This window comes from Arvicanthis niloticus, chromosome 6 (assembly GCF_011762505.2).
Source record: "Arvicanthis niloticus isolate mArvNil1 chromosome 6, mArvNil1.pat.X, whole genome shotgun sequence".
In the NCBI taxonomy this organism is placed as follows: Eukaryota; Metazoa; Chordata; class Mammalia; order Rodentia; family Muridae; genus Arvicanthis; species Arvicanthis niloticus.
This window is the reverse complement of record NC_047663.1, coordinates 106,231,170-106,367,727: the sequence shown is the minus strand read 5'-3', so window position 1 is coordinate 106,367,727 and position 136,558 is coordinate 106,231,170. Positions and strand designations below refer to the sequence as shown.

The following is a 136,558-nucleotide window of genomic DNA, read 5'->3' as shown; positions in this document are numbered from 1 at the left end:
GGGCAGGGCAGGGCAGGGCAGGGTGGGGCAGAACCTTTCCACATGGTTGTCCAGGACTGGCTGGCCCGTGTGTGAGGCACATTCACAAACATTCCCCCAAAATGCAGGCTTGTTCTCTCCACCTGGGCCAGAAAAGCATTCTGCTGCCCCTTTCCCTACCCCCATGAAAAAATTCTGGGCAGCATTTGGCAGCAGGATTTATTTGGAGCAGGTGCAGAGGTTCTTCAGGCAGGAGCAGGAGAGGCCAGGTAGGTGGAGCTGCAACCACAGACCTGGGTAGGAGCTACTCAGACCAGTCCCTGCAGGCAGAACAGCAGAGCTTAGGGTCATGCATGGCCTTCAGGGACACTGAGGCACCGGTCAAGTGTCACAAGCCAGGTACCTGGTACCCCAGCTACTTGGCTTGGCAAAGCACTGGTTCTCTAGGCCTTGGAGTCTCTATCTGCAAAATGGGTTACAGTGTCAACCTCTGGGGCACGGGCTGTGACTGTGAGGTTGTCTAGGTCATGGGTTAGCATGACACTTGACACAGGAAACCCCGAGATATCTAACAAAGCTGAATACCCCATCCCACTGTCAGGACACGAAGGGACAGAGTTAGTTGGCCCAGAACCCTGCACAGCCTTGCTATGCAGAACAATACAAACAAAGGACCTCTCTTCCCCAACCTAGTTCTGGCCACACCAAAGAGTCTAGCATGACAGCTTGGGTCACATAGCAGACTGCTCTTTCCAAAGACTAAAAAACAGATGCATCTGAAGCTGCTAGTTGGGGCTGTTGGTTGTCTTGATCAGAGGAGGGATGGACGACCTCTCCTCTCCAGGATCAGGATCTAGTAGTACCAGCAGGGGCTTCATGGGAGCCGGTAGTGGACTCACCTCTTTCAAGAGCTCAGCACACCTCCCTGCCAGATGGGACAGCATTAGTACAGTCAGTAGGGCACCAGATCCCATCACAGGAGCCTGATACAGCATCCTCCCCAAGATGCTGTACTCACCATGTCGGGCCAGCATGTAAAGGCCTTGGTCTGCTGTCATTTCCCGGAACCTCCAGAAGCCGGGCTCATCCTCATTCTCAAGGCTCCGAGCTGTGGGACACAGCAGAATTGGGCTGGCAGCCTGAAGGAAGGCAGTTGCAGGGCAGAGCCCCAGCCCAGGCTGAACTTACTGAAGTACTTGAGCACATGGAAGTTTCTACCCTGCCAGAGCAGGGTCAGCTTCAGGATGGTGTAGTGTTCGTAGTCCGTGTCCAGCACGTGGATCTCCCTGTTGCCTTCAGGAGTGGCAGTGGCAGGGCTAAGGAGGCTTGCTCAGACCTGAACACCCCAGGGAGCTGACTTTGAAGCCTGGGTCTGTAGAATCTAACTCCTTTCTGTTTCTACCTAGTGCTGGGACCTGCCTGTGACATCTGAGAAGACAACTTCTGAAGGTCAACCCTGTACACTAGTAGAGATGAGGGGCTTGGGATCTAGGGCCTGAGAATCCTAGGAAGGACACAGAGAGCAAGGCCAAGGGGGAGATGCCCAGGCTCAGACAGCTGCAACTTTGGCAACAAAGCAACAGTACTTACCAGGAAAAGTAAATTCCCCTACAGTGTCTCTTTCTGAACCAGCTGATCTTTCTGTAACACAACTTCCAGAGCTGAAAAGCAGCATAGTGTCCGTTAAGAACAGGCCAGCCCACATTCCACCTGCTGGGCACATTCTTAAGTGAGGCATTGCTTCAGAAAGGATGCTGTCAAGCTCATGACCATGCTGTAGTGTAGGGTCCATGTGGAAGGGGCTATGCACGGGGCAGTGCTGCCCGCCCCAGCCTTTCACCATCAGAGATCCAGGCAGATACTACTACTCACATTCTCTTATAAAACAATAGGGCTTTATCTAAAGTCCTTACTTATATTTTGACAGAAAGGCAGATCTAAGAGTCTGAAATTTAGCTTTCTCTGGGGTTAGAGGACCCAAGCAGACAGACATGGAAAAGACTAGCCCACATACTGATGATCTCACCACTAGAAGAGGTGTAGCTTTGTCTGTATTCAACTACATGTATGATCTTCCTTCCCAGCAGGCCGCATCCCCAAATGGCCCAAGCCTCTTACCTGTTGTATACGGCCTTCACAGTGATGTTCCTCCCACTGAAGGTGAGGAACAAGCCCTCTACCCTCCTTTGAGCCTTCAGCACCAAGTTTTGGTCAGAAGCCACAGCCACTTCCTTCCAGAATCCTGCAATCTAGAGAACAGAACTAGAAATATCCCTGGCTCTGCGCAGCCAAGCCAAACTGGGTCTCCAGCACCTGTGCTGTAGAGGGTGTTTCAGGGACACTCAGGCAACAGTAGGTTTGAGGAGCAATCCATAGTCGTGAGACTGGAAGCCACTTGTCCTCAGTCAAGTTTTCCTTCCCAGGGGACCTTTCAGGACACCAAACAGAAATGTCCCTTCTAGAAGATACTGACAAGGTTTACTCCTGGTGTCTGGGGAGCAAGTATCCAGGCCTACAGCTCTCACACTGATGGAGCATGGTTCTACTAATCTCAGCCTCCTGGGATCATGATCTCCTAGAGTGGCAATGTTCTCAGAGCACAGGACATCACCTGAAACTTTTAGAAACTCATTACTGTTACCAGAGAAAAGAATCTATGTCCCCCAAAGCCTGCTGCCCCCTCTGAGTTTACAGTGTGAGTCTGGAAATTTCTGGAAGGATGGGGAGTTGGGGCATAGAAGGAAGAATTCAAACAACAAGCTGTCTGCTCTAGAGAAGTCCTCTTCTGGCCCCACAGTGCACAAGGATAGGGTTTTAGAAACCCTATGAACTAAGAAGCAGGAAGGGACCCCAAATCTGTAAATCACCAAGGACAGGCCTGAGGACAGCAACTCTGCCTCAAGACAGGTGGCACATGAGAGGACTCAGGGAGGGGAGGAGTCCACAGAGCTCAGAGCTTCACTAGGAATTCACACTGTCTGATGTCTTAGGGCTGAAGGCCCCAAGAGTGGGTCCAGCCCCTTCCAGCTAGGTTGCAACCAACTAGGAGTTAGATGGAAGAGAGAGAGACTTCCAATGGCTGTATATTCTGTTCTCTCCCTGTCCAACTTCCCATTAAGCCCCAGTAGTGCCTCCAAGCCAAGAAGAAAGAGGCACCTTCTCTGGTACTAACTCCACCCTGGTAGACTCTGCCTGTAGCAGGAACACCAGGAAGAGTCCACAGACATTGCTCAGCAGCCTGGCTTCCATCTCAGGGCCCGGCTTGTGGCTTCTGTTTATGGAAGGCGGGAGCTTATATTTGGGGAGTGTGCAAGCATGTGCAACCACTCAGAGAATGTCACTGGACAAAGCAGAGATTCTGCTCAAATGCTATCAACCCACATCCAGAGAGGGGTTGGACCAAGCTAAGATGGCAGTTAAGCTGCCTCCATCCTAGCATGTGGATAGTGATGAACCATGCAGTAAGACTGCACCAGCCAAGTCCAGCCCCACCCTCTGAGCTGTGACCTCCACAAGCTACTATTCATCTCAGTTTCTCCATTTGTTTTTTTTTGGGGAGGGGAGGGGGGTCGAGATAGGGTTTCTCTGTGTAGCCCTGGCTGTCCTGGAACTCACTCTGTAGACCAGGCTGGCCTCAAACTCAGAAATCTGCCTGCCTCTGCCTCCCAAGTGCTGGGATTAAAGGCGTGGGCCACCACCACCCGGCCAGTTTCTCCATTTGTAACAATGAGTTTAAAACATTAACAAAATAGTGAGGTGGACAAGGAGGCCTGGAACCCACCAGGAACCTCACATCTTACAGCATCCTGCACTCCCAGGACCACCCTCCACTCTGTGTGTGTGTGTGTGTGTGTGTGTGTGTGTGTGTGTGTGTGTGTGTGTGTAGGTGTACATATATTTACATGGATGTTGGAAGCCAGAGTTCAGCCTCAGGTGTTCCTCCAGTACAAGTCACTTTGTGTTTTCGTTTGTTTGCTTCATTAGTTAGTTAGTCAGTTAGTTAGCTAGCTAGTTCATTGATTGGTTGGATGGTTGGCTGGTTACTTATTTTTTTAAGACAGAGTCTCTTCCTAACCTGGAGTGTGCTGAGTAGGCTGCCTAGCCAGTGAGCCCCAGAGACACCCCCCCATCTCTGTCTGCCCAGCACTGCACCGTGTGATTTCCAATACACACACCATGCCTGGCTTTTTACATGGGCTCTGAAGGAACCACTTTAACAACTAAGCCATCTTCCCAGCCCCAGTGACACGGTTTTTCAGTATATGAAACAAATACCTCTCAGACCACAGAAAAATTTTTTTAAGGCAGACAACTTTGATCTTTAAAATCAACTTTATTTGTGGTTGACACTAAAACAAAGTCTCTCACTCTCTAGGAAAAAAACTAAAAATGCTAATTTTTCTCACGATTTTCTATTTCCTTCCAATAAAAAGGAAAGAAACAGGATAAACTAGAACCACGAAGCACCCTGGATGCAAAGCCCTCCCTAACTGACATTCCCAAAAGGACTTAGTCACTTGCGGCTCAAATCTCTTAACCCCCAGCTTATGCAGCAGAGACGCAGGTTCTGTGTGCCTGGGAGAGGACCCCAGGGTACCCCAAAACAGCTCTACCCAGGTCAGCAGCCCTCATCCTGCAGGACCGGTCTTCAATCTTTTGGACCCTCCTGGAGTTGCTCAAGCCTTGGATAGCTCACAGGAAAGTTGTGACCACTGAAGCCCACCCTCCAGAGGGAACCAGGCTACAGAAGAATTGGGGTGGGCTGTGAGGAAGGTGTGAAGAATGAGTCAGAAGAGGAAGCACACTGGGTGCCAGAAGGAACCATCCAAAGACCTTGGGGCATCAGGAGGGAAGCCAAAGACCCACTGGTCCCAACAACAGGCTGACAAGCCAGGGCCCTTGGGGATACAGAGATGGTTTTGGCTGGAGTGTAAGGGAAGTGGTGTGGGAGGTACTTGGTTCTCTGGGTGACCGGGTCAGGATGAGGGCAGCAGCTGTGAAGGCTAATTGCTTCGGGTTCTTGTTGTGTAAAGACCACAGACAGAGAAGCAATGGAGCAGAACCAGCCCCTTCCTGATCCCCACGCCTGGCCTTTGAAGTAGACCCATTAAAAGAGTTCTGTGACATGAGGACAAGAGCAGTGATAATCCCCGGGGAGGGACCCCTGTACTTCACATCTTGTTCAAGAGCAGCACAGAGACTCCTGAATTTGCCCATCATGTGACCTCGAGTAACCTGCCCAGCCTCTGAGCCTCAGTGTCTCAATCTGAGAAAAAAAAGAATGGATGGAGTGAGCTATGTATCCAGGAGATCTGTCATGGAAATCACATGGCAGCCAGCCTAGAAAGGTCTCTGAGCACAGTGGCCACTGCCCTGATCAATTTCTCAGGCTCCCGGAGGTCCAAAGCATTTGCCTGATATCATGGAGGGATGGGAATGGAAACCCAGACAAGGTCAGCATTATGGCCTCCCTGCTGTTCCAGCTCCTACATCCAACCAGTGAGACCCAAGGGAGCCTAGAGCCTGTCCTCACAAGGCACCTCGGTTTCACCAAAGACACTGTGACCCATGCATGCCACATATGTTGTACTCAATTTTCCTCGTGGGTGCAGCAACTTCCCTCATCAAATTTGAATGAAACATTCTGCCCACTCTCCCTAAGTGGCCAGAGGGCTGGGATGAAGAAAGGGTCCACTATGCCCTGCCCAAGCGCATCTCCAAAGAGTCAAGGAGTCATGTGGATGCTGAATCTGTTTATTGGGTAGAAAGAGAAGGACAAGAGTAGGGACACCAGAAGGAAGAATGTGGGACCCAAGAGGGTCTCTCGGTCGCTAAAGTGAGATTGACACTCTTGAGGTTGGCAGCTCCAAGTTCATCCTACCCTAAAAGGGCATCACACCATCACCACTTCATTGTCAAATGTCCTCCATACTCCCCACAAGCTAGGCACTGCCCCTAAGGCTACCAACCCACAAAGACAAGGAAAGATAATTCTGTCACCAAAGCTTCTGGAAACCAGTAAAAACCTCCCACACTGGCCCTGACCCCAGACTAGAGATGCCTCTGCAAGGCACTTTGCCAGACACCGTAGAGAACTGCTGCACTTCTGAATCCATAATTCTTACAGAACTAGTAACCCCTAGGCCCTACCAGGCTCTGGGCAGAGAGACTGAGACTGTAGTAACAGGAAAAATGACAGGGTGACTTGGCATTGAGTCTATCCTCTTATGTTTTCAAAACTACCCGATGATAGAGAATACGTAAGCTTAGCACAGGTGTTTAGATCCATGGACAGTCAAAACAGCAGGCATTCTGGGTAAGCAGGCAGGAGGAGAGGATAATACGAGGCCTATCATGACCAGCAAAATACCAACATACAGAGGATTCTGGGAAAAGAACAAGAGGGCTACAGATTTGAAGAAACACCACAAACTCCCCATCCCAGGATAAGCCATAGGGTGTCACCCCCCACCCCCTCTATCCAAGTGGCTTTCATACATTGACATGTCATCTACTACTGTGGCCTTGTGAGTACCAAAGTTGTTACCAATGAGCTTGGGTAGGAACTGGGCAGCTTTCTGCCATGGTTTGGTTTGGTGGGTCTCCCCACAAACTTACCTGTATCAAGATTCCAAAGACTTCTACCCCAACCCTGTAGTTAAGAAGCAGTTCTCCTCCCTTGGGGTTCTTGGGAACAGGATGATACAATTAAAGGTATGGTACAAGCCCTGGGAAGCGGGACCCAAAGGCTAGGAAAACATGGGGTACACTGGATTGAACAGTATCTCCCACCCAGAACCTTCAAACAGTATCTTACTGGAAGACAAAGTTTCTTAACCTTGGCTAAGGATCTCAGATGATGGTTAGGTTCAGGAGGTCCTAACCCAAAGACTGCATCCTTATGGATGGAAGAATTCAGACAAAGACGAGCAGAAGAAAGAGGCAGATATTAGTGATGCAGTCAAGACTAAGGCTGCCCAGAACAGAAGACACAGCAGAAGCTGGAGGATGGGAGTAGGGTTGGCAAGAGCCCTCGTCCAGCCTCCTAGACTAGAAGAGAATTCTTTCTGTCTCTTTGCCCTGGCTTATTATGATGGTCCCAAGAAACCAGTGTGGCTTCTTCTACCAGAAATGTCTAAACTTAAGCCATAAGCATGAGACTCGACAGGTAGGAAGGACAGCAGATTTCAGGAGCAGGATAAAGGCACCAAGGATCTCGCCATCCCAAACTCAGAAGAAAACTTATCCCACACCTAACCTGAAGATGTTGGCGCTGGTCTCTCGTGATGCCTGAGTACTTCCTAGCCCAGGGGAGCACACATGAGAAGATCGTTGATTTTCCTTCTTTCCGCCAGCCACATCCCTGGGTGCTTGAGTCCTGCTCACTCTCCAGTCCTCACAGAGCTGATCTAAGAACCATCACTATCAGGAGCTCCTTAGCTGTGCTGGAGACAGAAGGGGGCCTAGGCAATGTAGACCTGCACTCTGCAGACCTGAAGGGATGACCCAGGCACGTGGTCTGGTGGGCTAGCTCAACTAGTACCTGATCTGGGTGGCACTGCCATCATGTTACCCAGGAGCCCCATTGTTGGGTAGAAGTCTCAAAAGGCCTTCAGGTCCTGGGGACTGGGGTCTTAGGACCTGCCTGCTGCAGAGAAGGGATTATATGTGCACCCTTCGCAGTGGCTGTGGCAGAGGCAAGAGAGGCAAGAGAGGGGTGAGTAAAGAGTGCCCTAGCCATGGGCACAGAGCTAAACAGAGGAATCTGGGATGGCTGAGAAGCCCTTAAAGAATGTTCAACATCCATAGTCATCAGGGAAATGCAAATCAAAAGGACAAAAACTCAAGTGATGGGCTGGAGAGATGACTCAGAGGCTAAGAGCACTGACTGCTCTTCCAGAGGTCCTGAGTTCAATTCCCAGCAACCACATGGTGGCTCACAACCATCTGCAATGAGGCCCTATGCCCTCTTCTGGTGTGTCTGAGGACAGTGACCATGTATTTACATAAATAAAATCATATATATATATATATATATATATATTCCAAATAAACAAAACCACCTCAAATGACAGGACGTGGAGCAAGGGAGCTCTCCTCCACTGCTGGTGGGAGTAAAAACTGGTGCAGCCACTTTGGAAATCAATGTGGCAGTTTCTCAAAAAAACTGGAAATAGTTCTACCCCAAGACCCAACTACACCACTCCTGGGCATATACCCAAAAGGTGCTCCACCATACCACAAGGACGCTGGCTCAACTATGTTTGTCCATAGTATATTATTTGTAATGTAATATAAACTATGTTTATTCGTAATAGCCAGAAACTGGAAACACGCTAAATGTCCCTCAGCTGAAGAATGGATTTTTAAAAAATGTGGTCCATCTACACAATGGAATACTACACAACCATTAAAAACAAGGAAATCATGAATTTTGGAGGCAAATGGATGGGACTTGATAATATCATCCTGAGTGAGGTGACCTAGAGCCAGAAGACATGTATGATATGTACTCACTTATAAGTGGACATTAAAATGAAGGATAACCATGCTACAGTCCACAGACCCAAAGAAACTGGGTAACAAGGAGGGCCCAAGGGAAGATGTGTGAATCTCACTCAGACAGAAAAACAAAATATTCACTAAAGGTGGATGGAGAGAGGGAACTGGGTGGGAGAAGAGGAGAGGAGGGGAATGGGGATGGTTAGCAGGTGTGGGGAGAGGCAGGTTGGGAGGGGGCTGGGACTAAGAATGGAAATCAATGGGGGGGGGGATTTCTAGGATAAGGCAAAAACCTGGAGCTGGTGTCAGGGGGGAGGCTTCAGAGAGTCTATGGGGGTGACCCTAGCTGAGACTCCTACCAGCAGGGCATATAGAGACTGAAGTGGCCACCTCCTGTAGCAAGGTGGGACTTCCAGTGGAGGAAGGAGGACATTAACCCACCCACAAAACCTTCAACCCAAAATTTGTCCTGCCTACCAGATGTGCAGGGATAAAGATGGAGCAGAGGCTGAGGGAATGGCTAGCCAGTGACTGCCCCAACTTTAGACCCAACCCATGGGAGAGAGACAACCCCGACACAATTCATGATACTCTGCTATGCTTGCAGACAGGAACCTAGCATAAGAGTCTCCTGAGAGAGGCTTCATCCAGCAGTGGACAGAAACAGATGCAGAGACCCACAGCCAAACATCAGTCAGAACTAGGGGAGTCTGTGGAAGACTTGGGGGTAGAATTGAGTGAGCCAGAGGGGTCAAGAACACCACAAGCATACCTACAGTCAACTGACCTGAGCCCATGAGGGTTCACAGAAAGTGAACTACCAACCAAGGAGCATGCAGGGGCTGGACCTAGGCCCCCTACACATTTGTAGCAGATGTGCAGCTTGGTCTTCATGTGGGTTCTCTAACAATTGGAGCAGAGGCTGTCTCTGACTCTGTTGCCTGACATTGGATCCCCTTCCTCTAGCTGGACTGTCTGGTTGGGCCTCAGTGGGAGAAGATGCATTTAGTCCTGTTGTAACTGGATGTCCCAGGGTGGGGAGTGGGGGTGTGGGTAGAACCTAAGGGGACATACCCTTCTCTGAGGAGAAGGAGAGAAGATAATGTGGGAAGGACCTGTAAGGGTGGGGCTGGGCTGAAAGGAGGGATGAGGGGGGATGATCAGGATGTAAAGTGAATAAAGAAATGGGGGGGGGGGGGAGTCTCCTAGGCTCATACCACTTCCTGGGGCCCTGATAGCAAGGCTGTTGGCTGTGTGCTGTCCCTCTACAAAACCTTTCCAGGGCTAGGCTTTATGTCAACAAGCACACACACACACACACACACACACACACACACACACACACACACACACACGTTGCACAGTCTCTTATTTTGCAGAAGGTCCTCATGGAGGCCAGGGTGCTCACTTCACACTAAGCCCTGTCTCCTCAAATATCTTTCCCTGCAGCTTCCCTACACCCCCCCAGCCCCTGGCTCTCATCTCTCCATTTTGGGAGGTAGGGAAAATTAAAGTAGAATCAGCCTCAGACTTGGGGAAGAAAGTAAAGATTCCCACCCTAAAGAGCTATCCGTGTGGCTGCTCCTCAGGGACCCCTGCCAGCAAGCCCTTCCTGGTCCCCTACCACTTTCTTCCACCCACCTCCACCTACCATCTACCATGCCTGTCCTAGCCAGCCTGTCCCAGCTGAATGAGATGGGGGCAAATCCTAAAGGGTAAGATGTGGGACAATCCCAAGCATGACCTAAACCGTGGGCAAGGAAGGAGGGAGAAGCTGGATAGGGCCAGAGGGGAAGGGGAATCTGGGGACACCGAGAGGTGAAGTGAGACCAGACATCCAGGAATTGCAGGCCTCTCACTGTGGAGCTGTATCGTGGTGCTAAGCCTCCCAGCTCCTTGTTGATATAGACCACTGCGACGGAGCTCTAGTCAGTATCAGAGACACAGACATCCAGGTAGTCCAGGGCTGCATAGGAAGTAGCAGCGGCGGCTAAAACGTGGACAGGCGTTGGGTCCACCCCTGCTGTACCACACAAGTGAGACCCTGGAGAGGGGATGTATGTATGGAAGTAGGGTGCTCCTCAGGGTTCCCTGATATAAGACCATCAGATGCTCCCATGTAGTATTAATAATTTAAATAAAGCCCAGTACCGGGTTACTACCGACCTCAGTGATTTATGTTCCCAAATGAAAGACACACACAGAAAACCTTTATATTTTAATATGCCTTAAGTAGCACAATAGCTAGACCACTGCCTAACCTCCATGTTGTTAGAGTCTACCTCCCACTGATAAGTCCAAGTTGCTACTTACTAATTTTATGTTCCATCCGGGCTGCTCTTGACCCAGTTGAGCAGCCCTCTGGGCTACGACGTTCTCTTGGCCCCTTTGCATGGTGGCTCTGCTTCTCCCTCCTACACCTTATTACCCTTCCATGGCAACCTCTGAGTCTCCCTCCTTCCTCCTGGTCCCAAGCCTGGGAACCCTAAACCCCATCTATGTCCCTCCTCTCCAGCTATTGGCTGCTGGCATCTTTATTTACCAATCAGAATGAACTGGGGGCAGGTTCCCTGAAGCTATGTGCTGACTCCAAATCTTGGTGGCCAGGACTTAGCATCAGAATATAAGCAGTGTTAGGCCAACCTACTACCAGAAGGCTTCCTGGTCCCTAACTGGACCTATCTAGAACTCAGAAGTACCCCTGGGTCCCTATCCTCAGGTATTAACCATCATCCTAGTTATAGTCATTACCCTGGAGGGACATAGCCATCCCTTCCTGCTTAAGTACTTGGCCCCTTCCCAGCCAGCCAGCCCACAGGCTAGAAACCCCATGAGGATATTGGGGTCATCCTCCGTGGAGGCACTGACAGCTCTGGTGAACATCAGCACATAGTCCTTGGTGTTCAGTAAGACGTTGCAATAGGGTACCATGGCAATGACATGCCAGAGACCTGAGGACTTCAGGATAGTTCTGTGACCACAGGCACGTGGACCTCCTTGCCCTGAAACCCGAGGGACAAACCAAAGACCAGCGAAGCAGAGGCCTGTGTGAGGTTGCACAGTGAGAGTCTCTGCCAGGATGGTACCACTGATCACCTTGAGCCTCTATTTCTCACTGTCAAATGGCCCACAGAGGGCCTGTGTCCAGGTCTAAAGCTTTCTTTGACTAGTTTCAGCTGAAGCTGGGTCCCTCCCAACCTAGGCACAGCTGGAGGCCTAGTACCTTTTAGGTTGCAGTAAGACCCCAGCTTGAGCCTCAAAAAAGCAAAGGTATCCAGTTCAGCAGGACTAACCCCATCCCTACACCTGCTCTCCACCCCTAGCACCCAAGTCACCCAGCCCCAGTGGCACTAGCTTTATAGACCAGCAAAACCCTGGGTTTGGGGAATGAGCAGACGGCACCTTGGAAACCCAGGTCACAGAGATGGCAAAGGCTCTCTCACATTGTCAGGACTTATATCCCACACACCTGTGTGCATCCTCTAGCCCGTTTAGATACAGGGTACTGCTGGGAAACAGGCAGACTTGGATTTACCCTGGCAGTACTCCATGCTTACTACCAGGATGTTAAGTACCCTCTGATCCTCCCTGCCTCTCTCTCATATCCAACTCTGGGCTGGGGTCACTTCTGAGTTTGTTTCTGAGCTTCATCCTGGGGCACAGCTTGTACCAGCACAGGCATGAGATACCTCCCTCCCTCCAGATACCTCCAGCTGGCCCTTCTACAAGCAGGAGGGGCTGGGCAGCACTTACAGTGGACCGTGGTATCGATGGCTACCATATCACTAGTTTCAGAAGTGTGTATGGAAATGCATATCAGGGAGGCACCAGGGCTGGTGAAGGCCAGAACCAGGAAAGGTCTCTCTAAGTGACCTTTGTCACCACAGAGTACCTATGGAATCTGGCCTCCAAGCAAACTACCCAGAACCCTCTAATTAGGATTCAGGGTCCATCAGAGAGACCAGAGCCATAAGTCATCCAGGGCACTGCAGACAAAGCATTGAGTCAGAGAAAGACCCTCAGTGACCCTAAGAGATGGAGGGACAGGGCCAAGGGCTTGACACTTCTGAGACATTTCATGAAGTCATCTGTTAAAGTTAAAATTTAGAATGGTGTTTTCTTGGGCTGATTATCTAAGCAGCGGTGGCTCTGCTTAGCTCTGTCACCATGTTCCGCGGCCAGAGTCCATGCACACGCCACAGCTAGAAAAGGCCAGCCAGAAACACTGGCCCTTGCACCCACGAGCCACCAGCGTGGGAGATGGCTCTGTCAATCTACCATGCTGTCTCCACAACATCTGGCTGAGCCCAGACCATCCCGCCATCCACGCGGTACCCGGTAGAAATGAGACTCTAATGTTTAAAGATTAACCAAAGTCTTTATATATTTGGTAATGCTCAATTAACAAGATGCCCACCCAATTAGAGGTGTTACCCAGTACCTAACCTAGATATTACAGCTACCTTAGACTGCTAGAGACACGCACACAGATGCTGCCATCTCCCCCTCTCTCCTCCGTTCCTCTCCCTCCTAGCTCCTCCTCTTCCTTCTCCTTCCTTTCTTCTCTCCTCCCACATCAGCTCCTCCCATACAACGCAGCAGCAGCAGGAAACCATTCTGCTACAGTCATCAATGTCACAGGATAGAGCAGATAAAGCCTTCCAGGAAAGGATAACCAAGGGACTGAATTCAGACACTATGACCAGCTCTCAAGATGCAATAATAAAAGGCCAGCCAAAAGCACATCACCAAAAAAGGTAAAAGATTTGCGGGCTGGGGAGATGGCTCAGTCAGTAAAGTGCTTGCCACACAAGCACGAGGACCTGATTTGGATCCCCAGGGTCTGCATGGAAAACTGAAAACAGCAATGAGGGTCTACAGTCCTAGCACCAGAGAGGCAGGAGCAGGTCTGGGACTCCCGCTTAGCTAACCAAGGCATGTTAGAAGTCCCAGAGTCAACCAGAGACCCTACCTCAAAAAACAAGGTGGGGAGACGCTTAGTCTCTGCATGCACACACATACAAATGCATATGTACATAAATATGTACACACATATAATGTATACACAATATATTCACATGCATATGTGCCAAAGAAAAGACCTTCCACTGAGGAAGACATCCAGACAGGAAATGATCAAATGACAAGATGCCCATTGTCAATCATCAGAGACATGGAAGTGGACACGGTTTGGAAAGCCAGATGCACACATCAGTCAGAATGGTTAAAGTTTTCTGAGACATGCCCAGTGCTGGTGACAATGAGGAACAAGGGGACCTTTCCCATGCTGCCGAGGAAAACAAGATGGTCACATGCAGAAAACATGCCATGAGAACCCCCTAGGCCCAGACACAGCAATCCCAGCAGTTTACCAAAAAGAAACAAGAATTTGTGTTTACAACAAACAAACACACACTGCCTATTAACAATCACTAAACCTAGAACAGCAGGATGCCCTCCACAATGACCACACTGTTCATCCCTGTGGCAGAAGCTGCTCAAGAATAAATGTTGGGAGGCCCTGCAACGTGGCAATGTGGCAAACGTGGCACTGTGGCAGCATGGCCATCTGTCTTGGTCAGGGTTTCTATTCCTGCACAAACATCATGACCAAGAAGCGAGTTGGGGAGGAAAGGCTTTATTCAGCTTACACTTCCACACTGCTGTTCATCACCAAAGGGAGTCAGGACTGGAACTCAAGCAAGCGCTGATGCAGAGACCATGGAGAGATGTTTCTTACTGGCTTGTTTCCCCTGCCTTGCTCAGTTTGCTTTCTTATAGAACCCAAGACTACCAGCCCAGGGATGGCACCACCCACTATGGGCCCTCCCACCCTTGATCACTAATTTAGAAAATGCCTTACAGCTGGATCTCTTGGAGGCCTTTCCTCAAGGGAGGCTCCTTTCTCTGTGATACCTCCAGCTTGTATCAAGTTAACATACAAACCCAGCCAGTACACCATCTCAAATGATTCTGCGGAGGGAAAGAAGCCACTTTGAGAAGTCTGCAATTGCCTTTCTCCTTTTATATGGCATTCTAGAAGAGGCCAAGACCTTTAGAAGGGACAGGACATAGCCCCTGGGTTGGCAGCAAAGGGCCAACCTTTGTGTACGTAGGTGTGTACATAGGTGTAGACAACAGATTGATGGTGATTTTAGGGGTGCACAAGGTCCTGCCCCCAGATGGGAAGCTGGGGAGGGGTCCACAGGGGAGTGGGCAGTAACCTGAGCTGTAAGAACTTCCTTCTCAGCAAGGACGATGTTGAACCAAAACAATGTATTCGGAGGACATCTGCCAACTACCCAACCTCCCTTTTCCGGGAGGACGCAGAAAGACCTCCCCAGATTTTGTTGGCATGGGCATGCCTGTGGAGTCCCACTGACAGGGAAGCTGAGTACAGGGAACAGACTGGATGGAGTACCACACACTACGGGCCTCTGTGAGCCATGCAGTATGGCAGGCACCTCATGAGGTACAACAAGCGCCAGAATACTACTTGCCGCCAGCCAGGGCCAGACCAAAGACTCTTGCACAGGAGCCGGGAAAACTACTCAGCCTAAAGGACCCTTTGCTCCTCCAGTCACCAGTGCCCTCTTCTGGCACAGAGGGAAAAGGCAGCGCCTGCTACAGGCCTCTAGCTATCTGGCCCTCCTCTCTTTCTGGGATCAACATTCCTCCCACCTCCAAACTCTCCCTGCCTCCCATCACCTACTGCTCCTGGGGAAGAAGAATTCAATATGAACTGTGTGCCTTGGGCCTTTGGGACATGCCATAACTATGGGTGTTTGAGCCACAGTGGGAATTCTGTGAGGAAGGCCTGCCCTACGGGTAGGTCTATATATGTCTCTTGGAGTGCCTTGTGATCACCCCTCAACAGGGGGAAGACTCCTCAAGATCAGGCCAAAAAGTGTCTGACCACTACTTTATTAAGCCAGGAATCACGAAAACAAAGTACTTCAGTCCTTCTCCCTGTCCAGGCCTTGGCCAGCTTGACTCACAGGCAGCTCTTGCCACTCATGGCACTGCTAGACATTACCATCTACCACCAAGGCCTCTTGGCCCAGGGCCAGAGCCGGGCTGGCTGAAAGATAGTGTTACAAACTGTGCTCTCCAGGGTCTTTGGACAAGGCCTTAGCACCCTGCATGTGGGGACGGTCTGCAGAGCGCTGAGCATCACGAGACGAGCTGGAGAGCGGACCAGCAGACCTGGAGTCCACAACAGACAGGCACAGGGTAAGCTCCACCAAGGAAGGCCACGTGAGGACACACTGGAAGATGGTCAGCTCTAGAAGTCAACCCAGCCAACCACTGAGCTTTTCCCTGCCTCCTCTAGAGACACAAGCAACCGCTGCCGAAGGTACCTAACAGCCAGATTCCATTGTGGTCTCCCAGGGAAGATTGCAAGGAGTATCCAAAGCCAGCCTGGGATGCATACGGTGTTCAAGGACAGCCTGAGCAACTTGGTGAGACCATGTCTCACAATAAAAGATAAAAAGAAGTTGAGGATGTAGCTCCGTGGTACAAAGTTTGTGTGGCTTTCACAGGCCCCGGGTTCAACCCCACATTACTACAAAAACAGATTTTAAAAAGAAAATGAAAGTCAGGAGGTGTGTATCTTTAATCCCAGCACTAGGGAGGCAGAGGCAGGCAGATCTTTGAGTTCAAGTCCAGCCTGGTTTACTGAGCAAGTTCTAAGACAGCCAGAGCTACTCAGAGAAACCCTGTCTCAGAAAAAAAAATAAGCAAATGAATAGATTTTTTTTTTAAATTAACAAATGAAAGAAGATCTAACTTGCTAAGACTACCAGCTACAGGGCTGGGATACAGCTCAGTCAGTAAAGGGCTTACAAGTGTGAGAACCAATCCCCAGAGCCCACATAACAAAAGCCAAGCATGGAATCAGGGAGGTGGCTCCACGGGCTTGCTGGCAAGTCTGTGGACCTGAGTTCACATCCCCAGTACCCATCTAAAAGGCCAGGGGAAGGGTCCTGGGCGCTTGCCCCACAGCCATTTTTACTTTTTTTCTCTTTGTTGTACTAATCTTATGTGCTTTTTGTGTTTCACTTTGTTTGTGGAATGCTTTCAGAGAAGAATGCTGCTGGCAGAGCTTCGGGGTTTATGGGTTTGGGGTGTTTTGCTTTGTTTTGTGTTGTTGATTACTTGGGAATCTCACATCATGCACCAATCCCACTCACCTCTCAGTTCTCCCAAGTCTGCCCTTCCTTCTCTGATAAGACAAAAAAGGAGGAAAAGAAAAAAAGTCCATTTTTTGTTATCCATGGGCTCACTGGAGTCAAGCCCAAGGACATCACGAAGGTATCAGTCAGTGGCAGAAGCTAAATATGTCCCCGTGGAGGTCAGGCTTCATCACTGCTGGGGCAGCAGCATGGACCGCAGATGCCAACATGGCCTCCTGGACCACCGTAGTGGACCATTTCCAGGGGGATCTCATGGATACGAGGCCTGTTAGGGTGGTGGTGAAAGCATTCATAAGCTATTGCACTACATCCCACTGTCCCTACTGGGCAATGAGTGCCCACCCCCCCTGTATGTGTGTGTGTCACCATCTCTCTCTGTATCACCATGTCTCTCTGTTACAATCCCTCTCTCTGTGTCACCATCTCTGTGTCACCATCTCTCTGTGTGTTACTATCTCTCTCTCAGTCACCATCTGTCTATGTCACCATCTCTGTCACCGTCTGTTACCATCTGTCACCATCTTTGTGTCACCATCTCTGTGTGTGTGTCATCATCTCTCTCTGTCATCATCACTGTCACCATCTCTCCCTCTCTGTCACCATCCCCCTGACTCATCCCATCACCGCCATCATGTCTCCAGTCCCTCCTTTCTCTGTAGTGCAGGCTCTGCTCTGTTTTTCTCTTCTCACTGTTGGGGTCCAGGTGTCTCCCCACAAACCCCAGGAACACCGCTCTCAGTTAAACAGGGTTGCTTTATTGAATGCACACTCTAAGACTGATGATCAGGACAACAGCTCAGGCTGGAGAGCTGAAAGCTGTGCACTGGACATTTCTCAGGGCCAGCTTATAAAGGCTAAAACTGCAGAACCACAATGAGCTCGTACACAGGTACTGGAAGTGCTGCCCAGTGGTCGGCCCTGGCTCAGGTCATTTTAGTCATAAAACTCACATTGACTTTTAATTTGATGGGTCCTAAGTGAAGCTGTGGTTCTGGAATTTCTTAATATTAACAAACCTCAGAACATACAGAACATATCAGGGTATGTGGTCAGCATGACCTGCTCTGACTCAAGTTACTTTCCTGTGTCAGTGATGGGCAGACAGATTGAAGCAACATGAAATAGTTGGGGGCATGGAACAAAATGGCTACAGCTATGCTGGGGAGGGGTGCCTCAACACCCACCTCTCCATCACACACTTGTTCTTTGTAGTGGCACCCACCGCCCTGGGCCTTGAAGTGGCAGGCGGGCCTGGGTCTGTAGCCAAATCTTCAGATTTGCTGAGAGAACCTGTCTCAAAATACAAGATAAGTATTCTTGCAAACCAATAGGTTTATATCCTAAGATATTAATATACATGTTGAGGAAAACATATAAGAACAGCCCCCCAAATAAGATAGTGGACAACTGAAGACATGGGTGCCAGGCTCAGGGCCACACACTCACAAACAGAAAAGTAATGCATGCTTGTAACCACGGCACTGGAGGAGCAGAGACAGGAAGATCCCTGGACTCAATGGCCAGCCAGTCTAGCCTATGTGGCAGGCTCTAGAGCCTTCTACCCCACCACTCACCTCTCTCCAAAACAAAAAAATAAATAAATAAATAAATAAATAAAAACAAAACAAAAACAGAAAAACAAAACCCAGTCACTTCAGCAGACATGATCCTTCCCACTTGAGTTCTGTCTGTTCCATTTAATGTTTGATGGTTATAAGATCACTGTGGCCATTGATAATGTGGGAAGAACACTGCCCAGGGTTGACCTCTGTCCTTGACACACATGTGCACACACAGAATTATCAACTACAGAAAAATATGCCACAGTGATCTTATAACTATCCAACATTAAATGGAATAGACAGAACTCGTGAGAAGGAATTTCTTCTCACAAGTTTCCAGTGAAGTTTTTTATTTTTATTTTATTTTATTTTATTTTATTTTACTTTATTTATTTATTTTTAGTTTTTTGAGACAGGGTTTCTCTGTGTAGCCCTGGCTGTCCTGGAACTCACTCTGTAGACCAGGCTGGCCTCGAACTCAGAAATCCACCTGCCTCTGCCTCCCAAGTGCTGGGATTAAAGGCGTGTGCCACCACCGCCCGGCTCCAGTGAAGTTTTTGTTATTGTCTTATTTTAGAAATAGTGGGGAACAAAGCCAGTACCTCATGAACCTGAGTGAACATCCTACCACTGAGCTACGTCCTAAGCCCAATTTAAAAAAAAAAAAAATTAAGATGGAGTCTTACATGAAGTCTTACTGTTTAGCCCTGACTGACTTGAAGCTCACTGTCTGCCAGGCTAGCCTTACAATTACATAGATCCTCCTACCACTGCTTCCCCAGTTTCAGGATTAGAGGCATATGCCACCATTCCTGTCCAATTTTAAAAATTAAGGAGGAAAAACACTAAAATTCAACTGCATAGTGTAGAAAATGATTAGCAGCTGAGTGGTGGCCGTGCACACTTCTAATCTCAGCACTCAGGAGTCAGAGGCAGGTGGATCTCTCTGAGTTCCAGGATAGCCAAGGCTACACAGAAAAACCCTGTCTCAAAAAAGAAAGAGAGAGAGAGAGAGAGAGAGAGAGAGAGAGAGAGAGAGAGAGAAGAAGGAGGAGGAGGAGGAGGAGGAGGAGGAGGAGGGAGGGAGGGAGGAAGGGGCAAGAGAGAGAGCAAGAGAAAGGGAGGGAGGGAGGGAGGGAGGGAGGGAGAGAGAGAGAGAGAGAGAGAAAGAAAGAAAGAAAGAAAGGGAGAGAGAAAGAGAGAGAAAGAAAGAAAGAAAGAAAGAAAGAAAGAAAGAAAGGGAGATAAAAAGAGAGAAAGAAAGAGAAAGAGAGAGAGCGAAAGAGAGAAAGAAAGAAAGAGAGAAAGTGATTGGCAGGGTTGAAAAGACAGCTCCTGAATACTGCTTTGCAAAGGTCCCAGCACTCAAGTCAGGTGGCTCAGGACTGCCTGAAATCCCAGCTCCAGGGAGCCACTCTATTCTGGCCTCCTCGGGCACCTGCAAACGCGTGTACACGCACGCACACGCACATGCGCGCGCACACACACAATTCAAAACAAAAATAAAATTGAGAGGCAGGAGCAATGGCTTAGCAGTTGAGCACTGGCTGCTCCTCCAGAGGACCAGGGTTCATTTGCCAGCCCCACATGGAGGCTCATAACCATCTGTAAACTCCAGTTCTAGGGGATGCGACACCCTCTTCTGGCCTCCATGGACACTAGGCATGCTTGTGGTACACAGATATACATGCAGGCAAAACACCCATATGCATAAAATAATAGTCTTTAAACAGAAATAAAAATAAAATCTAAAAAAAAAAAAAAAAAATGATCCAGGCACAAAACTGGCTGAAAGGAGGTTATGACATCCACATTAGACTTTTTTAGGTTTAACTTTTTTTTTTTTAATTAATTTTATTTACATTCCCAGACTTTTTATTTTTTAAAGACCCATGGGCTGGGCTGGGCTCAGCCTGAGCCTCAGCTTGCTGCAGTTGGAGATGGGGGAAGCTCCTGCTCTGTTGGACTGGCTTTTCTGATGACCCTCAGGGGTCAGGCCTGGGGCAGGAAAGAACACAGTCTGCATGAATTGGTGCCAGTGAGGACAGAGAAGACCTGGTGGCCTGGAGGCAAGCTGTGGGAGGAATGGCTCAGAGCACAGCTGGCATAGTCTGCTCTGCAGGCAGGAAGACCCAGGGAAGCTGCAAGATGCTCACTTTCAAGGAAAGGAGAAGAAAGGGGCCCCTAGACAAAAAAGAGACTCAGAGCATCTCTGTAGTCAAGAGCAGCCTTTGCGTGTTGATGCATCTTCTACGTCATCCACACTGGTATGCCTTGCTCCTGGAGAAAATACGTTCTTGTATAAAGGGGCAGTGTTGGCTATGGAACTCTGCCCAGGACTCTGGGTTGTTCCACAGATGATGGGCACAGATGTAATAGACAGACAAGTGCTGAGCACAGGGCAATAATTGCTTATAATTTCAGTGGTGAGCCTAGCCTTTGACGGCTGAGCCATGAGGTCAGGGTTTGTAATTCCTATTGCTTTCTTTAGTAGATGGAGAACCAAGACACAGAAAGCCAAAGGCTCTTCCTGGACATCACATAGCAAGTAAGGGACCACCAGAGGAGAAAACCTGGCCTGGCTGGATCCAATGACTGAGGGGATTGGTGGTATAATCTTCTGGCTCCTTCCTGGGTTGATAACTGCAAACTCCTCTGGTGACTGGGACACAAAGCCAGAGACAGGAAGAGACATTCTGAGAATCACCTGATGTAAATGCAGGGCCTCCTAGGGAGCTTCAGATGCAACAGTTGCCAAAGGGTCAATGGGCTGGGGTGCCTGGGCCCTGTGAAGCCAGGCCCTGGAGCCAGGCAGCTGATCCTGGCAGAGAGGGCTTTGCCAGTCGGAGCACAGTACCGCATCCAAAACAGCCTCGGCCTGTACTCTACACGCCAGCCGTATCCATCACCTGTCTACGTCCTTCTCCTGTCACCAGTTCCTTGACCATGCCACTCGGGTCTCCACAGATACACTGCTCACTACTGAACCCTAGCCAGGTCAATGCCAGACTTTGCAGCAGGTGGGTATTAAGATATATAGGGCAGGGCTGGAGAGATGGCTCAGAGGTTAGGAGCACTGGCTGCTCGTCCAGAGGTCCTGAGTTCAATTCCCAGCAACCACGTGCTGGCTCACGAACATCTGTAATGGGATTTGATGCCCTCCTCTGGTGTCCAGGTCAAGAGCAGTCATATACATAAAATAAATAAATCTAAAAAAAAAAAAAAAAAAAAAGTAAGGTAGGCAAGGCAGTCAGAATGAGGGTTCTGCTGGCCTGGAGGGCCAGGCCCAGCTCTTTCATGGGCCAGTGGCCAGTGAATGTCTCATACTCTGTCAGCAAGGCTACTCCTGTCTGTTGTGCACACAGATGGGAGGCTGAGGAGTTCAGCACTGGGCTCTGGGGCCTCAGTAGATGAGCCTACAAGGAGCTTCTGTCCAGCCCTGCCCTGCTGAGCTGCTTCTCTGGGAGTCTTCTTTGGTGAGAAGCAGAAGAGGAAGGTGGAGAGGGAAGAGAAGGAAGTGGTGTCCTCATGCCCCCAAATCCCTAGTGCTGACTTGTGAGTATTGTACTCATGTGCTATAGGGAACTACAAGGTGTGGTGCTGGCCATCTGGTGACACACAGGAAGCGTCCCTGGTTTTAATCTGGGCTCCTTCTCAGGAGAAAAGCTGAGCTGTGAAGAATCCAGACAGTGGGAGTCTTCACTTCATACATTGTCCACCAGTGCCTCAGCCTCAGCCTCAGCCAGGGAGTCAAGGAACGGCTGCTGTACCAGAGCAATGCAGTGGCCTACGCTGTGGGCCTTTCCAGTCCTGCTCAGTCTCTATCCCTCCCAGGCCCTGGGTCAGGAGAGAGGTGCCTGTCCAGGTGAGAGGGATCTGCCCAGGAATGTGGGCACACACATACCTGCATATGCCTGCACATGTGGCAGCAGGAAATGGGACATTTTAGAAAGGCAGTGTGAGAACACATCTAATAACAGCTGCTTGAGTATTGGTGGGCACAGAAAGCTGTGGTTTTTAATGCTACTCCAAAGCCACCACTCTTTTTTTTTTTTTCTATGCAGATGTTAAGATCATAGGTCTGGGGGCCCAGGACAAGGTGGCCGTCATCCAAAGTTGTCCTGGCTTTCCTGGCCCACCTGGGCCCAAAGGGGAGCCTGGAAGCCCTGCTATGAGAGGTAGCAATCTGGATGGGACAGGGATTCCCCCTCTCCCCTTGGCCAGTCCTCCTCCAGTCCTACCTAGGAGATGGGACCCAGTTTAGTCCTTGTATTTACAGGAGAACGGGGCTTTCCAGGCAGCACAGGGAAGATGGGGCCTGCCGGCAGCAAAGGTAAGAGGGAACTCTCCCATGGGTTTATCTGTCTAAGATCCAGACAGGTCTTGGGACCGGTGACAGTAGCACTCGAGCCCACACCATCCTCCCCTATGTCCAGATGCATGCCTGCCCACTTCCTACAGGCTGGGTATTCAGGTCTCCCTCCTACAAGTTCTGCTCACATGGACACATAGGCGTTTACACACACACACACACACACACACACACACACACACACACACACACACACACAAAGAACCTCCTCCCTGGTGGAGACCAGCACTGTGAGAATGCCCCTTCTATCTACAGGAGAGCCAGGAACCATGGGGCCCCCAGGAGTCAAAGGTGAGCTCGGTAACCGAGGCTTCTCAGGAAGGGACCAGGAAGGACAGCTCCACGTGGAGCAATATGGGATTAGGGTCTTGTTGGCTTTAAAGGGAGCCTTGAATACAAAGAAAGGTGGATGTTCCCAGAAGCACTACTTCAGGAATCCCCAAAGTCTCCCTGGCTCATTACACATATCAGAATGTTGGGGGCTCACAGACCGGGGGAGAGGCTGGAAGCTGGGAGAGGTACAGGACAGGATGTGGGAGGATTCCAGCTCTGGGACAAGGCTGGTACGCTGTATTCCTCCAGGGGAGAAAGGCGATACAGGAGCTGCACCATTGCTGGGTAAGTACATCCCAAAGTCTCTTCTAAGATTTCCAGCATCGTTACCCTCTGTTTGTGAGTAGAGAGGAGTGAGCTTCCAAGTCTGAAGTAGCATGAGACATCTGTGGGCCCAGCCAGCTTCCCAGCCAGCACTCCAACCTATCCCAACTCTGGATACAGTCACAGACAGGAAACGCATACATGACAGCTAAACACACAAAGGAGCCTGGGCCAGCCGGGATGGGTGTGCTGGGCTCATTAGCAGGAGGGTATAGCACCATCTATGCCAGGTGGAATATGGAGTAAGGGTGTGTGTGCTGGGAAGGGACCAGGACAATAATGCTCAAGTCTCTGCCCAGGTGAGAAGGAGCTGGGAGATACCTTATGCTAGAGAGGTAAGTGACCTCCCTGCTGGCCCCTCCTACTTCCTGCTATCGATACAGCAGGACCCCACCCACATTACTGGACACTCTTGCTTGGATGTTTGACCTCTGAGCATACCCCAGGTACAGGCCAATCCTGCCCACTTCTCCATGGTACAGGGCCCTGGAGCTGCAAAGACTTGCTGACACGGGGCATCTTCCTGACTGGCTGATACACCATCCATCTTCCTGACTGCCGGCCACTAACTGTGCTCTGTGACATGTATGTGGATGGTGGGGGCTGGACCGTGAGTAAGGAGGCTCAGTGTGGGGCATAAGAAGTTTGCACACAGCAGCCATACTCTGGAGAGCCGAAGGCAGGGAGATGGCAGAGTAACCAGAAAAAATAAAAAATTAAAATGTGGTGCCTCACCCTCCAAGGAGACCCTAAGCACTGATGGACCAGATCTAGAACTCTGTGAAGTGAGTTAAGTGGGCGACAGGACCCCAGTCATAGCAGATGCATCAAAACATCTGTCAGCCCTGGGCCACTACTAGCATCTACCAGTCACCTTTTCAATCCCCTGTACACCCTGCCCCTGAAACCCTGTACTCATTCAGTTCTTTATAGGACTGGGAAAAACAAAACAACAAAAACCAAACAACAAATCTTGATGTTTCCCTCAGGTTCCTGTTCTTAGGAGCCTGACACCCACAGGCTGCCCTACCCACCCCACAGGTTTTTCAACGACGAGTGGATGGGTCCATCGATTTCTTCCGAGACTGGGAATCCTATAAAAGAGGCTTTGGCAACCTGGGCACAGAGTTCTGGTTGGGTAATGACTACCTGCATCTGCTCACAGCCAATGGTGAGGAAGCAGCCTCTTCTCTTTGCCACCCCCTGCCTTTCACTACTCGGCCTGACCTTTTTCCTTACTTCCACCCATTCTGCCAGGGAACCAAGAGCTACGGGTCGACTTAAGAGATTTCCAGGGTAAAACCTCCTATGCCAAGTACAGCTCATTCCGGGTGTCTGGAGAACAGGAGAAATACAAGCTGACCCTGGGGCAGTTTCTGGAGGGCACTGCAGGTAAATCACAGAAAGCTTAAGGCTGTCGGTGAGGATGTGGAAAGGGGCCCACCAGCGTGCCCTGCCCATCTGGGATGGGCTCTGCCTTGGCCCTGAGGGCTGACAGGTATGAGTCTTTGCAGGAGACTCCCTGACAAAGCACAACAACATGTCATTTACAACCCATGACCAAGATAATGATGTGAATAGAATGAAGAATTGTGCAGCACTGTTCCATGGAGCCTGGTGGTACCACGACTGTCACCAGTCCAACCTTAATGGGCGCTACTTGTCTGGTTCCCATGAGAGTTATGCAGATGGTGTCAACTGGCTAACTGGCCAGGGCCACCGCTACTCCTACAAGGTTGCTGAGATGAAAATCCGAGCATCATAAGTTACCCCAACCTCCACCCACCGGCCATGTGGAGACACTGAAGGGATCAGGAAAAGATGAAGTCTGTGTGCTGTCTGTTGTGTGCGCTCTACACTCCCCTCTGGCCACTGTCCAGCACTGACCAGTATGTACTAATAAAGGTCAGAGAAGCAGAGGTAGAAGCCTGGTTGCTGAGAGGGTTGGCAGCATCGAAGGGCAGCAGGCAAGGGAGGCTCCCACACATCCATGGCGGCCTTGAGGCTGAGATGCAGAGCCGAGCCACCAATATAGCATCACCAGGGAGGAGTCAGCACAGCCTTCCAAGACCCACTTCCAGGAACAAACCCATTAGTGAGTGGAAAGGACAACTGGACACCAACTCGGTCCCTGCTGTAGCCCTGAACTGAGAAATGCAGCAAGGGTTTGACAGGGCCTGGAGTTCCTTCCCAGTCTCTTCTACCACAGCAACTCCATGGCCACTACTCTGCGCACAGGGGACATAGACTGAAGTGGCCAGTGCTGACTATAGTCTAGCCCCAGAAAACAAAAGGCAGATAGATGGAGGATGGTGACCTCAGGAACTCTGGGAGGACAGTGGGCTGAACAGGGGTCCTACTGACAGACACAGGGAAGCCTTAAGAAGCCTGAAGCTCAGCCAGGAGCCCAGAGGCCCCTGGGCAGGTGCTCACACTGGGCAGATGGTCACACCATACCTAAGAGCAAACTGAAGCCCAAAGGGCTGAGTGTTGTTGAGAGCCATCCTTGCTTGGCTCATTCTCAAGAAACAAGTTTCTCTCTCCTGGAAGGTTCAGAGGAGGAGGCCTACAGTGCAGACCCATAATAATGGAGCAGTGCTGTGTCCAGGCCCAGGCCTAGGAGTACAGAGCCAGGACCCACATGGGAAGGATGCTGCATGTGAGCAGGCAGGCCAGGAGCTCCCTGACCACTGATGACCACATAGCCAGCCTTGCCAACCGTTCGGGATCTTGAAGGCCATCTGGCAGAGAAAAGTGGGCAGCAAGTACAGGAGGTAGAGGTAGCAATTTGGATGAGACCTGTTGGCCAGGGCCATGAGAGAGAGAAACACCAAATATCCAAGCTGACAGAGAAGGGTGGGATCGGTGCCAGTATTAGCAGGACGCAAACGGTACTTCCATCCGTGTGGACACACAGGCCATAGCAAACTGAAGTGACTCTCTGGGGCAAATCTGGGGACACCAGGGACAGCCACTGTTCCTATGTTAGGGAATCTGGCATCTTAGAGCCTGGACCAGGAACACAAACCCAACTTGCTGTCCTCCATAGAAAGGCAGGAAGAACAAAGGAAGGGCTTGGAAGCTGGGTGGGAGAAGGGAGACAGCAGCGGCTGGAATAAGGATCTGAAGCAGAGAGGTCCCCACTCAGGGGTCTTCTTCCTAGATACCCCAGGGCTCCCAAGAGTGATTCCAAGGTGCTGGGAATCACTGTAGTTCCTTCTTCATGTCTCTTCCACTGTTCGGTACCAGCTAATGCCAGGTGATGAGACTTGGGGTCAATTATTACTTTTAGAAGCATCTGTGTTGCTCTAGATTTTGATTTTATATAAAATATTATTTAATTAATAAGCAATAACCAACCTTTAAAAAATTTTTCCATTTCATATATGTGTGTATGTTGGCTGCATATATGTCTGTATAGCAAGCACATGTACCTACTACCTGTGGAAGCCAAACAAGGAGAGTGGATCCCTGGGACTGGAGCTGCATGAGAGCGAGCGCTGGCAACAGAGCCCAGGTCCTCTTTGAGAGCAGCCAGTGCTCCTAACTGCTAAGCCATCTCTCTAAGCACCCAATTATCAATCTTGAAAGAAACAAACAAAGAAACAAGAAAGAAACAAAGAAAGAAACAAAGAGGAAAGAAAAGGTGTAGCCTATGCAGTGCATGCCTTTAGGCCCAGCACTTGGGAGACAAAGGAAGGCAGATCTCTGAGTTTGAAGCCAGCCTGACCTACAGAGCAAGTTCTGGACAGCCAGGCTAGGCAGAGAACCCTTGTCTTGAAGAAAGAGAGGGGAGGGGGGAAGAAGAGAGAGAAAGAGAGAAAGAGTGAGTGAGTGAGTGAGTGAGTGTGAGTGAGGCATTCTGGAGAGATGGCTCAGCAGACAAGAGCACTTACTAGTCTTATAGAAGGCTGGAATTCAGCCCCCAGCACCCGTATCAGGCCTCTGTCATAGATTTCTGTAACTCAAATCCAGTGGAGCCAACACCCTCTTCTGGCCTCTCCAGGCACCTACACACATGTGCTCCTACCCACATACAGACACGTGTGACTAAAAAAGAAAACACAGGGGAGATGGCTCTGCCTTTAAAGTTCTTCCCACGCAACCATGAAGACCGGAGTTCAATCCCCACTCCTCCCACCCCCATTGGAAACAGATCCTCAACTTTAGCCCTGACTGAGTCAACATCACCCTGCCATCACCTCCCCGGTACTAGGATGACTAAGGTGCCACTCCAGCCAGATCCCCAACACACTTTTCATCCAAGCATAGTCACCTGGCAACCCCTCCCTGTATCCAACCCTGCTATCCACAGTGTGAGGCCAAGCTATACAGCTGAATCCTGACACAGACAATCAGGCTATGCTACCAACAGGATTGCAGAGACACTCTGTGGTGAGTCACACAACCCACTGCATTCCCTGGGACGTATTTGCTGCCCTCTCTGTCTCCAACTCCTCTCCTGGCTTGGTTGGTAAAGTCAGTATCAGGTACTCCACTCACCTGAATCCTTCTGTTCTGCTTCTGAAAGATAGAAAAATCATATTCACTTCTCATGGCAAAGTCCTTGCCCCTCCCAGTTCTGAAACAAGCCACAGGGTTCTCTTTCACACACCTTACAATCCTCTTCCGCTCTGGCTCATAACTTTACAGAATGCTCAGCCCACCTGCTCCCCTTTGGGAGCCTTCTGGATGTCCCATGTCCTGGCTTCTCCCTGTCCAGCCAGTACCTTCAGACCTCCTGTGAGCAACCAGCCTAACTCTATGAACTCTTCCATAGGACCTCGTGCCCTGACACCAAAAATGGGCTCAACTGAACTTCTGGAATTCCAGTCTCTACTCTGTTGTGGCTCACAGAGAGAGAACCCTTAACCGTAGTCACTGTAGTCTTAAAACAAGAAAGTCCCATCTAATGTAGACGGAATACTAACAGTAAGAACAGTCACTGCGCTCTCTGAATAAGAAAATGAGGGGTAGCGAAAGCCAGGCCTGGTTCAATGTCACAAAAACCAAGATACAACCCCACTTCACCCCGCCTACCAGAAGCTCTCGGTTATAGGTCCCGCCCCCATAGGCCGGGCAACCAGAGCCTGACCTTCTCCGCTACGTTCTGCGCAGGCCTGAGTCTTAGGCCCCGCCCCGCCCCGCCCCGCCCCGCCCCCAAGTCCTCCTTGGCGGAACCTGACCAACCATGGTGAATCTTGGCCTGTCCCATGTGGATGACGCCGTGGCCGCTAAGCACCCGGTGAGACGTCTGGTCTGGGGTGCTGGCCCTAGAAGCTGCTCTGAGGCAGAGTAGAGGCAGGGGAAGCCCCGTTAGGGAATGGCTGAGTGGGGGAGCCCTCCTGCCTTAGGAATAGGGCACGCTAAATGGGTTTAGGGGAGGGTGGAATATATCCAGTCCCCAGTCTCCCTTGCCAAGGCCAGGTCATTCTAGAAGGAGAAGCAGGAGGGAAGGAGGAAAGAGAACTGAGCCATTAACACCTTCCCCGCCCCCAAATTCCAGGGACTCGAGGAATATGCTGCCTGCCAGTCGAATGCCTTCATGAAGGGCGTTTTCACTTTTGTCACAGGTAAGCTAGTTCCAGGGGTTTTGGGGAACAAAAGAACATCTTAAAGGGTAAAGATGTAACCTCTTGTCCCACCCTGTCTATCCAGCAGGCGGCGCCAAATCCTCTTGCCTGCAGGTGCAGCAGGTACCCTGACTAGCACTTTGTTTGACTCTTGGCAGGCACTGGTGCGACTTTTGGCCTGCAGATGTTCATTAGGAGGAAGTTTCCATACCCTATGCAGTGGAGCTTCCTGGTGTCTGCCGGTGAGTGCCCCACGGTGGGTGCCTAGGCCCTGAAGTGCATCCGTTGCCAGTGACTCTACAGTGTTGGTGTGTTTCCAATAAATACCAGACTGTGATCCAGCCAGTTTTGGCTGGAGCCTACCCACCCTATCTGCCCAGAAGTAGCTTGTGCCAGGTCCCCCTCTGAAAACTGCAGAGGCTGAGGTCCCCTCCCCACCCCACCCCCTCCTGCTTCCTGTACTCCAGTTGTAGGTTCCGTGGCCAGCTACAGAGTAACAAGAATAGAGTGTGAGAAATGCAGCAATCTCTGGCTCTTCCTGGAGACTGGGCAGCTCCCCAAAGACATGAGCACAGGTGAGAGGGGCCCAGAGGGACAGCAAGCAATTTCAGGAAAGCAAGCCCACAAAATTCAAATGATGGACTTTCGCCTTCAGCCAGTCCTACTGCCCCCTGGAGAGGCTGGGGTCCGAAGCAAGCATAACAAAGACTGAACAGTGCATTCCCAGGAGGAAGATCCAGGAAATTAGGATAACCCTGAGACAGAGGGAAGGACTTGTAAGGTGTGGGGCAGGACACAGCAGCCACATAGACAACCCAGAAAAAAAAGCATCCAGAACTGTGACCCTGAATCTAATACCAAGATCGTGGACCCCAGGCCTGCCTGTCCTTGTTATCAGGCTCAGATATTCTGTTTTGTTCTGGGAAACGGTCTATAGCCCAGGCCGGCTATGAGCTGCTTCTACTGCTTCTTCCTCCTAGGCTTGGGATCCTGTAACCACATCTGACAGGATCTTTTGTCATGATACAACAGGATCAGGGACTCAGAAAGCACAGACATGAGTCCACCCTCTGCTTCTTACAGATCCTCACAACTAGAAGAGCTCTGGCCTCTGCAGTGTGCAGGTGCGAAGCAGGGAAGATCCCGGAGCACAGACTATGACATCCTCTAACTCCAGGCTGGTGCTCCCTACCTCCCCAAACACATGCACATGCATCCTCGAGGGTCATCTCTCTCCTGCACAGGCATGGGGGTGGGGGGGGATGCCTGAAAACCTGTGAAGACCACTGACGCTTCAAATCCAGGACTTGCCCAGGCGGCCAGCTCAGAGAAGGACTTAGGAGAGCGGATCTCCTCCAGAGCAGCAGGAAGCCAGAGTATCAGTATGAATCGGAGAGGCTTATACCCTGCTGGACACAACTGATGGGGCAGCAGCCTGCATGTGGTGAAAGAGACTTGTGCTCTTTCTCTAGTGTCTTGGGGCCCCTTCTCTGATCTCTGTGCCCTAAATCCAAGGAGAATATTGGAGAGTTGTAACTAATAAATAGTTTGTCCTTTTTCTTATGTGAGCTCTAAAGCAATTAAACACCAGCTGGTGAGGTTGTTCTGTGGGTAAAGCACTTGGTGCTAAGCCTGGTAACTGAGTTTGATCCCCAGGAACCATGTGGTGGTTGGAGGAACAGCTCCCCCAAGTTGTCCTCCAATTGCCACATGCATACTGTGGCATATGAGTTCCCATTACACATGTACAGACACACAGGAAATTTTAGAAAAAATACAGGTCTAATAGTAAAAACGAAAGGCCAGGCATAGTAGTGCACACCTTTAATCCCAGCACTTGGGAGGCAGAGGCAGAAGGATCTGAGTTCAAGGCCAGGCTGGTCTACACAGTGAGTTCTAGGATAGTCAGGACTACAGACAGGAGCCTTATTTTGAAAAACCAAATAAATAAATAAGAAAGTAGAGGGTAAGGAGATGTAATCATGCACCTTTGTGGCCATACAGCTAACATTTATTTTAGCCCATGATTCCGGAAGATCAGGGTCCAACAGTCAGTTGGCGGTGGCTGTCGTTCTGGCAGACTCCAGAAACAGCATGGCCAGAAACAAAGCACACGTGTTTCTCCCTATAAAGCCATCAAGGGTTGATCATGGTGGCCCTACCCTGGTAACTTAAATTCCAACTGTCTCTCAAAGGCCCTATCTAGAACACAATGGGGGTTAAACCCTGGCCAGCATGAACTTTGGAGAACCAGCCATCTTCAAACCCTGGCAGTGTTTTAAGAGCAGCACTGGGGTCAGGGACCCAGGCCTCCTTTAATATGCTCCCTGTTGTCATGGCTCCCACATCCCAATCTAACTCATCCTGCCAGGTGGCACCACCAGCTCTATTCCATTTAACAGGAAGGAGAAGGAGAGGAGGACAGTCAATCTGCCATGTCTACATACACACTACTGGCCGGCACTAAGCCACATGGTACCTCTATTGGAAGGAAACTCAGGAAGGTGGCCCTGCTCTGCACAGCCATGTGACCCACTGTATCTGAGGGAAAAGGAAGAGCCAGTGTCAGGGGATACACCTGACTCTGTCTCAGCTGGATACCAAGGTAGGTCACCAACACTAGGGAGGTCAGGTGAGCAGCTGTACCCATAGCCAGTCCTTCCATTCCTCCTGAAGATGGGACATAGACCAGAAGGGAAGCAAGGGGTGAACATGGAGGTTAGACTGGACAGAAAAGTGGCTAAAAGGTAGAGGATCCATGTGAGAGGTCGTAAGAAGACAGGCACTAATGTGTCCAGTGTTATACACATGCTCTGATTACATAACCTCCAAAATTCACACACTGAAATCCTAACCTCCGGGGACCTCAGAAGGCAATAATTATTGGAGATGGGCCCTTTGATGGAGTGATAGAGGCTACTGCTGCAGTGGGGATTCGTCCCGTCTTTCTGATATCCTTGTAAGACAGGCAGAGAGGTACAACCACATAAGTCAAGGGAGCTGAAAGCATCTACATCCAAGGAGGCACAGTGGCAGAGCCAGCCATGCAATGCCCTGACCCAGCCCTCTACTCCCAGACTGAAGAACAAGCGCCTAAAGAGGACTGGAGACAGGGACTGGAGACTAGGTGTCTACACTAAGTGTCTCGCACATCCCATGATGTTCACTACTGATTGCTCCTGGCACACTGCTCTAAGGGACGGGGTACAGTGTAGGTGTGTGGACTAGCCCCTGCCAGTAATTTGTGACCCAAGATCCAGGGTGCTAACGGATGCAGGAGTCAGGCAGGATGGCACCACACAGGCCAGCACAGATCTGGGAGAGTTGGGAGAGATGGAACGGTGGTGGGCAGAAGCCGGGATGAAGTGCCAAGTCACCCAGTGCCTGGGCTTTGAACTGCAAGGATGGATTGGAGAGAGGGGTCTTACCAGGCACTAATTTGAGGTTACATGTGGGAGGCTCATTCAACCTGCTTTGTGGCCCTAGGGGCCAGGAGCAAGAATGTGGGGAGGTACCGGGCAAGGGTGGCAGTAAGCCATCACAAATTCACCACCGCCACTGAGCGGGCTCTAGTGTCCAACAGAGGTCTTTAAGCGGCTACCTCGACTCATTTCCCTTAGAGCAAGAACCCAGAGATGATCCTAAGAATAGAATTCCGGAAGGATGGAATTTCAAGGTTCCCTGGGCATTGAGAACCTTAGTCCCCATCATAATGAGCTGAAATTCCAAAGACAATCTCAACCTGAGCAGGCAACTGCACAGGAAGGGTGAGCGGCACACAGAACCCCTGGAGGGAGGGCCTTTAGGCCACCATGAAGGTACACAATGAAGCAGCTGTGGAGGCACAGATACAGGAGCTAAGGACCATCACTCGGCTCCAGGGTGAGCCTCACACTGGGATTGCCACTCTGCTCTGCTACTAGGCAACTTGCCATCCTACTACCCACCCAGGCTCCCACAGTGGGTAAAAGTCACAGAAAGGCCTGCCATCTGAGGGGTCCATGAGAGGAGCTTCAAGAAGACCTGTGCATTTCCCACAATATTGGCCCAAAGTTGGAGGGATCAAGGAGAGATCTGCTGTTTCTCTACGAGAGCTCTGGAAGAGATAACGGTGCCCCATTGCTGGTCTTGGCCTCACCCTCTTTACTGGCCAGCAGCCATGCCTAGCGAGGCCTGCAGATTACCGCTTCACAACAGAAGCTTGTGAAGTCCAGAGCAGGGCGAGAGGAGAAAAAATGATCACAAAGGCGATGCAATATTCCGCTGACCTCTCTAGACGCTTTGCGGAGATTCTCAGCCCGTCCTTTTACCCTACTGTCTGGTAATCTTGTTCCCTCCATTACCTACAGAACAATGTCGGGCGCTCCAGATCCAGGGTGTGAAGGAGAAGACAGCACAGAACAAAGCTACACTGGGCCTCCTGCGCAGCAACCTCCGTCGAGGGGCCCACGAATGGGCTTTGGCTAAGAAGGTGCAAAAGCCCCACCCCCTTCGCAGCCTGGGGTTAGGTTGTGGCCGCTCATGTACACACCCTACCCATCTCTCTGGACCAGAAGGCCTGCAGGGGTGGGTTCCTCTGTAACTGGTGCCCAGGGCAGGTTCCCTAACACCCACACAGAGACTCTTTGGGATCTCTGACCTCCTTTCCGGACCCCACCATACCAGAGCAGGGATGACCCTGGAGGGGTCCTGCGCGCTCTGCTCAGGGGTCCCAGGACCAACGGTCTCCTTGCTGGGCTAGCGGCGAGTAAGAGGCGCTGGGGGATATGCCTGAGCAATCAGTGCCAAGGGCCAGGCTTCAAGCTCAGCCGCCGCCGCTCCACAGCATGATCAATGGACCATCTCCAAGGCCTGCGGGAAGGATACGTCCATGAGGCTGGCACACTGCCGCAGTACTATGGAGGTAACGAGGCAGGCGAGGACCGAGAAGATCCCTCGCCCCTCTCGGCCCCAGTCCCCGAGGCCCGCCCCCAGTAAAGGCTACGGAGCCGGCAGAAGGCAAAGCTCGTCCCCATCTCTTGCTTCCCCGTGGGGCAGCCGCGGGTCCCCAGCCTGCTTCTTTCCTGGGGTCCCCGCAGCGCTCCCTCTCGCACCCACGCGCGGGCGCCCTCCCGGACCCAGGTGGCTCGGGAGAAACTGCGCAAGTACGTCTTCGACCGCGTGAATACACACAACATACTGATCCACCTGGTTCGGCGACGCGGGCAGAAACTGGAGAGCTTGCAGCTGGAGCTGGCCAGCTTGCGGAACCAGCCGGATGCAACAAGGAACGAACTGCGGCAGCTTCAGGTGCTCGGGGGCGGGGCGGGGCGGGGCGGGGCGGGGCGGGGCGGGGGGCGGGGCTCCGATCGAGCGCCCGAGCTTTGGAGAGGAGACTCAGCCAGCTAGGCTTCCAAGGGGTGGTGGGTCTACGTCGTCGGAGGATGTGGAGATTGTTAGGGGGACCAAAACTACTTCAGACAGGGACTCTGTTATAAGGGCGGGGCCGCTGATTAGTGTAGAAGAAGATTAGTGTAGTGAGAAGATCGTCGTCTCCTTTGCTGAGTGAGGGTCTGCATAAGAGGAAAAGCTCGGTAGCCTGTTAGATTGGCCTCCAATGGAGGGGTGGGGCAACACAAGGGTGAGACCTGCGGGTGCGCCGGACCCTTTGGTTAGTCTGTGCCCTTATTAGGCCGTGTTCAAACAGAAAAACTTACTAACAAGGAGCGGGAAATCGATGACTTGAGGTAATGTTTTATCACGCAGCTGTAAACATGAAGTTGGGAATCAGAGCCATTTTCTACATAGTGGCTGGGAAGTGGATAAGATGTACAATAATTACTTCATCTGCAGGGCCTGAAGGCAGGGGCAGGATTAGGGGAGCCCAGCATGCTTGTGTGGAAGCCTAGCCCCGCCCCCACCCACCACCCCTCTTACCCTCCTGGTCAGGGTTCAGTCTTTTCACACATGAGAACTTGTGAGGAGGTGGGTCTTGTCACCAAGCTTTTTCAATGATTCCATAACCCTACCACCACCAGATTATCCGCCAACTGGAGAACAACATTGAAAAGACCATGATCAAGATCACCACCAGCCAGAACATCCACACGCTGTACAAAGAGCTGCTGGATTACTTGAAGAAGGTAACGCTCCTTAGCCAGAGAGCTGCTCCAAGCAGCCAGTGAAGCTGCCCTATGTATGTGGAAACGGTCCTTTGAGAACTTCATTTTTGTTGTTCCACACAAGCATATTATGGGCAATATATATATATATATGATCTTAGCACTCAAGAGGCTAAGATGGGAAGATTCCAGGCCAGCCTGGGCTACACAGTGAGACTCTATTTCAAAAACAGATGTGAATGATCACACACCACAAAAACACAGAATTCTTTCTTTCACATATTATATGGCTTAATTTGGGTTTCTGAGGATCTGAGATAGGCCACACCCACCTCCCAGGAAATCCTCTAACATGTTTCAGGACAGACTCCTCCTTCCTCCCAAAATATGCTGAGTACACAATATCCTGCCCATCTGGCTCTCTCCTACTTTCTGTGACTCCAGGAGGAAGCAGACTCTGACCCATGAAAGTCCCAGGGAGCCATGATCATTACTCGCTGAGCGCACTTCCAATACAGCACTCATAGAGCAGAGCATCTGTAGTGGAGAAAGTGCTTCAGGGCAGCAGGGTACCTACAGCAGGTGGACAGGTCTGAAAAGGTGGCCAGGCAAAAATTCCTAACACCCTCACCCTAAGAAAGGGAGGTATGTGAGTGGCTTGGCTTGAGAGGAATGGTCGGTATGTGAGCAGTTACAGCAGCTTTTTCCTGCTGAGGTCATACCCCAAGCCAGCATCTCAGTATCATGCTCTGGTCTGTCCCTCTGTCCTGACCCTAGCGCTGGAGGCTCAACTGGAGGCCCACCCACCTTTCTTTCCTATGTCCACCCCTCCCCACACTCCTTCACTGGGGTATCCTTTGTAGAACTTTCTTTCCAGAACAAACACATTTGAAACAAATCCCCATGTCCAACCACGCTTTTCTTTTAAATTGGCAAAGATTCAGCATGTATAGGTTTTAGAAGTAAAGTATTATCAATACTTGGGCTGCCCTGACCACTGGTGCACTCAGCGTGTGCTAAGTGTGCTACCTTGCTGCTCCATCCATCCTAACAGCAACCTTCGACAAAGTCAGCATCACCATGAAAAGGCTAGGCATGGTCCCCAGACCACAGGGCTGGATGGTTAGAGCTTCACTTGGAGCCCTGTATCATTCCATGCCCATCTTTCAAGCGCCTCTTTTCTACTTCAGACCAAGAATGTCCCCCAAGCAAACCCTCCTGGAGTTCAGAGTTGACCTTTGATTGGATGGGACACTGAGTCATCACACACTCTTGTCCTGGGCAGTGAGAGTCCGTAGGTCACCAATGCCTGTCAGTGCTACCACATGTCTTTCTCTTGCTCTATGCCTTGCCCAGATGCTGGGCCACAGATGCAACTCTTATCCTGTCCCAGGACTCACACAGTCTGGGCATGAAGGGTGGAAGAGAACCAAAGGGCTCAGGAAAGCCAGCAGTATAGGATGATGACAGGAAAGGAATCATGGCTTCATGACCATGTTGCCTTGGCCTATTCTCATAGGTGCTGGCAGGGTACCCCACAGAGCTAGACAAGCTCCAGAACCTGGTGGCCAACTACTGCTCGGAGCTGTCAGATATGACAGTCATGTCCCAAGATGCCATGATGATTACTGATGAGGTCAAGGTGAGTCCCAGGATTGGGGGATCTAGCAACAACTGGCTCGCCTGATTCCATCTTGTTCAGGACCTATTTGGACATCCCGTGCCTATACTACCTATCATCCCTGGAGAAATCCATTGTCAGCCTTGGGACATTTGAGCACAGAGGCCCTGATAGATGCAGCTAGGGCAGTGGGCATCTATTGACCTTGTCAGTACCAACATTCCTGTCTCTAGGACTAGAGGGCCAAGGTCTCTAGGGAGACAGGACTAGGGGCCAGCAAGCCCTGTCCTCCTGAAGTAGGTAATTCATCTAGTAATCCACCACATCATATCTAGATCACTGGCAGAGACAAATGGTTTCAGAGGTCTCTAGGGTGGCTTTCCAAAAAAATATGTTTGAATGGGCCCCGAGGGACCAGCAAGGCCAGGGGTGATCACAGCTCAGAAAGAGAATGGACAAAAGAGCCCAAGCTCTGACCATGTGCTAACGCACAGAAATCTACAGCTCTCCTGTCAGTGGAGGCTATCGGGTTCTCAGGCTTACAGCCTCAGAGCGAATAAGGGGACACTTCGATCAAATTGTGTTTTATGCTAGGTGTGATGGTACATGCCTTTAATTCCAGTACTCAAGAGGTAGACCTCTGAGTTCAAGGCCAGCCTGGTCTACAGAGTGAGTTCAAGGACAGCCAGGAGCTACACAGAGAACCCCCATCTTTTAAAAGCCAAAAATAAAACAGTAAACAAAAATAGATTGTGTTTTATAATGGCACACAGTAACTACAGGTGTCAGAGCAGAAATATTGGCTGTGTGGCCACGCTGGTATAAGAGTTGGGGCGGCCAGAAGCAGAAAGGCAGGGAAATCTTTAAGGGGTAACCACAGTGAGCTTTAATGACAGGAATCTGTATGAGAGAGAGCAAACCAAGCAAGGCAGAATGCAGGAAATAACAGGTTTGGGAATAAAGGGAGTGAGTCACTTTTAGATATGTTAAATCTAACTTAATGGGTTCTAAGCAGAACCTGTCAGGAGATAACTGAAGGCAAGGACACAGAGGAAAACAGAGCAGCTGGGTTAGAAAGAAGAGTCATAGCACGTGCCAGCCAGGAGTCTCGGCACCACAGAGGCAAGGGAGCACTCACGAGGATGGTGGGAGCCAGTGACAAGAATGGGCAGCTTTCTCCCACAGTCCAGTAATATGAAGACTGAAAACTGGCCACTAGCTTTAGGACCCTGGGAGGATCCTTGGTGAGACACCATCCCCACGGAATCTCTTGTGTCTCCAGAGGAACATGAGGCAAGGGGAGGCGACCTTCATCGAGGAGCGAAGAGCCCGGGAGAACCGGCTGAACCAGCAGAAGAAGCTCATTGACAAGATCCACACCAAGGAGACAAGCGAGAAGTACCGCCGTGTACATCTTGAGCCATGCCCCATGGCTCCCTCACCCATGGGGAAGAGCTGGGAGGATCCTTTCCTTCTCTTCCTCATCCGGTTCTTTCTCCTCTCAGGGCCGGAGGGACTTGGACTTCCCTTCCAACCTGATGAGTGTGGAAAACATAAAGGGTGAGTCTCAGCTCCTTACCTGTTCAGCCAAGGTCTCCAGCCAATGTCTGAGACCTCCCAGACAGGTCACCATGAGGCCATGTATCCCTATGGTCACTAGGGTGAGGAAGACAGCCCCTGCCTCTCCCTGCCTGTCCCTGAAGAAGCTGACAGTCTTTGGCACAAGGTAGCTACAAAGATGCTATCTCTAACAACTACAGCTCAGTCACCTGATGACATCTCAGAAAAAGTCCCAAAGTACTCTGAAGGGTCAGGCTGAGGAGAGCAGGTACAGGTACAGGTCACATGAAGGCACCCAACACCCTCAGTGACTTCTCTGAAGCCTGAGTGTCTACAGAGCCACCAGGTAGCCATTCCTGCACACTGACTAGACCCTCCTTCTCTGCTCTGCCCAGTGAAGAAAAGAGAAACTTCCGTAGCAGATATACAATACCAGACAAAAGTGACCACTTTGGTAGAGAGGGTCAAATCTGCTGTGCAGTGCTCCCACCTCTGGGTAAGTCTCCCTGGCACTTGGAGGGTAGCTAAGCTAGGCCAGGGCCTGGGATACTCTGCAAAATGTTCACAAAGATTAGACCTCCCCATGGAGGTCCCCAAACATGATGCTCTCAAGCCTGGAAAAAGTCTGGGGTTTCTGAAATATATAGCTCAGAAAGGAAGATACCCCCCAACACATGGCTGGCTTGTCCCCACGATGTTCCATGTACAGGACAGAGCCTACCAGAATTTGACAGTCCAAATGCTAAGAACCCAGCCTCTCGCCTCTGCTCTAGCCCCTCCCCAACTTGACAGCCACAGCGAACAGCTGCTTCTGATGGCCTCCTTTTGTCATAGACCCACCTGAGTTACCATTGTCAGGCCTTGAGCGCCATCCACAGCATCCTGACCGAACGTGATACATGGTCTCTTCATGGTAGGTGGGGTTATTTACCCTCTGCCTATCATGAAAGCTATGTAACCAGGATATGTACAGGCTACCGTTCTGCCCAGCTCCTCACAAACCTTAGCACCCAAAAGTACTCAGTGTCATAACTGAGCCCCAAGTACCAAGAGTCTGCACTGTCTACTGCAAGGGGCCCCAGAGAAACCAGGGCTAGGAAGCCCTACTGCCTTCCAAGCTCACACCTGTTCTCTCTGCCCTGGACTGGTTAGGACATAGCTGGCCGCTTCCTGGCTCAGAAGAATACAGAGGAGAATCTGGAGCTACAGATGGAGGATTGTGAGGAGCGGCGGACACAGTTAGAGGCCCTGATGAAGAAGCTAGAACTTGAGGAGGCTGTGCTCAAGTTCCACCAGACACCCAGCTCTGTCAGGTATGTTCCAGGGCTACTGGATGGCCCCACAGGTACAAGTTAATAGCTGTACATATCACTGTTCGTCTGCAGAAGAGCTGAGGACCCACCCACTTGAAGCTGAACTTCTGAGCCCCTGAAGTTGACACCTGTTTCAGGACCCCTGTGGGCTCACCCTCACTGCTGTGCCTGCCTCCTCCACAGCTTTAGTTCTATCCAGAAGAAGATGAAGAACATGTTAGAGGAGGAAGAAGCAAGGCTCCAGCGGGTCCAAAACAGCATGAACAAGAGCCAGCAGCTGCTGCTGGTCATCCAGACAGGTATTGACAACCTCTACATCCGGCTCATCGGCATCACCCTGCCAACCTTCCAGGTATCAGCCCCAGGGAGGAAATGTTGTGCATGGGGTCTCTGTGTGGGACCACAGTTAAAACAAGCTGCTTCTCTGACCTACAGAAAGAAATAGCAGTCTCCGACACCCTTGATGTGTATGGCAAGCTGGATTATTGTGAGGGAAAGCTCATATACCTGTCTGAGAGAATGCAAACGCTGTCCAGAAATGAGGAGGTAACCCCGGGCCGCAGAGGGGTCCCCACAAAGCCCATGTGCTCTCCAAGCTGATAATGGGTGCTGCCCTGCAGGTTGACACAAAGGTGAGGGACGCCTTGGAGTCATCAACTCTAATGGAGAGACATAATACCAGAATCACCTTTGAGGACCCAGAGGAGGACATGATAGGTGAGGCTCTAGATGCTGGTCACAGGAAGATGGAGATGGGGGCAGGGGCCATAGCTGCAACTAGATAGGGTCTGAACTCAAGACAAGAGGTGGCATACACACTGACTGGAACATACAAACTGGGTGCTGAAGGGAAAGGTTTTAACTGGTAGAGGTTACTTTTTCTGAGACAAAGGGGCATACCATGGCATGGGCCAGAAGGCATGCCAGACCAAACCTTTAGAGGAATTTCTGCCACAGAGGCAAGATAGGGTGAAAGCATAAGGACAGCCAGTGTGGATAATCCTGGCAAATTCTAGCTGTTTGGCACCCGGCCTTGGGTGACTTAGGGCAGGGGTTTTCAGTCGTTGACAGATCTCTGAAATGAGCTCCAGACACAGTAGATGGCCCATGGCAGCAAACGCAAACGGGTAGAGGTCTCTGGAAAAGGGGGGTTAGCCACTCCTTTTCTTGCCTGTTCAGAAACCTTCCAGTTTGCGGATGTGGATCATAGCTACGTCCCTTCGCGGGCGGAGATAAAGAAACAATCCCAGCGGCTGATCGAGGGGAAGCTCAAGGGAGCCAAAAAGAAGAAAAAGTAAACCTGTCCAGGCTGTAGTACAGAAATAAACATTTTTCCAGAACTACACTAGAGGAAGGAGAAACCTCCAGACTCTGAGGCCGGAGAAGCTGACTGTTGGACCGGAGGGGTTTGGGGGCGGCGAGGGGAAGGGGCGGGGAGATGCTAAAAAGGGGTGGAACCTAGTGCGCTCTCTGCGCATGCGGCGTCTACGTGTCCCTTTTGGCGTCCCGTAGCCGCGCCGGCGCTAGGATGGCGGCGCTGACGGCTTCCTCGCTGCTTTGCCGAGGGCCGTGGAAGCCGGAGCGGAGCCACAGAGGCTGAGGCCCCAGAACCTCGCTCGAGGCCGTGCCTGCCGTCGGGCCCCGGCTTCTGGCCGCGCCTGCTCCGGCCTCGGGGGAAGCCTGGGTCGGCCGGATATGGTGCGAGGCGCCGTGCACTGCTGCTGCCGCTGAGCTCGCAGGCCAGCCCGGCTCGCAGGTCCAGCAGGAACATGTTCTCCGCGTTGAAGAAGCTGGTGGGGTCTGAGCAGGCCCCGGGCCGGGACAAGAACATTCCCGCCGGGCTGCAGTCCATGAACCAGGCACTGCAGAGGCGCTTCGCTAAGGGGGTTCAATACAACAGTGAGTGCGGGCCGCGCCGTCGGGCAGGCCGGGGCGGCTTGCGGGGCCCGGGGCGTCCACCCAGCCTACGAGGATCTGGGAGAACCAGAGTGTAGGGGTGGACAGGGTCCCTGGGTTCGGATTAGTGGTCGTTCCTTGAGGACCATCACCTGACAGGAGACCTCCAGAGAAGAGCTGTGCAGCGACACTAGGGGCAGCGTTGGAGGACCCTGATTGGCGCGGGTACCCTGCGGAGAGAGACCATTACATAACCCGAGGGTGCGCGCTCGGGTCTATGACTGGTGGATGGATGCATGCCGCCTGCCTCCTCTCCGCCCGCTGAGCCTGCTCTCACCTGAGGCTCCTGAAAGTCGGTCGGCTGTGAACCTTGAGCCGTGTTTTTTTGTTGGTTTTGGTTTTGTAAGGGATATGTTTTTTTTAAATCCCAAAAGGCTCTAACTCTGCATCCCTGACCCCACAAAAAGAAAGGTCCTCTCTGCCCTTCGTTATAAATTATGTATGTTGTGCAGCGAGAAGCACGCCGTTCTCTTGACCTCTTTAGAGTTTTTCCATTTGCAGGTTCTTTTGTAGGACAATCTAAAGATTCTTGGGCAGTTTCTTGGTCTGATATTGTTTACTTCTCAACTCTTTCTATACTGCTAGATTTTTTGAAGCGGGCACACACATACACACGCTGGTACATACACACAGTTTACTTTAAGCGGTGTCTTAACAGGGTTAGTAATATTTGGGTGATAATGTAACATTAAGAAACTTACTAGGGCCGGGCGGTGGTGGCGCACGCCTTTAATCCCAGCACCTGGGAGGCAGAGGCAGGCGGATTTCTGAGTTCGAGGCCAGCCTGGTCTACAGAGTGAGTTCCAGGACAGCCAGGGCTACACAGAGAAACCCTGTCTCGAAAAACAAAAAACAAAAAACAAAAAAAAAAAAAAAAAAGAAACTTACTAGGAGAATTTTGTGCATATTTAGAAACAGTGTATACGTGTTAACTTGAAAGTTTGTATTTCCCTTGAATCTGTAGAAGAGAATATTGAGTCAAATCGTTAGTGGTTTGTGTTCTTTGGAATCTACATTTGGATTCTTTATTTAGTTTTATATAGTATTATTTGCAACCTAGTTCTAGAAATTAGGCCTGAACTGGAAGCTTCTTTCTAAACTTGCTCATCCTAAAGAGGAGGGAGGGATCTAAAAGAACTGAAGTCATCCATGTTTTCCAAGATGCCTTACTTAGAGGAACAAACCTGCAATAATATAATAAATTCAGATTCAGGATTCTTGTAAGAGCTTCCAAATTTTAAGTTGTCTATTACAGAATGCTGTCTGGGTGGCTCAGGGAGGCAGACACGACACACTCTTTTTTACAATATGTCAGGGTAATAAATAACTGAGGCAGGACAGGTGGTACGTGCCTTTAATCCTATCACTTGGGAAGCAGGGACAGCTGGATCCTTTTTGGTATGCCTAGTGAGTTCCAGGACAGCATGGGCTACATAGTGAGACCCTGTTTCAAAAAAAGCAATGGAAAAAGAACAAACTCAAAGCCAGAATTCTAACAACCATAGATCACTGGGAGTTGTCTGAGTTTCAGAAGCAAAAAGAGCAAACTGTGCAACCAGAGTAGAGAGATGATACTCGGGAGCGGCACTGAGCTGATGACCACAGTCAGTTGTGTGGTGGACAGCTTGCTGAGCAGAGGATCTTGCAGAAGTAAACACTGAAAGGTGTTCTTTACATAAATGGAGCTTAAGCTGAAAAGACAGGAGTGGGATTTAAACAAAGGCAAACAAAGGAATGGGCTCATGTGTAGTAAGTCCTAGATAAGCAGCGTCGTTAGTCACTGTGGTGATGTTTATAGGCTGTTGAGTTGGGGTTTTTTAAAAAAAAAAAAAAAAAAAAACTGAAATAGTTGGAGTCAGCCCCTAGTCCAGAATGGAGCTGATCAGAGTTAAGACATTAAGATTGGGGAGGGGGAGGCATCTGAGACACGCTCTCACTATGTAGCTCTGGCTGTTCTGGAACCCACTTTGTAGACCAGGTTGGCCTTGAGCTCATATGCCTTTGCCTCCCAAGTGCTAAAATTGAAGGGGTGCGACACTGCAGCTGGCATACATTCAGAAATGTGTTGACTTTATATCACAGTAGGTGTGAATGTTGACATGTGAATGTTGACATGTACGGTACTGCTCTTCCAACTGTATACCAGGCAAAATGTGGGAAGGTTTTCCCAACTTACTGGCAACAATGGCTGGGAGGAAACTATAATAGTAACTAATAGTAAATAACATATTTCTTGAGAGGGCGGGCATGCATGCCTTGGTACACATGAGGCAGAGGACAGCTAGTTAGTTTTCTCCTCCTATATGGCTCTTGGGCATTAAACTAGGGTTGTTAGGCATGGTGGCAAGAACCTTTACCTGTTGAGCCATCTCGATGGTCAGTCTCTCATTTGTTGGCTTTTTCTCTCTTATTGGAGATTGAACCTAGGTTCTTGTTAAACAAGTGCACTACTGCTGAGCCACACCCCAGCTCTTAAAAATTATTAAATGAAATGGTAAGAATAATTCCACTTCTATTAGCAGACACAATGCAATCGAGAAATTTGCAAAACAAATCCCTCTAATTGGGCCATATGGCTTTTTGAGGAATGCATCTATAATATAACAGCAAAGGGAGGGAGTAAAAAGATGGAAAAGGATACTGAGTAAGTCTGAGCATAAGACGACTTCTGAACTGTATAGCCTGGTCCGCTGTAGCTGTAGTAATATCATTCAGCACACACATTTCAAGGTGAAGAAATGGGTTTGAGGTAAGGACAATACAGACCCATTCAGAAACAGGTTACCTGTACATGACTTCCTCTGTCCCTCTCAACCAAAGCACAGCTGTAAAAACCAAGAGTCCCAGCAAACCCCTGAGAGTGGACCACATTCTATGTCCAGTGAGTGATAATCATGAGACTCTGTGTTCTGTGACAGTGACAATGGCGAGACTCTGTGTTCTGTGTCACTGATAATGGGGAGACTCTGTATTCTGGTTTGGCTTTATTCTGAAATAGTGCCTACTATTCTGCTCAGCTGTTAAACTTGTATGCCCACCCAGTCTCTCATCAGTGTCCTGAGCTATTCAGCTATCTGTTTGAAGCTTAAAAGCAGTTCTGTATCAGTTCTCCACGGCTATGGGATGATTCATGTATAAAAAGTCAAAGTTTAGCACTCCGGCAGCAGAGGCAGGATAGGCTTTGGTTGGAGGTGAGGGAAATTTAATATCCAGAGGACAACAGTTTCCAAGTAGTTTATGATGCCATGAAAAAAATTACCTGAAAATTAGAAAGCACTCTCTGCAGGTAGTGGTGTCACACACCTTTGATCCCAGCACTCAGGAGGCAGAGGCAGACAGATCTCTGAGGCCAGCATTGTCTACCCAGTGAGTTACAGAACAGCCAGAGCTACACAGAGTAACCTTATCTAGAAAAACAATAAAAAGAGAAAATATTTTGCAACTCATGGGTCACAAGAGACCCAATACTTGTAAGTCCTTGAAGTAAGAATGTAAGTCCAAACTCTAAAATAGTGAATCCTGGGAAAGTAGAAGGGAGGAAATGCAAGAAAAGACAAGAGCAGGTTTTTAAAAAGAACCATTTAGGCATTCAACAAAATATATGAGGTGATCGTATGATGACTGATAGACAAATCTTGGAATATTGATTTAAAAGGCAAAACAACCTGGTATGGTAACACCTAAGAGTCAGAGGTCTACATAGCTAACTCCAGGCCAACCAAGGCTCATAGAGAGGCTGTCTTAAAAGAAAGGGGTGGGGTGTACAGAGATACTTCAGAGGTTAAGAGCACTGAATGTTTTTCCAGAGGACCCAGGCTCAGGCTACATAGCAGCTCACCTGTCTCTATAACTCCAGTTCTCTCAGGGATCTGATGTCCTCAGGATCCTGCATGCACTTGGGGCACATGAACTCACATAACCATAATACATACACACGTACACATAAAAACGAAAGAATTTCTATCTAGAGCTGTAGAGATGATTAGTGGTTAAGAAAGCTCGCTGCTTTTCAATGGGACCTGAAGGAGTTTATTGGAGCTTACAGTGGCAGCAGGCGGCATAGCTCTGAGAGCTTACCTTTTATCCACAAGCAGCAGCAGAGAAGCCAATCCCAGTGACACACCTCCTAATCTTCCTAAGCAGTCAACTGAGCCAGCTGTTTGACCACTTACTCAAGTATGTGCACTTATGGGGCCATTCTCATCCAAACTGCAGCAGCAAGACGGGGCCAGGCACATCCCAGGAGTTCAGCTGAGCTGTGAGGCCAAGGTGGCCATTAGCTTCTGATACAGTAGAAGGGTTTGGAAATGGGGAGAGGTTTAACTCTGCAGGCAGACCAGACAACCTGGGAGAAAGGAGCCCACAAGCTTCCCCTTGCCCCGGCCTCTTAAGTTTCCATAGCTTCTTTAGACCTGTTTCTAACCAGCTCCTGGCAGTCTCAAGGACGTTTTCAATGGCATTATCAGCCTCTGCTTGTCCCATAGTGCTGCACCAGGCGAACATCCATGCCTTCCCTGCCCATCTCAGCATCCTCAGTCATGCATGACTGTCATCCTACCCAACAGAGGGGACAGTCTGTCTCAGCTTAGCTCTTGTTCCTCCTGACTCTGTTGACACTGTGTCAGCTCCAAACTGCTGTTCATTACCTTTCTGAAGCACTAGTGGTGAGCCCCTCTAAAAGGTCCTAGGCCCAATGACAGTACTTCATCCTGTTTACCCCATTCCTGGAGCACTTGCCTGTCTCTGCCCAAAGCCAGGAGAACCTGCCGAGTTCCGACCTGGTGCACCATGGAGTGAGTGAGTGAAATAGGATACAGAACTGGACCACAAACATGAGGACTGTGAGAAATGCCAGCGTGAAGCCACATCCTAGATCCAGTCCTGGGCTCTTACAATGTCGGCTCAAGTCTGCAGCCAGGCCCAGATGAAGTACTCCGGTGCTGTCCCCTCTACCAACCCTGGCTTCTGTTCTTGGCCATTTATGGCCACTACTAGGTCTGCTAAGCCAGAACTGACCTGTTGGGGAGCTGCTAGTATCCTCACCCATTCCTCCCCTGCATGCCAGTCACCTGAGAAAATAGGGATTCACTTTGGGATGGAACAGATGTGACACTTTAAAGTTTTTAAAGGATGACTGATGAATCTCCCTTTCTCTTTGCTCATCCTTGCCCCAGTGAAGATTGTGATCCGGGGTGACAGGAACACGGGCAAGACAGCTCTGTGGCATCGGCTACAGGGCAAGAAGTTTGTGGAAGAATACATCCCCACACAGGAGATCCAGGTCACCAGCATCCATTGGAACTACAAAAGTGAGTTCAAGGCCTATAATAGTTCAACACCATTTTTTCCCCTGTACAGTACAGTAGTATTCTGCCCTTCTGGTTCCTAGAAGATACTCTGAATATGAAAAAATACTGCCTGTGTGGGAGGCCCCACTAATTAAGGTTGCATGGGAATCACCCCATCAAGGTTTTGAATCTGTGACATTTCTCCTCTGTGGTGCCTCGGGCCCAGGATACTCACAGTTACAAGTAAGGGAGCAAAAACATACCTTCAAAGACTAGAATTCCCTGGACACCTCAGGAGCAGATCCACCCATACACACCAACAACATACATGGCTGCTTTGCCTCATAGGAATGCATGCTGTGAACCATGGAAAGTGCTCACCCCTGGAGATCAGAGTGACTGTATCTTAACTCTTGTCTTCTCTTTTGTGTTCTGGGTTCTATATCATTCTTATAGCCCCAGGAGCCCTTAGGACATCCCAGAATGGAGAGTTGCTACTGAGGAGAGGTTGAAGAGCTAACAGGGACTTGGAAAATGGTTTCCGTTCTCATGTAATTTAGGTCTAATATCAGAGAAAGCCTTAGGAGACTGTGAGCCAGGTAGCTGTGATGTCAGGGCTCTAGCTAACCTGGGCCTGCTCAGGTGACCATCACAGCTCTGGCCTTTGAAACTGACCTGCATTCTTACTGAATACCGGCCAGTCAGGTAAAGAAGTAGTCTGGGGGTGGGGTGGGGGATGTAACTTGGACAGCTGTGTTGTTTTTCATCTGTCCAGGAAGTGAGCATCCACTAGGGTACCTGAAGTGGCCCAGGGATCCACAAGCTACTGAGTGTGAGTTGTTATATGATGGCTTTGTCTATGGGCTAATAGATGCATTGCTCATGCTAGGGCCTGGAGGAACAGACCTGTAAACCCTACAACATGTATTGCAGAGGTCCCAGGGAGCTAGTGATACCAGAATGCCCCGGCCCCATTTGGGAGCATAGAAGGGGCTTTGATACCAGGCACTAATTTGAGAGTTTTTCTTCTTTCAGCCACTGATGATGTAGTGAAAGTTGAAGTCTGGGATGTAGTTGACAAAGGTAAGGTACATTATCTCCTTAATGCATGATAGCCTCTAAGGCTCCTCCCTTTCCACACATCCCTTATTTCCATGTCCTTGTGCCCATCAGTTGCCTCAGGTCTGGTTATTCTCCCTTGGGTCCTATGTCCTACTTAGCTCTGTCACACAGAGTCACTTGTGGCTCGGAAACATGTCACAAGCACCAGCTTTATCAACTCAAGAATATAGGAGGTTTGGATTTGCTGCCAACTATTAATGTCTGGGTTACATCAGAGTCCCTATCTGATTCCTTCCCTACCTGGTCTAGGTTCTGGGTCACTTCCAAAATTCCACGTCTGGTAGGCAGAGTCAATGTTCAGCAGTGGACGTGTCACAGATAGTTTGCTCTTTCTGAGCATTTTGGAAGGGATGACCCTTACAGAGCTTTTCCCAAAGCCCTCTTACGTGTTTCCCCTGATGTTAGCCCTGTGCCCATAGTCACACTGGGCCCTAGAGTCTTAGTGGCCTGGCAGCCCTGCTCTGAGAGACACAGATGTCCTTTTACTAGGTGATGGCTTAATGCCATGTTGTTTGACAGTGATCTCTTTACTGAGAACTTGTTTTCAGAGGCAGAGGCCCTCAAGGCTCTTGTCTGACGTGGGTCCAGTTTACAGCTACGTGTCTGGCCCTCTGGCACTGGAAGCAGCCCTGATTATTGAGATAGACAGTGTAAGTGCAGTGCACAGCACAGGAGAAATGTGCAGAGCTGCACCATGAGTGTGGAAGGCTGTGGGAGGCACAGGCGAGTCAAGTGGAGTGAGAGCACCTTGGGGTAGCACCTGGGGGTCCAGGACATCAACACGCACTTCTAATTGGATGTAGAGATGCAAGCTGAAGTTGCATGTTGTTACTTCAACACATCTCTCCCATCCATGGGGTGGAGGTCAGCAACCTATGTATATCATTTCTTATAGAATGGGTCACCAAGTCAAAGTACCTAGGTAGACCCAGCCACACAGAGACCTATCCTTATGTAAGCCTGCAGAGGGCAACAGTAGAACTCCTCAGAGTGCCCTTAATGACAGGATCTGATCTCATTCTTCTTATGTTAGGTCTTAAGTTCCTCTTTGATCCCGGGGGTAAGAGCTCATAGTCCTCCCTGGTGCTGACACTGTATGTGTGCATGCAGGCCTCTGACCAAACAGGCACAGCATCACCTAGTTAGCCACTAGCATAATAAGCATGACCTCTGACTTCTCACAACCCCTGACTTCATAGGCCCCACCTCTGACATGACCACTAGCCTCATCTGCATGGTTGTGTGTGCTGCGTGTCCTCCAGGTTCATGGCTTTGCCGGAAATGTGTCTTTAGGGCTCTAGTCTTTGGCACAGGGTGTGCTTTCTCCTCCCTCCTCAGCCAGGTTCCTTTTGAGTATTGTTTTGGGCCAAGTGTTGAAGAACAGTTTAAGTCACTTTTTTCTCTGATTCCAGGAGTAATACAACCTAGTTGGACCCTATCCATTGAGTCTCTCTGATGATCTTGGTGTGTCTGTATACCTCTGAATGCTTGTGTGTGTCTTTGGAGCGTTGATAGATGACCTACCTGAAGTCCATCACTGTATACACTGAGGGCAATAGTCACATCCTCATGAAGCCATCAAGTGACTTAGGCCAACTGTTCTCCACAAGCCATGACCCCATCAAGTCAGGATGTGGAGCTACTGCTCCCCACAGAGGGACCACCCCTTTGGAACTGCAGTGCCTCCCTAACCTCTTGCCTCAGCTCTGGTCTCCACATCTGCAGTCTGCTACAATGGAATGCACTGTCCTATAGACAGAATTTTGAAGAGTGAGGTCAGAACTTGGGGCTGAATATCAGATGGCACAATAATGCAGAAGCCTCAGTCTCTCACTCAGGGCCCTTCAGAGTAGCATTTTACACCCTCAGCTGGCCCGGGAACCCATGTAGCAGAGGTGACACCTCCACTGCCCAGGAGCCATGGAGGACTTTGTTTCCTGCTATGCTAGGCTCACATGCCCACTGCCACCCCACTCTCAGATCTCTGCTTAGATCCTTGCTCAGATGCAGTCAGGCTGGATCCCAGCACAGAAGTCCTAACCCAGGGAGTGCCTGCATGGTCATAGCTACTGTTGCCTCCTTACCTTAGAGAGTTGGAAAAAAGGACCTTCTGCCTCTCCTTCCTCCCCAACCCCCATGATCCAGTGTCTGAATAGTATCTACATCAAACAAAAGACCTTTACATGTGAGAGAAGTTAAAGCAGCTAAGAGCTTAAGGGCATTGGTAAGTTCTCCAGAGGACTGGCCAGGTAGTTGAGCTCAGTAGACTCAAGCTTTGTGAAGGCAATACTCTCTAGTACTTGTTCAGAAGCTTTAGAAGGGAAAGTTGAAAGAAAGTAGCCTGGCAAGTTTTTTCTTTCCCTGGCCTCCCACCCCTTGTCCAACACTTCTCTTCTGCCCCAAGAGTAGTTCCCACAAACACTTTACAGCAGCTTATGGGAAGATGCTGGTGGACTAGAGGTTCACAACCCTGAATGTCCCACTTGCCATTCAGCCCATGAGGATCAGGCTGAATCATTCACTGCACTGAGTAGAGAAGCTGACTCCCCAGGCTGACCTGAGTGTGGCGGGTGCTCAGAGGACCTCAAGAGGAGAGCTGTGGAGGTTCTGTGTAAGCACATGAACCTGAGTTTGTTCTCAGGAGATACTTGTCTGCTGTGAAATTCCCTAATCACTTGGGAGGCAGAGGCAGGTGGATCTCTGAGTTCGAGGCCAGCCTGGTCTACAGAGTGAGTTCCAGGACAGCCAGGGCTATACAGAGAAACCCTGTCTCGAAACACACACACACACACACACACACACACACACACCCAAAAAAAAAGAAAGAAAGAAAGAAAATTCCCAAGGTTGTACGGAGCTCAGTTGGACATTTAGGTGAAAAGGAGGCGGGGCAGTGATGTCATCTTGTTCAGTGTCAGACTCCAGACAGGACCTGTGGCTGTCTGCCAGATAAAAACTTTAATAGGGTGAAAGAGATGGCTCAGTGGTTAAGAGCACTGACTGCTCTTCCAGAGGTCCCGAGTTCAATTCCCACCAACCACATGGTGGCTCACAACCATCTGTGTGTCTGAAGACAGCTACAATGTACTCATATACATAAAATAAATAAATAAATCTTTTTTAAAAAATACTTTAATAACTATGACACACTGGACTGACACATCTCCCAGTGTGCTAGTATCTTAGTGATACAGAAGAATTGTTTAAAGAACTCAGATTTGGTCTCTCTCAGCTTTGACTTTAGAAACCCTTTATCTCATGCTGTCTCTTATGCTGTCAGGAGGGAGCCCTTTCCTCAAGGCAGTTCTGTATCTCTCAATGAGTGACGTGTCTGGACCTACCTACCAGGAGGTTCTTTTAGATTCAGAGACTGAGTGGTGTGCAGTTCCTCATGGCATTAGGCATTAGGCAGATAGGAGGGTCTAAGGAAGGATTCTCTCCACTTTTATGCAAATCCTGGCCACAACAATTTCACTCCTAATTTTTTGTTTGTCTTTTAATAAGGAAAATGTAAAAAACGAGGTGATGGCTTGAAGACGGAGAATGACCCCCAGGAGGTGAGCCACATGTCAGGTGTGTCTGTGCCAGTGTCTCGAGCAAGGTGCCTGTGGTCACTCACTGGGCTTCCTGCCCATCCTGAGATCCTGGACAATCCCATTATGCCATAGGTGCAGTAGTCACTGACTGTCCTTAACTACTTTTGAGATTCTGTGCTGCCTGGGCTAAGTTTTAGGGCTACTGCCTACTTAGAGTACCTCCCCCAAGTGTGTGGTGCCTGCTGTGCTTCACTCCACAGACACCACAGTGAACTCTTGTGTGAATGGCCTGGTGAGAACCAGTTTACATGTCTGTCCCAGTGGCTTCATTCTGTAAAGTGCTGGCTTATTTTGGAGATGTGGCTGTAGCACCACAGGTGGACCAGGTGATCTCTGCTTGCTCCCTGGAAACTGTGGCACAGTGGACACGTCTGTGTGGTCCTTCCTCCCAGCTGTTTTAGAGAGCCCTTCCCTGTCTTCTCCCTCTTCAAGGCAGGGAAGTTTAAGTGATACATAGCCCCTTTCTGGCACTGTCCCATGTGCTAATTGTTTGGGAATTCATCTTGATGGGTTGGGTTTTGTTTTGTTTTACCATTTGCATAACTTTTATTTGCTTTATTTTTATGTAACTTTATTGACAGTTTCATACACAAATATGATATATTTACTCTTTACCTCTTCTGTCTCCCTCCTACCCTGTCATCTGTTCCCTCTTCCTACAAGTCCTGTCCTGCCTGTGCGTGTGTGCGTGCGTGTGCGTGCGTGTGTGTGTGTGTGTGCGTGTGTGCGCGTGTGCGCGCGTGTGTGCGTGTGTGCGCGTGTGCGCGCGTGTGCGCGCGTGTGCGTGTGTGTGCGTGCGTGCGTGCGTGTGTGCGCGTGTGCGTGTGTGCGCGTGTGCGCGTGTGCGCGTGTGCGCGTGTGTGCGTGTGTGCGTGTGTGCGTGTGTGTGTGTGTGTGTGTGTGTGTGTGTGTGCTCGCGTGTGTGTCTCGGGGGACAGAACCGGTGATTTTAAACTAGGACTTTCTGTCTGACCACATGTCTGGGATTATCCATTGGCATTTGTTATGCTCACTGTTGGGTGCAGGGGTAGGACCCCGGGAGACCTAGCCTTCCTAGCCCGAGACTGACTGCTGACAGATGCCAGCCAAGACACTAACCTTAGACTTCCCGCTCTGTGTTCTGCCATGTTCCCTGAGTCGAGTTTAGAGCTACGCAGTAAACGGTCATTTATTTCCAACACCTTGAGCAACCAAAAAGAAAAGATTTTTTTTTTTTTTTAACTAAGGATGAGAGTAGCATTTATGGACAGACAGAAACATAATATTAAATGCAGTTTGGCTAAAGAACAGCTGTGAGCCCACTCACCCCACCCATAGCCTGGGGTTTGAGCAGGTTTTCAGCACCTTGTGCCGTGTTTGATCTTCCACTAGAAATCTCAAAGGGCAGCTGGCAGCTCCAGCCCTTGCCTCTGGAGTCCTAAGGCAGGCCTCCCCTGTGGAATAGAGCTTGCTGCTCCAGCTCCTACCGTGCTTTCTTGTGGGTTTTTGTTTTGTTTTGTTTTGTTTTTTTGATTTTTTTTTTTTTTTTTGATTTTTTTTTTTTATTTTTTTATTTAGCTTTTTGGCTTTTTGGCTTTTGGGGGGTTTGTTTTTTGGTTTTTTGTTTTTGTTTTTTTTTTTGTTTTGTTTTTTTGTTTTGTTTGTTTGTTTTGTTTTTGTTTTTGTTTGTTTGGTGTTTTTTCCAAAATGAAATGACTTTTAGATTAGAAAAGTCCTACTCTGTGTTTTTCAGGTGTTTGACGATCCACAAGTATGGGATTGGCCAGGGACACAGTCTTAGCCTTTCTTCCTTCTGTTTCTAGGCAGAGTCTGAAATGGCCCTGGATGCTGAATTCCTGGACGTGTACAAGAACTGTAATGGAGTGGTCATGATGTTTGACATCACTAAGCAATGGTAAGAGAGTCTGGTAGCTGGCAGTACCTTCATGCCTTCATGTAGTACTGTGCTATTCCTCTTGGTGTGGAGCTTCCTGCTATGCCAGCTGTGAGCAGAACCCCCTGACCTAGGAGACTGAGGAGAGACTGAGGCACCAATACCACATGATAGGCAGAGTTTAGGCAGGAGCTGGCTCAGGCTTATAGCCAACAGTGGTAGGAATTGGGTGTCATCTTCTACAACCTTGCTGTCCTGAAAGCACTGTATAAAATTTGTCAGAATCAAGTGGCCTGTTGTATTGGAGGGGCTCCCCAAAACAGGCATACACACATACACACACACACTCAGTAACTCACCAAGAAGACACAGCTAAGATTTGTGACAATAAAGGACAAAGAATGCAGTGAGCAGCTGTAAGCCTCCTGAGACCTACCATACCCCACCAAGGGGAGCATCATGAGGAACATGCCCAGGAGGCTGTGTCACCACCGTGAGACTGGGAACCCTTTCTAACCCACAGCAGGAAAACCCACGGGCCCCAGGGGCTTGCTTACTCTGTATACACTGAAAAACAGTCTCTTAAGAACACTGTAGTAGCCAAACATGGTGGTACACACTTATAACCCCAGAACGTGGGAGACAGTGACAGGTGGGTCTCTGAGAGTTCAAAGCCAGTCTGGTCTACATAGAGAGTTCTAGGCCAGCCAGGGATACATAGTGAGACTCTGCCTTAAAGAACACCCACTCCATTACAAGAAGGAAAGAAGCCCTGGCAGCAGCCCATGTAAATGCAGCACTGGATTCCCCTTGCCTTTTCTCTGCTTTTACAGTTCCATCAGTGTTACATGTATAATCTGTGTTCAGGTTGGAAAGACAAGAGAAAAGCATTCTGTTGCATCATGTAAGACTATCACTACAGACAGCTGAGCAGGCCAGCTAAATTTTTGTGCATCATACATGTACAGTGGAACCATATCTTCTTAGGTTTCACATTTATGCTATTTAAGAATAGTCACCCAGTTGGTTACACCAGTCTCCAACATGTATACATGCTAAGCCTTGGAGTAAAGTCTGCACTGTGCATGTTACATTGACTCTGGTTTGAGGGTCCTGAACCCATAGATCCTTGGTAGCCACCATCTACATAACATACTTTCTGTAGCCTCTGCACAGTATTCACAGGCCCAGCTCCAACCTTCCCAATCTTCGGACCTATGTGCTTGCCTGACAGGCTGGCAACTGTCACATGCAAGAAACCTATGGGGACTGCAAGAGGCAGACTAGGTTCAGACTAGCTCCAGTTCAGCAGTACGCGTGTCATAGACACCCATGTACAGAGCAGCGTGCAGAGCTCTTTTGTACATGTACAGTGCCTGTTGGTCTATCATTTGGGACATGGCTTCCCCCATATGACATTATGTTTGGACACTAAAGACCTCTGTACTCCACTGAAGTGTGTTCCGATCTTTGCAGTCTAATTTCACAAGACCCTATAGCTATCAGGGAGTATCATAGAGGGGTAGGTAGTGCCCTTAAGAACAGTGAAGACTCAGAAGAGTCCTGGGCTACAGAGTGGGTAGGAGGCTGAGCCAGCTCAGGAAGGATGCACAGGTACATACTGGGAGCCATGAGGTGTCGCAAGCCCTTGTCACAAAGCACCATTTTTCAGACCACAAGGACCACAGCCATTTCTTAGTGTCTGAGATCCCTAGTCACCAACATGTTTGGTTCAGCCAGTCCTGGGAGTCAGCAGACACTGATCGTGAAGAATGGAAACAGCCAGGTTCACACAGCTGTCACTCGAGGCCAGCAAGCACACTTCAGGTGTCTTGTAGGACACAAGGTGCAGGAGATGCTTCAAGTAGATAGACAGGAGGAGAAGCTGCCGTAGCTAAACCACGTTCCACTCTTAATTACTCAGCCGGGAAGCCGGCTCACACTCATTTCACTGGGTGTGGGAGGTATTAGTGGGTTTTATAGAAACTAGGTCTCTGTGTAGCTTAGGCTAACCTGGAACCGACTCTACAGCCTGAACTGGCCACAAACTCATAATCCTCTTACCTTAGCTTTCTGAGTACTGTGATCATTGGTGTGTCCTGCCAGTTGTGGATTTTGGGAGAGGTGGGGGGGGGGGGGAGCAGGACACAAGTACTGGAAGTTGAACCCAGGACTTTGCATACAATAAGCCAGTGCTCTGCCACTGAACTAGATCCCCGTCCTGGCTGTGGCTTTACAAGCCATTGGAGACATTGCGGTGACTTGTAAAGTGGAACTACAGGAAACCCCCACATTATGTCAGCCTTGGAGAGACTGTAGATTTTGTAGATGACTACTTTGTAGTCTACACTACAGAATAAGGAATGTCCTAAAGACAAACACATGGCTAAGGACACTTCAGTGTTGGTAACCAGGAGATCAGAGAACTCAGGGACAGGTTACCTCAGGACATGCTCAGTTCAGAGTAATGCTACAAACAGGTGCAGCTCCAAGCAGTTTTTTGGGGGGAGTAGAGGGAGGGGGATGCTAGGGAATTGAGTGATGGAGACCAGAGGACAGGCTATGAGAGTCAGCTCTTTCACTCTACCATGTGGCCCCAAAGATCAAACTCAGATCATCAAGCCCAGCAGCAAGCACTTCTACCCACTAAACACTCCACCAACCCTTGAAGCCAATTCATAGGGACATAGACAGGTGTCAGACCAATTAAAAGCAAAAGAACTGGCACCTTGAATTGAGGTGCAGGGGAATTGTGCTCTCTGAGAGAGTCAGTGACCAGAGACGCAGGCTGAAGGTTGTAACATTTGTTCATCACCACCCTGCCTGAGGTGACAAGTGCTCTGGGGAGTTAGACCAAAAACATAGCACACACGGCTCTCTAAGGGTCACACAGCTAAGGCAAAACACTCCCTCCCTTTTCAAAGGACCTTCAATTATGTTCTCCGGGAGCTTCCCAAAGTGCCAACCCATGTGCCGGTGTGTGTGCTGGGTAACTACCGTGACATGGGCGAGCATCGAGTCATTCTGCCAGACGATGTGCGTGACTTCATTGAGCACCTGGACAGGTGGGTGCTACCACTTCTGCTCTCGTGTTGGGGGAAGCTCATAGACACTGTGGCAGCACAGGCAGGGTTATCCTGTGTTGGAGATAAGATGATAGCACCTGGTCAGAGAGGATGAGGAGTTCCAGTTCTCCACAAGATGGTAATGCTATAGAATAGAAGATGTGAAGACCATATATGCCAGGACTGTGGGGCCTGCCTGGCTCTTGCCTGGTTCTTCAGACCCCCAGAGGAGTATGCTGCAGAGCGTCCTTAGGAACTGGCTGCCAGAGGGAAGCTTGGTAGGCAGGATGCCTAAGAGTTGAGCTTCACTGCCCATCAAGTTCCTTTATCTTTTTTTGAAAACAGACCTCCAGGTTCCTCCTATTTCCGCTATGCTGAGTCTTCCATGAAGAACAGCTTTGGCCTGAAGTACCTGCATAAGTTCTTCAACATCCCATTTTTGCAGCTACAGGTAAGGCAAACAAATGGGTAGCCATCGCTTTTATGACTCTGCACAAGAACTGCCCTTCTTCCTAAGCCTGATAGCATCCTTGGGCACCTTCTCAGAAGCTGGCCTCCAAAGTGTATGTAGTGGACTGGAGATGACACACATAGTTCTCAGAGCAGCAGACTAGAGTCGAGTAATACATCCTGCTCTTTAAGGGCATTTAGAAGTCAGTACAGCCTATAGAGAGAACCCTTGACCCTATAGGGTACCCGACTTAAGCTCACACCCCCTTTCCCAGATAAACAAATAGAGGAGATGTCAGTCACGCTGTGTCTTTCCACAAGAGTCAGGTTCAGGATATATAGCTTCTTCGACTACATTCAAATGCTGGGCTGGCTGTGCTCTGTGAACCATGGCCCTCTGGCCATCTCATGAAGAAAAGAAAACCTGTACCCTTGCTGGAAACATCTAGCCTTCCTGATGCAATGGAGGCAAGTAGGGTGGCCTTCCAGGCGAAGAGCTGTACCTGCCCTGCTTTCAATTAGTGCTCCTCTTGGAACCTCCTCCTTCTTCTTTTTTTTTTTTTTTTTATTTTTTTTTTTTTTATTTTTTTCTTTTTTGGTTTTTTGAGACAGGGTTTCTCTGTGTAGCCCTGGCTGTCCTGGAACTCACTCTGTAGACCAGGCTGGCCTCAAACTCCTTGGAACCTTCTAAATGTATAGAAGTGGCAAAGACTGTATGTGGAGCACAAACGTGTAGTCCCAGCACTCAGAAGGCTGAGTCAGGAAGATCACTTCAGGCTTAAAGATACATAATGAGGTTCAGTAAGAGTGAGACCCATCTCAAAAACTTAAAAGTGTTGCTCATAGTGGTACACACCTATAATTCCAGCACTTGGGAAGTAGAAGCAAGAGGACCAGAGGTTTAAGGTCATCCTTTGCTATGTCACAGGTTCAAGATGAGCCTGGGCTCCCGTTCTCAAAAAACAGAAAATGTTGCAGAGGTAGTGAAAAAAATGACCGACCATATCCCCACTCAGTCCCCATTGCCTGCAGTTTGTTTCTACATTTGTCTAAGCCAAGGAACCAGTATCAGTCTATAAACTAAAGGCTCTGTCTAGTCCCATTTCTCCCCAGAGTCCTACCGGGCGTAAGCTCTGGTCGGTGTCTCTGGTCTTGAGGTGTGCTGTAGCTTCTCGTAGCTAGGAGAGCAACAGACCATGTGGAAGATGGAGCAAGATTTTGGAGCCTAAGCATAAGAACAGAGGACCAATCCCTGAGCCACATTCCTTTTGGGACAAACAGCTTGGTATGAGGTCTCTGGTGAACAAGAAAAGGCTAGACAGGCCTGGCTACCTTTCTGGGCCTGGGTCCCTATAGCCTCCCCTGTGTCTAGGAACCCTTGATACTTTATCCAAGACATCACACTCACTTTAAAAGGCAAAGCTCGCCTTTTCCTCATCTCTCCTTTTGAAGAATGTGAGGTTCTTGCAGGTAGGGCTATGATAAGGAGCCCCTACCAGAGGCTTTTCCGCTAAACACTCCTGTTGAGTCTTTTTCTGGGGAGACATAACACGCATGTCTACTCGGTTAGGGATCCCAACAGACCAAAGTATGGATACCACCAGCATCCAACTTGGTGAACCAATGAGTTTTATTGCGGTTTCTTACATGCATATAGATGAGGGGTTCCTTACAGGAACGGAAATGAATCAAAGACATCTGCATTAACAACCCCCCCCCCCAGCATGGCGACAGCTCAGAGAGCTGGGAACCTGGAGCTCACTGCACAGCCTTCCCATGGAACTGGTCTGGTCTGGATCTTTGCAACATTTCTCCTCTGAGAGTCAGCTTTTATTGCTTACTGGGGCAGGAGGGCCTAGTGAATGTGGCCACCTTTCAGGGACTTCCTAAAGCAATTTTCAGTTGTTTCCCTTCTTGTTTAAAGAGCCCTGCAGCATGGATGTTTCAACCTAGGAGGAAACTGTTAACCAGACTTCCCACGTGCTCCATTCTATGAAAGCTTCACCACTGACTTAGACCAAGGGAGACCAGGGAACACAAAGAGATGCCAAAACAGTCATTAGTGCTAAAAGCCTGAGCTGAGACCCAAACCAGTACAGCTTTTCTCCAGGGTTCCTTGCAGGGAATCTGATGGCCACTGTCTGCTGGCAGGGTGCTGGGTACCTAGAAGTACCATGGGTTGAAACATTCCATGTTGGAGGGGTTGGCTGCTCTTGTAGAGAATGGCAGTTCAATACACAGCACCCACATGGCAGCTCACAGCTGTCCGTTGTCAAGGGACCTGAAATGCCCTTCTGGCTCTGTGAGCACCAGACATAGCATGCAGACAAAACATTTATATGCATTAAATAATAATTTAAAAGAAAAAAACGATTACTTTTTGGATTTGGGAATATAGCTGTTAGATTACCTGCCTATATGCATGGCACCCTGGATCCAGTCCTTACGGTATAAACCGTGTGTGGCACATCTGTAATTGCAGCACTGAGGAGGTGGAGGCAAGGAGGAAGAGAAATTCAACATCATCCTTAGCCATACAGCAAGTTCAAGGCCAGACGCAGATACAAGAAACAGCCATGAGGCTGGAGAGATGATTCAGTGGTTAGTGCAGCCTGCTGCCCTTCCAGAGAACCGGAGTTCAGCTCACAGCATCCATGTTAGTTAGCTCACAGCTTGTGTAACTCTGGCTTCAGGAGAGCCAGTACACTCTTCTATACTCTGTCATTTAAACGTGTGGCTTTACTTAGACACATATATGGACATAAAAATACAAGTCTTATTTTAAAAAAAAAAGAAAACAACTGTGAGTTAGGTGCGGTGACACACACTTTTGATCCCAGTGCTCAGGAGGCAGAAGTGGATCTCTGAGTTGGAGGTCAGCTTTGTCTACAAAATGAGTTCCAGGACAGCCAGGACTACACAGAGAAACAAAACACTATAACTCCACAATTATTTAAATCACCAGTTATTGGTCAGTATTCAGGGTAAGGTCTAAATAGACTTTATACAATGCATGTGATATGGCTGTCTAAGCTTTTCCTGGTACAGCACGTGTTCAGTTTTAAAGTTAGGCCCTTTAATGTCAGTCTGTGGTAGCCTGCTTGTTAGTCCTGAGTGTTTACTGCATCATTCTTGTGTATTTCTTTTCATTTTTCAGAGTATAAGCAAACCCCAGGTCTCTTGGTCTGTAGTTAACTCCCACTTTTTCCATTTGGTTTGCTTGCTCTGTGCTGAAAGGACTCCCAGTGTGAGCCTGTGCCAAGGTCATAGGTTTCTTGTGAAGGCGGTGCCTATCTACCAGGTCCTCTTTCAGTTGGGAACACTTAACTGTTCTGTGCTCCTCACACAGCCTGAAAACGCTGTGTTCTAAGATGAAATTTAAATGCAAGAAGCCATGTTGACTGACAGCCATGGCAGCTGGATCAGAGACTTGATTTAATCAGCTTTGTTCATCAGCTACAAGTGTATGGTTACCCAGTCTGTACCTGGCAGAGTCTCTCACCTTATGTTGTCCCTGGAGCTCCCCAGACACCTTAAACACCTGTTTTCATGGTTTTGTGGCCTGATATGCTATTGTAGCCAACAAAAAGTGCTAGTGACCAAAGATGTGAAACAGAAGGTGGAACTCTGTGGTGTGGCTCCCCATGACCTATATCCTCCAAGCTATGCAAGCTGACCTTGCAGGCAGTCAGACCTCATGTCTCTCACAGGAGTAGGCTGTAAAATGGGGAAGAGTCATACTCAGCTGTGTCCACTTCCTCTACAGAGGGAGACACTGCTGAGGCAGCTGGAGACAAACCAACTAGACATCGATGCCACACTAGAGGAGCTATCAGTGCAGCAGGAAACCGAGGACCAGAACTACAGCATGTGCGTAAGCCAGCATCTATAGCTATGCAGGCCCTGACTCCCCTAAGCGGGGAGGATGGGTCCTATACCCTGTTGCCAGTGGGCCCTGGTGTCCACAGATAGGATCTAGGTGCCACACTTGGGGCTGTGCCTGTGAGGCAGTGGAGAAAGCACCATAGACAGTCAGCCTGAGTGTCCTTCAGCCAAGACCTTCCAGTACTCAGTGTAGAGCAGTGTGGGAAGCGTCTGACTACACGGTTCAGCAGCTGCCCTCAGCCTTTAGGACATGTGTCCATGCTATTGCCCAAAGCCCTTCCTGTTCATCTAGTGGGGGGTTCATTATTAATATGAGCTAATTAATAAAATGTTTAGTCAGATCAACATTTATCTAGAACAAGTAGATTAATACTTTGAATTGAGCTATGCTGACCTGGGGAGCAGCCTCAATTTCCCTACATCCCCCTCAGTTCTTGTAGAAAGTGAGGGTGCATGCTCCTGAAGGTGGGCTATGTCGGCTCTGCCACTCTACACACCCAAGTTCTTGGAGCCTGCAGAACGTATAACATGCTTAGACGTGTGTATGGTTCCTATGTGTGGATCAGCACATGCCTGCGATGAGAGCAACTCCTCATGTGGGATTGCTACCTCACTGACCAGAGCCAGCCACACTGCCTCATCACTGTTGTTTAGCTGATAGCTACTAGCCTACCCAGATCCCACAGGAATGGGTGGTCCTGCACCTCTGCTGTGCAACTCAGCTCCCCAGGCTGAGGACCTGCCAGTGTAGATGGAAAGCATGGCCTTGGGAGCTACAGTGCTAAAGAGACAAGATAGGCAAGGCATTAGTTTGGGTACCAATGACTGGGACAGCTGATTGGAAAGCAGGCCCTACTTTCTGCCTATGAGTATAAATGTAAAAGGCATACTGATGCCTGAAAGCCATGGAGAAAGAGGGCCCAGAAGAAACTGGGTCCTCACTCCCTGCCTTTTTGCCCCTCCTAGCTTTCTTGAAATGATGGAGGCTCGAAGTCGAGGCCATGCCTCCCCTTTGGCAGCCAATGGGCAGAGCCCATCCTCAGGCTCCCAGTCGCCAGTTGTGCCTCCAAGTGCTGTATCCACAGGGAGTTCCAGCCCCAGCACACCCCAGCCTGCCCCTCAGCTGTCTCTAGGTGTCTCCTCCACCTGTCCCTCAGCATCATCTCCTGTACCCCCTGTGGAGGCCACGCCCCCCTCTGTACACCCTTCAGCCCCAGCCCCAGCTCCAGCCCAGCGTCGAAGTATCATCTCTCGGCTGTTTGGGACCTCACCAGCTGCAGAAGTGACCCCTTCACCTCCAGGTGAGCCTGGGAGCAGCTCTCTTATGTGAATTTGGGGCCACCTTCTGGCATTTTGAGCTTCATATCCTCACTGGAATGTCCCTGTGCCCCTGAAAAGCCACATGGGCCAACCACTTCTTAGCCTGGTTCTAAGATAGCCTTTTCCTTGAGCCCGGGTGCATGCCTGGTCAAGTCCCAATCCTACAGGCACAGTTTTGGGGCTTGCCTAGCATGGGGGCAAGGACCACATAAGGAGGAAACAGCATTTCTCTGTAGAGCCAGCTCCAGCTCTAGAGGCTCCAGTGAGAGTCCAGAATGTTGAGGATTTTGTCCCTGAAGATGGCCTTGACCGAAGCTTCCTGGAAGACACAACCGTGCCTAAAGACAAGAAAGTTGGAGCCAAAGGCCCACAGCAAGATAGTGACAGGTAAGGGTAAGACTGATAAGAGCTGAACACAGGATCCACCTCAAGGACCAGCTTCCCATCCCCTTCATACCTGGATCTCCAAGACACCACTGAGGGCTGTGGACACAGCCTCTCTGGTGCTTGCTAGGTTAGCCATTACCTCTGAGGACAAAAGTTGAGCTGTGACTAGAAGAACTGAGGGAAGGGCTTGGTTATGTCAAAGCTCACTCAGTCTGATCACTGCCAACCACCCTGCGGAATACAAACAGCTCACCTGGGAGTGGAGCAGAGTTTATGGCCACAGCAAACTAGAGAGCATTAAGCTGAATCTTCCTAGAATAGCAGGAACCTTGGTAAATGGCCTACCGGGTACACGGCCACTCTTGAGGGCCCAATCTATGTGTAAGGTATAGTGAGGGCCACCTGGGTCTCCATATAAACTCAGAGAAGCAGGCCCTGGCCAGGTCTGACTTCCTGAAGCGAACCCTTCTCACAACCCCCCTCTCTGTCTTCTAAGAACACTTGAACATCTAATTACAGTTAACCTGAGATTACTCCTTCTAACAGATCAAATGTTGAATGACTGTTAGCATCTCTGACATCACCATGTTGTATGGGACCAAGGGTTTCCCTTCCAGAAACAAATAAATTAGAGGCTTCTCTCTGGACTTCTCCCACTGGTTCCCTCATTGGCCAGCATCTAGGCAGTGCTTCCCTCACTCTTAAGTCCACCTCTTCCCAGCAGAATACCCCTGTAACAGTCCAGGAGGTCTTGCCACTTGAGTATGGTACTACAGACAGGGCAGCTCTACAAGCAGTAGGGTGGGTAATCAGCAACACACAGCTCCCCTCAGAACTTCTGACTGCCTACCTCCCTCTTTGCAGCGACGATGGGGAGGCCCTAGGAGGGAACCCAATGGTGGCAGGTTTCCAGGATGATGTGGACATAGAAGACCAGCCACATGGCAAATTCCTGCTGCCCTCAGACCCCATTCCCAGTAAGAATATCAGTCTCTCAAGTGAGGAGGAAGATGAAGGACTGGCAGCCCACCCCAAAGTGGCTCCTCAGCAATGCTCAGAGCCCGAGACTAAATGGTATGGGCTGGGATTCCCAGAGTATGGCCAGCTGAGGTGGCAACCCAGAGTGGCCTCAGAGCTCCTGACATTTCTTCTTATGTGAAGGTCCTCCACCAAGGCCTCACATCCACAAAAGAAGGGAGTTCCCACGCGAGGCACACCACCATGGTCAGATGGCCTCACCACTGGCTTGGGGCCCGAACTCAGCAGCACCAAACCACCCACTGATGGCTCTCAAAGACCCCAGGAAGGGAAGGACAAACAGGTGTCATCAGAGAGTGATCCTGAGGGGCCCATTGCTGCCCAGATGTTGTCCTTCGTCATGGATGACCCTGACTTTGAAAGTGATGAGTCGGACACACAGAAGAGAGTGGTAAGGACAGGCTGCTGGCTAGGCAGCTCAGGCTTCATCCTTCCAGAGATAGAGGACAATCAAAGAAGGTCTGTTTCCCAAAGCAGGGTCTGAGGAGAGGCAGGAGAATGTTCCTGACTCCAGTGCCCCAGAGGCACAATCCTTTCTTACTATGTGGCTGAAGCCTGCTGGAAAAAGTGAACCAAGAGCCCATGGGAGGTGGCCCATTGTCCACATGAAGGCCCTGCTGGTCTTTCTGAATATGGGTCATGTTAACCCCTCCCATCTAGCCCCAGCCCCAGCCCCTGGAGTCCTAAGTGGACTTGCCAACCTTGCTTCCCAGATCCTATGTAGTGGTCAGGGGACAATAGGCCTACCAGCTGCTCTCTTTCCAGGGCAGGTTCCCAGTAAGAGAAGACCTCTCTGATGTAACTGATGAGGACACTGGCCCTGCTCAGCCACCCCCACCCTCTAAGCTCCCAGCCTCTGCTTTCAGACTGAAGAATGACTCAGATCTCTTTGGGCTGGGCCTGGAGGAGCTTGGACCCAAGGAAAGCAGCGATGAAGGTAGGAGGGCCTGGGTTGTCCCTCTGTGGAACCTGCTGTAACCTGGAGGTCCTTGTCTGGTACTCGTGTGTTTAGAATGTAGACTGCCTATGAGATTGGTGAAACTGTCATGCCAGCTGGCAAAGTGTGGTCCAGAATAGTTATCCAAGACTGTCACTCCATCCATGGTTCCCTGTAGGTCTTCACCTCTGCAAAATGTTCTACCAACGTTCCATGCTTTCAGGTGTCCCAAGCCTTTGGGACAGAACTCTTTAGGGAGGGAAAAAAAAAATACAGCCTGATAAAAGGTTACTGCAGGGAGAATACCTGGGAATCTCGGGCTCAGGCTTCCTGGAGAAGTGCTGGAGCTGCAGACCAGGGACTTGAGCCATCTCAGCCCCAGCAAACGGCTTAGCTTAGGACTGTACTGTCAGGTTCTCGGCCCTGAAAGGAGGGGAAGAAATTACTCGCCAGCACAAAAATACAAAGATTGCCTGCAGAACCAGACCCTGTTGGGGATGGGGTCTCTACAGCAGTGCCTCTGCTTGACTCTAACAGGTAGCAGGTAGGAACTCAGCTTTCTTTCTTGTGCAGATAAAGACAGCAAACTTCCCTCTAAGGAGAAGAAGAAAAAGAAGAAGAAAGGCAAAGAGGTACAAGCCCTGCCACTGCTGCCCTCCCAGCTAGCCGGAGCCATCCAGGCTCCTGGAAGGTGGGGTTTAGCCTTGTGGGTTGCAAACTGACTCTAGTTCTGCTCCTCATGACCTTCAGGAGGAAGAAAAGGCTACAAAAAAGAAAAGCAAACATAAGAAGATCAAGGACAAGGAGGAGGGCAAGGAGGATCGGAAGAAGAAAAGGAAGCCCACTCGGAGCAAAGAGCAGAAGGCTGCAGATGAGCTGGAAGCCTTCCTGGGGGGTGGGGCCCCTGGCAGCCGCCATCCTGGAAGCGGGGACTATGAGGAGCTCTAGACATGCCAGGGGCAATTGATTGGGAAGAGGTGGGCTGCCAGTGGCTGGGGAGGCTGCTGTCTATGCACTCGCATTCCCAGGACCACCCTGCCACCCATGTCCCCCAGCCATTATGTCTGCCCCCATGTGGTCTGGCCCACTCTACATTGATTTTTGTGCTGGAGACCTTGGTGGTGGTCAGGCCCTTGGGTCAGGCGCTGCAGGTGCTGGGCCTCAACCCAGCGGAAGCCTGCTCTGCAGGGAGGGAGGGGACAGAATAAAGTTGCAGCTGGCTTGGTGGACCACCTGACTCTCCCAGAAAGAGCTGCAACCAGTCCCCAGTGTTTCTCAGGGATGTGCCTGGGGCCGAGAAGGGACCCACCAGGGTCTGTTTACAGAGGCAGGGTGTGGGGCTGCTTGGCTTCTCTAATGTCCATCACCCAGCCCCACTCCTGCTTGCCTTTCCGAGCTCTCCCAGAGCCACAGCATGGGCTCTGGACCTCCTTCCCCATGGATTCAGAGTAGAACAGGGTCCTGCCCTGAGCACAGATGTGTTACTCGAGGGCGTGGCAGCATCTGCCACTGCAAAGTGGCACAGGCCCCACACTGGGTAAGACTGGCGAGAAAACACAGTGTACCACCTCTCCTGTGGGAGAGGCACTTAACAGGCTGCCACTCTGTGCCAGCTGCACCTCTGCCCATTGAGCACCTGCGCAGGTGAGCCTAGAGGGCACCTTCTTAGACACTCCACCCATACCATAAAGCTCTCTGATTTTACTATGTTGTGTGACTGTTTTCTGGTTCCATACACTGCTTGAGATGAGATCAAACAGTGGGCCAAGTGCCATTAAGCCAAAGAACCATTTCTGAGAAGTGCCTGTTCCAAAAGTAGAGGAACATTTTACAGTGCTGGCCCAAAAGATGGTCTTAGCACCTAGCCATACCATGTCATCCAGAGGACCAAAGTGGCCATGGTTCAGGATTTACCCCCACGGGCTGATGCAAGGTTACTGCAGGGAGAATACCTGGGAGTCTCAGGCCCTGGTAAGGCAATTGTGTCCCACTCTGCCCTGCCTCCCTGCCTTCTGGGAGTCTTGGGTGGGGGGTGCCTGCTATTGAGAATTTCACCCCCGCTGGCAGCTCCACCCTCGCCCACTGTGGACACGTTGCCATGAGAACCCTCCAGAGGCAAGCAGGCATTTATCTCGCTGCTAGTGACGTTAGAGGCGGAGCCTACTGTGGGCCAAGGCTGAGAGTACTTTCCTAGGACTTGGAGGGGGTGACGTGAGGGGGGCTTCCCTTACTCTTCTGCTAGGGAGCTGTGCACACAGGACAGTTGATAACTGAGAGGGCGCTATAGAGCAAACGTTACCTGGCCTTTTAGCTCCCAGGTTTTGCACTCCTGATGCAGAGAAAGGGTCTACAGGTAAATTACCCCACGACTGCCCGATAAGCAGTGGGCACAGGGATCTTGCCAGGTCTGGTGCCCAACTAAGCAGGTCTTACTCTTAGGTCTGACATCTATGGCCTACCATCTACCAAACTAGGATGCTGGGAGGCCCAATGCCTCTGGCAAGGGGCACACAAGGCCGGAATGAGGATATAGCTTACGAGTGGACCTCATGAAGATCTTCCCTAAAGGAAGCGGGCAGTGGCCGCCCGGGGCTATCTTGGACACTGGAAGTTGCAGCTACACTCCAGGCTGAGCAAGCCATCTGGCTCCCGGGTACCTGCTGAGATTTTGGCGTCTTCAGCGCCAAAGAGGACAGTTCCTGAGGAGAGGCCAATGGTGCAGGGAACTGCTCATCTCCCACCTGGGTCTAACCACAGACGTGTGTTCTGGAAACTTCCCCAAATCCAGTTTCTCTGCAGCCAAGCCAAGGCTGGCTCCTTACAGGGCCCTGCCTGGAACCCTTCTGGTAGGCTTCTCGGTGCGAGGGACCCCGTTCAGACAGAAAGATTTGTGCTTTGATGATGCTGTTCGTGACCATTCACTCTACACAGCCCAAATGAGAACTAGGGCGTCTGTAGTCCCACTATACACCTCTCTTACGACGCGGCCCCTTTAAGTGCCGTTCTATTGGTCGCCACTGGGGGCAGCACTGAGCCGCCAGGCCGGGATCACAGCCGCTGCCTTCAAGCTTCTGCTGGAACCGGGTGTGTGTGTATATATATATACATATATAGCGGGGCCAGGTACACACTAAAACCGACTTGGGTTATGCAGCTTACTCGGGCTCAGCTCGTGGAGTAATCACCAGGTAAGAGGCCAAGCCACACTGCCCAGCATGTGGAGATGTTGGCACGGGAGGGGGCTGCACGAAAGGATGAGGAGTCCCCGCCCCCAAGCAACGCAGACTAGGTTCTTGCTGATGGCTGCTCCGGGACAGGCCAAAGCAGGGCTGCTATTTGGGAAGGGTCTTCAAAATACCTAGGATACAAAAGCAAGCCCCACCCCCATCCCAAAGGGAGCGTGTGTCACAGTGCCCCGCTCCTGATAGCCGCAGCCAGCAAAGCTGTCACCTTCCTGGGGCGGAGCCTCAGACCCTGTCATCTAGCCCAAACTCTGACCTGGCATTGAGTTTAGAATGAAAGGGGTTTTAATAGGGTCGGCATGGACCTGGGTTTGGAACAAGCCTTGGTACTTAGTAGTCCTGACTCCAAAGAACAGCCCCTTGTACACCTGGACTAGAGATTGACCCTGAAAGGCCCATCCACTTACGAGTCCTGCCAGGCCCCAACACTCAGCTTCCCCTGGAGCAGATGTCCTGGGAGTACGTGCCTTATGGGGAGGGGATAGTGGGGAGGGTGTATGTGTGATCACTTTCTGAAACCCTTTCTTCAGCCAGCTCCAAGCCCTGGGGACCACAGACACGGGTGGCCCACATCTGAACATTAGCCTAGATCCTTTTCAGCCCATAGCTCCAGGGATGAACAACCACACGTTTCCATGGAGCTTTCCAAAGCCAGAGTGGGAAGAAGTCTGTCCTGGGGAGGGGCTTTCCTGCCCTCTCCTCTGCCTCCTCCTAGCTGGCAGCCTCCCAGCTTGGTACACTAGTGGTAGTTTGCAGCTTAGGGGAAGGACACCATGAGCTCGTGGCTCACATGGCCCCACGTGGTTCTGTAGCCTAAACCTGGCTTTAGGAATGCCAAGCACACACTGGGGGTGGGGGTGGGGTCCATGTGCAATTCTGCAAAGCAAGAGAGAGTCTTGCTCTGCAGCCTTCTCTGTTCCAACAAGCTTGATGGGCTTCATTTAAGGAACTGGAGTCCAAGATTTATGCAAAAGGAAGAGGGATTTGAGACCCAAGAAAATTCCTCTGCCTAGGACCTCATAGAATTGAGGGGACTTAGGCTTAGTTTAAAAGGACTGTCCCAAAGAGCAAAAGCACTTGCGTGCTAGGAGAAGAGTTTTCTGCCCAGCCTAGTCAGTAGGCAGAAACCATTCATTGACTCACCTAGGTCTTTGCATTATCAGGTCTTTACATTATCAGCTCTGCAGGGCTGGTGGGAGAGGGCCTCTAGTCTCACCTGTAAGGAAATCTAAAAGCGCATCGTTCCAACTGTAGGCACCAGAGGGCAGTACTTCTGAGATCATGTTCCCCCCTTTGATCTACCCAAGCCTGCCCAACCCACCCTAGTACAGGGAGCGAAAACCTGGCAGGTTTCGCTCAGGAGTTCCCTCTGCGGGGGCAAAGAAGATCCACAGTAAACTAGGTTCTCCAGGCCCATCTACCCCACAGGCTGCATAGACTATGAAGTCTCTCCTGCAGGTACTTCTAACATAGGCATGGAGCCAGCACCAGAAGCCTTGACCAAGACCTGCAGCCAGGGCTGCTCCATCCCTTATGCCCCAGGTAAGCCGGACCAGCACGTGGGGTGGGGTGGGGGTAAAGGGCTTGGGGTGCAGAGGAGGCTGCCCTGACCGGTATCTCCTCCCAGGACAAAATCCCCGAAAGGCCGAGTGACTGGAGCTGCCAGCCTGGGGACGTCTTTTAAGATGACCCGCACGGACCCGCCGGACTTGCTGGTGTCGACCGTGTACCAGGATATCAAGGTGGTGGACCCAGGGCTCACGTCCAAACGCCAGCCATGTGAGCGTTCCGTGGCCCGGCCTGCTGCGCCCACGCCTTTCAACAAGCGCCACTGCCGTAGTTTTGACTTCTTAGAGGCACTGGACGAACCCACCATGGAGACACACCCAGAGCCACCACCTCCGGAACCTGCGCCACCCCGCGCCCGACCCAGAGATAGCGAGCCTCGGCGCCGCACCCGTTCCAAGAGCGCACCCCGTGCGACCCAAAGCCTGGCAACTGCTCCGGCTTCGCCGCCTGTACTGCAGCGCAGAGGCCGGGAAGCCCAGCGTGCAGTGCGGGTGGAGGGCTCACCGCGCCGGGAGCCCTCGTATCCTGCGCTGCGAGCTCTCGCTAATGAGCTGCACCCCATCAAGCTCCAGCCACAGCGGGGAGGCCCCGGACGCATCGCGCCTCTATGCGCCACCCCAGGCCGCTGCGCACCGCCAGAACCACCCTCTGGACCCGCCCCCCATGTCCGCTGCCGTTTGGACATCAAACCGGACGAGGCAGTGCTGCAGCACGCCGCCCGAAGCTCACGATCTTATGCACCTAGAGAGACGACGTCCTGGGCTCGCACAGCCCCACAGTTCCATGGTCTAACAGTTCCCGGTCCTCGCCACGTGGCCCTGTCACGCACTCCCACCCCCAGTGACTTGTACTGTACTGACCCCAGAGCACTGTACTGCGACGGGTCGCTGCCTGGGGCCCGGGACTACTTGGAGCACCGCAGTCAACCCTTCACAACGCCTCCAGGTCCCACCCAATTTTTCTACACCGAGGAGCCAGAGGGCTACGCAGGCAGCTTTACTGCCAGCCCCGGCCTTCCGTTTGATGGCTACTGTTCCAGGCCCTACTTGTCTGAAGAACCCCCTAGACCCAGTCCAAGGCGTGGGGGCAACTACTATGCTGGAGAAGTACGCACCTTTCCGATCCAGGAGCCCCCCTCCCGCTCCTACTACGGGGAGACAACTCGAGCCTACGGTCTGCCTTTCGTTCCCCGGTATGTCCCAGAAGAGCCTCGGGCGCACCCTGGAGCCCGCACCTTCTACACAGAGGATTTTGGGAGGTACCGTGAACGCGATGCACTGGCTCGGACTTACCCGCACCCGCGCAGCAGCCCAGCCTGGGCTGACTGGGGTCCGAGGCCTTACCGCACCCTTCAGGTGATGCCGCCTGCTGCCCCTGGACCACTGTTGGCCTCGTGGCACGGCGGCACTGGCACAAGCCCACCCCGGCTGGCCACCGATAGCCGCCACTACTCTCGATCCTGGGACAACATCCTAGCTCCTGGTCCTCGTCGTGAAGACCCTTTAGGACGCGGCCGCAGCTATGAGAACCTCCTGGGACGCGAGGTTCGGGATACGCGGGGTTCATCATCCCTTGAAGGACGGCGTCCACCAGTCGTAGTGAATCTGTCCACCTCACCCAGACGCTACGCAGCACTGTCGCTGTCCGAGACGTCGCTGACAGAGAAGGGCCGTGCAGGAGAGAGCCTGGGCCGCAACTGGTATGTCACGCCAGAGATTACCATCACAGACAACGACCTGCGCTCAGCCGAGCGCCCGACTGCCAAGGGCTGGGAATTGCCTGGAGGCCGACCGCGGCAGCCCGCACCCACGGTCCCTGAGGGTCCTGCTTCCAGTCGCCAGCGCAGCCTCGAGCAACTGGACGAGCTCATCACCGACCTGGTCATCGACTCACGATCGCCAGCCCAGGCCCCGGAGCCTGCCCCTGAAGGTTTAGGCCGCCAACTACGCCGCCTGCTGGACTCACGGCCTGCGGGCCCTACAGGTGCCACCGCGCTGGCGCCGTCGCGCTCGCCCCCGGCCTCGGCTGGCAGCACCGAAGAGCCCACCGGCTCGGGGGAGGCAGCCGACGCCTCCCCGGAGCCCAGCGCTGATGAGGATGACTTGATGACGTGCTCTAACGCGCGCTGCCGGCGGACAGAGACCATGTTCAACGCCTGCCTCTACTTCAAGTCGTGCCACAGCTGCTATACCTACTACTGCTCCCGTCTGTGCCGCCGAGAGGACTGGGATGCGCACAAGGCACGTTGCGTGTACGGCCGCGTGGGCAGCGTGTGCCGCCACGTGCTGCAGTTCTGCCGCGACAGCAGCCCAGTGCATCGCGCCTTCTCGCGCATAGCGCGCGTCGGATTCCTGTCGCGAGGCCGTGGCGTGCTGTTCTTGGGCTTCCCGAGCCCCGGCTCTGCCGACAACTTCCTACGCTTCGGCCTCGAAGGGCTGCTGCTATCGCCCACCTACCTGTCGCTTCGAGAGCTGGCTACACATGCGGCGCCCCTGGGTAGCTATGCACGAGAGCTGGCGGCCGCCGGGAGGCTCTATGAGCCGGCGGAGTGCTTCCTGCTTAGCGTGTCCGTGGCCGTGGGGCCCGGCGCTGCACCCCCCGGAGGAGCTGCCCGGCCGGCACCGCGCAGTCCTGGGCCCACGGTGCGCAAGTTCGCCAAGGTGGCCCTGGCCGCTGGCAGTCCGACGCGGCCTCCTCCTGCTCGTGGCGGAGAACCAGATATGGAAACGTTGATCCTGACGCCACCCCCGGGCACCGCGGGCCTGGACGAAGAGGGTGAGACCGGCCGGCGCGCGCGTGAGGTAGCCTTCATCCATATCCAACGAGAGCTGCGATTGCGCGGCGTCTTCCTCCGCCACGAGTTCCCACGGGTCTATGAGCAGCTCTGTGAGTTTGTGGAGGCTAACCGGCGCTTCACGCCCACCACCATCTATCCCACGGATCGGCGCACTGGCCGCCCCTTCATGTGCATGATCATGGCTGCTTCCGAGCCGCGTGCACTAGATTGGGTAGCCAGCGCCAACCTGCTGGATGACATCATGTGAACCAGGGGACTATTAGGCCCAGGCCCCGACCCCGAGCCCTGCCTATTCTACTCAGGCCCTCCCTGATTCATCATGACCGCCCCCAGAGTCTGGACCAGCTGGTTCAGCGCCTCTCAAGTCCCCCTGGGCCTCCCTCAGTCTTCTACAAATTCTCTGCCCCGAGCTCTACCCACTCCACACCTCTAACTTTGCCTAGGAGCCCCCACCCTCACCCCCGTCCTGTTTCCAACCAGCTGCTTCTCTTTCTTTCTGTTCCTAATTCCACACCCTGGGCTCTCCCAAGGCAGTCAAGGAGAGGGGAGGGGGTTCCCCAAGGGCCTGGTCCTCGCCTTTGGTGCTCCCCACTGGGAGGTGGGGTGGGACTGAGGACCACTGGGCTCTGCCTTCTAGTGGAAGGTAATTACTACACTCATCCCATGGAGACAAACTCCGTTGGTGTACGTTGTGGGTGCTTGCTATGGCTCTCCAACCCTTCTAGTCCAGAAATCCATGTTAACCAAAGCCCAGTGTCCTTACTTTAAGTATGTCCCCTAATGCTCCTGTCTGGGGTGTGTCAGGCTCAGAGGCCTATTCCCTGTGCACCCCTATGCTGTTGAGGCAGTGGGTGTGGCCAGCACTGAACACTATCAGTGCCACCTGTCCTTAAATGCTCTCGCCTCAGGTCACCTTAATCTGGGCCCTTGTAGGACAAGTTGGAATACTGGGGAATTTTCAGGTCAAGGCCAAGGCACAGTCCACCCAGCCAGATGGGAACCTGAGCAGGGAAGCAGTGTGGGTGGTGAGCTAGCCACAGTGAAGATCTGGCTGGGTAAGGATTGGAGCTCCCCAACAAGATGGCCTTAAAAATCCACCTTCCAGAGAAGATGGAAGCTCAGGCCTTAATCTCCCAGGGAGGTGAGAAGTGTGTGATGAATTAGCAGGGGACCCTACAGAGAGCAGCACCTACCACTGGATGACTTGGGAATGAGTAAGGAACAGGGCTGCCCCAAATTAGGAACTAGTCTAGGTAAGGTGCAGAGTAGTGAGCCACCAAGTGTGAGAACGGTTAGGGAACCTGTGCTGAGGCCTACCCTGAGCCCAATCCTGTGTACAACAGTGCCACATGCTCGCCCTGCCTGCGCTCCAAGCTGAGAGAGAAGCCAAAGCCTGACGTGTTGTGGAGAGGTCTAGGCTTACCTGAGCCCCTTGCCTGACCCCTACAGCCTAAGTGTCCCTGGATCTGAGTCCAGACTTCGTGTGCCCCAGAGAGAGTTTGAGATCAGATTCTCCAAGCCCTCTCCAGAAGCCCCAAGCCCCTTAGGAGCTCTGAAAGTTCACGTGCGAGAACCTGGGACACACACCTATGCAAGAGGGTGTGACACGTGCCAGCTACCCTCTATTGTATGTCCCGGGACACTCCAGCTCTCTCTTCAGCCAGTCTTAGCACATGCCCCAATGCCGCTCTTGCAACACTTGCTGCCCCGCCGCCTGCCGCCCTCCCCAGGGACTCCACATTCCTTCCTGCGGCAGGCTGGCAAGAACGCCCCTGACAAGTAGGGCGAGTGCTTTCAAACCAAGTAAAATAGAACTTGAATGCAGCTGCTGCTAATAACTCGGTGGTGGTGGTAGTCGTGGTCGTGGTGGGCGCGGGGGTGAGGGGGAGCGTTGGGTAGAAGCTTTCGGGAGTAGGAGCTTGACAACCAGAGTATTGTGGAAGGGGAGGCCCGAGGGTGTGAAGGGTCGGCCAAGGGAATACGTGAATTTAGAGAGACCGGAGAGAGATCCTCGGGCTTACGGATGTTGGGGAAGAGAGGACTTTGGACTTATGGTTTACGGACTGAAGCCCTAGGATCCAGGAGTGGAGCCGGGGTGTGTCCCTGCATCCTCTATCGCCGCCCACCTGCAGCCGCTTGATTAATAGCACCACGCATTATACCTCGGCTCCTTTAACTGGGACTCACAGATCCCAAAGCTGCAAAGAACTGGGTTGCAATTGGCCAGTCCGTGCTCCAGGTTGGAGGTCCAACTGGTTGAGGCTCTGGGCCTCGGGAAGCATTCCCTCACGGGATTGGCTGCGGCTGCCAAAGGGCCCGCCTCCCAGTCAGGTTTGGTAAGGGGCTGTGGGGCCCAGAGACCGAGCGCTTTGGGGAACATGGCGGCAGATCTCGGTCAGATTCCTGATGTGGACATTGATTCGGATGGCGTCTTCAAGTACGTGCTGATTCGAGTCCACTTAGCAGAGCCTTCCGGGGATCCGGCGAGGGAGTGCAAGGAAATCGTGCGTGGCTACAAATGGGCTGAGTACCACGGTGAGGGCGGGGCCTCTGCGCCTTTGGGGGTGGGACGAAGGTTGGGGGCGGGGCCTGAGCCTAGCAGTTCCTGGTGGCAGGGTTGTGAATACTAATATATCATGACTTGTACTAACACATAGCCAGGCTGACCTAGAAACGTCGGGGTTTGGGCAGAAAGGAGTGCCGTGACTGGGACCTTTTTAATCCCGTCTCTCACTTCGAAAGTTTCTTCTTTCTTCCGTTCATCTTTGTGCCAGCGGGGGAAGGGTTCATCTCCACTGGGAAAAAGGCCACCAAGAGCTGGAGCTTCTGGCTCCATATCCAGCCCTAGAGTTCAGTATGGGGCCAACAAGGGCGACTAGGGCATATTCTGAGGCCACTCTCCCCACCCCAGCGGACATCTATGACAAAGTGTCAGGCGAGCTGCAAAGGAACGGCTATGACTGTGAGTGCCTAGGCGGCGGGCGGATCTCCCATCAGAGCCAGGACAGGAAGATACACGTGTATGGCTACTCTATGGTGAGCTCCAGTCCCTAGGTCACCTTTGTGAGCCTGACCCTCCCTTACCCACCTGCCATTCAGGCCACCTCTGAGACTCTGAAAGTTGGAGTTACAGAATCCTTTCTTAAGGCTGTGTGACTTTTCCTTTCTCCACGTTTCCCAAATGACACTAGGGTGTTTGGAAGCCAGCTGCTTTGGGCTACACCCCTCCTTGACCCAGATCCTGATGAGTCTGTGTCCTGGCTCTTGAGGGGTCCTTGGAACAGCCAGTGCTGGGGTCACATTCATAGCTCTGACCATTTCTATCCTCTTTCATAAAGCCCACCTTTGGTCCTCAGGCATCACCTGTTGGGCCCCATCATGTTCCCAGTGTGGTTAGAATGGTAGGGTTTGCTTACTTTCCCCATGGCTGCTATTGCTGTGGCTTCTGGGTGGACTCCCAAAGCAAAAACCTAGCAGACTGGTGGTCATCCTCTCCCTAGGGTTACGGTCGTGCCCAGCACTCTGTTTCAACTGAGAAGATCAAAGCCAAGTATCCTGATTATGAGGTCACCTGGGCTGATGATGGCTACTGAAGCTCTGCCCTCCCTCCTCTCCCTCCCCCCAGCAACTAAGTCAGGACTCTGCTCTTGCTGTGTTCTATCTTGAGGGGCTGGCCCTGTGCTTTCCTTTTGTACCTTAGGCAACAATCCACCTGCCTTAGAGGCCAGACCAAGCTAGTTCATCAGAATTAAAAGCACTGATATGCCTACTAATCCCTGACTTGTGTCTTGGCGTCTCTACCTTTGGGTTGCCACCGGATATACCTACTCAGCCTCAGGGGGCCCTGGGGACTGTTGGTGCATACTCAGCCCCTTAGCTTCAGATAAGGGGGCCCCTGCATTGCTGCCATTTATGGCTTGATTGCTCCTCCATGAAGCTGCTATCCCCAAGGACATCTGGGAAGAGAGGCCCCACAAGGCCTTGCACAAGAAGTCAGTTCCTGGCCACCCAAAGCCTGGTGTGCCCACAAGTGCCCCTTTCCTGTAATTCATCCAGGAGTCCCAGCAGGAAAGGGTCCTGGCAACTGCTGTCCCACCGGCTGACAGGCTACATTTTTCATCTGTTCTCAGGCCAAGCCTGATGTCCCTGAGTGACCATAGGAAACAGCCATGCATGTGTCTCGGGACTTTCAGCTCAGATGGTTCTTAGTCCCTGGCCCATTCACATCCTCTCTTAAGTCCCTGAACTAACCCACTTCACTGTACAGGACAGTGGGCAGGCACCAGCTTAACCCCTGCTCTTAGAATTCTCATACACTGTGTGCCATTATAGTGAGTCCTAGGGAAAGCCAAGGCTGGGGTATCCCTTACCAGACTTGGGCCACCCTTTGTCAGCTCTGTAGATGGTAAGCAGACACTACTGAGATACCCTGTGTAAGCCAGGGGACAGGGCTAAGGTGTGACAAGCCCCAAGGTCTCACTACAGTAAGTCATAGGCAGAGCCTAGCTCCATGTGACAAGATCTTCAGAACTGTGACATTCCTCTTCTCTTGCCTCGGCTATGGGTCTTTTCCTGGGAAAATGAGTTTGTGGGTTCATGAAGACTTTTTCTGATCACCAACCACGCAGCACAGTTCAGAACAGTTTTTGTTTTGTTTCATTTTTTTAAAGATTTATTTGTTTATTTTATGCATATGAGTACACTGTAGCTGTCTGCAGGCGTCAGATCCCATTACAGATGGTTGTGAGCCACAGTGTGGTTGCTGGGAATTGAACTCAGGACCTCTGGAAGAACAGCCAGTGTTGTTAACTGCTGAGCCATCTCTCCAGCCCCTTGTTTGGTTTTTTGAGACAGGGTTTCTCTGTAACAGCTCTGGCTGTCCAGGAACTCTCTTTATAGACCAGGCTGCCCTCAGACTCACAGAGATGACCTGCCTCTGCCTCCTGAGTGCTGGGATAAAAGGTGTGCATCACACCTGGCCCCTCAGGGCAGTGTTTAAAGATGAATAGGAGGCTAAGACAGAGCTCAGCTTGTTAGAGCTGGACCAGGAACAGGAAATCCCCATGTTCAACCTAGAGTACCACATAAACTAAGTATGGCGGGATCACCTACGATCCCAGCACAGGAGAGGTGGAAGCAGAAGGATCAGAAATTATCCCCAGCTATGTAGCAAGTTCAGGCCAGCCTGGTCAAAGTGAGACCCTGTGTTAACACACACACACCAGAACAGTTGACAGAGTGGCACAGCCTGAGTTATAGGTGGTGTGAAAGAGAAGACACTACACCCTGACATGGGACTTGTCCTGGTTCAGAGGCAGGCTGGTGATACTGGATTTGTCCTGATCTGGTCCCCTAAGCACAGAGCAGAGGAAGCTTGTGAACATATGCTGGAGGGCCATGTACAGCCACTGAGCAGACTGACATCCTTGGCCTGCACCAGGGTAGGCTGTAGGCCCCATGAGAGAATCTTAGAGCCTTGCAAGTGGGGTCCCCAGCCTTTCCACATTCCAATAGAAACTTTCAGTGGGAAGGGCAGGGCAGAACTGGGTAGACACACAGGATGGCCAAGAACTGACCTTTGGTCAGAAAGAGCCGAGCAGAGGCCCCCTTCTAGGGATACTTTTACAGCTGGATGCTTAGCCTGTCATCCTCGGGTGGGACCCAGCCAAGGGGCTGCAAGTATAAAGGAGCTGAGCCCTTCCCAGTAAGAGCTAAGTCAGCCTGCGAGGCCACGGTGGACTGAGAACTGAGAAAAGACTCCTCTAGACTGCACAGCCTCACTTCTACTGGGACATCCGCTAGCCTGGCCATGTGCCTGCCTAGTCACCTCCTTTCAACCTGGGTCCTATTTATGGGTGAGTAAACTGTTGCCTGGTGCTAGTTGGTGTGATGGCAGCCACAGGAACTTGTCAGAAGTGGGTTGTCAACAATGGGGACATTCAGGACAAGCCAACAGGGCTGGAGATTGCCCACCTAAATCTTATCTCCCTGTCCTAGAGGAGAGGCCACAGGACATCGTAGGTGACCATCTCCCTGGACTATGAGCCTTTGCCTGCGCTCCCATTGTAGAACATGTACAAGTCCCTTGGTCATCTGTCCATCAGTGTGCCCTCCTTTTCTTTTTTCCCCCTTTTCTTTTTCTGTTTTGGTTTTCCAAGACAGGGTTTATCTGTGTAGTCCTAGCTGTCCTAGAACTAGCTCTGTAGACCAGGTTGGCGTCGAATTTACAGAGAACTGTTTGTCTCTGCCTTCTGAGTGCTAAGATTAAAGTCATGGCCCCCCCCCCCTTTCCTGATTCTATGTGTCGGATTGGGGGGGGAGGGAGCTACTGGAAGACCCTCCAGTTCCTAGTGACGTGGGCTCCTTTTTTAAAAATTTTATTTATTGTGTTTACAGCACTCTGGCTGCATGTATGCAGCAGCTCAGAAGATCACTGATGTTATTACAGATCTCACTATAGATGGCTTTGCTGGGAATTAAATTCAACCTCTGGAAGAGCAACCAGTGCTCTTAACCTCTGAGCCATCTCTCTAGCCTGGGCTTCTTCTTCTTCTTAAGACCCTTTGTCCTGTCCCTGGCATGCAGGGGCTCTATGTGGCTAGGAAGGTGGGAAGGCATTCTGTTGACTTTCAGTGCAGATCCCCTGTGGCAGTTCTTGGTAGATGTCAGGTTCCTCCCTATATGATCGTATAGACCTGAACTCCAAATTTGACAAGTACCCTGGCCTGTTCAGGTCTGGAGTTTTCTCTGGATATAGAATTTATACTGTTCAAAATAGCCAGTCAGGGCTGGCAAGATGGCTCAAAAGATAAAGGCATTTGCTGCCAAGCGTGATGGCATTTATTCAGTCCCTAGATCCTACGTGATGGAAGGAAATAAAAGATTCCCACCTCAGTTGACCTCTGACCTTAACGCCTGTTGCATAGCACATATGTGTACACAAATACATACATGTAGATGTTAAAAAAAAAAAACAGGCAATCACCTTGCCTTCTGCTCACCTGGCCCCACAGTTACTCTGCCAGCTGCACAGTCCCTAGGCAAGACCTGGGTCCCCAACCACTGCAGAAGTCCCATCGAAGCTGTATGCAACTTTGTGTGTGACTGTGGAGACTGTTCAGACGAGGCTCAGTGTGGTAAGCTGGGCCAGGGGCTTGTGGCAGGGGGTGGTAGTATAAAGGCAGACCCCTGACCCCTGGCCCATTCTCAGGTTTCCACAGAGCCTCTACCCCAAGCACCCCCTTCACCTGCAACTTTGAGGAGGACCCCTGTGGCTGGCAGGACATCAGTACCTCGGGCTATCGATGGCTTCGAGACCGGGCAGGGGCAGTGCTGGATAGTCCTGGGCCTCGTTCTGACCATACACGTGGTACTGACCTGGGTAAGCCAGGGAATCCATGTACACTCACCCCCTCCCTCCTGTCTTCGTTTCTTGTCTGGTCTCCTAACCTCTCGTCCTGGGCCAGGCTGGTATATGGCTGTGGGGACCCACAGTGGAAAGGAGCCATCTACTGCAACTCTGCGCTCTCCTGTCATGCGTGAGGCAGCCCCTACCTGTGAACTGAGGCTTTGGTACCACATTGCCTCTAGAGGTATATGCTCTGGATCCCTGAGGCCCAAAGCTGAATAGCTCTGGGAAACGGCTGGGTGAGGAAAAAAGTAGCTACAGAAACAGGAGGATGCTCCAAAAGGGCTGGGGTACAGCCGGGTAGACTGGAGGGAAACAACGGGCTGAGGATGCCTCAGGACCACTTACAACACTGCAGATGCCGCTGAGCTGCGGCTGGACCTGACCCACGGTGTGGAGACACTGACTCTATGGCAGTCCTCAGGACCCTGGGGTCCTGGCTGGCAGGAGCTGGTCGTGAACACTGGCCGCATCCAGGGTGACTTCAAAGTAAGCAGGGTGGTCTGCCAGGCTGGGCACTGTGGGGAGGGTCTGGGTACTGAGCTTGGTCCTAAGGACTGTTCCTTTCTTCAGGTGACATTTTCTGCCACCCGAAATGCCACACACAGGGGTGCTGTGGCCGTGGATGATGTGGAGTTCCGGCACTGTGGGCTACCCAGTAAGGCTACATATCCTGTCTAAACCTGGGAGACCCCTTATTGCCCACCTTCCTGAACAGAAGACCTCCACCCTAAATCCTGGGGCCAAAGAGAATGTTAACTATTTTCTACCCCAGTCCCTCAGGCCAGGTGCCCCCTGGGGCACCACCACTGCCAGAACAAAGCTTGTGTGGAGCCCCACCAGCTCTGTGACAGTGAAGACAACTGTGGAGACAGATCTGATGAAGACCCACTCATCTGCAGTGAGGCTGGGGCCATCTAGGGCCGGGCAGGGTGAGGGATTACACAGTGAAAGTGGGAAACTAGGACCTTGACCCTGAGTCCTTCATTCTGGGGACAGCCACTGTTTCCTTGGAGCCAGGGCCATCTGACTGCAGAAAGCCCTGCTCAGTGGCCCTGACAGCCCCTCACCCTAACTCCTTAGGCCACCACATGGCCACTGACTTTGAGACAGGCCTGGGACCATGGAACCAATTAGAGGGCTGGACACGGAACCACAGTGCTGGCAGCATGGTGAGCCCTGCCTGGCCCCACCGAGACCACAGCCGGAACAGTGCATACGGTGAGGTCTCCGAGGGGCCCTGGCCGTGGCCTTTTCCACCCAACTTCCTCCAATGACCCTGGCCCATATTTGGCCTCTCTCACAGGCTTCTTCCTCATCTCTGTGGCCAAGCCTGGCACCACTGCTGTCCTCTACAGCCCTGAGTTCCAAGGCTCAGCCTCCTACAACTGCTCGGTGAGATGGGTGTGTCAGAAAACGAGATACCGAGTTGCCCTTCCTGACTCTTTAGATGCCAGAGACTCCTCACAGCCTGAGATTTCTTCTGTTTCAGTTCACCTTCTATTACTACCTGCATGGGTCTGAGGCCAGCCACTTCCAGCTGTTCCTGCAGGCACAGGGGCTCAACAGCCCCCAGGCTCCTGTCCTACTACGAAGCCGCCATGGAGATCTGGGGACAGCCTGGGTCAGAGACCGGGTTGACATTCAAAGTGCTCATCCGTTTCGGGTGAGGCTAGTCAGGTGGTGACCGGGATACGGGGAGGTGGAATCCTGCCTAGAGCACACATAGGAGAACACTGGGATTCTTTAGTTACTCTTGAAGACTGCTCAGTGAGAGAGGTTGAGAGTGTTGGGAGATTTATGAAGCATAGCAGTAAACAGATGGGGAGGGTACCAGAGAGAAGACAGGACAGAACAGTGCTTGGCACTTCCTGAGCCCTCCCTGCCCTCAGATCCTTCTAGCTGGGGAGACTGGTCCAGGAGGCATCGTGGGCCTAGATGACCTTATCATGTCCAACCACTGCATACTCGTTCCAGGTGATCTGCCCAAGGCCCTGCCCTGGCCTGCCCAGGAGGAGCAAGGCCATCACCCACTCTGACCTGACTTCAGTTCTGTTCTAGATGTATCCACCCTGCAGTCATCACTTTCTGGACCTGTGCCATCAGGCCTCTATCCCCAGATACCCGGCAAGCTGCCCCGGCAAACCTGTGAGCCGGGACACCTCTCCTGTGGCGAGCTGTGTGTGCCCCCTGAGCAGCTGTGTGATTTCCAGCAGCACTGTGCAGAGGGCGAGGACGAACAGACGTGTGGTGAGGCCAGTCAGGGCCTGCCTGGGTTCCACACGTTTAGGGGGCCCAGGCAGGCCAGGGAATGCTGGCCTTCACGGCCTTCCAGAGCGGATTACTGTTGTTGCAGGCACCACAGACTTTGAGTCGGCCTCGGCTGGGGGCTGGGAGGACATCAGTGTAGGAAATCTGCAGTGGCAATGGGCTGAAGCTCAGGAGAGCAGGAAGCCTGCCGGAGATGCCAACCGGGATGTTCCTGGTGAGGCCGCACTTCCCCACAGGATCCCCTCCTCAGAGCACCTGTAAATTACGGATACCCGAGCAGTGAGGGTGTACCTTGCTCTTCCCATAGGGCACTTCCTGTCTCTGCAGAAGGCCTGGGGGCAGCTAAGATCTGAGGCCCGGGCTCTCACGCCTGCTCTGGGCCCTTCTGGCCCTCACTGTGAACTCCACATGGCTTACTGTTTTCACAGTCATCCCCAAGGTATCACATGCTGCCCCTGGCCCTAGGCTCAGTCCCCAGGAGCTCCCTGCATGGCAGACAGTCTGAGGATGACACACCCCCACCCACACTAACTCCCTTGATCAGGCTTCCTGGCACTGGTTGTGGTGGAGAATGGCTTCCGGGAGCTGCTGTGGCAGGCCCCAGGCAGCAGCAGTGGGGGCTGGACAATAGAGAAGATTCTTCTTGGGGCACGGCGCCGGCCCTTCCAGGTGAGGCTGGCAGTCCACCTGAGGAATCTCTACTGAGCTAGCCCCTAACTGAAAGTCTTTCTCCCCTATCTGCTTAAAGCTGGAGTTTGTCAGTCTGGTGGACTTGGACGGCCCCGGCCAGCAGGGGGCCGGGGTGGATAATGTGACCCTGAGAGACTGCAACCCCGTGGTGACCACTGAGAGTGACCAAGGTTTCTCCTGCCCATCTCCCATCCCTACCCAGGAGCTTCTGCCTAGCCTACTTCTAATCCCGTCTTAGGACAGCTGGGAAGGGATGGACAGTAGTGCTCATCCCACACACCCCACCCACAGAGGTCTCCTGTAACTTTGAACGGGACTCCTGCAGCTGGCACACAGGCCACTTCACAGATACCCACTGGCACCGTGTAAAAAGCCACGGCTCTCAATATGACCACACCACTGGCCAAGGTAGGGGAGTCTCTAAGGCCTGGGAGGAGTCAAATGGACAGCATTTCTGTAGCTCAGTTTCTCATTCCCTGAAGGCTTTTTCATGTACCTGGATCCCACGGACCCACCTGCTCGAGGCCAAGGTGCCCTCTTGCTCACAAGACCCCAGGTGCCAGTTGTCCCCAAGGAATGTCTCAGCTTCTGGTACCACCTGTATGGACCCCAGATTGGTGAGAGCCTCAGAGCTTTTAGAGCCTCTGGATGAATCTGATGCCCACTGCAGTCCAAGGCACCAGTAGTTGGGGGCTGGTCCCCTCTAAACTTCACTTCTCTGCAGGGACACTGTGCTTGGCCATGAGGAGGGACGGAGAGGAAGACATACTACTGTGGTCCCAGTCGGGCACCCATGGCAACCGCTGGCACCAGGCTTGGGTCACTCTTCACCACCAGCCAGAGGCCAGCACTAAGTACCAGGTGAGGGTAAGCTTAGCATTTGGTAGATGCTGTAGGGTTGGCCCCTTGCCGATTACCACTCTGCACCCTCAGTTGCTGTTTGAAGGCCTCCGGGATGGGTACCATGGCACAATGGCCCTGGATGACATGGCTGTGCGGCCTGGCCCCTGCTGGGCCCCCAAGAGCTGTTCCTTTGAAGACTCAGACTGTGGCTTCTCCAGAGGGGGCTGGGGGCTGTGGACTCGCCAGAGTAATGCCTCAGGCCTTGCTTCTTGGGGTCCTTGGATAGACCATACCACAGGGACAGCCCAAGGTACCTGGTCTCGAGGGCAGGGCAGGGCAGGGCCAAGAGGGCTGGCCAGAGCAAGGCAAGCTGATGCTGGTCTCCCTTCCCCAAGGGCACTACATGGTGGTGGACACCAGCCCAAATTTACTGCTCAAGGGCCATGTGGCCTCTCTGACTTCAGAGGAACACCAGCCCCTGTCCCGGCCTGCCTGCCTGACCTTCTGGTACCACATGAGCTTCCATAATCCGGGTAAGGAACTACAGGGAAGGGAAGGACCCCTGTCCAGGACTGGGAGCCACCAAGGCAGCAAAGCTAGTTGGTTCTTGGTGTTTAGGCACCTTGAGGGTCTACGTGGAAGAGAGCACAAGGCGCCAAGAGCTTAGCATCAGTGCCCATGGTGGGTTTGCCTGGCGCCTGGGCAGTGTGAATGTGCAGGCTGAGCAGGCCTGGAAGGTGAGTGCCTAAGTGGAAAGAGGAAAGCCTCCTCATCTCCAAGGCTTGCCAGGACCAGCCTGTAGGGTCTCATGTGGCTCTGCACCCTACAGGTAGTGTTTGAGGCCGTGGCTGCCGGTGTGGAACATTCCTACATGGCTCTGGATGACATTGCCCTCCAAGATGGGCCCTGTGCTCAGCCAGGTGAGCAGCTGTGGCCTGAGCAACACCCTATCTACACCACACAACTCTCTGACTTCCACCTGGGCCTGCCCAGGAGTAGTGCTGCTACTCACCGGGGCAGCTATGCTCACCTGCCAATTCCTTGCAGGGTCCTGTGACTTTGAATCTGGCCTGTGTGGGTGGAGCCACCTGCCTTGGCCCAGCCTGGGTGGGTACAGCTGGGACTGGAGCAGTGGAGGCACCCCATCCCGCTACCCTCAGCCTTCAGTAGACCACACCCTGGGCACAGAAGCAGGTGCACACTGGCTGGAGCAGGGCAGGGGCTGGTACCACCTCACGAAACTGGGCAGTGCTCACCCAACTTCCCTCAAGTTTGAGATACAGATACATCCCACCCTCTCATTTCCAGGCCACTTTGCTTTCTTTGAAACCAGCGTGCTAGGTCCTGGGGGCCAGGCTGCCTGGCTGCGCAGTGAGCCACTGCCAGCAACTACAATCTCATGCCTCCGCTTCTGGTACTACATGGGCTTTCCTGAGCATTTCTGTGAGTGGCTGAGCCCTGGGTGTAGGGGAAGAGGGGCTCAGGTTAGGCATAAAGGCATCTTCCAGAAGCCTGACCAGCCTTGGCCCCTGCTCTCAGACAAGGGTGAACTGAGAGTGCTCCTGAGCAGTGCCCAAGGCCAGCTAGCTGTGTGGTACCACGGTGGGCACTTGCGGGACCAGTGGCTGCAAGCCCAGATTGAAGTGTCCAACTCTGAGGAATTCCAGGTGAGGTCCCAAGTGAGCTGTTCTCCCTCCCCTCTCATCTGTACCTCCAGATACTCAGATTTCCCTTCTCTGTCAGATTGTCTTTGAAGCCACTCTGGGTGGCCAGCCGGCCCTGGGGCCCATCGCCCTGGACGACGTAGAATACTTGGCTGGACAACACTGCAAACAGCCTACACCTGGCCAGGGTAAGCACTGAATTCCAGGATGGCCAGTCTTGCCCTGACCCTGCCAGGCTTAGGTTAGTGGTCCAGACATCTGTAAGTACTCTGCCCTGCTCAGGACACCAGCTGAACCAAGACTGGGTTCTGTGCTCTCTCCGCTCTCCCTTATGGGCTGAACATAGGGGCTGTATCAGCTTTTACTGTCTCTTCCTGGGCAAGAACTATTTTGAAGGAACTGCCAGATTAAGCCAGAGACCACAGCTGGTGTGGCAGTCACTGGCTACCATCATGCCCAGAGGAAGAGGGAACAGGTCTGCCACTGTGCATACAGATCAACAAAGACCCTGGAGCTAGCACTTGTTGGAGGGGTCAGGCAGCCCTCCTGGGAACAGAACCTTACACAAGGACTGGGAGCTATGTGGAGAGTTCAGATGCCTTCTTTGCCCTCAGGTGAAGTGGCAGCACCCATGTCTGTGCCAGTTGCTATTGGAGGGGCCCTCCTCTTTTTCATGTTCCTGGTGCTCCTGGGCCTTGGGGGACGGCACTGGCTGTGGAAGCAGCACTGTCCCCGTCACAGTACAGATGCAGTAGCCTCTGGCTTTGACAATATCCTCTTCAATGCGGTAGGAACCCCCAAATGTGGGCAAGTGGGAGATCCTGCTTCCATGTTTAATGAGGGGAAAGCAGTGGTGGACAGGACTGTCCCACCTTGTCCAGATCCATACTGCCTTTCAACAGCAGCTGTCTGATATTCCATTCCTCCTTCCTAGGATCAAGTTACCCTCCCGGAATCAATCACCAGCAACCCATAGAACACCCCAGACAAGGCCTGGCCTGACATGGCAACTCTCACAGCATTCAAACTCACAGGCACCCGTCTGTCTGCATGTGGGCCTGGATGTAGGGACTGACTCATGTTTATCCTCACCAGCTCTTCCTCTCTTTGTCTTTACCCTCTAGTATGATCGAGAAGGGTAGAGGGGTCCTTGTACCGTGAATAAATGCTCTACACAGTGAGGGCAACCCAGATATTCAGGCTGCACTCCATATACTCTGTACCTGACAGGGTATATTGTAGCTGGCCCTCCCAGGGTTTAAGACCTGACCTATGACAGAATTCAAGGAGTGGGTGTGGGACCCTTCATGGCCTTTGGTGCAACTCAGAAATATAGGACTTTAAGAACCCACCACCCCTGCCAGCAAGGAATGGTCTCCGGTTCTAACTTACCAGGCAGTTCTGTACCAAGTGAGGATAAAGCTACCCCCAAATGCAGGGTCTTGGGAGTATAGAAGCAACTGAATATGGTACCAGAAAACTGGTCTGGTAAAGAGAAATGCCACCAGCCCAGATAAAGGCCTGAACAACCCTAGGGCTGCAGATGGTGAAACTGAGGTCACTGGGTATGCTAATCTCCCTTCAGAGCAAGGCAAGTTGCACTTTAGCCTTTGGACTGAAGATGTAAGAACAGATCTGGTGCTACCACACCCAATCAGGGGCCTAATAAAATGAGGATGACACATCTGTCCCACAAATGTTCCATGTGATGCCTCAGATGTGGCTTCACTGAGGACTGGGGACCCTGAGGTCTGTCCTGGGGAGGAGAGTCGACAACCAGACGCTCCCTTCCTTCCCAATGAACGGTCCCACACCCACTCCTTGAAACCTGTCCTAAGAACCATGTGTTTCAAACTAGGCTCCTGCTTGTCTAAAACTCAGCTGCAAGGGAGGGAGTGGTGGGGCATGGCCAGGTGCCACCCTGCATCTTCAGGTATTACAAGGCTGACTGATGCCCACTTCTCTGAGCAGACAGGGAAAGAACTTTCAAACTCCCTAGGTCCCTCTGGGTTATGTATCATGAAGGAAGCTTGTCTCCACCTTCCAAAGCTGTGGTCGACGGTGAGAAAACTTCAGAGTGCTAGGTACTACTTCTCTCCAGAGCACAGGCCCTTAGAAGGGACAGGAGACAAAGTCTGAGTCCATCTGCTCCTCCCAGGCCTGAACTCCCCTCTGCAGCCAGCTGTCCATTGGACAGAAGGAGCAGGTCCACACCCCTGCTGAGGCTCAGAAGGCAGGGAGGAAAAATCCAGGAGGCTATCACTTTGCAAGGTTTTGCTTTGTTTGACAGCAGTTATGGGTTGAGGGGGCACACAGGCCTGACCCCCGTGTTCCGTTTGACCATGTGAGGAGACCCATGGCAGTGCTGGTGGTCCTGGGGGACCAGCCAGAAGAGCTCAGCCGGAACCACTGGCTTCGAGGCTTTGTGTTCATTTCGCCTTCGGCCCCTTCTCGATAGGCTTCCCGATGTCCTTCCCCCGGAGCTTGAGGCCTGAAACGAGCCAGCAAGATGCTGACCACTCTGCTGCTTCCTGCTCCCACCCAACCTCCCTGCTCTACCTGAGCTTTCCATCACCACTGTCCACTTGCCTCACGGGCCACCACACACACAGAAGGCTGCTTTCACAACTGACATCAGAGTGTGGGCCAAGCATCTCAGAAAGGGGTAAGGGCCAGGCTGGGCATGGCAGCTCACACCAGCAATCTCAGAGCTCAGGAGACTGAGGTATGAAGACTGATGGGAGTCTGAAGCCAGCCTAAGCCACAGTAAGTCTCTATATAAAAAATAAAATCTAAGCCAGACGTGGTGACACACGCCTTTAATCCCAGGACATAGCAGACAGAGGCAGACGGATCTCCATGAGCTCAAGACCAGCCTGTCTACATAGATCCAGGACAGCCAGAAAACTAAATAAATAAATAGAACAACAATAATAATAAATCTAAAAAGATGAGAAGACAAACATCTTGATATCTTGCCCCAGAAGAACTGAACACTGCATTAGACCTTCACGGAGGTGCACAGAGAAGTAAGCATGTGCCCCTAGGTATCCTGACAGCAGTGTGCTCTGGCTGGATGCTAGCTACAGAAAGACCCAAGACACCATTTCCTTAGGGTTCTGGAGTCCCACCAACCCTCAAACCCTTAGAAAGGACTTGGGGCGGGGGGGTACAGCCTCAAGAGGACGAGGGCCTGCCATCTCAGCCCTCACCACCCCTTACAGAAGAGCAATGCCTTGCCCAAACCTGCTAGGGAAGACACTCACCGATGGCTCTCTCAATTTTGCCCAAAACCTGGTTATTCGGAATGGCCCGTCCGCTTTCATAGTCTGCGATGACTTGCGGCTTTTCATTGATTTTCTGAAGAAAAGATGCACCTTAGCCATACTAACTCAGTGAGATGTGCTGCAGAAGCCAGGGGAGGTGCCCACAGGCAGCCACCTTTGGGGGTCTCAGGTAGCCCATACAGACAGGTCTTGTGTAAGAGAGAGCTTCTCTGACCTGGCTTTCCCAGAGAATTTGGGGAGTGCTAGGGTAAGGTCCCAAAGCTACCATGCAGTGAGCCCACCTTCCCTATGCTGTCTAGGCACCTGTTACCTGTGCCCGCACCACAGCTGCCAAAGCCTCACCGTGGCCAGGTCCTTCTGTGTCAGGCCTTTGCTCTGCCGACCCCGCTGGATCACTTTGCCCACCTCCAGGGTCACCCTGTCGTGATGCAGCTCCTCTGTCTCCCGGTCTAGCTTGGCTGTATTTTTAGTGATGGAATGCTGCTTGTTCTGGCCAGCAGCCCCTGGAGGCAATGTGAGCACAACAGAGCAATAATGGTTTACAGTCAGCACAGGGGAAGATTTCAATAATGGAAACCAGACTGACAGGCCAGGTCCAACGGACTCCCCAGACCTCAGAGCCCTGACTCTGCACCTTCCCACAGTGGAGGAAGAAGGTGGAAAGCATTAGTCCCCACTGACTTCAGACCACCCAGAGTTGTGCCGACAAGTCTCTGCTCCTGACAGGTCCCCAGGGTCCCACAGACCACACCATCAGGCGAGCACCTCCACAGCACGCCCTTGCTTTGCAAGTGTTAACTTGAGTACCTACATTTCTTGGATGTCTCCACATCTTCTCCTCGTCGCTGAGCTGCTAAGATGGCCTAGAAAACCAGAAAGTGGTTTTCAATCAGAATGAGCTTTGGGGGAAAATGGAGCACAGTTTATGTAGCTGTTTACCCAGCTTGTGGTGCTAACTGTTCTATAAGACTGTCACACAATGCTGGGTAAAACCACCCACACTCATCACAAGAGTGTATCCTGTCTGGCTCTGGTTCCATTTTCCGTGTTTTGGTTGCCTCTGTCCAGTGGTGTCCACTCAGGGTATGCTACCTGCCTCTTACTCATCCATCTGACAACCTTCTTGGTTCCCAGATAACTGCCAAGGCACCAAAACAGACTTTGTGTTCAAGAAATCAGGATGCAGGATCCTGACACTACTTAACAAGGGCTCAATGATTCACATCACTTGAGAATATCATTGAGATAATGTACCACTTCACACCATCCCTAAAAGAAGGGTGTGTGCAGGACCCCAGGAAAACACGCTGGTACTACTCCTATTATGTTACGGTTCTTCTTTCAACCATTACTTATGATTCGCTTTTCAAACATGTGTTTATTTTTATTTTATACATGAGTATTTGCCTGCATATGTATCTATGTGCCGCATGCATACAGCATCCATGGAGCCAGAAGAGGGTGTTGGGGTCCACCAGGCCTGGAGTCACTGGCAGGTGTGAACTACCATGTTGAAGCTGGTACATGCCCTTGAGTCTGCCAGCACTCTTCACCACAGAGCCATGTCTCCAGCCCTTATTACTATTTCCTACTGTGCCTAATTTATACACTTCTTCATGGGAATATATGACTCTAGGAAAACGCACACTACCTACAGGATCCAGCACAACTCACAGTTTCAGGCATCCACTGAGCAGCCTCAAGATGTGTCCTCCAAGAAATAGGGGTACACTGTACACAAAGACCTAGATAACATGCATTGAACCAACTCACTTCTACACTACGACAGGCATGTGCTGGGTATGGTGGCACAGGACTGTGATCCTAGCCACCATAGCTAGATTCAGGCTCAGACTCAAGCCTTCTTAGTATACACAAAACCCAGGATTCAATATCAGCATCCAACAAACACACACACACACACACACACACACACACACACACACACACACTACAAGCTATCAGGTTCTTTATTAGAAATACAGCTAGTTCTCTTCCAATCTCTGCTACAAAGCAGAAAGGAGTGGAACAGTGGAATGCTGGTCTGGCCTCATCTACCAGTATGGTTCCTAATGAGAGATGACACACCCCACAGAACCCTGTAGTCTTCCTGGAAGCAGTGATGCCTGGGCTACAGTCACTATTAACATACATAACAGAGAAGTGGCTTGTGAGTCAGTCTCTGTGTAATATGTTCAGACTTTCTACACACTTAAGGATGATTCCAAGTTCTCCTGAAAAGAAGGCAGTTGTGGATTCGGCTTTGACTATAGCAAATAAAATAAAATAAGCCCAGATCTGGTCAGTACCGCTTCAGGGCACCACAGCATCCAGGCTCAGGGAAACAGAGTGCACTATGGAGAGAACACCAATGCCTCAGCCAGCACTCTCTATAGGCTGATATCGCCTGGGTGGGCATCATGGAGAGCGAAGACACCAGTGATACCAGCACAGGCTGATACCAGGTAAGGACAAAACCTTCAGCAGGGCTGCCCCTACCCTGCTTCCCAAGTTTCCTGCGCCTAATGCCCACGCTCCCACCCCACATTTAGTGACCAACCAGGTTCTCTGACCTACACTTGCACCTATTCTCAACCCTGTTTCCACCTCCGTCCAGGTCCCCACCCAGGCCTGTCCCAGTCCAGAGCCCAGGCCACATTCCCAATCCCTGCCCCGACCTTTGCCCCAGCCTCGCCCAGGTCAGGTGCCCTCTACCCCTGTCTTTTCCTATACTCCGTCTCCACCTGTTGTCCCCCAAGGTCCCCACCCTCGTCCGATCCGTTTGGGTCCCCACCCACTGCTGGATTCCCCTGCTCGGCCCAGCGACGGCAGCGTGCCGTGCGACCCTGCAACTTCCCGCCGCCCCCTGCTGGCTGGGCACCTGCTTAGACTTGGCCTGTGCGGCCGTCGGGCCTTTCTTGCGCAGCACCGTCACGGTGTCCCAGTCACTCTCAGCCATGGCGCGGCGGGGGCGGCGGTCCGTCCGGCGGCTCAGGCAGCTGCTCGAGACCCGGCGCGGCGACGCGACGTCCCTTCGTCGCCTCCCCGCTTCCGGCGCCAGAGCCACGGTCCCGCCCCTGGTTCCCATTGGCCGGTGGTTCCAGGAGCCGGCACTTCCCGAGCTCTGCGGCCAATCCGCGCCCGGCTAGTCTAGGGACCCGCGGGGGCTGCCCGCGGGCGGCGCGTGGAGGGTGACGCCTGTGTCCGTGTGGCTGCGCAGGGCGGAGCGCCAGGGCGGGGAGAGTGTGGGGACCGAAGGGAGCTGGGCGGAGAGGGAGCACAGGAATCGGCTGGGAGAGAGGGGCGCTGGAGACCTACACGCCGGTAGCTCAGGTGCGGTACAAGTGGAGTACGTACTCTACTAATCCCAGCCGGTCTCCACCACCTTACTTCTGAAGAACCCCAGCTAGCGTCCCACACGCCACTGGGTACACACCTGTCTCCCAGGTCACGCTTTAGAGGGTCCCACGATAGAATAATCCAGGTTCTGTTGTGCTTTGCCTTGAATTATACCGGCAGTTTGAAGTTCTGTTCTTTTGGAGGTGCGCTCAGGGAGAGAAATAGCAGTTGGCAAATTTTGTAGGGCCAGAAACCAGTAAACCATAGATGGCTTCTTCGGAATACATAGAAACAAAATTACTTTAAGAATAAACAACTCAGCCGGGCAGTGGTGGCACACGCCTTTAATCCCAGCACTTGGGAGGCAGAGGCAGGCAGATTTCTGAGTTCAAGGCCAGCCTGGTCTACAGAGTGAGTTCCAGGACAGCCAGGACCACACAGAGAAACCCTGTCTTGAAAAAAACCAATAAAATAAAATAAAAAATAAACAACTCAGCCGGGAGGTGGTGGCACACGCCTTGAATCCCAGCGTTCAAAAGTCAGAGGCAGAAGTATCTTTGGGTACAAGGTCAGCCTAGTCTACCGAACTAGTTCAGGACAGCCAGGGCTACACAGAGAAACCATGTCTCAAAAGCAAACAAAAACATCCCATAAATATAAAAATAAACAAAAAAAATTAGGGGCCTGGAGAGATGACTCAGCGATTTAGAGCACGGACTGCTCTAAATCCAGAGATCTGAGTTCCCAGTAACCACATGGTGGCTCACAACCATCTGTATTGGGATCCTATGCCTTCTTCTGATGTGTCTGAAGACAGCTTCAGTGTACTCAGATAAATTAAATCAATTAATAAAAAAAGTAACTTACTTTTGCAACATTAGTATTTGCTAGGTGGAGATATGAGGATCAGAAGTTGAAGGTTATCTTTAGCTCAAATCAAGTTTGAGGCCATCCAGGGCTACATGAAACCTTGCTTGGGGAGAAAAGCAAAATGATTATAGAAGGGCATAAGTGGTTAAGAGCATCTGCTGCTCGCCAGGCGTGGTGGCGCACGCCTTTAATCCCAGCACTTGGGAAGCAGAGACAGGTGGATTTCTGAGTTCGAGGCCAGCCTGGTCTACAGAGTGAGTTCCAGGACAGCTAGGGCTACACTCTTGCAGAGGACCTGAGAAAAACTCAGGTTGTAACTCCAACTCCAGGGGGACTGATGTCCTCTTGTGGCCTCTGAGGGCACTAGGCACACAGTTGGTGTACATATGTAAAGGCAAAATATCCATACATATAAAACAAGATGGAACACACTCATGGTGGTGGTTTTGTTTGTTTGCTTAAAGGCCTGGAACTCACTATGTGGACTGGCTGGTCTGGAACTCATAAAGATCTGCTTGCTTCTGCCTTCCAACTAGTGGAATTAAAAGCAAGCACCATCATCACTCTGGATACCAAAATAATAATAATTTTTAATTTAGAAATGGGGTGATGGCTTAGCAGTAAAAAGCACTGACTGCTCTCCCAGAGGACTTGGGCTTAATTCCCAATACCTACAAGGTGGTTCACAGCCATCTATAACTCATCTCGGGGGCTCTGATGCCTTCTGGCCTCCACAGACATGGTACCAATGTTGTGCATAGTCTTACATGCAGAGAAAATATCCATAAATAGAAAATAAAAGGTTTAAATTTTTTGTTGTTTTGTTTTTCGAGACAGGGTTTCTCTGTGTAGCCCTGGCTGTCCTGGAACTCACTCTGTAGACCAGGCTGGCCTCGAACTCAGAAATCCACCTGCCTCTGCCTCCTAAGTGCTCGGACTAAAGGCGTGCGCCACCACTGCCTGGCTAAGGTTTAAAATTTGTGGGTTTTGGTTTTTTTGTTTTTATGTGTTTGTTTTTGTTTTGTTTGTTTGTTTGTTTTGAGACAGCATCTCACTATGTAACTTTTGCTGGCTTGAATTTGATGTATAGTCCAGGCAGGCCTAAAAGATCACAGAGAGCTGCCTGCCTTTGCCTTCTGAGGGCTGGGATTAAAGGTGTGGACCACCACTCCTGGCTAAAAAATTTTAAAATACATCTTAACATTAAGTTACAGAAATACTTTTTTTTTTTCTCCTGATGTGCATTTGTTTTCAATCTGGGGAGGGATGGTATGTGTGGAAGTCGGAGGACAACTTTTAGATTTTATGTTTCTCTGTAGGAATGTTTTGCCTGCATATATATGTACCACATTCATGCCTATAGAAACCAGAAGGAGACATCAGATCACCTGGAAGTAGAAGGTTGCAAAAGACTGGTCATGGTGGCTTATACCTTTAGTCTCTGCACTTGGGAGGCAGAGGCAGATGGTTCTGTAGGAGTCTCAGGTCAACCACAGACACACAGTGATATACTGTCTCAAAAAAAAGGTGATAATATAAAATTTTATATTTATGTATTTATATAAATTATATGCATATAGCCAGGCAGTGGTGGCGCACGCCTTTAATCCCAGCACTTGGGAGGCAGAGGCAGGCAGATTTCTGAGTTCAAGGCCAGCCTGGTCTACAGAGTGAGTTCCAGGACAGCCAGGACTACACAGAGAAACCCTGTCTCAAAAAACCAAAAAAAAAAAAAAAATGTATATAAATATATATTCTATGCATAATACATTAAGTATAAATTATATACTACATATTTATATAATTTATATAAATGATAAATATATATTTATATATTTTATAAATATAAAATTTAGGAAGCCCTATAAACGGTATTCCTCTCTCTAATTTGCTTGCTGTCTTCAGCTGCATTCTCTGCCTTCTCACCAGTTTTGCAGAATTCTCTCCTAAGAAGATAATTCAGGCATTTTTCAAGGGTTCACCCAGGTTTCTCCATCTTGAGAAAATTCAAGACATCTCACTGACGAGCTCACTGGTAACAGACACTACAGGGTTGGTCCCTGAAACAAGAATTCTGATAAATACAATTCCATCCATGCATGGTAAAGGATCTTTTTGGTGGCTCTGTGTTTTGGAGACAGGGTCTCATCATGTAGCTCAGTCTGGCCTGGAACTCAGGTTCATCTCTCAGCCTCCCCCAAAGGCTGGGAAGGCAGGAAGGCAGGAGAATGGCTGCCTGGTGGAGTATTTCTTTTCTTTTAAATGTTGTATTTATTTTGTGTTTGCATTCATGTGTGGGTGGGGGGCTTCCCAAAAGTAGTGAGACATACTTCAGAGGACAACTTTTGAGAGTCAGTTCTCTTCTGCCATGTGGGTCCTGGAGATAGACCTCAGGTCATCAGACTGGACAAAGAGTACTTTAGTCCTCAGAAGTGCCTCACCAACCTGAGGGTTTTAATTCTATCCAGGTGGGGTTTGGGGAGGGATCAATTCTTTTTAACTTTTGTATTTTGGATGATTGATTGAAAAAGACTCCCCATGAGGTAAGTTCTGCATCTTTTGAAAAAGTCTCTGCAAAGTAGTATCCTGAAGTGTGACACCAATACCCCCATCATCCCAGTGGGGATGAAGCTTGATCTTAGGGATGATAAGGACACAACTGAGATGCTGAAGGAAAAGAAACTCACTCCCATCACCTACCCACAGGGGCTAGTCATGGCAAAAGAAATCTATGCTGTCAAATACCTGGAGTGTTCATCACTCACACAGTGAGGCCTCAAGCCAGTGTTGGATGAAGCCATCTTAGCGGGGGTTCTCTGTCCACATGCCTGTTGCAGTAAATGTCTGAGCCCCTCATTCTTGGTCCTGTCTCTGGACCTTGCTCAAAAACATCGGAGCCTTTGCATTTGATGTCAAGTTTTTGTTACAGACTAATTTTTTTTTTTTATAAAGCCATTTTGAACTAATGGACCAGTCAATAATTTTAAGGCTGTGTTTTAAATGTAAGAGTTCCAACTTACAGTCTATTAAAATTCAGTTGTAAAATGAAAACAAAGAAACGAAACAAAACAATGACAAAGGAAAAGACTCACCACTACTGACCTTTTCCCCTTTACCTCCAGGTGACCTAAGAATCCAAGCACCGTGAGGCGTCCTTAGAAAATACCCCTGACTATAAACCACTTTAACCCATCCCCCTTAGTTGTGAACCATAAATACAATAGTCACTCCAAATGGCTTCACCCCACAAAGTGAAACGAGAAAGGTGCCCAGGTTAGTTGATTCTCTAGGCTTTCTTATGGTTTCCTTGACCTCTCTGACTCCTTCAGACTGGAGTGACTAAGTGTGGGGAGAATGGAGGGAGAGAAAACTGGGTGAGAGAACTACAATCAGTAGAAGGAGCCTCTCTGGAAATTCCCAGGAACCTATGAGGGCGACCCTAGCTAAGACCCCTAGCAATGGGGGATATGGACCTGAAACAGCCATCTCTTCTAATGGCAAGACTTCTAATAGGGATGGGATCACCAACACAGCCACAAAAACGTTCAGCCACAATTGTTCCTGCCACCATGGTGTGCAGGTATAAGAGGGAGCATAGGTTGAGTGTAGGGCCAACAGATGACTGGCCCAACCTGCGTCCCATGCCATGAGAGAGCCCACCCCTGTCACTATTAGTTAGTAATACTCTGCTATGCTTGCAAACAGGAGCCTGGCATAACTGTCATCTGAGGCTTCACCAGCAGCTGATGGAAACAGATGCCGGGATCCACAGCCAAACATTAAGTGGAGTTCAGGGAATCCTGTGGAATAGGAAGGTCTACATCTTGATCCACAGACATCAAGGAGAGACTGTGTGCCACAGCGGGGATAGCGTGAGCATGTGTGAGACCTCAAGATCCACCTATACAGTAACATACTTCCTACAACAAGGCCACACCTCCTGTAGGCCAAGCATTCAAACATATGAGTCTATGAGGGCCATACCTATTCAAACCACCATACCAAAGAAACAAAACCAACCAACCAAAACAAAACAAAAAACCCAAAACCTGAACAGAGAAACCAGACTATACTGTTATTTCAAAAATTGGTTAAGTGCCAGGCAGTGGTGGCACAGGCCTTTAATACCAGCACTTGGGAAGCAGAGACAAGTGGACCTCTTGTGAGTTTGAGGCTAGCCTATTCTATAGATTGAGTTTTGGGACCAACAAAGCTACACAAAGAAACCCCATTTGGAAAATTCAAAACCAAAACAAAACAAAAATACAAGTCTGTTTTGTTTAAATTCCACTCATTTTGCTTCCTGTGTAGCTCAAGCTCCAGAGCTTGCCTGCCTCCTAAGTCCTGGGGTTACATGCATGCACTGCCATGCCTGGTGGAATGAATGTTTTTTGTTTTTTCCCCTTCCCTTCTCCTGCTCACTCTGGCCCAAAGGTTTTTTCATTTATTTATTATATGTAAGTACACTGTAGCTGTCTTCAGATACCCCATAAGAGGGTACCAGATCTCATTATGGATGGTTGTGAGCCACCATGTGGTTGCTGGGATTTGAACTCATGACCTTCATGAAGAACAGTCAGTACTCTTAACCTCTGAGCCATCTCACCAGCCCCAGAATGAATGTTTAAGACACCATAAAGTTTATGAAGGTGCAGACAAAGTTGAAGGACGGTGATGGAGCTGGTCAAGTGCTGCTGTGCTTCTCCACCAGCCTACTGCGAGCTCACTGCAAACCGAGCCCACTGCGAGCCCACTGCAAGCTCACTGCAAGCCGAGCACACTGTGAGCCCACTGCGAGTCGAGCCCACTGTGAGCCCACTGCGAGTCGAGCCCACTGTGAGCCCACTGCAAGGCCACTGCAAGCCCCTGCTAGCTGCAGAATGTTCAATGAGAAGGAGAGGCAGGCTTGAGTGAATGAATGACCACAGTGAGGGTCATGCAAGCTGAAAGAGTTTGTCAGGATGGTCTACCATCTAAGGAAGCAGAAGACTGTTCAAGTTCCAGGACTAGGGCCAGAGGCTCCATTTTGGCCTGTTCTTTGGCCCAGGGCATAAAGGCTGAGAAAATGTTAGTGTTCTGTGAACTTTTTCTGGGAGACATATAGAGGTGCCTACTCTCCCCAAATAAGGCACCAAAACCGGCTGAAAGTACAAGTCTACTGAAGTCCAGCTTGGCAAACCAATGAGTGTATTGGGTATTTACAAAGCACGGGTGAGTGATAACGTAGAGGAGAAAATCCCAAAACATCTGTAAGAGTCTCATGCCAACGCAGATGTTGACTTTCTTATGGAGTATAGATAGAGTCTCCCTTTCAGCTAGCCTTCCACATTATATACTCCAGCACTTCCTGAGAACAAAGACTATGAATATCTAAGTCAGAATAGCACACATCTGGCAGGGGGTGAAGGAAGGAGGGACTGAGATGGCAGGCCCTTTCTTCCATGAGGGTCTATCTTGAGGATGATCTTTGAATAGTCACAGCTACTTCTGATGCTGATGGTAAAGGCTGATAGGTTCGGAGGACAGCATCCTATAATAATAGGATTTCCTATGGAGAATGTGATATGGAGGGGCAGAGACACCCGGCCGCCACAGGTAGACAGGAGACCCCGGGTCCTCTTATGTGTTGATATTACAGCTGTGTGTCACCACAAGGCATCCCAGACACATGGCTGCATGGCCTTGGGCAGGTGACTCCAGTTGCTAGGACTGAGTGTGAGGAGAACTGGTACAGGTGTGTGGGGCACAGTGAGCCTGCCCTGTGGCATCCCAGTCACATGTCTGATGCTAAGATCCTGCCCCACAGCCCGTTCAGTGCTTCCATGCCACTTTCCTCCCTGGCAAGCAGATGGCATACTTGCTGTTTTCTGGGAAGCCAGAAAGACCTATGCTCTCTCTGCCCATCACCTGACAGCCAGTCAGATTGAAGAATGGAACTGGGCCCTGGACCACATGGCCCATAGTTCAGAAATGCTCCCATTACATCTTGTACAGATGACGGCTCTGTGGTCCTGTGAACTCAGGATCATCAGGAAAGACAGCAGCTTCAACCTGAGGCTCTAAGACCTGAAGAAGGCCAAAGGCAAACACAGTGAGGGTGGTAGTACTTAATGCAAAGGCTTTGAGGCCAGGCTGGGCCTCTTCAATAGAGCCTTTATCTCTGCCTGGGCTTGCTGGCATGTGTGCTGAAGATGGTTGAGGTGACACAGTGAAGCAGGTTGGAGCCTCACTTGCTGCCAGAGCTTGCTGGGTTGTGATGACTCGACAGAACAAGTAGGTGCCATAACATGTATGTATGTGGAGGTCAGAGCACAACCTTGTGTGTCTTTCCTCACCTTACACCCTTACACCTTGAGACAGGGTCTATTTTTTGACACTGCTAACTTAGCTTGGACTAGCTGGTTGGTAAGCGTCCAGTAATTTTCACCTCTGCCTCCTATCTTGCCATAAGGCATGCTGGGACTATAGTGGGGAGCTACTGCAGCTGGCATTGCATGGGTCCTGGGGATTTGAACCGAGGTCCTCCCACTTGCAAAGTAAGCACCTTACTCACTAAGCCATTCTAAACTCATCATTTACCCTGCATTTCTGTGTCTCCATAAAGTCTACCCCATTCCTGCTGTCATGGACAGTCTACACTGGTCTAAAAGTACTCACTGTGAAGTCAACATCACTGCCTAATGCACCCCTAGAATGGCCCCCAAGGAACTATCCAGAAAGGCCCTCAAGTATCCTGTACTCCCCAGGCAGCTGCACGCACAAGACTTGTGGTTTAATACTGGCATGGGCCTTTCTGGAAAAGCTATAGTCAGCTGACTGCGAAGTTAGTGTGGAAAAGGTCTTCTTTTAGAAGCAAGCATGGAGCTGGCCTTTAGATGCCTGAGGAAAAGGAACTCTTGAGGTGAGTGGACATGGTACCTCTGGGACCACCATCAACACCAGAGTAGCATCCTCTGTGCAGGATACTGTGAAGGACCAGTTTAGCCTTTCTGTATCATGGTCCCTTGCTCAAACTGGGTCTGTCCCAAAAGGCATACTATCCAAAGTGACGTGAGGAATTCCAAAGGAACAGGCCAGCCTGGAGGTCTGAGTGAGTGATCAGAACCAGGTACCAGAGTGCACAAGCCAAGAGGCAAGAACAGCAAAAAGAAAGACAGCAGGGAACCACATTGCCCAATGGGCCACTGTTTGCTTTGAGAAGCCTTCAGGCAGAGTTGGGGGCACTGGAAACTGACCCTTCAGAACCAATGGGAAGCTGCCTAGTGTCCTAGTTTTGGCTATGCAGGGCAGCTGGTGTCCCGTACATCTGCTTTCATCTATAATCAAGCCCACAGCCCGCCCCTCGGCTCACAACACTGTGATCCGTGACAGCAGCTTTCTCGTCAGTACCCTGGCACCTGTTACAGCCACATGCCTCCAGGTCTTGCTGTTGAAAGAATAAATTGTAAAAATGAAATTTTAGGTCTCAAAATTAGGTTTCTTAGGTTCAGAGTTTCAATTTACATAGGTTTCTTAGGTTCAGAGTTTCAATTTACACTCAAGTGTTAGCTGCCCCTGGGGTGCATTCCAAGGGCTTAAATAAACATTTCAAAGGCACAAAAGACCCAAGATAGAGGCAATAAAATACCTGAGTAAACGGAAGTCACTTGAAAGGAATTCTCCCAGGAGCAAGATACAGATGTAAATTAGGATAATTGGGATGGGGGCTAGATGGAAACCAGGCTTGGGAACGGATGTTTGATATATCCAATCATATGTAACCGCGCCAAACTTTCCCGCTCTCCCCAACCCCTACCTATAAATATCCCAAGTTTCCTGGGCTTGGCGTCGGAATCTCTATCTCTTGCGTGAGATATATTCCGGCCCGAGGGCCCTCGTCATTAAACCTCCTCTGCAGTTGCATCAAGAAGGTTTCTCGTGTGTCCTTGGGTTCGTGCAGGTCCGGACTTGGGTGAGAGTCCCCTTTTGGGGTCTTACATTTTGGTTCCCTGACCGGGAAACGCGCGACCACCCTAGACACACGACGACCCCTTGGAGGTAGGTTTGTGTGAGTGGTGTGTGTGAGAGTGCGGCGCCGCTGTCCTTGTCTCTTTGTTTTGGTTTCTTCTGCTGTCTTTGTTTCTGTGTTTTGATATCGGTTTCTTTGGTGAGGGGAACCTTCCCCATCGGAGACTGAGTGCAGCTGTCATTGTGGACCGTGAGGGCCCAATGACTGTGGATGGACAGACGTGTTGAAACCCACAGGCTGCAGCCCGGGAAGGACGCTTCACGGGTGGTTAGGGAGTCAGAGTGGTCTGGCTGCCCTTGGGGAAAGGCGGTATCCTTTCCCATCTGGGTTAGGGAGTCAGGGAGGTCTGACTACCCTGTTTTGGAACAGGAGATGAGTGCTCCTGCTAGGGGGAAGATGTGGAATCCTTCCCGTCAGAGGTCGCGTTTGGCTGGTTCTATGAGACCAAACTCGGGCAAGTGTGTCTGACTGTGTTAGTTCTGTGTGTTTATATTTTGTGTACAGTCTTTCTGGAACCCCTCCCTGCCGCTACTATGTGGCAGAGTACCTGAGCCAGGCTCCACAACCACTGGCTGCCCTGGCCCCCTAGGTGGTCCCCTCTTCGCCAGCGCTCGAGCCGCCCTGGTACTGGAAGCCAGAGTACATGCAGGTCTCCCGCCCACCGCAGTTTAAAAGGCGGGAGATGAGTTCCCAGCCTCCCGCCCGTGATGAATTAAGTACGAGCGGGAAGCGAGAGGCGGGTGGCGAACACATCCTGGCGGGCGGCTAGCGAGAGATAAGGGCTTTAGTGAGTGCGCGCGACATCCTGAGAACTACGTTTCCCAACAGGCCTTGCAGCTTTGACAATTATATCCAAGATGGCAGCCGGCCTGAGAACTACGTTTCCCAACAGGCCATGCGGTTTCCAGACACCGCTGCGATTGTTGACAATTCTGTGCCTCTGATATAGTGATAGGGGCAGTCTATTGTGTTGTCTTTCCTTGTCTTTTCTTGATAAACTTCGTTCTGTGTTATTTGTTTTACATGTTCTTGGACTCTGACTGACAATTGACGTTCCTTTTCTTTCTTCTGGACTGATACTGTGTTAACATCCTGAGTTTTAAAAGCAGAAGCAATGAGACAGGCAAGTCCTGTTCCATAGCTTGTGGCCAAGAGAAAGCTCTGTTCCTCTGGAGGAAGAGACAGAGTGTGTCAGGTGCCTGATTTAGTGTGATGAACTACTAAAACTGCTTACTTAATTTAATTTAAAACTTACTTGTGAGACAGTCTCAATTTACACAAGAAAAACTGATAATTCGCCCTGCTGTGTGGCCAGGAGAAGGACACTAACAGAAAGAACCTTGAAGAGAACAGACTGTTTTCATAAGCGGCTCTTAGAAGGGGGCCAGCAGTTTTTTTGACTTCTATAATAAGAGAGTTGATAGTGGGTTTTCCTAGTTTAATAAATAAAAGAGCACTTTTTTTTTCCTTTAGTTACAGCTAAAAAGTTACAGGCTGTCCTGAGTCAGAATATATATATATGTAAGCTTCTATTTTGATAGACTTTCTAGCCATTGCTGTCTGAGATAATTTCATTATTTATATGAGACTTCCATTAAGATTTGGTTCAAAGGTGAAAATTCAGACAAGAAGAAGTGGTGAGGACTTGTGCTCTTATGTTAGATATAAAATGTTTACTTTGTTGTTCTTGTTGTATATCACTTCTACCAAAGTTTCTATTTTGTTAAAAGTTAAATTCAAATAAGTGTCAAATGTAACTCAAGTTGCCTTTTAAAAATTGTTAATAACTATTAATTATTATAATTGTTAATAACTTAATTGTTAATTAAGGTGTGAACCTTCAACACCTTAATAATCCTTGCTGTGAAATGCTACAGATAAGGCTATTCATTCTGATTTGGTTTCTTTCTTAGAGCTTCAGAGGTGAGCTCACATTACACTTGTGGACAAGGTACTGTTTGCAGAATGAATTAGGTTATGGTCTCTAGTGTGATATAAACAACAGTCATGCAGCCTCACAGATACACTAGTCTGTACAGAGTTCTAAGAGACTATTTACTGCTTTACAGGTGATCAAAAACAATAAATAAGATAAAAGCCTCTCTTCCAGGTGTTCAGAGGTCTCTATAAATTGACTAAGTTTAAAAGCTATCCTTTGTGCTTCCCACAATTATAGTTAACTCAGTCATTCTGGATTTCTGACGGGATTGGAAACTTATAGCTATTTACCTTGAGAAAAAAAGAAAAAAGATTTAAATAGATGGTCGGCAGCTGACATTCATCCTAAAGCCAGGTTCAGAACTAAATGTTTTAGTCAAGATAGATGACAGAGGTGCTAGTTAGTCAAAAAAAAAAAAAAAAAAAAAAAAAATAGACTGGGTAGTAAGACTATCTTATACTTCACTGATAAAAATTGACATAATTATGCTCTAATTATATTTTGAAAAGAAAAAGTTTCATTTTAAAAGCCTTGCTTTCACAAGACCTTTGCAGGTTCTGGTCTTCAGAAGTAAAGAGCAGGCGGGGACACCGGAGAAAAAATGTTCCTTCAGACATAGAGACATTGGGGACCCCGTCAATTGATCAGGCTGTGGTCAGCAGCAGGTCAATTTGGAGCAGATGTGACTGAGACCTTCATGTGACAGAAGGTAAGGGACACCCAAAGGCCCACGCCAGATCCCGCTGATAGATCTTGAGAGAGAGGGTTGCATGAGACCCCACTAAGTTTGATCAGGAAGCAGAGATCAGATAAGTTACCCACAGTCTTTCTAGACTAGCTCATAGAGACATTCTGTCAGTGTAGACAAGGCTTCAGAGGCTAGAGAGACTACAGGATAAGTCATTGAAAGATTTAAGAAATATACTACATATTAAAATTATTGATGGTAATAGCAAGTGGGAGAAGATTTAAAAGAAAGGAATAAAGAAGAGGAATAGAGAAGGTTTAGTGTAAGTCTAGAAGAAAAGAGTAGAGAAGAAGAATAGAGATAAGTTGCTGTGAGTTCAGAGGTATAGAGAGGAATAGAGAGAGGTGAAGAAAGAGAAAGGTGACAGGAAAGAATTTACAGAAAGCAGAAAAAAAAAAGGGACTCCAATCAAAGAGAGATAAAACTCTTTGAAAAAGACCAGTGTGTGCATTGCAAGTAAAGGAGCCAGCTTCAGGGTCCAAGAGGGCCCTAACAAATAGAAGCCAGGGCCAGAAAATCCCAGGCCTCGAAAAACACCCACCCCAAGTGGTGAAGATAATAGCTCTGTGTGAAGACGGCTATTGAGATAGATGGGGCCACCCAACTTTTGATAGACACGGGGGCTTCCTCCAGGCCAATGGGTCAAAACGTATTCATGGACTACCCGAAAATGGTGGACTAAGAGATGGGCTGGGTATCCCATTCATTTATGGTCATCCTAGGCTGCTCCTATCCCCTGTCTGGTTGAGGGGATACCCCCTAGGATGGACATCCAGATACAACACTTCCTGGGCTGCAACTAGCTGACAAGAATTCAACGGATAGAAGACTGACTTCAGCCAGGAGCCGAGATAACCTGCTTTACAGACGGGAGCAGTTTTCTCCATGCTGGTCAGAGACAAGCCAACTTACTGTGTTACTGTGGTGGACAAATGTCATCTGGGCTGACTCTCCACCCCTGGCCTCGTCGGTACAGAGAGCAACCTTGGAACTTGTGGGGCTGACGAGAAAACCAACATCTACATGGACAACAGTTGTGCTTTTGCCACAGCCCATGTCTGCAGGACTATATACCAAGAGAGAAAACCCTGATGAAGCCAGCAACTGTGAGTACTCATTGCCCAGGACACCAAAAGGGAAGAGATTCAGTGGCCTGAGGCAATAACTGGACAAATCAAGTGTCTTGATATGAGAGCCTGTTCCAGTTGTGGGCCTAAGAGATAGCCTCACTTAAAACACAGAATAAGAGAAAGAACTCAGATTGCTAGCCATCCTGCCAGATACTATCTAGAGAAAAATATAAAATGGTGCACACAAGAAGGGAGAACTATACTCCCCAGAAAACAAAAGATTTACCAGGTTAAATACACAGATAGACTCTTAAGATAAGAGTACAACCAAGCAGCCAAGAGATTTAAAAACATATAATAGACCTCAGGTTTTGGGCCAGGGAAATGATAAGACAGTGTAGGATATGCCAACAAGTAAAGGCTTATGAGACTTAGAGTAAATAAGAAAAAGAGTTAAAAGGGAACAGCCTAGAATAAAAGTTGTCCCGAGGTTTTCAAACATCTGAGATAATTAGATCAGATAATAGCCTTGCCTTTGTTTGTAAGATAAGTCAGAAATTGTCAGAAATATTAGAGACTAATTAGAAGCTCCACTGTTTATACTGTCTCCAGAGCTTAGGACAGGTAGAGAGAATAAACAGAACCCTAAAAAACTAAATTACCCCTGAGAACTGGCGCTGGCTAGAGTGTCCCTTTCCTTGTCCCTATTCCAAACCCAGAATGTCCCTCTTCTGTGAGAGATGATTTTTCAGGCTACTAAGAAACTATTCCTGATGCTGTCGAACATAACTCGTGCCGACACCTGCGTTTGATGCCAACTGGAGAGAACAGCTGGACACCTGAACAACCTCCTCAGGCTCAAGATCACCTGCCGTTCTACAAGGCCAAGGACCAGCAGGCCTTGACTCCTGAGATATGCCCATCCTGGAGACACAGGGATAGAGATTGCCCAATTGTCAGAGATAAGAGACATTTGAATCTAAACTGTGTCCCAGACACAGCCTTAAAGAGTGGGACTTAAGCTACATATGTACATCCTCGAGATGAAAAAAAGCCAACAGGCCCATTAGTGTGTGTATGTGTATATGTATATGTATGTGTATATGTATATGTAGAGAGAGAGAGAGAGACAGCTACTTTACCTAAGTACATACTAGAGACCATCCAGGGCGTGAGAAAAAGATAGTTAAAGATTCAATGACAAAGATATAATTAGATGCTTAGACAACAATATCGCTCTTTACACCCAGATGATGATTCATAATTCCAAGATTGGAATTTGACCATGAGAGAAAAGGAGGAAATGAAAGAATAAATTGTAAAAATGAAATTTTAGGTCTCAAAATTAGGTTTCTTAGGTTCAGAGTTTCAATTTACATAGGTTTCTTAGGTTCAGAGTTTCAATTTACACTCAAGTGTTAGCTGCCCCTGGGGTGCATTCCAAGGGCTTAAATAAACATTTCAAAGGCACAAAAGACCCAAGATAGAGGCAATAAAATACCTGAGTAAACGGAAGTCACTTGAAAGGAATTCTCCCAGGAGCAAGATACAGATGTAAATTAGGATAATTGGGATGGGGGCTAGATGGAAACCAGGCTTGGGAACGGATGTTTGATATATCCAATCATATGTAACCGCGCCAAACTTTCCCGCTCTCCCCAACCCCTACCTATAAATATCCCAAGTTTCCTGGGCTTGGCGTCGGAATCTCTATCTCTTGCGTGAGATATATTCCGGCCCGAGGGCCCTCGTCATTAAACCTCCTCTGCAGTTGCATCAAGAAGGTTTCTCGTGTGTCCTTGGGTTCGTGCAGGTCCGGACTTGGGTGAGAGTCCCCTTTTGGGGTCTTACACTGTCAGTGGCTGATCCCAGATCTCAGGGAGTGAGCAGATGCTGTGTGGGTCCTCCTGAGTCTGCCCAAGGGACACCCTCAACCTCTGCCTGGCCCTGAGTGGCTGTCTTGCCGAGTAACTTTTGCTTTCTTTTTAGCAGGAAGAAACCCACATGGGAATCCCCTGAGTTGTCCAACAATCATAGTGACTCACCCATTTCCCAGCTAGTGAGTGAGGTGAGTCCGCAGAATGTCATCCACTTCTGTACTGGTGAGTAGGGCAGTGAGAGCACCTCCCATCTCTTGACCTGGTCTAATTCTATATACACTCTGCAGACCAGCTCCCTGTTCCCCAACCCCAGAGAGTGCACATAAAATCCCCTAGTAGGAAAGTCTAGAGGGACACTTTCGTGGCAGCAGGTATTGCACTGGTAGGCTATGGTTAAGGTTGCTATGGTAACGCCAGTCTCTGGCTCTGTTGCCTTTAAGGGCTGTGGGCCCCATGATGCTGATGAAATCTTTGGTGGATGTGGGTGAGGGTAGGGCTGGAGATGGAGCACACCTGCGTTTTACCCTTAGGGAGCAGATCTCTACAGTGAATGACTTAACTTTCAGGCTCGGCTGCTAGCTTCTCTGGTTCCTCAGGCCCCTCAGGCAATACCTCCTTCCACTGGTAGAGACTGTTCTGCAGGTGTGGTGGACTCACTAGTGTGAATAAGCTTCATGGCTGCTGGGAGGCAAAGGCTCCAGGAAGCTACTTGACCCAGCAGCTGGCCGAGCTTTAGGGAAAGAGGACAACTTGGCTGTCCTATTGGTGGAATTCCTGATTCAGTTAGGGGAATTCCAGCTCCTACAGGAGCAAGGGTGCAGTCAATGTGGTGGGATCAGCTGGGCCCACTGTAAGCAGCTTTTGTCTCAAACAGTTTTCATAGCTGTAGGATCTCACTTGGACTCCCTCAGCTCCCAGAATCCTTGCAATCTTCATTAAACTGCTACCAGAGTTATCAGGCTCAGAGTCTGTTTTGGCATCCCTAACAAGCCATGCTCAGTCATTTGTCCTCAATAAGCCAATTAGAGGGAAAAATTTCCAGTGAAAAGCAGAAAAGTGTGTCCACATTAGGAAAAAAAAAAAAAAAAAAAAAACCAAAGAGATTCAATAACACAGCCATCACCGTATCAACCTTCGGAGTCCTGGATGAAGTAATTAACTTCAAGTAGAGACTGGAGGAATGCATCACTAAATGGGCTGGGTCAAGGTGTGGTCCTGCCCATCATTGTCTCAGCTCGTCTAGCCTGCAAGATGGCCTGAAGTTGCACATCTCTTCCCAGGAGACAAGTTTCTACCTTGGTTGGCCCCAGGCTTCAGCCTCCCCCTCCCCTTGTACCTGACTTCCATTCTTGCAACCTCTCCCACAACAGAGAGAAAAAATCTTGTCGCGGAAGCTCTAGTATGTCAATGTGTCCCACAGTATACCCTTTCGTCCACACTTCTTTGCTTGTGATATTCGTTGCAATGTTAACTCTTTAAACTTTTAAAATTACATTTATTCGACTATTTGTGTGTGTGTGATTAAATAAATTTGTGTGTGTGGTTAAATAATGCATAAATCCTTGCTCTCCTTCCACGATGTGGATCCAGGGATCGAACTCGGGTTACATTTGGTGGCAAGTGACTTACTCACTGAGGTCTACGAGCACCAGGAAACAGAGCGACCACGACTATCCCAGGAGGACCTACGCCAACTAAGAAAGACTCAAGCGTACTCTTCACGGATTTGGCTAAGAAGGGAAACCATCTTAGCCCCACCCCCGCGCCGCGCTGACCAATCACCGCTCACTGCGGTTCCCTGCTCGCTCCTGGTAGGTTGCTGCTTCCGTCTGTTAGCGGGCAGATTCAAGGCAGCCTATTTGACAAATCGACGCCCGCTGCTGCTCTCTATAAGCTCCTGGTAGGCTCGCGCGTCTGTCCGTCAGACGGGGCGGGCCGCGGCAGCGGGGGTGGTTCCCGGCGAGCGCCGAGTTCCGGGCACGCGAAGACCGTTGGGTGAGGCGGCGCGGATCTGGGGGAGGGGGGAAGGGGGGTGACTCTCACCTGCGGCCGGGCCGGGGTCAGGCGCGGGGTGGGAGTGGCGGTTGGGGGTCAGATGCGGGGCCGCTGCTGTCTGGGTGAGGTGGGTGGGTAGACTTTTCGGAACGGCGGAGCCGGAAACTGAAAGTCGCGGGAGGGGGGGCCGGAAAAGTTCGAGACGTCCGCAGCGGTGCGTGGCTGGCAGCGCGCCTACCGCGGTGGCTCGGGGTCATGGTACTATGGTCCATGCCCCGGATCTCAGTCCGGGATCGCGGCTGAGCCCCACGAGCCCCACTTGTGCCTTGCTTGTCTTGAGCGAACACCTAGTTTCCCCAGCCACTTCTGCAGCTCACCTCCCTCCCACTTAGGCTTTTTGGATTGTTCAGTCAAATTTGGTCTGGCACTCTCAGTACCCAGGCGTCGCCTTTTCTGATTCTGACACCCGGCTACACAAACCACGGACACCACCTCCCCCATAAGGCCTCTTCCCTCTTGGTTGGTGGCTTACCTTCCCTGTCCTTCTTATTCTTTCAGATCTCACCTTTCTGCCTCTCAGAACCTGTTTCTGGAAACTCTTGCTTTTGTGAAGCAGTCTGGCCTCAAACTCAAACAGATCTGCCTGCCTCTGCCTACCGAGTCCTGGGATTAAAATCCTGTGCCACCACTGCCCTGGATGGGATGTATAAGTGTCAGGGTGTGGAGTCTGATCCCTGGGCTCTTTGCTTCTTGACGCCTGCTTAGTGGAGGTTAAACCTAGTGTATATTCCTCATGATGGACATGAAGCCCCAAGTAGGTGGTAAGGACATGAGATTGATTAGAACTCACAGGCATACTCCCAGCAGTCCTCAAAATTGAAGAAGCAGACTTTCAGCTCCTTGGACATAGTGCAAGGTCATTATTGTCTTGCCTGCAACTCTCTAGCTTGGAAGTCATCTGTTCCTGGCTACCAGTCCCCAGAGAAGTCACAGTTGGCCTTGCCACCATGGCCCCTCCCTGCCTGTGTAACTGACTAAGAAAGGTGGTATTTAGTGACTCAAAATTGCTGTTATCAGGTGGAGGCCCCAAGCAATCTCAAATTGATATTTAAGTCTTTTAAAAATCAACATTATTCACAGATTTGTAAATACTTGAGTTTTAAACAAGAGCTGAAAGGTTGTTCTTTACCAAGCCAAGTGTGTACAACTGGAAGTCTGAGTGCTTTCAGCAGTGTCTCTGGTCTGAGCTGGTGGCTCCTTGCTTGCCCAACAGGTCTGTGAGGTGTTTATCTATTGGCTGTTTCTTTTCCTGGAACCCCCTGGTCTGTACCTGAACCGATTATTCTCTGACAATACAGGCTGCCTGGAACCCTGTTACTTTTCTCCTGTTTGCTAGTCTCCCTGGGGCAGGGCTTGGTCCTCAGCAGTACCTCCACACACCTGAGCAAGGGCCGCGTGCATTCACAACCGAGTCTCATTGCCTCCTGCACTGCAGCACACTACGCGCTTTCAGTCAGAGCTCTCTGGGCATCTCTGGGCTGCGGTTCCTCCTGCACCCACGAAGTAGCCGACTGGACTGCACAGTGGACATGGCAGCAGTCAACTTGGAGAAAACCTTCTTCCAAGAAGGAAGTGCTTCCTGCCTGTTCTCTCACTACTGTTTTCTGAGAGTTGGTTTGGGGTTTCCTTCTTGACAGTGGGATGCCAGGCCCCCACTCTCCATGTAGTTGCTGCATGAATTGTCAGTGTAGCTTGGCAGGTGGATTCCATGGGGTGTGGACAAAATGACCTGGAGAAGAAAAATAATCTAGAAAAAATGGTCCATAGATCCTACAGATTATGTCAGAGATGGGATATGCAGCTTCGAGGCGTATGCTGGACGACTGTCCTCCCTGTGTGCTGTGTTTACACAGAAGGGTGGAGGCCACCTGGATGCCACACTGGACATCCATCCCATAATTGTAGTGTGCTTGCTCTGTTCATGTCCGTAGAGGAGGAGACCCAGTGACTGCTGCACCTAGGATCTGGGACCCAGGTGGGAGTTGATATCTGAGGCAGGTTGTAATTTCAGTGGATGGGAACTGAAAATTTGAGCAAAAGAAAATCAAGGATTTGGAACTGGACATGTCTCAGGGTTGGGTACTCAGTGTAGAGCACAGGGTTGAGGAAGGAGGTGAGTTTGTGACAGGCTGGACAGTTGTGTTGCACAAAGGGATTCTGTTCTATGTACCAATGCCAGCTGGGCTTTCTAGTTATTGATGTGACTGCAGCCATCAGTAAAGGGCCCAGGAGAGAGAGCTGTAAAAGCTGGTGTCCCTCCTTTCTCTTCTAGCTCGTATCCCTGGCCTTCTGACGGCCAGGTCCTGGAAATAAGGCTTTTATGTTGGTACAGACATGTAAGAACTGGTTGAAGCCAGGGATAAGGAAGACAGGTGGAGTTGGGCAGCTTTAGCTTTCATGACCAGAGCTGGGAAGCCATTGAGGTTCTGAGCTGAGTAGGCCCAGACTTCATGCTGTGTGGTAAAGGTCCCTGTGACTCCCAGGAGGCCACAGTGGCAGCAGAGAAGCTATGTAGTCAGGGCTGGAGCTGTCCATTTGTTATGTTTGAGTGTTGAGGTTCTAACAGAGCCCTGGTGCTCCACAGAGACGGGGGAGGGGGTGAGGGAGGGTGTGTGTCTGTGCACCACATGAGCGCAGTGTCTGCAGAGGCTGCACAAGGGCATTGGATTCCCGGAAACTGGAGTTACACGGGCGGATTGTTACCTACCATAATGGGTGCTAGGAAACAAATTCTGGTCCCCTCAAAGAGCAGGGAGAGGTCCCAGCTGCTGAGCCATGTCTCCAGCCCTGTGTTTCCTGTTGATTACATTAGTTTGCTCTTAGGTGGTTGTGTATATAAATGCTTTCTGATTACTGGTGCCCCCCCCCCCAGGTCAGTATTCTTTATAAAACCTGTCCTGCATTCATATCTTGGTGGAGCTTTTTTTGGTACCAGCTCCGGGTTTGAACATGGCATCTCACTGAGTTGCTCAGGCTACCTGTAAGCTCTAGTGAATTTCCTCTCACAAAGAAGATATAAGTGTGATGCCAGGAGATGCATCCATCCACCACAGAGAAAGAGACAGAGGCAGATCTGCGCTCCTGCCCAGGGCTAGTCACCCTATTGGGTGCTTAGAGCAGATGTAAGTTATACATATTCTCTATGAGCTTGGAGGCAGGATCATTTAATTACATATGCAGAAGAGTGATTGACTAAGGGATGTGCCAGCTGTGTCCTGCAGGTGAGAGACACCCAATACAGCCTTGTCTTGGTGCTGTCATCACTGTGCAGGTCCCCTTTAGGAGTCTCAGCCTTAGACATGGATGAACCCCTTTTGTAAAGGGTACCTCCACAAATGTGTAGAGGTCACTGTGCTGCTGTTCAGTGGTTCCTAGGGGTGACCGGGGGAGAGGACATGCTGTTTGTGGTGCTGAAGTTGTGTGTACTTGTCTTAGATCTCAAGGGTTTAGAGTTAATGCTTTCTGCTTCTGCTCTTTAGTAAGTTGCCCTATTTTAGGGGAACGGGTGAAGTTTCTTCTTTAAGACACAGAGAACAGTTCCATGTGAGCTCTGCAGGCTGCAGAGCTCTGTCCAGGTAGGAATCTTGCTTCTGGACTCAACACCCTCAGCCAAAGGTTGGTTCACAGAAACCAGCACAAAACGCAGAGACCAGATGCTAGTTCCTAGCATCTGAAAAACATTTGTTGAAAAGAAGGTGGCAGGTGACAGCTGTTCCCAGTGCATTGTGAGTGGTGTGGGATTGTTTTAATATGTGTCATCAGAATCAAAGTGCACTTGAAGAAAGAGTAAACTGCTTGAAAGTAACAGTTGTCTTTAAAATGGATGTTGCTTTGAAAGGCCAGGCTTGTGTTTCCTCAGTCATGTCCTGTTGGTGCTTGGGTCTCTCTGATCTCTTGGGTCTCTGAGCACCTGATTACCAAAGGAGGCAAGAAGGAGGTCCTAGGGCTGGAGTGTTTGGGAGCAGCGGGTCAAGGGTCAGGGGTCACAGCACAGACTGTGTAAGTATTGTGTAGTTGATCTTCCTGATGTCGCTTGGCACTATGGGCAGTGGTGTTTAGGTATGCAGAACAGAGGTCAGGGTGTCCGTCAGAGGAGGCAGGATTGGGCACAGAGTGGACCTAGAACCTATGGGCTTGATGAGTCCCTAGGGCAGGGAGGAAGGAGGTCTACCCTTGGCAAACTGGCCAGTCACTCATTTTTGCAGGCCAATAGATCTAGAGTCAAGTGACACACTGTGGCAGAGACCCACAGTCTGTTTTTTCACACCGTGGCTTTTCACCAATGGTTTGCCGGACTGGGCCTTGTTCATGCCAGAGTGTGAATGCCCCAAGGCTTTGAGGGACGTCAAGACAGCAGGGCAGGCAGGGCAGTGGGGTCAACAAGATTTGAAGGATGCCGCAGTGCCAGCAGTTGTGCAGGCATGAGGCAACCAATGCTGCTGTTGTTCTGGAGCCAGGGAATTGCCTCTGGAACCGAAGTGTGGGAGTGGGTCTGGTAGGTGATTTGTTAACTGAATGAAATGTGTCTGGGGTTTTGCTGGGAAGAGGACTCGGGGAATGCTGCTCCCTGCTGCTTGTAGCCTCCCTGTGTTCAGCACATCTTAGATACCAGACACTTTACAGTCTGTATCTCAGGACACACAACCCACTTCTTCCTTAAGCTCAGCTGAGGCTGAACACCTACTTCACAGCTAAGACCCTGGGAGGTCATGTCCATCCTTCCAACCCACGTTCCCAGATTCCCCTTTGTCTCATAGGGATTAGTTTGCTCTTTTGTGAGCACCAGCTGTACTCCCACAACCTTCAAAGGCTCTAAAGAACCCTGGTTGGCAGAAAGTATGATTAACAGCTGCCCCAGCCTTTAGGCTGCCTCGGAGATGGAAGTACAGCAAGGAAGTTGAAATGGGGGTCTCCGGATGGGAGAGGGCATTGGCAGACATGGAGGCGCCATGCTGCTGCAGGTAGTCCAGGCCTCTGCATACCTGCTTCAGCCCAAGCATACTTCTTCCTGAGAGAATGGGTGAGAAGAAAGCCCACTCGCTGTGTAATTACTCTTGAGAGTTGAGAGGGAGCCCAGGAGAGGCTGCTGTGCTAGAGGATGAGGGAAGAGCTTGGCACTGAAGAGCCCAAGTTGATAGAAAAGGAAAACACGATGGACCAGGCAGAGGTGGCTCTTGTGGTGTGTGGGTGATGTTTAGAGGATGCAGGAGGAATGGGCTCCAATTGGCTTTGAGTGAAGCATCTTGGAGAGGATGACAGGTGGCAGAGCTGGACTGATAGGAAGAGGGGCTTGCAGGCTGTGGTCCCACTGCAGTGTGGAGAACTGATACCCAACAGGGAGCACAGTGAGTGTAGGATGGAAGATGCTGACTGTTAGTGTCAGTGGGAAGTGCTCCAGCCAGGATTGATAACAGCAGGTAGGAAGCCCATGAGTTAGTTATTGTGGGTGCCACCAGGTCTGTCACCCTCATGGACATCTCTTGCCACATCTGTAGCAGGAGATTTGATTGCCTTATCTCCGAAGCTTCCCAGAACTCTGAAATCGTGTTTTTAGATCCTCTCCAGATCAGTGTAGTGACCCAGGCACTTCACCAGGTTGCCTCCTGGTGAATTTCTCTCTTTTCCCTCTAGAGCAGCGGGTCTTAACCTGTGGGTCAAGACCCTTTTTGGAGGTGAAACAATACTTTCACAGGGGTTGCCTAAGACCATCGGAAAATAGATATTTACATTACATAACAACAGCAAAATTATAGTTATGAAGTAGCAGTGAAAATAATTATATGGTTGGGGTCAGCACAGCATAAGGAAGAGTATGAAAAGGTGCACCATTAGGAAGGTTGAGAACACTATTCTAGAGGATTGTTCTAAATTGAGGTGTGATATGGTCTGTGTCTTTCTTTAGGGCTTTGTGGTGTGTGGGGGTTATAACTCACATGGCTGCAGCCAGTGTGACTCCCCCTGGCTCCCTAGAACTGCTACAGCCTGGCTTCTCCAAGACCCTCCTGGGGACCAGGTTAGAAGCCAAGTACCTGTGTTCAGCCTGCAGAAACATCCTCCGGAGGCCTTTCCAGGCCCAGTGTGGGCACCGCTACTGCTCCTTCTGCCTGACCAGCATCCTCAGGTGTGCATGCCATTCTACCCAGGTGGGCAGGGGCAGGTGGGTGGCTCTGAAGCCAGATTGCACACTGTCCAGTAGAGTGGTTGCCAGTACAAATTCTCCATGGATTCTGGAGGCTTAGCTCAAATCAAGAATGTAAAATTTATTATTTAAAAAACATTGATTGTTTCTCGGTGAGGTGGAACATGCCTTAATTTCAGCACTCAAGAAGCAGAAGCAGGAGACCTCTGTGAGTTCAAGGTCATCCTGGTCTACAACTGAGTTCTGGGGCTACCTTTAAAAAAAAAGGAAGAATGGAGAACTGATCATAGCAAGGTATAGGGGTATATTTTCTCTCTTTTTCTCTCTTTAAGTTTTGTTCCAACTCTTGGGAGGCAGAGATGGGAAGGTCAGAAGTTTAGGGTCGTCCTTGGCTATATAGCAAGTTTAAAACCAACCTCAGATCTATGTCTCAAAACGTAATCATAGACATCAGAGAGCTGGCTCAGTGCATGAAAACACTTGATACAAGCTTGGCGCGCTGAGTGTGGGCCCTGAGGCCCACACGTGGTCAGAGAGAGCTGACTTGTCTTCTGACCTCACCAGCACACCTTGGTACATGTTTATATACACAGTAAATTTTAAAAATGTAACTAAAACATTAAAAACAAAACAAGGAGGAGGGGTAGATAAAGTGCTTCCTGTGAAAGCAAGACTTGAGTTTGGTCCTCTCTACCCGTGTAAAAAGTTGGGCATCACATCGTATGCCTGGAGAGTTCTGTCTGAAAAAGGTGGGTGGCACCTGAGGAGGGCACCTGATATGTGACCTCCAGCTTCCACATACCCATGCGGATGTACCGGTACTCTCTCTCTCCCCCCTTCCCTCCCCCTCCCTCTCTCTTCCTCTCTATCCCCCCCCCCCACACACACACACATTGGTTATATATTGGAGTACTGGTTTTGGACATGTGAGATGAAATACAGCATTATTGGTGTTACAGGCTCTAGAAGGTTGGTGTGAGGGTTACAGCTCCCTTAGGCTGCTCTGGGTGGGTAGATTGAATGTCAGTCACACCGTCGGTGGCTGACGAGTGTCACTGCCATAGTATGAAAGGGCAGCAGCAGTGCCCATGGAGAAGTAAACACACACACGTTTTTCTGCCATGTATTTTGGAGGCTGAGGCCTGCAGTCCAGGCTTAGTAACAAAGAAAGCACTTACCTGCCATTCATGAAACCTTAGCTCGATCCCTGACATTGCAAATTCAAAAAGAAAAGGAGATGAGTTGTCCTTGCAGGTTCAGGCCCTGATAACATTTTCCACATTGAATCTTCTCTTTTGTGAATTTTTATGATATTGTACAGTTGACATCCCAGTTTGATCAAAGATAAGAAAGATGAAGAATGTACATTGTGGAGCCAGGCTGTGGGCTGAGCAGACAGAGCTCAGGGATTCTCTGGAGCAGGCATTTCAGTGGGACTTTGTGTTTCCTCTGTTCCCACCAGCTCTGGGCCTCAGAACTGTGCTGCCTGCGTCCATGAAGGCCTGTATGAAGAAGGCATTTCTATTTTAGAGAGTAGTTCGGTAAGTACACTGTATTGAGCTAAACATGTCAAAATGAACAGAAAGTGTTTACAGGTTTGTTCTGTAATACTGGTAAGAGAATGAGAACCTGGGAGCTGGAAGTGTCCTCTTCATGACTCTTTAGGGTTGGAGAGGCTGAGAAACACGGGTTGGCTGGTCCAGAGTTACCTTCTGCCCCATATGCTGGCTGAGGAGGGTGGCACAGGTTGTTTTGGGTAGGGCCTCTGATCTAGATGTTGCTTCATAGACAGTAGGGTACTGGGAGAAGGTGTAACCCAAGGATGTTCCTGTTCCAGGCCTTTCCAGATAACGCTGCCCGCAGAGAGGTGGAGAGCCTGCCAGCCGTCTGTCCCAATGATGGATGCACCTGGAAGGGGACCTTGAAAGAATATGAGGTAGATAGACTGGTGGCTGTGTCTCCAGCAGTGGGCTTTAAAAATTACTTATTTATCTTTATTTATATGCATTTGTGTTTTGCTTGCATGTATATCTGTGTAAGGGTGTTGGACCCTTAGAACTGGAATTACAGACAGTTATGAGCTACCTACGGGAAATTGAGCTGGATCCTCTGGAAGAGCAGCCAGTGCTCTTAACTTTTGAGTGATCTCTCCAACCCGTACAAAACAGTTCTCATAGAGCCATGTTCCACTCTTGCTAGAACTGGCCTGGCTAATGTATGCGAAAAAAGTTCCTCCTTAGAGCTGGACATGGTGCCACACACCTTTAATGCAGGATCTCTGAGTTCAAGGCCATCCTGGTTTACAGAGTGAGTTCCAGGACAGCCAGTGTTTCACAGAGAAACCCTGTCTCGAAAAAAATGAAAAGAAAGGAAAAAAAGGAACTTTTCCTTTATCTGAGTATACCTGTGATCCCAGCACTTAGGAAGGTAAGGCCAGAGAATGCCGAGTTCAGGGTTAGCTGGGCCTACCTAGAGAACTTTGTTTTGTTTCTTTCCTTGTTTAAAGAGTACCCCATCTGAAACCCAAATAGTGCAGATAGGCCTGTACTATAAAGCCTTGTCACTTCTTTCCATGTCTGAATTCCCTACTCTACCCTAGAGGTACAGTAGAACTGGAGTACCTTATGTAGGAAGCTAGCACTGGGCTGGAGAGATGGCTCAGTGGTTAAGAGCACTGACTGTTCTTCCAGAGGTCCTGAGTTCAATTCCCAACAACTACATGGTGACTCACAACCATCTGTAATGGGATCTGATGCCCTCTTCTGGTGTGTCTGAAGAGAGTAGTAGTGTACTCATATGCATAAAATAAATAAATCGTAAAAAAAAAAAAAAAAAAAAGCTAGCACCACATTGGCCTTAGCAATACCATGTGTTGCTTTGCTGCAGATTTTTAATTTTTTGCTGGAAACTGCAGCTTTTAAGCCCAGTGGGATTCTGTGGTGTATATCATACTCACCAGGGTTTTCTTTTTTTTTTTTTTTCTTTTTTTTTTTTTGTCGTTGTTGTTGTTGTTGTTGTTGTTGTTTTTCGAGACAGGGTTTCTCTGTGTAGCCCTGGCTGTCCTGGAACTCACTCTGTAGACCAGGCTGGCCTCTAACTCAGAAATTCGCCTGCCTCTGCCTCCCAAGTGCTGGGATTAAAGGTGTGTGCCACCACCGCCCGGCCACCAGTGTTTTCTTTATTGTTATTTGTTTTCTATTTCTTTTTAGTCCGTCTTTCTGTAGCCCTGGTTGTCCTGGAATTCACAGAGATCCACTTGCCTCTGCCTCCTGAGTTCTGGAATTAAAGGTGTGCACCACCCTGCCTCACAAGAGTTCTCTTGTTGTGAATTGTGTTGACTCTGGAACTTATTTGAGTAATAGGTACATTTGTTTTGGTCACAGAAAGACATCTCAAAGGCCAGGAGAAGAGGTGGCATACAAGTGGTGCTAGTGGAGTGGAGACATTAGCATGAGCCCTCTGTCACTTTCATATGTCACCTTCAGGCATCTTCAATTAAATCTGCGTTATGGAGGCCACGTGGTTAGGTGACACCGCTCCAGTCCACCAAGTTTCTCATTCCTTTTGTTGCTCCAGTCAACAACCTTCAAAGAAGTTTTTGTTTCCGTTGGACATGGTGGTGCACAGCTATAACCCCCAGTCTTGGAAGGCTGAGACAGGACCATGAGTTCAGAGGTGGCCCTAGCTGCTAATGAGGCCTTGTCTTTCCTGTGCCTGCCATTTGTGTCTGGCAACATGTCCCGTGACCTGTTGAGTGGTCACACTTTGTGATCTCAGGCCTTGGGTTTCATTCTGTAGCTGAGCAATTTGGGCTTCACTTGGGTGAACAAGAAACTAGTCAGTTTTTTCTAGCATGGTGTCAGGACATGATCAAGAGTCACAGTCCACACTAGATCCTTAAAGGGAAATCCTTAGTGCTGTCTGTGAAAGAGATGGCTCCTAGGGAAGTAACGTGGTCAGGGACTTGGGTGGATGCAGGAAAGTGTGGGTGTAGGGCCTGGGGCCTACATACCTGGTTGTTCTTGAAGGTGTTTTGAGAGACCTCTGGGGCAGCTGGAATAATTCTTCCCAGGCCTATGTTAGGCTCCAGATTCCTCCGAGATTTCTGTTGCCTCCAGGCCTTATTGGAGGTCAGTGACTGTGTGGGCCTCTGACTGATGGCCAGGGACTACAGCCAGGCCATGGGCTTGGTGCCATGTGGCTTTGTAGGCATGCAGGGTGGAAAGTCCCTGGCTGCGCCCTTTGAGAGCACTGGAAAGTCCCCGAGATGCGTTGGGTTTGGTCACGTGGGAGGGCAGGCACAGCTCAGCCTTAGCTGATCTTATTGATTAAAAACTTGTCACTGGGGAGGTGAGAGTGGGAGGGTGGGTGGGGGCATATCCTCATAGAAGCAGGAGGATGGGATAGAGCGTTCCTGGGGTTGGGGGGGAAGGGGATTACATCTGAAATGTAAATAAAATATCCAATAAAAAAAAATCAAACTTGTCACTGGTGGCAAATGTCGCAAGCTAGGGCAGAAATGACTCCCTCTCTGTGCAGTCATCACTACAGGTAGTCCTCTCCTGCCTGCAGTCACATACCTCTCTATTTCTTAGCTTTCACTGGAAACTAAGATTGTAACTAAAACATTTTTTATGGTTTGAGTTATTTAAAATGTTTGGAAAGATGGAGAATCTTGCTTAGCCTTTGGCTCTGTTTCCCTTTATGATGATGTCTTTCATTCTGAAGATGGATTGACAGCCATATTAAAGTCTTGTCCTGAAGGCAAGGCCTGGTACTACACTAGGGAAAGCAAAGGTTGGTAGATCTCTGTGAGTTCCAGGCCAGCCAGCCTACAGATTCTGGGGAGTAGCTGACACTGGGGAAGGCAGGTAGGTTATTCATTTTATTCTATGTGTATGGGGTTTTATCTGTATGTGTGTATGCACATCACATGCACACTTGGTGCCCAGAGAGTTCTCTCTGCTGCCCATCATCATGTGTTCGTAAGAAATTCAGTTATGGTGCTAGAGAGTTGGCTCTGATTGTCAGCACTGATTGTTCTTGCAGAGGTTCCAAGTTCAATTCCCAGCACCCATGTGGCAGTCAGAACTGTTTGCAGCTCCAGTTCCAAAGGATCTAGTGCCTCTTCTGGCCTTCCTGGGCACTATGCACACATGATACACAGTCAAATGTAGGCAAAACACCTATACACATAAAATAAAATAAAATAAAATAAAAATAAGTAAATCTTAGCCAGGTATCTTGTAATCCCAGAACTTAGGAGGCAGAAAAGCAGGCTTATCTCTATGAGTTTAAGGCCAGTCTAGTCTACATAGTGAATTCCAGATCAGCCACAGTTATATAGTGAGGCCCTTTCTCAACCCCACTCACGCATCCTCCCCACAAAATTTCACTTTTGACAACTGTATTTTCTTAAGATGTTAAATTTGAATTCTGCTTGAATAAATGCTGATACATTTGGATTGTGTCTGCTTGGGGAGTTTGAGCTTTGTCCTTGTTCCCTGAGTGTTGTTACAAGTGTATCTTCTTTAACTCTTTGTGGTCAGGACCCAAGGACCAGCATTTATCTCCTGGTTTCCCCCAGGACCCATCTAAAAAGTCAGGTATGGCAGCATACTCCTATAATCTCAAAGTTGGGGAAGCAGAGACAGGAGCATCTCTGGGGTTTGGTGGCCCGTCAGCCTGGGCTATTCAGTGACCTCTGGCTCCAGTCATTCTCAGGTTCTGAGTTTAGCTGTGAATTTGAAGCAGCAGTGCAGGGCCTTGAACCTAGGGCCTTGAGCACACAGATGTGCTTTGTGTGGCTCCCACTGGGCCACACCTGTCCCAGTTTATTGACATTTGTCAGAATCCAGGTTTCATACAATAGGTTGCATACGATCCTGTCTCAGAAAACAGTATGAGAGAAACAGCAGCTTTGAGCAGCGCACTGAGAGCCAAGTCGGTGCCAGGCTCCCGGTGCCTGCAAGACTTCTTTCAGCTCCCTCTTGGCCTGTGTTTGCCTTTATGAGTTACTTCAAAGCAGATTTAAGCTGCTTTGTCATTTGTTTTATTTATTTATTTAGTAGAGAGGATTAAATCCAGGGTTTTGTGCATCCTAGGCTTTCTTCTACTGTATTACAGCTTTGTGTATTTTATTTGTGTGTGAGTGTGTGTGTCCATGTGGCTGCACGTGTGTATATGTGGATTTGGAGACCGGAGGTTAACCTTGGGTGTCATTTCTCAGGAGCTATCCACTTTATTAAGATAGTCTCTTATTGGCCTAGAGCCCAGCAGTTACTGTAGGACAGCTGGCCGTCTTACGTGAGGGTGAAGGGTCCCTCCTGTCTCTATCTTCCCAACATTGGAATTACAGGAGCACATTGCTAAATGTGGCTTTTTAGAATATGAGGTGTGGGGATCAGAACTCAGGTCTTAATGTTTGTGTGGTACATACTTTGTCAACTGAGCCATTTCCCCAGCCCCAAGTCATAAGTAGCCTTTTAGTGAAATTGTAGTAATTTAACTATTTGTGTCATTAGTCTTACCTTCTGTAAACTGTTACAGCATAGTAGCTCGAGGCCCCTCTTTGTGCTTGTTCAATAACTAGTTGTTGCACACTCAGGGAGTTACAGGACCACCGGCACACAGAGCCCCTTGGGTTTACAACCATTAGTGTGGTTGTCTGTGTCCTTATGCCTCCTAGCTTGGGGGTTGCCAAGCACTTAGACAATCCCATCTCCTTCCTAGGATTTGATTGAGGGTCCTTCACCCTCTTGTGTTCTCAGAACAACCTTTCTCCGGAGTTTTTGGATAACTGAGCAGCAAACTTTGATGTCTATGGCCCTGCTGTTGGGTCTTTTCTGGCTTACTCTGGACTGTGTCTCAGCCTCAGGAACTTGTCTTTTGCCTATTCCTCCTCTGTAGCTCATTCTTTGTCTTCTGCTTCTGAGCTTTCTGTAAACTCTGAAATGAGCCAGGTACAGGGGAACTAGTCCTGTGCTGTTCTATGTGTGCATGCACACACATACAGACACACACACACACACACACACACACACACACACACACACACACACACGAGTCCATAGCAAGAGATAGACAGCAGGGTGAAGGTTTCCCGGGGCTGAGGAGTCTATTGATGGAGATGGAGTTAGCATTAGGAAGATGAGAGTTCTGTGATGAACAGTGGAGGCTGCACACTACCAAGTATGCTTCCTGTACTGACCTATGTGCTTAATGTAGGCATCTAGGCATGGATGGTGTACATCTTTAGTCCTGGCACTCAGGAAGCAGAGGCAGGCAGATCTCTGAGTTCAAGGCCAGCCTGGTCTACAGAGTTCTAGAATAGCCAGGACTACATAAAGAAACCCTGTCACCCTTTCCCTCTCCCAGCAGAACAGGGAGGAAAACAAAAAGATAGCTTAGCCAACAAATTTCTAATGCCATGTCCTCTAGTGACCTGTGCCTTGTGGTCTGTTGCTATGAAGAGACACCATGACCCAGGCAACTCTTGGTTTTTTTTTCGAGACAGGGTTTCTCTGTGTCCTGGCTGTCCTAAAACTCACTCTGTAGACCAGGCTGGCCTCGAACTCAGAAATCCGCCTGCCTCTGCCTCCCAAGTGCTGGGATTAAAGGCGTGCGCCACCACCGCCCGGCAACTCTTATAAAGGAAAACATTTAATCGGGGGCTTGCTCTTACTTGGTTGGGAGCTGTCTGGCTTACAGTTCAGAAGTTATTATTATTGTCATGGTGGGAAACATGGCAGCATGCAGGCAGACTTCTGTATCTTGATCCACAGGTAGCAGAAGGGAACTGTCTGTTACACTGGGCGTAGCTTGAGAGTAGGAGACTTCAAAGCCTGCCCCCAAAGTGTCACCTTTCTTTCAGCAAGGCCACATCACCTAATAGTGCCACTCCCTACTGGCCACGCATTCAAACACATGGGTTTATGGGGGCCATACCTATTCAAACCATCACAGGAGCTGATATGGGGATGGTGTGCACTGTGTGAAGAGTTGAAGAGTCTCCTGGGGGGATCACCCACCTAGAGACCAGCTGTAATGGAGCAGCTCAGTCTAGTGCAGCTAGGAGTCAGCATCCCTGGTTTCTGAAAGTGGAGAGAGGATACAGTGACCTGTGTCTGTACAGTGGTTTTGAGGAGAGCAGTCTCCATGATGGGTGGGCTGGATAGCATGGACAGCAAGGCACTTGCATGTGCTGTGGCGACCTGTAGGTCTGCATGCTGTCTTCATAAGCCACTTGCATGTGCGGTGGCTACCTGCTGGCCTGTGTGCTGTCTTCATATACTTCCTTCTTTTGTCAGAGCTGCCACGAAGGACTGTGCCCATTCCTGCTGACTGAGTGTCCTGCATGTAAAGGCCTGGTCCGCCTCAGCGAGAAGAAGCACCACACCGAGCAGGAGTGCCCCAAAAGGAGCCTGAGCTGCCAGCACTGCAGGGCACCCTGTAGCCATGCGGACCTGGAGGTGCACTGGGCGGGGCGGCCTAGGAGGCAGTATCTACAACGTGGGCATTTAGCTAGCGTTTGCTGCCATGGTTGGAGCTTGCTTAACTTCTTCATATTTGCCTCCATGGCGCCATGGAGGTTAGAAGGTTCTTGGTGGAACTGGGTTTCAGTAGGTAATTAGTACTGACTTACTTTAAAAAGTGATTTATAAAATAAAAAAAATTCAGGAAAAAAATTTTTAAGGGGATGTACAAATGGCTAGCAGTTGCTCTTTCAGAGGACCTGGGTTCAGGTCGCAGCACCCACAAGGTGGCTCACAACAGTCCATAGCACCAGTTCTAGGAGATCCAGTACCCTGTTCTCTCTTCTGTGTACACCAGCAAACACACGATTTACCGGGTAAAACACTCATACATTCAAGATAAATAAACCTAGAACTATATACATGTATATTTTGAGACAGGTTCTCACCTGTAGCCTTCCCTGAACTGGAACCTGCTAGGTAGACCAGGCTGGCCTCAAACTTATAGAGATCTTTGTGGCTCTGTCTCTAAAATACTGGGATTAATGGCTTGTGCCACCATACAGGACTAAAAGAATTTTCAGGTATTTTAGACCTGAGTGTGGTGACTTGGCTATAATCACAGTCCTCAGGAGGTTGAGGCCAGCCTGGACTGTATTACCATACAGACCCTGTCATGTCCCCAGCTCTCTCCAAACAACAAGAAAAATAGGGTGTATTTTAGAAAAGTTGAAGCACAGAAGGTAGAGAAGACAGCATTGTGATTGAGCAGCTGCCTGTGTCACTGCTTCAGACTAATGAGCAGACCTGATTGGATATTGTGAGGCAGGGTCTCATTTCATCTATGGAGTTTGGGTTGTGTTATCAGTAGTAGCATGCCATCGACTGAACAAGTGCCCGAGGTGGTCACTTTCCACAGAGGAAAAGGTGTACCTTGGCTTTGGAGTGAGAGGACGGGATTGAGGTCTCTGTCTCCTGTGAGGGCATGCACCCAGTGGCCTAAATTTTCATTTGACCCCAACTCTTAGATTGCATCATACCCCACCCATAGCCCTGTGTTAGTGACCAAGCCTTCAACATGTGGATCTTTGGGGGATACTTGCAAGCCAGAACACATTTAAAATGTAACAGGTTTACTGTCCCTTTCTGGCTTGCCCACATTCCCACTGTGAGAAGGTAGCCTTCACTCACATTTGTTGGAATCAAGGACATCAGCATCTCTTTCTCAGCTGCCTACCGAATTTGCTCTCCACATCTTGGGTGTTGGCACTGTGTTCTTCTTTCATATGATATTGGATGTTGGGTACTCTGTAGTGGCTTTTCAGGGTCTCTCCTCAGGGCAGTTTGGCTGTGCCATTGGGGCCATGTGAGGACAGGAGAGTCTAATGCTTAGAGTCCTGCACAGCCATTTTGTTCTCTACATGGGCCCTTTGTTTGAGTCGTGTTGTAAGATGAAGGTGTTCCCTTTTCCCTATCTCTTTCATGTTTTCTGGAGGCTACAGAGGAAGGAGTTTGTAAGTCTGAATTTGTGAGGGTGCCTGTAGACTCTCACTTGGGAGTTAAACACAACTTTCAGAGAGAGAGTCAGGAACCATGAGCACATCAGGCTCCTCCTAGGAGCTGGCTGCCATCTTCAGTACTTCCTGTTTCCCCTCCTCCTGTACTGCCCTGTCATGGTGTTGGCATCCCCAACTAATGGTCCTGTTTCTCTTTAAGGTACACTACGAGGTCTGCCCCAAGTTTCCCTTGACCTGTGATGGCTGTGGCAAGAAGAAGATCTCTCGGGAGAAGGTAAAGCATTTCCTTCCATTTGGGTGGTTTATGACCAGAAGCAGCAAAGTGAGGTTTATGTGCTATTGCTAGGATGGGTGTGTTCTTGGGCATGGTGGCTTATCTGCCAATGTTCATTTGATTTTTGTTGTTGTTGTTGTTGTTATTCATTTGTTTTGAGGTGGGGTCTTACTAATAGCCCTGAGTGCCTAGAACCTGCTATGTAGACCAGGCTGGCCTTAAAGTCATGGAGATTTGCCTTAACCGCATGTTTCACCATGTCTGATATTCCCCATCACCCCACCCCCCACCAGAATTTCATGTAGTCCAGGCTGGCCTGGAACTTATAACAAAGGATAACCTTGAACTTCTGATGCTCCTGTCTCCAGTTGTGGAGTGCTAGTATTAAAGACATACACCCATAATCCTGGTTTACATTGGTACTGTTGGGTAAGTTCCTTTTTCAGGGGGTGTAGTGTGGGGTTGGAATTCAGGATTTCAAAGCTTTTTCCCCTTGAGCTGGGCTTCCCTCTTGATAAGAGAAATACACCTCTCACTACAAAGAAATAATACAGTTTACTTTTGAGTTGAGCATGAATGACCGTGGCCCAATGACATAGATTTAGTTATGCCAAATAATGAGTTGTGTGTGTGTGTCTGTCTGTCTGTCTGTCTGTCTGTCTGTGGCAACCTTTAATAACTTCATCCTTCTTACCTTCCAGTTTCAGGACCATGTTAGAGCATGCAACAAGTGCCGGGTTCTCTGCAGATTCCACACCATCGGCTGTTCAGAGATGGTAAGCCACAGCTCTGCTCAAAGGGACTAGGAACCTGGGTGGGTCTTTCCCTTATGATAAACAGTCTCTAGCTCCTCCTAGGTTCTTCTACCTCTCTGTTATCTCTCCTGGCTATCTCTCAGCACCCCTTCCTCCTGCCCTCAGGTGTCCAGGCTTGCCCTCTTGAGATCTAAGAACACCCAAATATATGTGTTCCTGGCACCTTGCGCCTTCCAGGATGCCTAGCGGAGACCTTAGGGACACACCTTGGTCTTCTGTCTCCTTACTGTCCACCTCCTCCCATCTCTCCTATGAAAGGAAAGCACACCGCCTAGCTAACGCCCCCATGCCAGAGGTGCAGAGCCTCCTCTTGTCTCATATTTCACACGCATGCTGACAAATCCTTGGCTGTTGGCAGATGGATTCTGTCCCTCCAACTGCTGTCTTGCCACCTCATCATCTCCTGCCTAGACACAGGCTTTTTGTATTAGCCTGTCTTGCCCCTTCATTTTCAACCTGCCACAGGCTATTTCTTTGTTGTCCCTCTTTCTCTGTACAGTGGGAGTTCCCATGTCCCTTCATGACACGTGAACAGGGTGAGCATTCAGGGTAAGAGGAGGAGGCAAACTGAGGACACAAGGTCTGGGACAGGGGTGTCTCTGCTCTCTTGTATTGAGTGGTGGGGACGTTACAACCTCTGTTGCAAGGCAACTGAGTCCCCTGCAGAAGGTGGATTAGAAGCTACTAGGAAACTGAGCTGCTGTCACCTTGATCCTAGGATCTGTGTGGCTTCAGTTCAGTTCATGGGGAGCCCCAGTTAATTCTGACATTGTTTGTAGGAACCTTGCTGACCCCTGCTGGAAGCCACTAAGCCAACTAGCACCTGCCCTGGGAGGTGAAGTGCAGCTGCTTATGCATCCCTATTGTCTGGGTGGCTGTCCCTCCAACTGGGAACACAGATGTCTTGCTTTTTTTTTTTTTTTTTTTTTTTCCTTACATTTTGAGTGTGTCTTTGTAAAATTAGTTTATTTTGTTATGATTTTTAATTTTTTTATTACATTTTTGGGTGTTTGTGTATGTAAGCCATACACATGAAACCAGAAGACAGCTTTTAGAGTTGATTTTGTCTTTCCAACATATTGGTCCCGGGAACTAAACTCAGTTATCAGGCTTGGAGACAGCACATTTATATCTAAGCCAGCTCACCAGCCCTAGTTTTGTTTTAGGTTTGTTTGTGGTTTTTTTGCTTTTTTTTTAAATATTTATTTACTTATTTTATATATGTGAATACATTGTCACTTTCTTTAGACACACCAGAAAAGGGCATCAGATCCCATTACAGGTGATTGTGAGCCACCTTGTGGTTGCTGGGAATTGAACTCAGGACCTCTGGAAGAGCAGTCAGTGCTCTTAACTGCTGAGCCATCTCTCCAGCCCAGGTTGGGTTTGGTTTTTAATTGAGGAATTCTCACCATGTAGCCAAAGATGGCCTTGCACTCATAGAAACTCGTCTATCTCTGCTTTCTAAGTACTAGGATTAAAAACACTTGTCATTGGACCTGTTTATCTTTCTTAATTCTAATGGTGTTATAGTAATTTTGAAGTTTAATAGCTTCAAATTTTTACACAAGTTTGAATATGCTCAGGTGGTGGTGACCCACCTTTAATCCCAGCACTTAGGAGGCAGAGGAAGGCTGATTTCTTAGTTCAAGGTCAGCTTGGTCTATAGTGCAAGTCTGGGCTACACAAAGAAACCCTGTTTCCAAAAACAGAACAAACAAAAAAGCAAGTTTGAAAATACTTAGTTGCCGGGCAGTGGTGGCGCACACCTTTAGTCCCAGCACTTGGGAGGCAGAGGCAGGCAGATTTCTGAGTTGGAGCCAGCCTGGTCTACAGAGTGAGTTCCAGGACAGCCAGGGCTATACAGAGAAACCCTGTCTTGAAAAACCAAAAAAGCCGGACAGTGGTGGCGCACGCCTTTAATCCCAGCACTTGGGAGGCAGAGGCAGGCAGATTTCTGAGTTCGAGGCCAACCTGGTCTACCAAGTGAGTTCCAGGACAGCCAAGGCTATACAGAGAAACCCTGTCTCAAAAAACCAAAAAAAAAAAAAAAAAAAAAAGAAAGAAAGAAAGAAAAAAGTACTTAGTTGTGTCTTAATTACTTTTCTGTTACTGTGTAAAGATACCATGGCCAAGGGAACTTACACAAGACAGAAGCTGTTTGGGATTTAACAGATTCAGAAGGTTAGAATCTGTGACCATCGTTGTGGACAGCATGGGAGCACACAGGCAGGCAGGCAGGCAGGCAGGCCGGGTGCTGGAGCAGCAGCTGAGTGCTCACATCCTGAGGGAACAACCAAATGTCCTAATGGACCTCTGTCCTTCAGTATGGCCCATGGTGCTGCACTGTCTAGGCTGGGTCTGTACAGACACCATGCCAAGAGCTGCCCGTCCTGTCCCACAGGTGGAGACTGAGAACCTGCAGGATCATGAGCTGCAGCGGCTACGGGAACACCTGGCCCTACTGCTGAGCTCATTCCTGGAGTCCCAAGCCTCACAAGGAACCCAGAACCAGGGGCCAGAGCTGCTACAGCGGTGCCAGATTTTGGAGCAGAAGATAGCCACCTTTGAGAACATTGTCTGCGTCTTGAACCGGGAGGTAGAAAGGGTAGCAGTGACTGCAGAGGCTTGTAGCCGGCAGCACCGGCTAGACCAGGACAAGATCGAGGCCCTGAGTAACAAGGTTTGTACTTAGCTGGAATACTAAGTCCTGATCTTTGGAGCCTGGACAGTGTCAAACCCGTCTACACTGCATGACTTGGGCTTTGGCCATCTGCTTTCTGATTCTCATGCTCTGTGAGGCTCAGTCAGAGCGTTTGATGGGCGAACAACCAAAAGCTCTTTTTGGCCTGGGAGGGTACAGCATCAGTCATGGCACTGTGCTGGGGCTGTGAGCTCCTAGGTCCATGTGCGCCTGGAGCCTTCCATGTGACCTTGGAACGTGTTCCTAACACTGCAGACAGAAAAGACTCCAGTGGGGGAGGTGGGGGTTCAGGGCCCACAGCATATGATGGTCAGAGTTAAGTGGTTTCTGCTCTGCAGGTGCAACAGCTGGAGAGGAGCATTGGTCTCAAGGACCTGGCCATGGCTGACCTGGAGCAGAAGGTCTCAGAGTTGGAGGTGTCCACCTATGATGGGGTCTTCATCTGGAAGATCTCCGACTTCGCCAGAAAGCGTCAGGAAGCTGTAGCTGGCCGGACACCTGCTATCTTCTCCCCAGGTGCCATTTGTGCTCCTCCCATCTCCTTCAGCGGCCCCAGAATGGGCCTCACGCTCAGCGGGCACCTCGAATGGCTGCATCTAACTCTTCCTGGGAGTTAGGCATGAGGAGCTATTGGGTGCCAGGTTAGATATGCAGAGTGTAAGCTCCTTGTCACCTGCAGATGAGCGTGATGGCTTTGGAGTGGATAATGGAAAACAGACCTTTGCCAACAGGGTCATAGCTTCAAGCTTGTCTGACTCTCGCCCAACTGGATTGAGCATTGGTATTTACTGTAAGCAGGAGTCCTGTGAAAATGTTCCTCACTCTTCTTCATCTCTACCTGCAAAGTCTCTTGAGGGGTGCTCTGGAGCGCCTCTGAAAGGGACTGCTGGGTGCTAGAGTTGGTAGTGTCATTTCAGGGTACGATTGCTTCCCTTGTGCTGCCTGTTTTGCACTTCTTACCGTACCACTGTGGCTACCTTTCTGTGTACTTCAGAATACCTCTGAGGTGCCCACGGATGGTGTGAGGGCTCAGCCTTGCCTTTTTTCCTTGTTAGTCTCTTCCTGCTCAGTAGTTTACTTCCTAACTTAGTCATCACCACACATTATTTGTTTCTAGGCTTACTTTACAAAACTTTCTCTACAGTAGAGGTTCTAGGCTGAGCCCTTGGGAGACCCTCTCCTTACTGGACTTGCCTTGACACTAATGGTCCCTGCCCTTGTGTGGGAAGACTCTATTCATCTCTGTAGCGAATCTTCACAGTGGCTTCAGCGAGGGCTAGCAGAAAACAAACCTGGAGACTAGGAAAGCCAGTGTCTTAGGTAGGAACTCAAGGTACGCTTGGGCAGCCTGGTGCTCGATATGGTTTCTAGAGTTGGTACTGCCCATGTTGGCACTGCCCCCCACCCATGCAGGTGGTTTAGTAGATGTTAACTTGTGGGGTGTGCAGGCCTAGATTAATGGAGTTCCACAGTGAGTCTGGTAGGGTCCAGCATCAGGAGCCCAAGTCCCATGCAGCAGTCCCCTGGAGCCATAACCAGGCAAAAGCTGGGTTATGTAAAAGGTCTACTTTAATATTGTTGATGAGTCAGGTTCATGTAGTAGGCAAAGGCACAAGGAACATGAAGGCAGGTTTTTCTTTTTAAAGATTTATTTTTTATTTATATGAGTACACTGTAGCTGTCTTCAGACACATTAGAAGAGGGCATCGGATCCCATTACAGATGGTTGTGAGCCACCATGTGGTTGGTGGGAATTGAACTCAGGACCTCTGGCAGAGTAGTCAGTGCTCTTAACCACTGAGCTATCTCTGCAGCCCAGGAAGGCAGTTTTAACACTGTGTCTGCAGCCCTGCTACAGAGGCTTAGCTTGCTTGGTCCATGAGTGGGAGAGTGGGTTAGTTGTGTTGCGTGGCTGAGAGCTGCTGGGAAAGCAGCTGAGTACTGTCCTGTTGGGTTCTCCACTAAGAGGACACACTTTTCACGGCTTTACGGGATCTGTTCAGGACTGACTACTCTCTGCTTTTCACTTACGACTGCACATCATGGCAAACAGCCTGTGGTACAGAGCTGCTCACTTCCCAGCTAGGAAGCAAAACAAAGAGGGCTGCGGTGAGTGGAGAGCCCCCTGTCTTCTGCAAGTCACACCCTCCCTCCGTGACTAACCGCCTCTTAGTTCCCACATGAGAAAGTTCCACCATCTGCAGGCAGCATCAGGTGTTTGACAAATGGGCTTGGGGTGGAAGATTGCAGACCTACTCTACAGATGTGCAGTGGCAGGTGCCTAAGGGTGTTAGGGGTGGTACATGTGAGTACTGAGGCTGAGCCCCACGATAGGCCAAGTTTATGTGGAGATGCTGGTGTAAATCCTGGAGTCCAGACACTGAAAAGCTTGCTGTCTAACTGCATAGGTCCTACCCCAGGGCCAGGAGAGCAGTTTGATTCTCTTGTTATTTGTGCTGTGAGTTTCATTGGATGCCCCTGTACCAAAGGTGCTGCTCCCATGAGGTCCACCACCCATCTACAGTGGCTTAGAATGTGCCGTCAAGGCGCTCAGAGATAGTGCTGCGCCAGCCTTTGCTGTTCCTTGACCCAGTCAGCCTCACAAGCAACTCTTGCATGTTTTGTTTGTACTTAACAGTAGATGACATTATTTTTTGAGACAGGGTTTCACACTATAGCCCAAGGCGGACTCAGTTCATTATCTAACCCAGGCTGAACTTGAACTCATGTTGGGAAGCTTGTGTTAGCATGGCCAGTCCTTGTCTTCTGCAGTCTTAACCGTGTTCTGGTTGTTGGTTGGTACCTGTAAAACAGTGACTCTCAGCCTTTCCAGCGCTGCAGCTCCTCAGTACAGCTCCTCCTGTCGTGATGACCCCAACCATGCAATTATTTTACTACTGTTATAAATTGTAATGTACATATCTGATGCGTGCCCTCCTAAGGGCGTACACCCCACAGGTTGAGAGCCACTGCTGTAGGCCTGAGGGATGTTGACTGTACTGTTCTGAGTGTCTGCCCCTCAGACGCTTCTGCTGAGGCAGGGCTCCTGTGGCCTGGTCTCCCTTCAGAGCTTCGTTGGGGACCGAAGCTACTTGATTTTTACCACCATAGTTTTTTACTTTGTCACTTTGAGGTTAGTGAAATTATCAGTCAGCTGTTAGTTTACAGGGGGACACAGCAAGATGCCTGACTGGATTTGTAAGCTCAGTCTCTGGAACCCACATTACAGATGGTAGGAGAGAGCAGACAGCAGTGCACCAGGAAGGCAGCCTGGCCTACAGAGTGAGTTCCAGAACAACCAAAACAAAAAACTGGGAGGAGAGAAGTGGCTCACAGAGTTGACCTTTGGCTTCTATGCTCACCCTGGCAGTGTCCGCCCCATAGGATTGCACACGAGTGTACACGCTAATGGCTTTTCCTGAAGAAGTGAGACTGGAGGCCATTCTGAGCTGCATGGCAAGAGGCTCTGGGTGGAAGGGGCTTTCCTTTGGGAGGAAAACCATTTCTTGATACTTCTCCACAGCTGAGTGATTGTTTATGTTTTCATCTTTCTGAGGGTGGGCTATGTCCTGCCCTGCCCTTACTGACATATCTCCGTACCTCCAGCCTTCTACACAAGCAGATATGGCTACAAGATGTGTCTACGGGTCTACTTGAATGGTGATGGCACTGGACGGGGAACTCATCTGTCTCTCTTCTTCGTGGTGATGAAAGGCCCCAATGACGCTCTCTTGCAGTGGCCTTTTAATCAGAAGGTATAAAAGGCATCCCCAGGATTAGGGGGATCTGTGGTTGGCATTGGGTACAGCTTCCAAGTGGCCAGGTTCTCCAAGACAGTGTATGTACCCATGCATAGGGCTGTGGTTCCGCAGTGATTTCTCAGTGCTGATTATGACACCTGATTGGCTTCATGACCCACACATGTTTGAAAGTCTCCTGGGGAAGTATGCTTCACGGGAAGGCCACAGGCAGAGCCCCCTCTGTCAGTATTCAAAACCAGGGACTTCCTTGATGAAGGAATTAGAACTCCAGAGAGCAGACTATACTGAACATGGTCTCTTCCCTTCACCACTCAGGGCCCTGCTCTCTCCTCAGAAGCCAGTAGGAGGTAGAACAAGTGATGGGGACTAGCAGGCCCAGACATCCTGGCTAGTCTCTGGTCAGACCCCCATTCTTGTGAAGTACTTCCTGGACAAGCTTAAGGATCTGAGCAAAAAAACATCAGTAGATGAGCACTACAAAGAAACAGTGCATGGGAATACTGTGTGTAGCACCAAGCTTAGCCTCGGTTTTCAGGTGCTGTGAGCATGCAGTACCAGCATGGACATGTGTTGTTGCTGGATGAGAACCTGAGTAAACTGGCCAGTGTATCCAGTCACACTGCTGTGGGAGAGGCAGGATAGGATTAATGTGGGGTTTTGGGGTGACTCATGAACACATTGTCCCCTCCCTGGATTGACTTCTCTCAGGTAACGTTGATGTTGCTGGATCATAACAACCGGGAGCACGTGATCGACGCATTCAGGCCTGATGTAACCTCGTCGTCCTTCCAGAGGCCTGTCAGCGACATGAACATTGCCAGTGGCTGCCCCCTCTTCTGCCCTGTGTCCAAGATGGAGGCCAAGAATTCCTATGTGCGGGATGATGCTATCTTCATCAAAGCTATTGTGGACCTAACGGGACTCTAGCCACCCCTATTAAGAATAGCAGCTCAGTGAGGAGCTGCCACATTAGGCCAGCCAGGGCCCTGCCACACAAGGGTGGGCAGGCTTGGTGTGAATGCTGAGGAGGGCCTCAGCCTAAAGCCAATCACCATCACACAGAAAGGCAGGAAGGAGCCTCCAGTTGGTCCTCAACTGATAAACTGAGTTGGAGGGTCCACTGAGCTCAGGGTTCTGGTGGAAGCAGCTGGGGATCTTCTCAGCTCTCCAGTAGAAAAGCTCTTGCTGACTTTTCTGTCTGGGGAAGGGAGAGACCCTCGGGTGGGGTGCCCAGAAAGGGCCTCCCAAGAGAGAGCCTCCAGAGCTGCACCAGGAGTGAGAGTGACTGGCCTTCCCCACCCCGGCCTTTGGAAAAGAGGTAGGGGCTGCACAGGAGAAGGCATGCATCTGCAGAGTGTAGCCCAGGAGAGAAGCTCTCTGAGCCATAGGCACTCACTGGAGTCGGGCCTGCCTGGGCTGCACAGCCCTGCCAGGTGGCCTGTATGGAGAAGAAGTGATTAAACTATTCAGATGTCTCTGCTGAGTGGTAGTCACCTGGCTCCTGCTCTGTCTAGTCTAGGTAGTGACAACCCTCTGGTCATCACTTCTGCCTTACTCATATTTGCCGCCCCCATTCCTTATATCCTTCAAGCCCAGTGACCTCCCATTGTGAGTCCACCTGGGTAGAAATAAAGGGCTGACCTTGGCCTGGCCAGTGTACAGGCCTTTGTCTCAGGTTCCTGGCCTGATTTGCTCTTTAGTCTGAAGTTGGGGTGGAGCGTATGCCCTGTGCCTGGGTGATGTGTTGCTGGAGATTGGACTCCAGGCCTCCTGCAAGCTCTCTGCCAACTCAGCTGTATTTCCAGCCCCAAAGTGTTGGATTGTTACATTGAAGGTATTTTCTTTCCTTTAAAAGGAAATGAAGGGGCCGAGGGTGTAGTGCAGTGGTAGAAAACTCTTACATGCTCAAGGCCTTGGGTTCCATCCCTACTGTGTGTGCATCCAGCACACAGGAGCTGGAACTGTGGAATGGGAAGAGTAGAGGTGTTGACAGGGCTGGCGTGCTGGCACACACACTTAGTCCCGGCACTGACTAGGCAGAGGCAGGTGGAAATAAATCTGTTCAAGGCCATTCAGTGCCACACAGTGAGATCCTTTCTCAAGAGACAAAACAAAACGAACAGAACCCATAGGGCATCGAGGAAAGGAGTTGTGACAGGCAGAGTCTGGGCCTCTCTGAAGCCTAGGAGGACTAACACAGTAGGGCTGTTGATTCCCTGCGGTTGGGGCGGAGCTTCTGAGCAATGCCTTATACATCAGATTGCTGTCAAATGAGACAGATGTTGAATGGTCCTCTTCCTTAATAAGCTATAGGGAAGAGGGGGGATTCTGCCAAACCAGCTCTCTGGAGACAGCTCACGAGCAGGTATGTGTATCGCCTGCCAAGGAGGGGACCTGCTACACATGACACCTTGTAAACCCCTGGATTTTACAGACTCCTCATCCTTGCCCTCTAACCTCGCCACTACCTCCTGTCAGCGCATGCGCCACATTTGGGAGAATTTTAATAGAATCATAATGCCTTTTGGCATGATGTTTTCAAGATTCATCTGTGTTAGAGCATACTAGAAATTTTTTTGCTAGATAGGGTTTCTCTGTGTAGCCCTGGCTGTCCTGGAACTCATTCTCTAGACCAGGCTGGTCTTGAACTCAGAGAGATCTACCTGCCTCTGCCTCCCAAGTGCTAAAGGTGTGAGCCACCACTGCCCAACTTGTATTTTTTTCTGTGTGTGGTGTGCATGTGCACACATACGTGGGTACCCATGTGAAATTCTAAAGTTGGTTAGAGTCTGCCATCGCCCCCTTTCCCACCCCCACCTCCACTCCTACTTCCTGCATTCTGGTGTTGCTGGCAGAGCACCATGCTTGTCTGACAAGCACATGGATGTTGGAGATGAGAGCTTTGGTCTGCATGCTTGTGCAGCAAGGGCTTTAACCACTGAGCCATCTCTGCAGCATGTTAGGAAATTTGATGCCTAGATGTTTTCTTGTGTACACAGAAAGCATTTGTTGGTTGGTTTCAGTTAGACATTTGAACTGTTTCTACTTCCTGACCACTATAAAATGCTGCTGGGAGGGTTTGCTTCTGTGTTTGTGTGGACACATTTTCATTTCTTGCAAGTCTAGTTTAACTACTAGGTTGTATGTTCAGCTCTTTAGAAATTGTCAAATAGCCTGTTATGGTGTTATATTTCTGTAATCTCAGCACAGAGCTAGAAGGAATGAAAGTTCCAAGGTCAGCACTGGATACATTTAAAACCTGCCTTAAACAAAGATGCAAACGAACCCCAGAAAAATTAAAAAAGAAAGTACCAGGCTCTTCGTATGTGGCCACACCATTGCGTAATCTACCAAGGAATTGGTTTTGACTTTTTTTTTGTGACAGGATCACTCCATGTACCCCTGGCTGTCCTATAATTCACTATGTTACCAGGCTGGCCTTGAACTCACAGAGATCCACCTGCCTCTGCCTCCTGAGCACCGACACACTCAGGTGTATGTGTGAGTGCATGCATGCATTCATGTATGTGTACTGTGTGCATGCCTGGTGCCAAAGGAAGCCAGAAGAGGATCTCAGATCCCTGGAACTGTACTTACAAGTGATTGTGAGCCACCCAGTGGTCGCTGGGAACTGAACTTGTGTCCTCTGAAAGAACATCACATGCTGTTAGCTTCTTTCTCCTCCGCCTCTAAAGCTTTTATCCTTTTGTGTATGTGTATGCAGGTCTGTGTGCAGTTGCCTGGAGAGGCCAGAAGAGGGGTGGGATTCCTGGAAGATGGAGTTAAAGGCCATTAGGACCTACCTGATACGGGTGCCGGGAACCAGAATCTGTCCTTTTCAGTGGCAAGAAGTGCTCTTAATAGTTGAGCTGTTGCAGGGCAGTGGTGGCGCACGCCTTTAATCCCAGCACTTGGGAGGCAGAGGCAGAGGCAGGCGGATTTCTAAGTTCGAGGACAGCCAGAGCTATACAGAGAAACCCTGTCTTGAAAAACCAAATTAAAAAAAAAAAGTTGAGCTGTCTCTCCAGCCCCAGGGGGACAGTGTGTGCCCCCTTTGCCCTCTGTGTTCAATTGTATATCTTCATAACACTAGTAATTGTAAACATTCAAAGTGGGCACTTTATAGCCCATGCCCTCATTTTCTTTCTTTGCAAGCAGCCCTCCCCCCACCCCCTTGAAACAGTCTCATCCTGTGGCCATGGCTGGCCTGAAACTGTAGATGGAGCAGGATGACTTTGGATCCTCCTGAGTGCTGACAGTGTAGGCATGGACTGGCCTCCTTCCTGATCACTTTTCTTTTTTCTTTTTATTACGTGTGAATCATCAGTCTTTTCTAGCACTGCAAGCCACGAGTCCTGTCACTTGGATGAAACACCACTACTTGGTCTGCCACCTTTTATAACTAAAATAGTCAGGAGAATCTTGAAACATCATTAATCAGATTTTCTTCTTGGTGAAGTGATGACAAGTTTAAGCCGTGTGCAGCTGCGTGTGAGCTCCATGGTAAACATGACATGGATGAGCGTCTCCATCAACCCAGACCCCTGGCTTGGCCGCCACTGAGGCCCTCAGTCTGTCCTCCTGTTGGGGTTACCATTGCTGTGATGAAACACCGTGACCAAAGCAACCTGCTTGGTTCTGTTTCAGCTTACACTTCCAAATCACTGTTCATCATCAAAGACAGGACAAGAACTCGGCAGGAAACTAGAGGCTGGAGCTGAAGCAGAGGCCATGAGGGGGTGTTGCTTACTGGTGACTTTCGCTTGTGTCACACTGACATAAAACTGTTGAGCACACTCAGGCTTTCTTTTTAAAGAACATTGTGTATCAGAGAATGAT

General features: G+C 50.2%; 10 protein-coding genes and 1 pseudogene across 24 annotated transcripts in view; 8 read left to right on the top strand and 3 right to left on the bottom strand.

Annotated features, from left to right (window-relative positions):
* Positions 1-905, bottom strand: part of LOC117711325 (epididymal-specific lipocalin-5) — a 6,906-nt gene extending 6,001 nt beyond the window's left edge. Inside the window, exons 1-2 of the mRNA XM_076937577.1 lie at positions 879-905; positions 1-299 (exon numbers count right to left, since the gene is read on the bottom strand). The exon at positions 1-299 is cut by the window's left edge and continues 1,930 nt beyond it. The gene's annotated coding sequence lies outside the window, so the exon portion shown is untranslated. The remainder of the gene's footprint in view (positions 300-878) is intronic.
* Positions 308-7,937, bottom strand: LOC117710398 (epididymal-specific lipocalin-8). The gene is made up of 6 exons (XM_076937578.1): positions 3,136-7,937; positions 2,098-2,228; positions 1,570-1,640; positions 1,168-1,272; positions 998-1,087; positions 308-904 (listed from the first exon to the last, which is right to left on the bottom strand). The coding sequence occupies exons 1-6, from the start codon at positions 3,226-3,228 to the stop codon at positions 765-767; spliced, it is 630 nt and encodes a 209-aa protein (XP_076793693.1). The 5' UTR covers positions 3,229-7,937; the 3' UTR covers positions 308-764.
* Positions 7,938-21,947: 14,010 nt separating this feature from the next.
* On the top strand, positions 21,948-25,189 carry LOC117711233 (ficolin-1-like; annotated as a pseudogene). Its single transcript, XR_013111532.1, has 10 exons — positions 21,948-22,106; positions 22,306-22,419; positions 22,521-22,574; positions 22,869-22,904; positions 23,196-23,231; positions 23,570-23,605; positions 23,753-23,880; positions 24,312-24,441; positions 24,528-24,662; positions 24,785-25,189. The product of XR_013111532.1 is annotated as a ficolin-1-like (transcript).
* Positions 25,190-28,414: 3,225 nt separating this feature from the next.
* On the top strand, positions 28,415-31,333 carry Tmem141 (transmembrane protein 141). Of its 5 annotated transcripts, none has more exons than XM_076937575.1 (6): positions 28,415-28,515; positions 28,777-28,843; positions 29,002-29,085; positions 29,311-29,418; positions 29,927-29,967; positions 31,246-31,333. In XM_076937575.1, the coding sequence occupies exons 1-5, from the start codon at positions 28,462-28,464 to the stop codon at positions 29,938-29,940; spliced, it is 327 nt and encodes a 108-aa protein (XP_076793690.1). In that variant the 5' UTR covers positions 28,415-28,461; the 3' UTR covers positions 29,941-29,967; positions 31,246-31,333. The 5 variants fall into 5 exon arrangements, with proteins under 5 accessions (XP_076793690.1, XP_076793689.1, XP_034362232.1 ...); XM_076937574.1 differs by lacking the exon at positions 31,246-31,333 and adding an exon at positions 30,148-30,406; XM_034506341.2 differs by lacking the exon at positions 31,246-31,333 and having other exon boundaries at positions 29,927-30,406.
* A 1,248-nt stretch (positions 31,334-32,581) lies between these two features.
* On the top strand, positions 32,582-40,759 carry Ccdc183 (coiled-coil domain containing 183). Its single transcript, XM_034506609.2, has 14 exons — positions 32,582-32,725; positions 33,193-33,314; positions 33,669-33,746; positions 33,965-34,132; positions 34,861-34,965; positions 36,464-36,586; positions 37,848-37,973; positions 38,071-38,125; positions 38,521-38,621; positions 39,278-39,438; positions 39,622-39,790; positions 39,874-39,984; positions 40,059-40,155; positions 40,618-40,759. Exons 1-14 carry the CDS (start codon positions 32,656-32,658, stop codon positions 40,734-40,736), a joined length of 1,605 nt encoding a protein of 534 aa, XP_034362500.1. The 5' UTR covers positions 32,582-32,655; the 3' UTR covers positions 40,737-40,759.
* Positions 40,760-40,913: 154 nt separating this feature from the next.
* On the top strand, positions 40,914-66,059 carry Rabl6 (RAB, member RAS oncogene family like 6). 3 transcript variants are annotated; one of them, XM_034505673.2, is made up of 16 exons: positions 40,927-41,337; positions 46,569-46,703; positions 47,458-47,514; positions 47,718-47,765; positions 51,309-51,361; positions 53,203-53,294; positions 56,198-56,338; positions 56,684-56,789; positions 60,555-60,658; positions 61,640-61,974; positions 62,230-62,380; positions 63,245-63,454; positions 63,542-63,809; positions 64,184-64,355; positions 64,929-64,987; positions 65,106-66,059. In XM_034505673.2, the coding sequence occupies exons 1-16, from the start codon at positions 41,208-41,210 to the stop codon at positions 65,301-65,303; spliced, it is 2,259 nt and encodes a 752-aa protein (XP_034361564.1). In that variant the 5' UTR covers positions 40,927-41,207; the 3' UTR covers positions 65,304-66,059. The 3 variants fall into 3 exon arrangements, with proteins under 3 accessions (XP_034361565.1, XP_034361564.1, XP_034361566.1); XM_034505674.2 differs by lacking the exon at positions 47,458-47,514 and having other exon boundaries at positions 40,914-41,337; XM_034505675.2 differs by lacking the exons at positions 40,927-41,337; positions 46,569-46,703; positions 47,458-47,514 and having other exon boundaries at positions 51,309-51,377.
* A 757-nt stretch (positions 66,060-66,816) lies between these two features.
* Ajm1 (apical junction component 1 homolog) lies at positions 66,817-73,787 on the top strand. Of its 2 annotated transcripts, XM_034506785.2 has the most exons (3): positions 66,817-67,543; positions 69,056-69,139; positions 69,225-73,787. In XM_034506785.2, exon 3 carries the CDS (start codon positions 69,283-69,285, stop codon positions 72,208-72,210), a length of 2,928 nt encoding a protein of 975 aa, XP_034362676.1. In that variant the 5' UTR covers positions 66,817-67,543; positions 69,056-69,139; positions 69,225-69,282; the 3' UTR covers positions 72,211-73,787. The 2 variants fall into 2 exon arrangements, with proteins under 2 accessions (XP_034362676.1, XP_076793682.1); XM_076937567.1 differs by having other exon boundaries at positions 69,044-73,787.
* Positions 73,788-73,987: 200 nt separating this feature from the next.
* On the top strand, positions 73,988-75,736 carry Phpt1 (phosphohistidine phosphatase 1). The gene is made up of 3 exons (XM_034506786.2): positions 73,988-74,498; positions 74,875-74,999; positions 75,464-75,736. Exons 1-3 carry the CDS (start codon positions 74,342-74,344, stop codon positions 75,554-75,556), a joined length of 375 nt encoding a protein of 124 aa, XP_034362677.1. The 5' UTR covers positions 73,988-74,341; the 3' UTR covers positions 75,557-75,736.
* A 142-nt stretch (positions 75,737-75,878) lies between these two features.
* On the top strand, positions 75,879-86,032 carry Mamdc4 (MAM domain containing 4). 6 transcript variants are annotated; one of them, XM_076937566.1, is made up of 29 exons: positions 75,879-77,818; positions 78,977-79,099; positions 79,174-79,344; positions 79,430-79,555; positions 79,730-79,860; positions 79,945-80,029; positions 80,147-80,272; positions 80,455-80,592; positions 80,678-80,766; positions 80,864-81,037; positions 81,264-81,348; positions 81,433-81,621; positions 81,728-81,856; positions 81,950-82,081; positions 82,187-82,311; positions 82,391-82,502; positions 82,624-82,740; positions 82,815-82,949; positions 83,057-83,193; positions 83,266-83,485; positions 83,571-83,708; positions 83,794-83,912; positions 84,005-84,095; positions 84,223-84,369; positions 84,484-84,618; positions 84,715-84,842; positions 84,919-85,027; positions 85,454-85,626; positions 85,774-86,032. In XM_076937566.1, exons 1-29 carry the CDS (start codon positions 77,773-77,775, stop codon positions 85,813-85,815), a joined length of 3,672 nt encoding a protein of 1,223 aa, XP_076793681.1. In that variant the 5' UTR covers positions 75,879-77,772; the 3' UTR covers positions 85,816-86,032. The 6 variants fall into 6 exon arrangements, 5 of the variants coding, with proteins under 5 accessions (XP_076793681.1, XP_076793678.1, XP_076793680.1 ...); XM_076937563.1 differs by having other exon boundaries at positions 84,484-84,842; positions 85,454-86,032; XM_076937565.1 differs by having other exon boundaries at positions 83,057-83,485; positions 85,454-86,032.
* A 1,066-nt stretch (positions 86,033-87,098) lies between these two features.
* Edf1 (endothelial differentiation related factor 1) lies at positions 87,099-91,224 on the bottom strand. Of its 2 annotated transcripts, none has more exons than XM_034506568.1 (5): positions 91,008-91,224; positions 88,938-88,989; positions 88,469-88,629; positions 88,106-88,199; positions 87,099-87,330 (listed from the first exon to the last, which is right to left on the bottom strand). In XM_034506568.1, the coding sequence occupies exons 1-5, from the start codon at positions 91,212-91,214 to the stop codon at positions 87,269-87,271; spliced, it is 576 nt and encodes a 191-aa protein (XP_034362459.1). In that variant the 5' UTR covers positions 91,215-91,224; the 3' UTR covers positions 87,099-87,268. The 2 variants fall into 2 exon arrangements, with proteins under 2 accessions (XP_034362459.1, XP_076793688.1); XM_076937573.1 differs by having other exon boundaries at positions 87,258-87,746; positions 91,008-91,207.
* A 16,645-nt stretch (positions 91,225-107,869) lies between these two features.
* Traf2 (TNF receptor associated factor 2) lies at positions 107,870-134,800 on the top strand. The gene is made up of 11 exons (XM_034506213.2): positions 107,870-107,975; positions 113,938-114,156; positions 115,637-115,715; positions 116,012-116,110; positions 122,484-122,645; positions 124,365-124,439; positions 125,141-125,215; positions 127,659-127,937; positions 128,297-128,474; positions 131,565-131,713; positions 132,428-134,800. Exons 2-11 carry the CDS (start codon positions 113,969-113,971, stop codon positions 132,644-132,646), a joined length of 1,503 nt encoding a protein of 500 aa, XP_034362104.1. The 5' UTR covers positions 107,870-107,975; positions 113,938-113,968; the 3' UTR covers positions 132,647-134,800.
* Positions 134,801-136,558: the final 1,758 nt, after the last annotated feature.

Excerpts from the sequence above, each read along its gene's own strand:
- Edf1 (XM_076937573.1), bottom strand. The coding sequence starts at position 91,085 with ATGGCTGAGAGTGACTGGGACACCGTGACGGTGCTGCGCAAGAAAGGC. Across the intron at positions 88,990-91,007 it reads CACAGGCCAAGTCTAAGCAG|GCCATCTTAGCAGCTCAGCG; the intron begins GTGCCCAGCCAG and ends CTGGTTTTCTAG. Across the intron at positions 88,630-88,937 it reads TGTGGAGACATCCAAGAAAT|GGGCTGCTGGCCAGAACAAG; the intron begins GTAGGTACTCAA and ends CATTGCCTCCAG.
- Rabl6 (XM_034505673.2), top strand. The coding sequence starts at position 41,208 with ATGTTCTCCGCGTTGAAGAAGCTGGTGGGGTCTGAGCAGGCCCCGGGC. Across the intron at positions 63,455-63,541 it reads TCAGAGCCCGAGACTAAATG|GTCCTCCACCAAGGCCTCAC; the intron begins GTATGGGCTGGG and ends TCTTATGTGAAG. Across the intron at positions 63,810-64,183 it reads CGGACACACAGAAGAGAGTG|GGCAGGTTCCCAGTAAGAGA; the intron begins GTAAGGACAGGC and ends CTCTCTTTCCAG.
- Phpt1 (XM_034506786.2), top strand. The coding sequence starts at position 74,342 with ATGGCGGCAGATCTCGGTCAGATTCCTGATGTGGACATTGATTCGGAT. Across the intron at positions 74,499-74,874 it reads CAAATGGGCTGAGTACCACG|CGGACATCTATGACAAAGTG; the intron begins GTGAGGGCGGGG and ends TCCCCACCCCAG. Across the intron at positions 75,000-75,463 it reads ACGTGTATGGCTACTCTATG|GGTTACGGTCGTGCCCAGCA; the intron begins GTGAGCTCCAGT and ends TCCTCTCCCTAG.
- Tmem141 (XM_034506340.2), top strand. The coding sequence starts at position 28,462 with ATGGTGAATCTTGGCCTGTCCCATGTGGATGACGCCGTGGCCGCTAAG. Across the intron at positions 29,086-29,310 it reads GAGCTTCCTGGTGTCTGCCG|TTGTAGGTTCCGTGGCCAGC; the intron begins GTGAGTGCCCCA and ends CCTGTACTCCAG. Across the intron at positions 29,419-29,823 it reads CCCCAAAGACATGAGCACAG|GCTTGGGATCCTGTAACCAC; the intron begins GTGAGAGGGGCC and ends TCTTCCTCCTAG.
- Mamdc4 (XM_076937562.1), top strand. The coding sequence starts at position 77,773 with ATGTGCCTGCCTAGTCACCTCCTTTCAACCTGGGTCCTATTTATGG. Across the intron at positions 79,556-79,729 it reads GTACCACATTGCCTCTAGAG|ATGCCGCTGAGCTGCGGCTG; the intron begins GTATATGCTCTG and ends ACAACACTGCAG. Across the intron at positions 84,843-84,918 it reads CCAACTCTGAGGAATTCCAG|ATTGTCTTTGAAGCCACTCT; the intron begins GTGAGGTCCCAA and ends CTTCTCTGTCAG.
- Ccdc183 (XM_034506609.2), top strand. The coding sequence starts at position 32,656 with ATGAAGGTACACAATGAAGCAGCTGTGGAGGCACAGATACAGGAGCTA. Across the intron at positions 32,726-33,192 it reads GACCATCACTCGGCTCCAGG|AACAATGTCGGGCGCTCCAG; the intron begins GTGAGCCTCACA and ends CATTACCTACAG. Across the intron at positions 39,439-39,621 it reads CAGACACCCAGCTCTGTCAG|CTTTAGTTCTATCCAGAAGA; the intron begins GTATGTTCCAGG and ends CCTCCTCCACAG.
- Ajm1 (XM_034506785.2), top strand. The coding sequence starts at position 69,283 with ATGACCCGCACGGACCCGCCGGACTTGCTGGTGTCGACCGTGTACCAG.
- Traf2 (XM_034506213.2), top strand. The coding sequence starts at position 113,969 with ATGGCTGCAGCCAGTGTGACTCCCCCTGGCTCCCTAGAACTGCTACAG. Across the intron at positions 124,440-125,140 it reads AGAAGATCTCTCGGGAGAAG|TTTCAGGACCATGTTAGAGC; the intron begins GTAAAGCATTTC and ends CTTACCTTCCAG. Across the intron at positions 127,938-128,296 it reads TCGAGGCCCTGAGTAACAAG|GTGCAACAGCTGGAGAGGAG; the intron begins GTTTGTACTTAG and ends TCTGCTCTGCAG.
- LOC117710398 (XM_076937578.1), bottom strand. The coding sequence starts at position 3,228 with ATGGAAGCCAGGCTGCTGAGCAATGTCTGTGGACTCTTCCTGGTGTTC. Across the intron at positions 2,229-3,135 it reads TGGAGTTAGTACCAGAGAAG|ATTGCAGGATTCTGGAAGGA; the intron begins GTGCCTCTTTCT and ends TCTGTTCTCTAG. Across the intron at positions 905-997 it reads TTACATGCTGGCCCGACATG|GGAGGTGTGCTGAGCTCTTG; the intron begins GTGAGTACAGCA and ends CCCATCTGGCAG.